The 144179-nt window shown below is 35.8% G+C and overlaps 1 protein-coding gene and 2 long non-coding RNA genes across 4 annotated transcripts; all 3 read right to left on the bottom strand.

The window, feature by feature from the left end:
- Nucleotides 1–23560: 23560 nt before the first annotated feature.
- On the bottom strand, nt 23561–24721 carry LOC129738702 (uncharacterized). Its single transcript, XR_008735606.1, has 3 exons — nt 24122–24721; nt 23909–24059; nt 23561–23847 (listed from the first exon to the last, which is right to left on the bottom strand). It is a non-coding gene; the product is annotated as an uncharacterized LOC129738702 (long non-coding RNA).
- Nucleotides 24722–43580: 18859 nt separating this feature from the next.
- On the bottom strand, nt 43581–130979 carry LOC129738694 (sodium-dependent nutrient amino acid transporter 1). Of its 2 annotated transcripts, none has more exons than XM_055729950.1 (10): nt 130715–130979; nt 115584–115788; nt 115419–115508; nt 115046–115271; nt 110865–111135; nt 110684–110787; nt 84516–84705; nt 75639–75706; nt 75469–75577; nt 43581–44220 (listed from the first exon to the last, which is right to left on the bottom strand). In XM_055729950.1, the coding sequence occupies exons 1-10, from the start codon at nt 130808–130810 to the stop codon at nt 43633–43635; spliced, it is 1947 nt and encodes a 648-aa protein (XP_055585925.1). In that variant the 5' UTR covers nt 130811–130979; the 3' UTR covers nt 43581–43632. The 2 variants fall into 2 exon arrangements, with proteins under 2 accessions (XP_055585925.1, XP_055585924.1); XM_055729949.1 differs by lacking the exon at nt 110684–110787 and adding an exon at nt 100410–100513.
- LOC129738701 (uncharacterized) lies at nt 88555–89641 on the bottom strand. Its single transcript, XR_008735605.1, has 3 exons — nt 89452–89641; nt 89180–89384; nt 88555–89118 (listed from the first exon to the last, which is right to left on the bottom strand). It is a non-coding gene; the product is annotated as an uncharacterized LOC129738701 (long non-coding RNA).
- Nucleotides 130980–144179: the final 13200 nt, after the last annotated feature.

The following is a 144179-nucleotide window of genomic DNA, read 5'->3' as shown; positions in this document are numbered from 1 at the left end:
TATAGATATTGACAAGCATTGTACATAGTGTTTATCAAAGCTCTTTACCGCCGCTGGGGGGCTTGAAAGTCTACAAAAACATACAGTGAACTGAATAGTGAACAATGAATTGACTTTTTCAGCTGAACAACTATTTGGACTGAGTGTTGAAAAACTTATGAACCGATTTTCATAATTTCCAGCTTTTAAGAGCCAACCATTTTAACATTTATGGAATTTTTCATAGAGAAAGAAAAAAATTATTAGATTCAGCTTTCAGCCTCTTAGATAGCCTTCGAGGAATTCAAACGGGGGTTTAGAAAATTGATTAAGAAATTAAATCTAAGGTTTTGAGTACTATACAATTCAATTTCATTGGTAAATTTCTAACTTTTGAGTCATTTTTGGTCATCAATGTGACTTGACAACATTGATCACTTTTCACAATAATTAATGGGATGATTGTGTCCAACAATAGAAGCATTTAAACATAACTCAAAATAAATCTATTTCATAGCATAATAATGGTAACTTCGGTTCAGAGATAGTTTGTTCTCGATAACTTCAAAAAACTATTAGTGGAACTTTTAACGTTTAAGAACAAGTACTCATGAAGCAGTGTGAGTCTTTTTTGAAAATTTCTAAGTTACCAAAACTTGAATATACCATTGTACAGGGAGATCATGTAACTTAAAAAGTGGAATGATTTCCAAAAGAAGTTTTTATTAAATGGGGGATGTGAAAGTAAAAAAAACAGTTTTATCAGCTGAAGATAGCAAGTAAATGCTATTCAAGCTTCCTTGGTAATGGTGGGTGAAAAAATTTGTTGTTATGATAGGATGAACAAGCATTCAAGGGAAATAGTTTTGATTTTATTTCAACACAAACAAGTTTTTTTTATGAAAACGAGAAAAACAATAAATACTCTCAATCAAAACATAAAAAAAACTAACAAAACTTACATAGCTCACATGGCCAAAAATTGGCGAAATTTCTTATATCTAATGATGAATACAAAGCTTCCAAAATTTTGAAAAATCCAACGACTCATTTTGATTTATATTTTATGCGAACCCGAGCACCGCCGGGTAAAATCAGCTAGTCTAATATATAAAGATGAGTTGGACTATATATGTTTGTATGCACCTTATACAAATCCACACCGCTTAACCGATCAGCCTGAAATTTGGTACAGTTATGTGTTTGGACCATGGGAAGGTTTTAGTGATAGTTTCGAGCCCCTCCCACCTGAGAAAAGGGACCCTCCCATAGAACTTTCATTTTTTTCCCACAAACCAAAAGTCATGGCACCCATTTTTCAGAACCAATTTTTTCCCTTTGGCGGGGTTGTTTTCACCATCACCATGGGCCGGGCATTAGAAACGACCATCAAGAGTTCACGTGGACTGGAAAGCAAATCAAAGCTTGCTGAGCACCAAAGATTTGAAAGGTAAAATTTTGGCGGGTGTTTTTTCCTTCTACTGTTCAAAACACGTGGTACCGGTACGAGATATTTGGACGCAATAATGAGCCTACATTTTGTATTGAAAAATACAACTATCCTGTAAAGAATATATTGACTAAAATTGTAGTGATTTTCAATGTGCTGCCTACCGCCCCGCTGGGGGGCTTTGAGAGTTTACAAGGATGTACAGTGAACTGAACAGTCAACAGTGAATTGGCTTCTTCAGCTGAATAACTATTTGGACTGAATGCTGAAAAACTAATGAACCTATTTTCATAAACTCCAGCTTTTAACCAACCATTTTCAAATTTTTAGGATTCCTTATAGAAAAAGAAAAATCATTAGATTCCGAGTAACATATGTGTTGAAGGCTGAAATTTCAACGCTTTGATAGCCGCCGGGGAATCTAAATGGGGGATTAGAAAATTGATTAGATAATACAATCTGAGGTTTTAAGTTTTATTCAATCCTATTTCATTGCCAAATTTATTTATACTAATTGATTTATTTTTGGTCATCAATATGTTCAATTCTACCATCCAATTTTGAAAAAACCGTTGGGTACTGCGAGTTCAAACAAATGATTTCAAAGAATTTTAACATTGATCACTCTTCAAAATAATTAATGGAACTCAAATAAGACCATTTCCATAACATTTAAATGGTTAATTCGGTTCAGAGATGATTTCTTTTCGATAACTCCAAGAAACTTTTAGTGCAACTTTCAACATTAAAAAAACATACAATTGAAAACATGCCAAATGAGTCTTAAACATGGTTCAACAAGGTTCGGAAGTGTTTATAGAAATTTTTAATAAAATAAAACTTAAATATACCATTGTACAGGGAGATCATCCATCTTGAAAAGTGGGATAGTCTCCAAAAGAGATTAAAGTTTTTTGTGATAGAGAAGAAGGAAATTATTTTGAAATTCAATTCATAATCCTTGAAACTATAAGCTTCTTCTAAAAAAAATGAAATCGATAAACACAGTGAATAATTTCAATGAAAACTTTTAAAAGACTTACAAAACTAACGTGGCCAAACATTGGCCCAATTTCTTAAAATGATGAATATAAAGCTTCCAATATTTCGAAAAATCAAACGATTCATTTTGATTAATATCTTTTGTGAACCCGAGCAAGGCCGGGTAAAATCAGCTAGTTATAAATATTCAAATTATTTACTGTTTAATTAATAGAAATAAAATATAGAAAACATTCACTTATCTGTGGTGTTGCTTATACTTGGATAGAAGTAAGCAAGCCATGAAAATTCGATCCATTTCAATTTGTCTCCTCTCCCGCTCCCGCTTTTTCCCTCATCATGCTATTGAAGTTATGCGTATATCGTGCAATTTTCTTAATGGTAATAATGCTTGGCCGAAAACGAATATTACAGCACTGTTTTTTTAATTTTTGAACGCCATAATTTCATAGGATTCACTATTCGCACGAAATTTTCTTCAACCACCTATTCGCGCACACCAGCAGAAACGAACCGAAACCAATTTTGAGCTCATTATGCACTAGCAATGGACTCACTGACGTATCTTTTCCAATCCATCGATCGATTTAAACACCGCCATTTAATTCCTGTCACGGACTCTTTTTCTTGATTCTCAATATATTCCTAAATCTTTTGTAATTTGGCTTTTCATGCGTACTGGACACTACACTTTGTATTTTTACTTGCAAAACGACTCAAGCTAAACTTGCACCAACAACCACCGCCGGTACCACGGAGAGATCAAAACGAACCGTACATGTTGAGAGCACGATAGGAACTCTGAGAAAAAGTCATGAAATACCTAGATACAAACTTGTTTTGATTTATAAAAGCCTTTTTAAATTATTTCGTAGTATTCGTGTTCTTATACGGTCTTCACAAGTAGCTTTGGTTTTATAAATGTTACTTAACACTAAACGTACCGGAGGCGGTCAAATGACGGTTTTTGAACTTTAAACGATGATTACGCCTTATATAATTGTTTTTTCGCAAATTTAACGACAGGACTATTTTTGTTTTTGAAATGCAAGTATTTTTGCGTTTTTAAATTTTTTTTAAGTGTTACGGTTTTCGAATAACGTATGTGGTATACCTATTCATACCGCGAGCGGTCAAATGACGGCAAACACCGTTTTTGCTAAAACTCCCTTGTTTCTCAACCGATTTCTACCAAATTTAAAGTTTTGAATAGCTTATAATTCGACTCAAATATGTTTTTCAGACAATTTTCATCTACAATCAATAACTTTAAAGTTATTTACAGTACAAGAAAAAATTTATGAAAAAACATGCTTCAGGAAAAAGGTTGTAAATCAGTTATTAAATGCTCGAAAAAAATTTCACTTAGTGCCTGAGAAAGCTGAAGTTAGAAGCTATATGTTGCACATATGGAAATTTTTTTTTGAAAATTTTCTAAGATCATGGCCACAAAAAATGTAAAAAAGTTGTGTAAAACCCGTACTTTTCAATCAATCGACCGCCAAAGCTGTTCCTGTTACAGTAGAAAATTTTGAAAAAGTGAATTGAAAAGAAGACGTAATTTGTCACATTTTGGCATCTTTAGATTTTTTTAAATACGAAGTACATAATTTATGACGACTTTTCAAAGGTAGCTGTTTTTCGAACTTTTTATCATTTTGGATTTTCTAAGACAATTCCTACACCAAAGCTCAGCTTTGCACTGGATTTTGAGTACGTTAACGTAAGGTTTAGGAAATAAAACTATATGCAAAAGAAAGCTTATTTCATACCGGTTCTAGTGGTGTAACTGCATTGGCGGTGCAATGCTTAGCAAAAATATGATAAATAAAACAGTGAAGTAGTTTCTGAATTTTGAGAAGTCAGCACAAATTCTTGCTTGGCAGACGGGCGCAATGGGTGGTAATATCTCAAAGCTATTTTGCACACGAAGACGGGTGAAAGGAAACGAATAAACAAACGAGCAATCGCTCAAATTTTCTGGTTTTACTTTCAGAAATATATTTATTATATTTTTGTCAAGCATTGCACCGCCAATGCAGTTACATCACTAGAACCGGTATGAAATTTGCTTTCTTTTGCATATAGTTTTATTGCCTAAACTATACGTTAACGTACTCAAAATCCAGTGCAAAGCTGAATTTAAGTGTAGGGATTGTCTCAGAAAATACAGATTCATAAAAAAAATTATGTATTTAGTATTTTAAAAATCTAAAGATGCCAAAATGTGACAAATTACGTCTTCTTTTCAATTCACTTTTTCAAAATTTTCTACTGTAACAGGAACAGCTTTGGCGGTTGATTGATTGAAAAGTACGGGTTTTACACAACTTTTTTACATTTTTTGTGGCCATGATCTTAGAAAATTTTTAAAAATTTTTTCCATATGTGCAACATATAGCTTCTAACTTCAGCTTTCTCAGGCACTAAGTGAAATTTTTTTCGAGCACTTAATAACTGATTTACAACCTTTGTTCTGAAGCATGTTTTTTCATAAAATTTTTCTTGTACTGTAAATAACTTTAAAGTTATTGATTGTAGTTGAAAATTGTCTGAGAAACATATTTGAGTCGAATTATAAGCTATTCAAAACTTTAAATTTGGTAGAAATCGGTTGAGAAACCAGTGAGTTTTAGCGAAAACGGTGTTTGCCGTCATTTGACCGCTCGCGGTATGAATAGGTATATACAAAGTGTCGGTATGTTTAGTGTTAATGACTGATGGTGGCCTTTTTAAACCGGTTATATGAAACAAATCCCGCTATAGGCCGAATGAAGCTTATAATAGGCAATTGGCCCACTGAAGGGATTATAAAAGAAAATTATGCAAATACAATCAAAATGAAAACAATAATATTTATTTCGGTGCCAAAAGAAGAAATAAATGTTTTTTGCATATGGAAGGAACAACAACGGATGAAATTGACCTCGTCAAGCGTCAGAAAAAAGAATTGGCTTGCTGCACAGTTTTAATTATATGCTGGAAGTGAATATCTTAGTGGAATTTCCTGATTGTTAGTTTAGTAATGAGCATTTCAATATTTGTCTTGGTCCGTAATAATTGAAGTTTATCGATAATAAAACAGTGAATCCATGAATATGTTTAATTGTCTCTCAAGAATATTAGAACAGTGTGATAAAGTGATTGATAAGGGAATAAAAAAAAATCTTTGCATAATTTGACAAATTGTGTTCAATTATTTTTATCATCTGCCGCCAACATCCTTTGAATTATAAAGGTTTCATAAGGTGCTTGTGCTGTTCTTATCAATATATTTTCAAGGGGGCCTCTAGAGTTTTCGTTTTTATAAGATTTTTTTATATGACTTTATATAACTCATCAAGCCTGAAGCGGTTTTGTAGAAAAACTAATAGATTGCTACATGGCTTTGTTGGTTTAAAGATTTCCGTTCAAGCTACCTTTTACAACTCAATACACTTTTATAAGACATAAAAGTTTTATATAAGTGAATAAGTTTTATTGGCAATTTATAGATAACAAAATCGTTTTTAAGTGTCCAATAACAACTATTAAAAAAAATTATAATATCGCCATTTTCATAGCCAATAATGATGAATTTACTAACGACTGTTTATTATTATGATAAGTATTCCTCATTTTATTCATGCTTTATGAGAGTTCTATCATCCTTATAAAAGAAAGAGTATAAAAAAAATTCATGAACGAGCACAAATAGTTCAAGTTAAAAAAACTCATAATTTTGATATCTATTTTATTGCATTTTAATTGCTTTAATGAGCAATTTACAGCAGGCCCATTATTTTTTAGAATTTTCTCATAAATATTTGTGGTAAACTTAAAAGCGCATGTTGATTAATGGTTGGAATCGAAAATTCTGATTGATAAAATCATGTTGAATTCCCTTACAGAATGATGACAAAAAAATTCAGCTTTGTGCTTTCGATTTTATATTTTATTTGAGTGAGATTAATTTGTTTTAAAAATTATTATTGAGAACCAAATGCCGGAGCAAAAAATTTTGTAGACGAAAATAATATAATAAATAGGATTTATAAGCGAAATTCATACAGAACTTTTAAAGTTGATTTGGCTTGTCGAGGTTTTATAATTTGCTCTACAGAACCTACTGCAGTAGGGCCTTTTTGTGCTACTAACCGTTGTATTGGAGTTTTATAGATTCTTACATATCTGAACACGGTTTTATAGTTTTAATTTATAGTTGGCATGCAGTTTATTATAAAACCTAAATTGTTACTTGGGATATACCCGCAGCAGCTCACAAAATTTTATTTCATGGGGCTCAAATCGTGATACACTTTTTAATACCCTTTGGGCAATTATCCGAAGACGCTCAAGAGTCTAGGAATAAGGATAGAGAACATCACACTCGAAAATTTTCAAGGCAAGCAACAAACATCGACCTTATGCATCGGATGCTCGAAACTTCGGACCCTCTTATAACGAGCCTAAGAAAATCTAAACCAAGACCACATTTTTCTTTTGTTGCCGATGCAAAAAAAAGCTTGATTTAGAACAATCAGAAGAAGAAGATCATGAATATTAATTTTAATGTTTCATTCTAATTTACTCTCTTACACAACTATTTAACCAAAAATAAAACTTTATAAATAAAGAAAAAACTTTAAAGATAGTCATGAAAATTAAAGGTTACAAAATCATGCATCTATGCCACTTTCGTGTTAAAAGGGCAACATTTTTTAAAGATGTGTGTTGATAAAATACGCAAAATGCCCATTATTTCGAAACTACCTTCTTTCAGATAAATGATTTACTAACTATAATGGAACTATACGCTTCTAGACAGGGCCAACTCTTCAATCTTAACAAATTAAGAACTATCGTCTTCACTTGTCAACGGTAGGAATAGAAAAAAAAAGAAGATTTCATCCTTCCTTTTGCTAAAAAGCAAGAGTTTGCAGGCTGGCTTAACAAAAACTTCAAAACTACACTCAGAAAAATACTATTAAGTTTGCCATAAGATTCTCTTATAAACTGGCGCCATAAGATAAATCATTGAAATTTATAAGATTGTCTTATGACGCGAATGAATTCTTCAAATGAACGCCTACTTCGTTGAGAGGTTTTTGCTTTTCATAAGAGGGTCTTATGGAAACAGAAAATGTCATGTTTGATGAGAATAACTCAAGATAATTGATATTAAAAACATTTTATTTATTTTCTAGCTAATTTGTTACATCATTATCACTAACAGCAGCACACAAACACCCGATTCCAACACATTTATTCTGCCGCATCGGATCTTTTGAGTTTTTACTTTTTCCCGGTCAATATGCTGAAAAGTAAACAAAAAATAATGTGTTTGAGTTTACAAATAATGTCAACGTTTACAAAAAATAAACTTACCATTTAGAATGGATAATCACTTATCTTTTAGGAACTCTACATAGTTACTCGTCGAGAGCTATTAGTAGTAGTTTTTAATATATTTTTTGGGCTCTTCGACTTTGGTTTGTTAATTTTATTTTCAGTCTGTTTCAATTTAATTATTTGGCTTACTTCGTGGTTCCATAATCTTGTTTGTTTGCAGATTGCATTGAATTGTTCTGAAGGGATTACAGTACAGTTTTCTTGCAAAAAGCGTTCTATCGTTTGAAATATTTTCATTCAGTTGCTCCTTCTTAGTTAACGTTTCGTCTGTTATTTTATTGTTAATTGATTTCTTTAAGTTAGTGTGAAGCTGTTTCAGGGATTCATATTCTTCCATTACCGTTATTAAGAATAATTGTTAAAGTTATCCTACTTGTTTTCTGCTGCTGTTGTCTGCATGATGGAGGAGCTCTCCTCGATACTCATCTCGATAGCTGCTGCAAAGCAGTGGGGGTACACTCCTCGACACTCAGAAATGATGCTCTCCTTTGGCTGGTCTGACAAGGCGGTGAAACTGGTTGTTGTTATTTCTTCTTCAATGAGATTAGTGCGTTCCACATTTTCACGTTTATTTTATTTGATTTATTTATATTTTTTTTTTCACTATTTGCAAATTTCAGAGCAATGCAGACGCTCATAAAGTTTATTTAAAGTTTATAAAGTTTGGTTACGTATCACGTAATGCACTAACATTGTATGTTGTGTGCGGGAAGTTAATTTTTCGTTTCACTAATTCACCAACTGTGATCGTCCAACGTCTCATATAACAAAACAGACTGTGCTCCGGATAGTTTACTGATCACCTCGGATAAATTTGCCATTGACCGGGCGGTGCTTTTCACTGCGCGTTTACGTTCGCGCTTTGTAATAATTTTGTATACCATTACAACCAGCTGCGCCGACACCATAACGATAATTATTACTAATGTGGTACTCTTCATGCACTTCTAGTGCATTCAAAATGTTCACCTGCGGATCGTTCGATGTTTGTGCGTTTTTGGTGTTTGTGGCACCCATTTTAATTTAATTTAAATGTTTTTGATTTTTACTGTTCACTTCATTAAACATTAAGAAACTTCAAGGTATCACTGTTACGGTCGCCATGAAACATTACCATTAAGAAATGTTCGGACTTTCACAGGAGTGACCACATTCACAGATTAAGGTTGGAATCAATCTGTAAATTTCCCATAAGTTTGTAATGGCTGATTCCGTGTATGTAAATACCACGACAAAATTTTTTAACGTCTGGATACACATCCCGGCAATGTTATACAAACCGTGTGGAGCACATCTCTCAGATTTCCCCTTTTTTGACAGATTTAAGCTTTTTTCCTCAGATTTAAGCTTTCATCTCCTACACGGAGAAAAAAAATATAGATTTATCAGTTATTTTACGAGTCTACATGAACATAAATATGGTTGTTTGATTCTGACCCAAAAAAAAAACGATCAAAACAACAATCAGATGATACTTTGCCACGAAAGGATAAATGGTTGATTTAGCGATCGCATCGATGCTAAGAATCCAACAGGAATTTTCATTCAATCAATCGTATGGCTATTTCTACTGTACATGCTGCTCCCCGTGAACGTGGGAAATTGTTGATTCAAAATATTTATATAATTAATTTGAAAAGATAAAATGCATTGTTTTTCTTTTTAATGTGAAACAATTTTATTTTATTTTTCATTTTAATTATACGATCAATGGCATGAATTTTAATTTCATTGTTTTTTTTTGCTTCTGCTGGGGGAGCCGCCGCCATGGCCCTGATACAAAATACTGTTATTGTTTTTTTTCGGTGGAAGTTGAACTGCCGGCGCCTTGGAATAAAATAAAAGCTGTTATGAAAATATGATACTGATAAATAAAGAATACCGTCAACTGGGGCAATATGCAACACTTTTCAACTTCAATGGATTCTAAAATCTTAATGCTTACAGATAATCATACCTCTTGTACATCAAAAGTTTTAAGGTTGATGGGACACCAAACTGACGTAGTCAGAAAAATTATTCGTTTTACCAGTTATTTTTAAATTTACAAAAACATGCGATTTTCACCCTACTAAGAAAAAGGTAAGTTGCAACAAACTCTGTTATTAATGAAAAATCAAATGAAAACGTTTTAAAATTTAAAGTTTTTGATACATTTGAGATGGCCTAACGCATAAAGCACCAATTGCAGTAATTTTTTTTTGTTCGAATTACATTTTACATATTTTCTGTCAAAAATGTTTTTAAGAAAAAAAGTGTAAATTTGCTGCATACATTTAGGGGTAAAAAATACTACAAAATTTTCTATCATCTTAAATCAAGTAAACAAAACTTAAGATGGGTAAAATTTTAATGTTAACAAATGCATGATGCAAAACAATCATATCCCAGCATATGGAAGTGCGATTAATGAGATTTAGTTCTGGTTTGCATTTTGTTGCATTTTGCCCCAGTCAGCTAACTGAATTATAAAAATATTTATTCAAAAAAATGTGGTGATTGTCCGAAAAATATTCATACACCAACAGTGTTGTTATTGGATAATGAAAGCAATATAAAGTTTGTAGGTGATATCATTTAGCCAATCCGTCATACGAGGTAAAGGTTTTTACGGCATCGAAAAATGTAAAAATTTGTACATCTATTGCTCGATTTCTTAAATTTTTTATGAAAATCAAGAACTTTAAAAAACTCTTTCAAGATGTTAAAAACTATGTCATCATCAATTTGTTATCATTCAATGATAACTTTATCACAGTAGATTAAAATAAAAATTGAATGAGTGTAGTGGCCTTGTGGGTGAAAGTTTCTCATGCTCATAGTTCGTTTTTAATTGGTACAGCATATATTCGACCGGAAAAAAGTCAAGATGGATCAATTATCGATCAGCATGTTGATAGCTTATCTGAAGTTAGATTGCAACATCCTTCGTGCAGCGTTATTCTTCTTGGTGACTTCAACCAACCGCAATTGGCGTGGATTCGTGGTGACAGTAACAGTACGGTGATAGACTCTACTTCAGTATTAACATCGGCTAGTGCATCACTTTTGGATGGAATGCAACTGAATGGAATGGATCAAAGAAACTCTCTACGCAATTCTCAAAACCGAACGCTGGATTTGGTTTTTACGGACGATTCTGTCTCAATAAGCTCGGTCACTGAGGCCATCGATGCCGTTGTTCCGATTGACACATACCATCCTCCGTTCAATTTTGATATCTCTTTTCCAAACCCTATCGTTTTTGATGAGGCGTTCGATACTTCAGCTCGCAACTTCAATCGCGCAGATTTTGACACGATGAATCGAGTCCTTTCTGAAATCGATTGGACGGATTTCCTCAATTGTACGGACGTTGATATTGCCGTGAGAGTTTTTAGCTCAATTTTGGATGATGTTTTTAACAACTCAGTACCCTTGGTTCGACCTCCTCTTCGACCTCCCTGGAGTAATGGACGCCTAAAGCGGTTAAAACAGTTCCGTTCTAAATTACTTAGAAAGTTCACTAGCTCCAGGTGCCCTTTCACTAAAATTAAATTGAACGCTGCTACAAGAAAATATCGCAGTTTCCACCGTTTTTACTATCGACGCTATGTTGCTCGTACGCAAAGGTAGCTTCGCCGCAATCCGAAAAAGTTCTGGAAATTTGTCAACTCAAAACGGAAGGAATCCGGTCTGCCTGCGGTACTCCAACTAAATGATAGAATTGCCACGTCTTCTGCCAAAAAATGTAACCTCTTCGCGATGCACTTCTCCAGTGTTTTCTCTGATCTATCGCCAACTGCTGATCAAATTTTCGCAGCCGTCACACGGTTACCCATAGATGTGTTGAATCTGGATGTTTTTTTTTTCTATAAGCGAGGAAATGGTTCTTGAAGCCATTGGTAAACTGAAGTATACTACATCAGCCGGACAGGATGGAATTCCGGCGTGCGTTCTTAAGAAGTGTCGTACTCTTTTAGTGAAACCACTTACTCACATCTTTAACCGGTCCCTAGAACAGCAAAAATTCCTCGACCTCTGGAAAAGATCTATCCAGTCTATAAAAAAGGTGATAAGCAAAATATTCTCAACTACCGTGGTGTCACATCACTAGCTGCCTGCTCGAAGGTATTAGAGAGGATCGTAAACGATGTTATTTTCTCAGCTTGTCGGAACTGGATCTCTGAAAATCAGCACGGATTTTTCCCTAAACGTTCGGTAACCACGAATTTGACTGTTTTTACATCATATTGCATATCACAAATGGATGGCAGAAAGCAAATTGATGCAATTTATACTGATATTTCGGCTGCATTCGATTCAGTGAATCACGATATTCTCCTGAAAAAATTGCAACGTTTGGGATGTTCTGAACGACTTGGATGCTTGGATAAAAAGTTATCTTACGAATCGCCGTTCAGCTGTCAGAATTGGTTCTGCAGAATCTCCTGATTTTATTCCAAAGTCTGGGGTTCCACAAGGTAGCAACTTGGGCCCTCTGTTGTTTACAATGTTCTGTAATGATATCAATTTGCTTCTGATTGGCTGTGGAGTTCTCCTGTATGCGGACAACCTAAAAATATTTTCTGTCATAAACAGTTTAGCTGATTGTTACGAGTTACAAGGCTTCCTGGGCATGGTTGTGAACTGGTGTGCTGATAATTTACTGGTTTTAAGCGTTGCTAAGTGTTGTGTTATCACATTCGGTCGGAGGAAACATCAATTCATATATGAATACAGCATACTGGGTGAGTCACTGCAACGTGTGGATCAGATAAAGGATCTTGGAGTTTTATTGGACCGTCATATGACTTTTAAGCCCCACTACTCTGTGGTACTCGAGAAGGCCAACAGGATGCTGGGATTCATTATACGCCTGAGTACAGAATTCACCGATCCCGTCTGCCTACGAGCTTTATATTGCTGCCTGGTTCGATCAATATTGGAATCTGCGAATCTGGTATGGTGGCCGTTTGAGGCTTTGTGGGTTGCGCGTTTCGAAGCAATTCAACGGCGATTTGTGCGGTATGCTCTCCGTGAACTACCTTGGGAAAACCCGTTAAATCTACCGCCTTATCCACAACGATGTGCTCTGCTTGGACTCCATACGCTGGCGGATCGTCATTCCATTGGTCGATCACTGTTCGTGGCAAAGATCTTGAGAAATGAAATTGACTGCTGTTGGCTGCTTTCCCGTTGTAACATTTATGCTCCAGAACGAACCCTTCGTAATCGAGACTGGCTCTCATTGGAACCACGAAGTACGTGCTATGGCAGTAACGACCCCCTTCGTGCCGCAAAAATATGCTTCCTCCGTAATTATACCCTATTCGATTTTAATGTGTCTATTGCAACTTTCAAGCAACGGATTGAGCATATCATGAGTGAACGACTAAGAAACTAGAAAACGATTTATGTAAACCTAGATTTAAGTTTTATTCATTCAGACACCCACCTTTGTCAGATGATACCAAGATAATAAACAATAAACAATAAACAATACAAATGTTGCATCTAACCCTGCTTTTGCATGATGCCCCGTTCAGTCTTCTGAAAATCAATCAGAACAAACACTCAAGATACTTTTCTAGTTGGAAACATTCGAATTGTACATTGGGATATCGCCACTCACAAGAGCGCCTGTTGACTGATACACACACTCGATCAAAGCTCCACTCAGCAATGCGAACCGACTGACAGCGATCCGAGTCACTCGATTTGAAAACATCGCATATCGAAGATGAGTGAGATACCAACTGATACAAGCTGAATGTCGATCACTCTTGAATGTCGTTTGAATTGATATAGTTAATCAAAAGAATACAAAATGAACGTTACACAGGCGGAAAAAATTAGGCGGGTTGTGCGTGAGGTTACAAATGCCGAGGGAAGAAAAAAATATCAGTGTCTAGGAAATGGTACAGAAATTTTGTGCAGTTATGCGCCGGAAAAGTTTGTCCCAGGAAATTTTAAAAGGCACCTTCAATCGCACCACAAAAGTGTTGCAATGGAGTTGGGCTTCCAGGAGAAACCTGCTGGAGAGGAGCCACCGGCCAAACGGCAAAAAACAGCAGCACGAGTTTCCGTCAGTATGGCTCGAACGGACATCGTACGGGGGACTCTGCTATTGTTGGCGGACAACAATTTGCCGTTCCGTTTTGTCGAGTGGGAGGCTACCACTCTGCTTATAAAACCATTATGGGATGCAGCTGGACTGAATTTTAGTTACGATTCGGTGAAAGGTTTTATTCGAAAAGCTGCTGATATTTTACGCAATAAAGTAAAGGCAGAATTAAAAAATGAAATACTACACTTTAAAATAGATTCGGCATCTCGCCGGGACCGGTCCGTTTTTGCTATCAATTGTCAATTTATGACAGAAGATGGCAAGGTAAAGATTCGCCATCTCGGTAAGAATTTAATTTTTACCTTAAATAAAAGAATTTCATTTTATTACTTTGTGTTTTCTGTTCAGATGGTTCATAAGATTGTCAACAATATTCTGCTTATTTGAATTTTAAAGACTTATTATAAAAAATATATATATACTTAACTCAGGAGAAACTCAAAGAGAACGAATCGTCAAATATTAGATGTCTATGTGTTAATAAAAGAATTTATGCTAACCAAATTAATTTAATTTCATTTAAATAAACAAGGGAAAATTTTTGAACTCTCAAATAGAATTTTTTTTAGTAATGAATTAAAAACGGCATTTTGATTTACATGTTGGTCTACTTATTACATTTTGATTCATCATGAGATCTATAAATAATTTAAAAAAAAACGGAAACAATACTATTAGGCTTCTCTTCATTGAAATCTTCTGTTTTGCCTAAATCTTTAAATGTATATGACAAAGATAAATTCTTTTATTTTGTATTTCACTGGTGTGCAAGTTCAACTTTCGAGAGGAAATCACCCGACACGTGAGCATCAAGCACGGAACTTATTTCACTGAAGGATGGCTCCAGAATGAGGCAACATTGCTCGGCTCGCGTGTGCGTGCAGAAGAGAGCTAGGATCGGGTTGAACTCCGACAACGACGACGATACTCATCAGTGTTTTAGGTAGTGTGAGTGTGGCTCATAGATTGGCCCCGCACATTCTCCTTCTTCTCCGATGAAAAAAAAAAAATGAATGTGAGATGTTTCTGTGCATCCCATTTTCCTTCAATTTGGCCATAATGTTCCACTTTAGTGCTTTCTACTTCTTCGATTTAAAACAGTTTTTTTTTTAATACAAGACGTACTTTTACTCCTTCATTGACGAAAGCTTAGTCTCTTCTATTCATGACCTCGACGATTCCAGCACTTCATTAAAAACAGTTCTATCTCTGTGTAAGTTGCATTGTATTACCTTTCTTCAAGTTGCTCTTGAATAAGCGCTTTTTTCTCAAATCAAGAATCAAAATATTTAAATAGAAATATAGACCATATCAACAGCCTAGGTCTTATATTTTATGCATCAGTTAAAGCCACATATTAACACCATCTATTGACTATATGTTTCGATAAACCCTTAAGATGTATTTTCCCTGTAAAGTTTCTACTTACAAGTATGCTTTTGTTTTCTATTCATCGAGCATATCACAGCTTTTCAACAACCTATTTCCGTAGCCTCATCAACAACGCTACATAGAATTTAGGTTGCAAACAACTTTCCCCCAAAGTCAGTATTTCCGAACTGAGGGTGGTATAAAATGATATAAAAGAATTACAAGAATTTATACCAATTAATCCAAGCTTTCGACTTTCACAACACAATTTTAAGAATTTAAGCAAGGAGAATATTGTGATCGCTTTTAATGTATGGCCATATTTTCCGAAACTTAGCTTATAAATTTGTCATTAGTCATTTTTCACTGCGTAGGTGGCTAGTGTTCACACTTACAAATAATTCTGGAATGTCAAAAAAAAAAAAGTCATCTACAACATTCATCTTGATTTATTAAGAACTGTTATTTTGCGTTAAGCGCGGAAAGTTGAGAAGCAATTCTTTCAATCCTGAACAAAAAATCCTTAAGACCTTTTTGATTCAGAATAATGATATCAGATTTCGTTGATGTGTCCGGATGTTTGATTTTATCATAATCAAATGTTGTTCCTCTGATTAGACTTTTTTAAAACAGGGAATACGTAACTCATCAGATTAACGTGACGTGCCTAAAAATTTAGGTAATTCCTGGAAAACCTGGAACATCCTTTTTTTCTTAGATATTGGCCGAAATTGATAACCCGCATAATCAATTACAATATATAGAGAATATTCTATATTGTCTCTAAACGTTATCGTTTATTGTAAAGTGAACAGTATATGTACAATAACACAGACCATATTAACAATCTGTATTATGATTATCTGTTAAAGTACCATATGGGGAAAGGGCTGTTAAGCATGTTTACCATTCAAAAAGAGCGATTTTTTCGAACAAATATTTCATGCTACATTATTGGATACGGTTAAAATATCATCCACTTTTGGCGAGCAAAACAATCTACCTGAATGTTCTAGCTACGTTGGAATACAAAATCATAGATTTCATCAACTTCAATGGATATAGTTTGCTTATAGTAGTTTGTAGTAAAAATAACGCTCAATCATACGTTCCGCATATTGTAAAATATTTTTAAAAAGAGCTTCCCTGTACCATAACCAATATAGTTCCAATTCTTTCCCACAAAAAATAAAATAAAATTAAAAAATTTAAATGTTGACATTTTTATTTTTTATTTCTGATATTATACATGGATTATACAATCTTACCTATTTGTGCAGATCTGCATTGTTCAGCCTTTCAGTAGATTTTTTTTCCGCTCTCCGCTCAGCAGAGATCTTTGTTTCTGTAATTTCATTAGTTTTATTTAATCTCACTAGTTTTTATCGATAATATAATATAGTTTTACTTACTTTTCGCGTTCTGTGTGTTTTTCTCAGCGTGATTCTTTTTTTTCGGAGCCATTTTGAACACAGTTTTCAGTTCCGAACCTGGCGTGGGGTTGCCGACACAAATTTTAACGAAGTGAAGTGAAAATTAGCAGATGCTGAACCCAAGAGCGAAAAAATGCATAAGCTCACAACTACATCTTAAAATAACAATATTAGTTATTATCCGCAAGAGGTGAAATGATAACGACTTGTCTAACTCATACAATGTTGTCAATGTTGTTTTTTTTTTAATTTAATGTCTAATGCTAAGAAAATATAAGGAAACTTTGTCGTACACTGTTAGAGTCCTGGATAAGGTCCAGAGACAATATTCAAAGGTTGCAAATTTTTATTCTCTTATTATACTATACTTACTAAATCATATATCATATTGTCACTGTCACTGATACGATCCTGTCATAATTTATTGAGGTAATAAAATTTTGAACATGTATAATGAAATGATACTTGGAAGATATTTCATACTGGTACTGCTACCAATATATTAAGTTAATAGTTAGTACTATATCCCCAACTGTTTTTAATTATGCGGGAACTTACCATGGATAAACTGTCTTTTCGCGAACCCAAAGACTCAGAAATCGGAATAAGCACCCATACATACATATGTTTCATATGAAAGAACTACCACGAGTTAAATTTAGAAATTTTGAATTATTTATTCATAATTCAGCACGTTAGTCTCTTAAACTGCTCAACTTTGATTACCGTCGTTTTTCCCTTAACCGTCAACGTTATAGTTCACTGCATGGTCTTTCACTACCAGCTCCGATGAAAAACAAAAATAATCGATCTATATCATTAAAACATAGGATCTCTATCGGAACATTATTTCGCAAATAATTAACGACCTCACAGACTCGAAGACAGGCAACAAAAGTCCAAAGCAGCTGATAAGCACAAATTTAAGCGTAATTCGACTGTGACTTTTCTATGGCCCTTTTTTCGTTCATGACGTCATCATTGCATGAGAAGCATCAACATCAACCAGCTGATCGTCAGATGTTTATTCCCCAGTGTGTGTGGTGTGTGGGATGCGTGTCCTGTTTCTGTTCGATTGCGTAATGGTGTGGTGGTGGTGGTGCATCGGAACGGAGCGAGAGAGATAACTCCGACTCCGAAAATCTTTCGTGTTGCCGGAGAACGGTTTTACAAGAGTGTGTGTAAGCGAAAGGCGAAAGCGGAGGCTTTATGTTTGTTTTGACAAGCGTTGCCACGTTAAAATCTTTTCTTTAAAACGAAAAAGCCTTTTTCATCTATATCATTTGGATAAAGATCTGTTCCAAATCTGTATCAACGACATTGAAGTTCTCTATGAGAATATCAAATAAAATCTGTTTATTCTGAATTTTGTACTAATACCTGTGTTTTGAAACTATATATGTATTTCTTATCAAGAAACATCAAAATTTGCATTTTTTTTGTTTGGCATTTTGTATCGAGTTACACGTACTAAGGGTTAGAATTCTTATTCTATTTCCCATCGTTTATTTATTATATCATAATGACCATGATCTGTAAAAATCTGTACGAAACCTCAAAAGTCTTTCATCTATACGTACAGAAACGTACCAAAAGTAGTCCAACAAACTATACATGTGGCAACCATGTGCAAGAGACCAAACCAGCGAGCAAAACGAACGACTGTATAAGTGTTCGTGTGAGATAATTGCATTTGAATCCGAACCGAACGCGCCGTGTGTTAGGGTGCTGTTATACTCAGGCGACAAGCGGCGCGTTGATTTGCGACGCTCTCACACGGCACACCGGCTCTCATTTAATCTCCATGGAAAAAGCGCAGACCTGCCATACTGAGCGCGACAAAGCTGATGCCAGCGACAAGTAGGAAATCCAGTGGGAATATTGTTTTTTCTCGGTTTGAAGCAGTGATTCCAGGTTTTTTGCACAATAGTTCGAAGATCCGTCCGAACTTGTGATAATAAACTAAAAAATATCTTAATCGGCGAGAAAATTTTCTAGTTCGGGCGAAACAAACAAGGAATTTTGTCGGTTCAAATTTCGGCATTCTTGAAATCCGGGTCATGATCTGATGAGTTTTTTTTTAAAGGCTCTTGAAAGAAAGGAGACGATTCCAAGCATTATCAGATGTAGAGAAGTGATGATTTGTTGTGAATTTAAAAGCAACATGGCGCGCCAGTACGACATACCAATGCGTTGCATTGCTTTCTTATTGGAACGTAAAACGCAAAGCGATACTTGTCGTCTCAGCATGACATCAGCGTAAGTTCAGGCGGACGCCAGGGCCCCGTTAACCTTTAATCGCTGTGGTTGTTTCTCTCATAGCCATGGTTACACAATTCAGGACGTTCTCAAAACACGATCTTAAAGTTTCATGTCAGATAAAAAAAAAATCGGGGCAAATCGGCTTCTTTTGAAAATCAGGAAAAACTAAGTCTTTCCAGGTTAGCTGGAAAATCCTGAAAATTCAAAAACATCGACATCTCTGTTCACAGCTGTAAATGAGCTTATAACGTACTTCTTACAATAGCATCATCATTGATTTAATTTGATTTAATTGATTTGTTAGCTTTTTTGCGTCTCTAAAAGTTAAGAATTAATGGTATGCCGTATGTAAAGTGTTAAAGCTTTTTTAAATAAGCATGACCACAATTTCCTTGCATTGCATTGCTGATTGAATTCTATTTTGTTTGCATTTAGAATGCTTCTAAATTCAACTGGCTATAGCGGTGTTAAACTCTTTGTTCATTGAGAAATCCACACGGATCTTAAAATCTGTCCATAAAATGTTTATCGTACGCTCTAGCTCATCATAGATTCAATTCAAGTTTTATTTTTGTGTTTTCAGAATATTGTTGGTTCTTTTTTGCTTCATTGGGGTTGCATTTTCCTGATGTTGAGTTAAAATAGAAATCCCTAATATTCAATTATAAACTCTCCGTTTGAGATAGCGATGTAGACAGATTGGTAGTAACAATTATCAGTGTCAAAAATGTCTTAATGTATTTTATGTTCTTTTTCTTATTTTCTTAACGGAGTTTCCTTCTCTCCCTCTATTTTTTCCCTTTTCCTACGACGAATTTTTTAATCAATTTTGCAGCTTTTTTTATATTTAACTCTTATTACGATCATTTATTTTCAGTCGATAACATCCTGACATTGTTTTGTGAATAAATGTGTAAATCTGATGCCGTCTTCATGATACCAGTTCAAGTGTTTATGTATCCAGTTATTTTCCTAATTAATACTTAGTTGCTCTTCTTATCCTGCCAGCTTGTTCATGGATAACTAGAGTGAACTTCCATCACATCTAGCCATTAACTTCTAAGCCGCTTTGCAGCAAAATCTGTTGTAAATTCCTTCACATCATATTTTGTATAACACACAAGATTCTTAACGCGCTTGTTTTGAAATTTATTCTCTATCGGGCTCTCGTCACATTTTGTTATTAAAAACTTATTGCGGACTTAAAACTTTTGATCTGTTGTTTAAGCATCATGTTCATCAGGAAATGGATAGAAATTTAACACAAGCAGACTCTCCGCACACTCTCCCTGGAACTTCTTACTGAAACGTGGTGCTAACAATATTTTTTTTCTGGGGATTCCCAAGGCATATTCAATCTTGAAGCAGACATTCAATTCATATTATATTTCAACAATCGATTCTCAACACTATTCCTTGGAATTTTAGAAGCAACTTTTAATGCGCATCACACATCTTTAATCTTTTTTTTTTACTTAAGCGGACTTTTAGTGCGTTTATTGAAATTTCAGAGGCAGCCTTTCTACGCGCCTCCTTTTCTGATATCAAGGCGGACTATCAACGTGCTTTTTCCTTTTTGAATATGAGGAGCGGACTCTCAACGCGCTCAATTTTTTTAAAATAATGGCGGACTCTCAGCGCGCCTTTTCAAAATTCAAAAGCCTAACTAATCCCATAGCACTTTTTTGGAATTTCAGAAACGGACTCTCAACGCGCTTCTTTTTTTCCATCTGAACGGCGGACTCTCAGCGCGCCTTTTCTAATTCCAAAAGCGGACTCCCAGCGCGCTTTTTTATAATTTCAGAAGCGGACTCTCAACGCGCTTCTTCTTTTTTCCATTTTAATGGCGGACTCTCAACGCGCCTTGTCAAATTTCTTTAGCGGACTCTCAGCGCGCTTTTTTTGGTATTTCGAAGCGGACTCTCAGCGCGCTTCCTCTTTAGTTCTTGCATCCACTATTTCGGCATGACTCTGTTTTGGATCTTTTATTTTTTTGAATATACTTACATGACTTTACACTCACACTCTTTTAATTTAAAATTCTCGCGTGTGGGGTGATTTCCAAATTGTTGTTTTCATTAAAAAATTTTCACCGGTCACAAAACTGCAACCAGCAAACCTGTCTAGGTCGCCATTGTGCAAGTTCAACTTTCGAGAGGAAATCACCCGACACGCGAGCATCAAGCACGGAACTTATTTCACTGAAGGATGGCTCCAGAATGAGGCAACATTGCTCGGCTCGCGTGTGCGTGCAGAAGAGAGCTAGGATCGGGTTGAACTCCGACAACGACGACGATACTCATCAGTGTTTTAGGTAGTGTGAGTGTGGCTCATAGATTGGCCCCGCACAACTGGAAAGTGTAAAGCATAAATATAGGTTCTGAATATGGTAATATAATATATAGAGGAGTGTGGGGCCACTTTTTTTCTTTGCCTCATTAGTTCTTAATTATAAAAGATAAAAAGAAAAAAGTTAACGGAAAGTTTTTCTTTATTTTACAGGTATTATGTGGCCTTTTTTTTAGTTTTTCAATAAATTAATTTTCTCAAGTTGATGATGATGGGAATTGAATCGAGGTTTTTATCTCAACACACATCTGAGATATTAAGAGTGGCCCACTTTTCCCTATGGCTTACGTTACCCCACTCTCCCCTATAATATAAGATAAATATGGTATCTGAAAACTGGGATGTTTACAAAAATAATCCATTATCTATTATTTTTTATGTTAATGTTGTTTCTGCTTATTTAATTTCCTATAAAAATTTTATTATCTTTGAAATTCCTGTATTTGATTTACACAATAGTACTGTAATGTAAACCCTGTATCAGGGCCGTAGGAAGAACCGTCTTATGGCCCCTCCATGGAGGGTTTTGAAGACTGATTTTTTCATTTATAATTTTGCTAAAAAAAAACATGAATGAAAAAAAATTGAAAAATTATTTTTAATTACTATTTTGTCATGCGTTTCAAGATCTTTTAAATTAATAGTTTTTCGTATTGAATCGTAACATTAACATTGAAAAAAAAAACCTAACAATTTTAAAACGGTATACTTAATTTGTGAATAAAAGAAGGAAACTTACTTATTATTGAAAATGAATATATGAGTTTCGAAAATCATGAACCAAATTTTAAACAACAATTTGAGAAAAAAATTCCAATGTTAATTTGTATATGGAACCAAATCTTCCGGTAAGAGTTTAATCTCATTTACAATTTAATATTTAGAACTGAATTTAAATAAATAAATGAGCAAATTTTGAAATAGCTGTAGCAGAATTCTGAACTTGAGATTACTTTTTAAGGTTTTAGTTTTGATTCAAGATTGTTACTCTTGAATAACTATACTCAGTTATCAAAATTTAATTAAGAATTTAAAATTTTGAGTGTAGAGCAGAATACCTTACTTGCTTTTCCCGTTTGCTGATGGAGAGGGGGAGGGGGGTTTATCTCCCAAAACCCTTCCACTTCCTATGGCCACGGGAAGAATAATTTACAGATGATGTTTTTCAAAAGTTTTAAAACAATCAGATTTTTAGACCTGATGATGGTTGAATCTAATAAGTAAACCGAAACGTTTATTTCAATGGAGTTTTTATATAAATAACTAAGCAATATCAATAAATGAAATAGTCAAAAATGTATCTTTCATATCGTAAAATTTCAGGAATATTGTTTGACACCCTGATTAACAGTTTTTGTTTCTAGCTTGTTACGAAATGTCAGACCGGCAAACCAATGAAAACTTGGCCAACGTTATTGAAGATGTGATGAAAATGTATGGGATAAATCATAAACAGCTATGTTCCGTAGCCAGCGACAACGGTGCCAACATGTTGGCCACCGTTAAATGGATAAACCATGGAACAAAATACACCTCTTTCGCTGGATACTCTTATTGTAGACGACAATGAGAGCGAAAATGAGATCGATGCTTCATATATTGAGGATGAAAATGAAACAGAAAATAATATCAGTTTAACAGAAGCAGACGACTATACCGGAAATGTGTCTGTCATGGACTCTGACGATACCAGTTTTGTATTATTTCATCATGAAGAAGCAATTAACTTTCCGGGTAAGCATGCGAGTCATCAAAAAGGAAGACTTATATCAGCACTTAGTAAAATCCACGTGATTTTACATGATTTAGCATGGGTAGAAGGGAATCGGGCAATAACATTTAATGGTACAGGTTATTTTATGTAATGGTACAGGTTATTTCATGTAATTCTAATTGATTCTACTTGAAATATAAATTCACTTCTCCGATGGAATGGAGATTTACATGTCGCTTGTTTGTTTATAGTGAATTTACATTTTCAGTCTTTTTTTTTCAGCCATCCAGAGCCGCTTTAGGAAAAACTACACCAGTGAGAAGGGATATGATGAAAAAGGAGTACTTTTCTACTGAAGAAAAACCAATCTGGGAGTCATTCTAATCAAATTTATTCAACAATGGCTCGAAATCAGAAACTAGTAATAACTGCTGAATTAATTGACATTTGTTGTGTTGTGTTATGCTTCTATGCACATGGCCGGTTCTTCCTCAAGATAGATTAACTTCCGGGGTACTACCAAACAGGTGCTAATGTGTGAAATCTTCCTCATATTTAACACCGGCATTTATGTGAACTATCTCCCGAGTTTTTGCAAATCTTAATCACTAAGGTTGTTTCCGTACTTTTTCGATTTATCTTTCTCTGTCGTCTCTGTGAGCGAATCGTTGCTGCTGGCCCTGGGAAGCAAATAGTTCGTTTTCATGCAGGAACCGTAGAATTCAGTTTGGCCTAAACGTTCACTGATTCCGGTGAGAGAGATAGCCAGATGATCTATTCGAAAGAACTAGAGAAAGAGAACTCAAATTTATAAATATTTAAAACAAACAATAGTTTTACAGCTTTACCCATTGTTGCTGCCTGTCTGTCGTTCTTAGTCGTAGATGAAAAAGGTTTATTCAAACTTTCTGGTTTCAATAATTCCCTTCTTCGCTTTTGCTGATGGAAACGGCTCATTGGCCTCAGTAAACTGGTTCTTCCCGATTATCCCAACTTCATCTGAAAAAAGAGAAAATATATTTAATTATTCTGATAAAAACTAGTAAAAACTTTTCACTTACAGTTGCTTATTGATCGATGTCAATTCAGCCTTGTTCGCCACACTCTTCGAGAAAGGTAGTCCCCCGAGCATTGCCCCTGCCGACCAGCAACTTCAGCGGATATAAATGCACGCCGGAATTGGCCGTCAACAACCGTTCAATGCCTTGTTACGTTTTGCCCGAGTTAGTCGGCCCCGAATTGCTCTTTAAATCTTCCACACATTCCAAACGGGGAAAAGTCTCCTTAACATGTCGTGAGTACAGAAAAATATCCACATCATGGTACCCTGATGAATGTTACTGAATTTCGCTGGCCCCTGTTCCATCGTCTCGAGGCACTGGTGCTTTTGCAAATTGGAATCGATCCCGTACTTCGAAGAAAAATTTGGTCTCCTTCCGGTTGCTGCATTTCGGAATCGTTTCTAGGCTCTCCGTTTTGTCCAAATTGCCTCCGTTTGGCACAGCTCCAACATCATCCACACTGGGCCTCGAAAAACCGGTTCTCACAGTCACAAGTATCACGGTAGTCGTTTGCAATTTTTTCAGAATTTGCGACGTTGTTTACTTTTATTGCACTGAAAATTAAAAATATCTAAATTTGTGATCTCGTGTCACCCAAACCTAAATAAGTTTATTTCAAAAAGGCGCAACAACAAAAAAACTTATATTTATATGTGCTGCGTCTGCGGGTTTCAAACAAAGGTTTCAATTTTGAAAAATTATGTAATATTACTAATAAAAAGTGTAAAAATAAACTTGTTAAATGTTAAAATCTTCAAAGAGATCGCGAATATGTCATATTTTGGTAGCAGCAACAAAAACTTCCTCTTATTCATCAAATTCCATATCATCATCTTCAAATTTGGTAAACTTTTATAACTTACTGACAAACTTTGTTCAAATCTTAGCAAACGGTTATGACAAAACATTGATGCAAAATTTATTTAAAATCACTTGTAATTTTTTTAAACTTGGCATACAACGTAAATAGCCCTATTTGCCGCTAGTAATATTCGTTTTATAATTCAGGGCGTTTCACAAACACTTTTTAATTTCGGGAACATTAACATTAACATTGGGAATATAACGCTCCCGATTTTAAACTCAAAATTAAGTTCTACTGTGGATCAAACCATAGTTCCATTCTATGACGTTTAGGTTGAGCTTCTTTGTATTCCTTGCGACGATTCAAAACGGAGTTCTAACTGCGAACTTGAAATTATTCCGTTTTTTTTCTACCCGCTGAAAAAAACTCTGTGTTGGGTTGACTTCAATTGATACATTTATTTGAGTCCTTGCTCGAAACTCCGAAAAACGAACCAGTCTTTGCTTTCTTTTATGATCGGAAAAATCGAAAAAAGCTAAATGTTGAGTTCACTTGTCTAACATAATTTTGCGTATGCCAATTCAATTTTGAGAATGTACAGCTCAATTTAGAGTTTGAAATCGAGAGCGTGTAGACGGAGAAAAAAGTAGGCCAGATGCAGCGTATATGTTAACAAAGGTGTGCCTTCGCCAACTACTTCATTCAACAACTAATATAATTTATGTACAAGAGAGAGAGCCGTTAAAAACTCGTTTAAGCATAAATACATACATTTCTTACGACTTTATTCTCAGATTATTTCTATCACCATTTGCTGACGCCCAAATCTTTTAAATTTGTCGGAAATATTCATAACTTTCAATCGAAATCTTTACCAACACATGCAAATTTAGCTAAATGGCTTTACCTGTAATATTCCCATTCATTCAACTTGCTTGTTATGGTATTTTTTCATTGATAAGACAAAATAACTAGAATTTACTTCGAAAGATTAGCGGTTTTTTTCATCGTAAAATTTTCTAAAACCTTCAACGAGAATAAGGATTTATTCGGTACCTTGGTCATGGTACAGGAAGGTTTTTAAGCTTTAGCAAAGCTGAGAAACGACAAGTGAGATGATCGTTCGAATTTCAATTATATAATTACCACTGTTTTATTTAATGAATTTCGAAAACTGTTAAGAGGATAAAAGATTAAGTTAAAATTTAAGGGACTGTTTTTTTTCTAGCAAAATCTCCGATGAATGAATCGCCATCACTATTAAGCTGCTTGCTTTACTGATTCTTGCAATTTCCAATTTATGCGGTTTTAATGTTTTGTAGATTCATAATAATCTGTAGGAAACATTTTTCAAAAGCATCAATAATCACTTTGACATGGGAATTCCACTGCACGCTTTTACATACCAGGTGTCTGGACACAGTTTATAAATTCGAACGTGAAATAAAAATAGATTGCACAGCATTTTCATTCCAAAATCATCAAGACAAAACAATCGCGATGTTATTCAAGAGCATTCATCATCATTAAATTTGTTCATAAATTTTTGGAATGTATAGTTGAAATAATAAAATTAGTTTTAATACTTTTTAAGTAAGCCTTATGTTTTATTTTATAAAGAGTGGAAACTTTGCAAGCCCATCAAAATGAAAAAAAAAAATAGGTTAACATTGTATGCAATCGAAAGAACGTTAAATATCTTGAGGTCAAAGTCTAAAATTGATATAACTCGACTCTGCTGACGCATTTTTGATTCGATTTTCAGGTCATGGTCGTCTCCCCGTCGAAAGCATCAGGTGTGCTGCACACACCGCACAATTATGTGTGTGGGATGTGTTGAAGCACTATCGGAGCCGCCTGCAAAATATTAATAACACCTGTAAGAAAATGCGCCATAAAAAATTTCGCAAGCTTTTCGATCTACACAAGGTTCCATTGCCCCCGAAAGTGAATGAAACAAGGTGGAACGTCTGGTTCACACTTCTGAAATATTTAAAAAATATTAAAGAAAGATCGTTTTTCGAAATTTTGGAAAGTCAGGAAAAATCTTTTGGTAACAATTTTTTAATTCAATTGGATTCTATTTTTCAATACAGAACTAGAATCCAAGTCAAAAACGATTTTATAAATACATTTTATTTATTTTGTTCAAATTTTTCAGACCTTTCCCGCCACTGGATATTTGTGTTTAACTTCACAGAGTGTTACTGGGTTTATTGAGTGAAATAAACTTCAACGTCAATATCAGATAAAATCAGAATTAATAATTAATCGTGAGATACAAATCAGCAAGCTAGAACTGTTTCTCACAAGTCACACATAGAACATCAGAATCCATCTACTGCACCCATCGACGCTCTCAATGTCAAAAGACAAGCCACATGTCATTTCCGCATAAGCTCATTCCCACTCGTAGTCGCCAAGAAGTCGCATTGTCCAAGAGAAACAAGTGCCGTGGTGTTAAAATCGATGAAGATAAGAGGTGTCTAAAAAACCTGGATAAAGTCCTTGCTTGACCAACTGCATGCTGCATGTAATCCAGAGGTAAAACCCAACTGCATATTGAAATTCTGGTGTTAATTCCTACCTACAATTACAGAACACCACATCGACACCACGAGGGTATTTTGTATTACTGCTACGAATATAAGTTTCTAGCTACAGGTAATTTGATACATAACGAAGCATTTATCACGCCTAAATGATGTCTTACTTGGATGCAGGAACACAGTAACAAATCCTGAAGACGGACGACTTTCTTGCGACAAATCTTACATCCGGTCACGGAACCACAAACCTCATAGGTATAACCTCAATTTCTCAAACTTTGTGTGAACCTAATGTCAGGTTTCATATTCATTCAGAAGGCTTTGGTCTCCGGTAAACGCTCAACTTCATGCATGTCACATCGAGAAAGCCACAACAATTCCAAGCTGCATACCGGCCTTAACTTGCATCTGAAGCATAAACCAGAAAGGCTCTCAATAGAGGTAATTTTGAAATCTCAGACATTCAGAAAGCGTGAACTAACATTCGTGCATTAGGGCCTTTAATTCAGATGCTGAGTCACATCACACATGCGCATCGGATGGATCGATTTTGCAACTCAGCATAAAACCAATACAGTGGACGACAATCGAGCAGTTCGCGGACGGAGATTTGCATGCGTCGGATGTTCGAGCGTCGGTCGAATCACAAGGAGTGTTATCGCGGAATATCAGCGTCGGAAGGTGTGTGCTTGTGTGTGGATGAATCCACTGAAGTGAATGGGAAAGAATTGGGTAGTCGCTTCATGTGTCCGCGATCCAGAAAGGTGCCGATTCTGTTCGCCAGCATAAAATTGTTTCCAAGCGTTTGTTCGGGAAGAAAGTTTCCCGGATTCGGAGTGTAACCACCACAGAGGAAAATATCGGATGTGTGCATGACATCAGCCCGTAGGAGGTCTGGTGTGTTTACAGTTCCCACACGAGTGTGCGGGCAGAGCAGATTGGTGGTCACCACTACAACGAGGAGATATTGCATGCATGACAATCCCACCCACCGAGTGCTAAGTAGTGTGCATGAGTTCGGAGAATGGGAGGACGGGTTTGTTTACAAACGGGTTCTGATTATGCGTGAGCTGCGGATAACTGACAGCATACTAGTGTGGCTTGAAGCTGTAGTGGGAGAAGAAAGCCAATTACTATATTGATCCGTGGCCCGATGAGGATTCACCTGCATGCCAAACACGGAATGTTCCTACACGTACGAGAAACTGAATGTACAATGTAAGTCAACCTAGATTTAAGAATAACTGTAATATAAGATCATGCATCTAAAATCAAAATGCAATGCAATTAGTCGCGTCTTTCTTTTGAATCGTCTTACTGTTATTGAGCGTTTATCATGACTGATTAAAGAACTAATATTGATGAAATAATTTTGACTCTTGGAGATATTTAGAAAACGAATTTATGCACACAATTCCTTGATGATTTTGCGTAATCGTTATGGCAATTTCACTTGAAATTCACCGTGAAAGGCATCAAGGCTGAATTGAGTTTACTTGTTGATTCACGCCAACTTCGAATAGAAACCAGGCAACATTGGCGCCCAACTAAATAATCCGCGATTGTCAATTCGCCGGGACATCTTGTACTAATTATTTGTCAAAGTGAGTGATTCATATTGAGTGTCTGATTTTCTGAGATTCTTCGAAATGGACATCAACCATTTGGAAGACGAGGAGCTTATCTTCGAATTAAATTTACGTGGTGTTAAACAATCGTCAAGTTTGGATCGCAAATCGAAACTTAAAACATTAAAAGATATTTTGGATAAAGAAGCAAAGGAGAAAAATATTCCCACTTCGTCAACGAATGTTGCAACAGACGTCGACAATATCTACCAGTGTCAAGCAAGAATTTCCCCTATCATACATCTTGTTGAAGCTGCAATTCGACAGAAATCAATTCCAGTATTAAAGCGATATCAATCTAGATTGCTGCATTACCGTTTTCGCTTATCGTTGATTCAAGACAGTCTAATCACAGCCAACGCCAACAAAACCATCTCCAAATTGGAATCAGCTTTAACCAAGATCGAAGAGTGCCTGGAACAATCAGCAACGGCAGCAGAAGGAACCACGGGCGATCAGGATATTTTACCAACGGAAAAAGAGACTCTGGATAGATTGAAAAACTCTAATTTGCAGTCTAGCATAAAAGAAGTCCTTCAGCAACACGTTCTCATAGGTCAGCAACACAACGATGAAAGAGGGCAGCAGCAACGACAGGAGCAGCAACAGCTTCAGAAAATTCAACAAGAAGAGCAGTTACGAAAAGAACAGGATCTCAACGACCAACAGCATCAGCTCCAGCAGCAGCGAGAACAACTCCAATGGGAACAACAACAATTTGAACAACGGAAACTAGAGCAGCAGCAGAGTTATGGAAAACGGTACCAAGAACATCAAAAATGGAACCAGCAACAGTTTGAACCACAACACAGAAACCCATCACACCAGCAACCAATGGTAGCTCCACAGGATTACCCGAGGCACAGCCAGTACCAGGATCTCGTCAGACAACAGCAGTTACAATTTCAGCAATTTTCACAATTACAAGAACAGTGTGAGCAGTTGCAAAGGAGCTTGGACGAGGAGAGAGCAAAACGGCATCAACTGGAACAACAGACGTCTCAACAACCACACCATCAACAGATTTATCCTCATGATCAACTACACAGGGCTCCTAGGATACCAGATCTTGAACCGCAAAGAAATGGACCAACTTGGCCATCCTGGAATGCCGGATCACAGCAGAATAGAGGGGAAGAGAATCACAACTCGTACAGATTTTCGCAGCCATTACATCGTTGGAAGATTGAGGAGTACGGCGGAGAAAGTGACATACGAAAGTTAGGTGTGTTTTTAAACCAAGTAAAAATGTACGCAACAACGGAAGGAATGGACGACTTGACTCTACTACGTGTGGTTAAACAGCTGCTTAAAGGGCGTGCGTTTGAGTGGTACATAAGATCTTACAGAAGCTTGGCAACGTGGGAGGCCTTCAAGACCGGAATTAAAAACGAGTTCCTGCCATCGCATTACTCGGAAATCTTCAAACAAGACCTCTACCTACGCTTCCAAGGTACAAATGAGTCATTTACTTCCTTCTACCGAGATTTAATAGCCATTTTCGATATAATCGAACCTCCGATGCCTGAATCTGAGAAACTCTTTATCCTGAAATCTCACCTCAACACGGAGTTCGTTCCGATTGCAGCCGCTTCCCAAGCAACAACAGTACAACAACTAGTCAAAGTGTGTAAGGACTTTGAGGTTTCACGGTCGAAAAATCGTCCTACGAACAACGTACCACGTACATCCTGGAACAAGCCTTTTCATCCTGCAAACAGCCGACCTTCTGGATTCAACCCACAACATCAACAGCCGTTATATCGAAACAACATGGTCCGTCAACAAGTCAACATGGTTGAAAGCAACTTTCCGGAACTTCTACCAGAGATGACAGCTGAAGAGTATCAAGAAAGAGAGCTAGCACAATTCGAATCGGTCATGAACACGGCAGAGGATGTAGCCACGGTCGTAGAAGACATCAATGCCTTGCATATGCAGTCAGGGCAACCGAACAGGATTCCTAGAACAGCACAAGATTCGGCGAATAACAGTGGTCATAGTACCCAAAACTATAGCACTCCGATCAGCTGTTGGCAGTGTGAAGGGGCAGGCCATACTTATCTGATGTGCCCTAATCCAAAAACTTATCTATTCTGCTTTACCTGCGGCAAAAAGGGATGTACCACCAGAAGTTGTCAAAGCTGCCAAGCCCGATGGAAACAATTGACACCAAGAAATCAGCAATTTCATCCGGGAAACGAAAAAAGGGAGATCTCTTAGAGAAGGGGGGGAGCTCTTCCGACTCATTCTTCATCCCCAGCATACACCGTCTTCCATATTTCCAAAAAGTAGCATCGCTCATCATCGATCCCGTTGATAAGGATAATCGTCCATATGCCGAAATTAAAGTTCTTAGTGTCACACTTAAAGGGTTACTCGATAGCGGTGCGACATGTACATTGATTGGGGGAGAGTTAACTAAAATCGCAGACGAACTTGGTTTAAGGAAGTATCCTGTAAAAGGAGAAATAAGAACGGTAGATAACTCACCCCACCAAGTCTCTTATTTTACTCATTTACCCATAGCCTACAACAATCAAACGCATACCCTTCCAGTGTTATTCGTAGAGTCGATGCCGAAATCATTAATTCTCGGGATGGATTTCTGGGAAGCATTTGGAGTTAGAGCCACGGTTTGCGGTTTATCGATTTCTTCCAAAGTTAATCAAGAAATTATCAGCTCACTTACTGAAACGCAAAAACAAGATTTGAATCAGACAATCACTCAGTTTCCCACAACGGCCAATAAAGGAAAACTAGGACGAACCCATTTGTATCATCACAGAATTGAAACTGGAAACGCTCAACCTTTCAAACAGAAGTATTATCCGATGGCAAAATTCGTCTTGGATGACCTCAACAAAGAGGTCGATCGAATGTTAAAATTGGATGTGATAGAAGAAGCCATGTGTTGTCCTTGGAATAATGCCACGGTTGCTGTTAAGAAAAAAGATGGTTCCATGCGACTGTGTCTGGATGCCAGAAAACTGAACTCGCTTATAATTCAAGAAGCGTATCCTATTCCTCACATTGCATCGATTATGAACAATTTGAGTGGTTCAAAATTCCTGTCGTCTATCGACCTCGAATCGGCCTTCTGGCAAATTCCGCTGGAATTAGAATCAAAACCTAAGACAGCGTTCACAATCCCTCAAAGAGGACATTTCCAGTTTAAAGTGGTCCCGTTTGGCCTTTCAACGGCTAGTCAAGCACTTTCTAGAGTCATGGCCTACATTTTCATTGACCTGGAACCTCGAGTATTCGTATACCTTGATGATCTAATAATAGCAACAGAAACCTTTGAAAAACACCTCGAACTTCTCAATGAGATTTCGAGAAGACTACATAAAGCGGGACTCACTATCAACTCAGAGAAATCTGTATTCTGCAGGAAAAGCCTATATTATTTGGGTTACGTGTTAGACGAAAGTGGGTGGCACGTAGATGACTCCAAGGTTGAGGCAATTAGCAAGTTTCCAACCCCGTCATCTAAGAAGGAGGTGCAAAGATTCATCGGCATGTGCGGCTGGTACAGGCGCTTCATACGTGACTTCTCGAAAACAGCTACCCCACTGACGGAATTGACCAGAGCAAAGATGAAATTCAAGTGGTCTGAAGACTGCGAGAAAGCGTTCCAGACATTAAAAAATCAGTTGATTTCAGCACCAGTTTTAACTACTCCAAACTATTCTAAACCATTTGCGGTAGCATGTGATGCTAGCGACGTTGCAATAGGTGCAACACTGACTCAGGAAACGGAAAACGGGGAAAAGGTGATCTGCTACTTTTCACAAAAACTAACACCTTCAGAACGAAAATACTCTGTAACCCAACGAGAATGTCTCGCGGTTATCAGATCGATAGAGAAGTTCCGCGGATACTTGGAAGGGAGTCACTTTACCGTTTATTGCGACCACTCGAGCTTGTCGTACTTGAAAACCATGAAAAATCCAACACCGTTACTAGCAAGATGGATTCTAAGACTAAACGCATATTCTTTTGACATTAAGTACCGGAAAGGGACGTCAAACGTTGTTCCAGACTGCCTCAGCAGGATCGAGTTGGAGAACACTGTGTCAACGGTCACACTTTGCAATTCAGATCAATGGTATAACGAGCTGTTAGAGAAGGTTAAAGCGGATGCAGATAGTTTCCCAGATTTTAGAATCATCGGGGAAGTTCTTTACAAAAACTGCGCAGTTGTCGAAGAAACAGGCGGAAGATCTCATCGATGGAAACAAGTAATTCCTGGACCGGCACGAACAGATTTGATTCGTAGATTCCACGATATCCCCACAGCAGCCCATTTGGGATTCGAACGGACTCATCAACGTATCCAGCGAGAATACTACTGGCCGAACATGTCCATCGACATCAAAAAGTTCGTCCGAGCATGCCAAGTATGCAAGGCTTGTAAAGCACCCAACAGCACTTTAACTCCTACACTTGGCAATCCGAAACCAGCAAAACTACCGTGGGAACTAATATCAGTCGACTGGGTTGGTCCAATGACGAGGTCGAAAAAAGGATTCACAGTCCTCTTCGTGATAATAGATTGGATCACTAAGTTTGTAATCGTCGAACCTTTTCGCACAGCTAACGCCCAGAAAATGGTGGCTTTTCTGGAGGAGTACGTCTTCCTTCGGTTCTCTACACCCAGAATAATTGTTTCTGACTCCGGATCGCAATTTTTATCCCAGGCCTTCCAAGCTCTGTTGAAACGATACAAGATCATCCACATGCGGACAGCTTTCTACACTCCAATGTGCAACGCGGCCGAGAGGACAAATAGAACACTCATCACCTGCATCAGGTCGCTTCTCGACTCGGACCAGCGAGAATGGGATGCACACATCCAACAGGTAGTCTGTGCAATAAATACCACGAAGCACGACACGCTAGGATGCAGCCCATATTTTTGTAACTTCGGGAGAGAGCACATCCTATTCACGGAGACGTATCCCTTGACAAACCTCAACGTAACTGAAGATACTGCTAAAAACCAAGAATCTCGGCTACAGGTAATAAAAAATATCCAAGACTTCGTCTTGAAGCGCATAAGCAAGGCACATGAAGCCAGTAAGCAACACTACAACTTGCGTGCACGTAGTAGGGAGTTCGCGGTAGGAGACATAGTGTGGAGACGGTCGTTCGAGCTATCATCAGCAGCAGATCACCGTACCAAAAAACTCGGCCCAAAGTTTATCCTCAGCATTGTTCGAGAACGGCAAGGCTGTAATAATTACATATTAGAAGACATCAAAACATCGAAAACAGGAACGTATCACGCAAAGGACATCAAATCTGATTAAATCTTATTCAGCTATGTACGCAGCCAACTGTCGACCACAGCTTTCAAGCACACAAAAAATGTATTCCGATTCGACTTAAGGACCAAAACCTATCACCGAAACCTCGTCCATCGTTGAGAATAGCAACATCCAATATCACCATTATTAGGCGACCTTCTTCGTTTTTGAAAACTCCAGAAAATCATCTTTCATCAATAGTAAGCCAAAGCACATATCAATCACACTCAAACAACTCGCTAAGTCCAAACGATTAACCTTACGCCTCACGCATAAACAGTCAGCCATCTAAAAATAGCAGTCTCAGTCAATCAAAACAACAGTCATCCTCATACGCGCAGCATTGAACAAAATTACTAGAAAAATATTCAAATTGCATGATTACAGTTATTTTTAAAATGTACATTAATTCTAACAAACAAACCTCAATTGATAAAGAAATCAATCAGAGCTAAAATGTAAGTTAGTTCTACCCAATCTACGTAGACTGGAAAAAGATACCATACTTGCATATTTGTCACTGAGCAACAGTGAGGGCAAGACACTATTTTGATGTATGCTAAGTATTTGCTTGAAAAACAACAAGCACCTGAATTCGAGGTCCAGGATTGGAGAATTTGTCGAATCAGTTAATGATCATAAGGTCGGAGTATAATAACAGCAGCAACAGCGTTTACGAAATTTTCGTGGATGCTTTTCCATCCACGAAAATTTCTTTTGGAAGTTAAGTGGAGTTGTGTTACTGGGTTTATTGAGTGAAATAAACTTCAACGTCAATATCAGATAAAATCAGAATTAATAATTAATCGTGAGATACAAATCAGCAAGCTAGAACTGTTTCTCACAAGTCACACATAGAACATCAGAATCCATCTACTGCACCCATCGACGCTCTCAATGTCAAAAGACAAGCCACATGTCATTTCCGCATAAGCTCATTCCCACTCGTAGTCGCCAAGAAGTCGCATTGTCCAAGAGAAACAAGTGCCGTGGTGTTAAAATCGATGAAGATAAGAGGTGTCTAAAAAACCTGGATAAAGTCCTTGCTTGACCAACTGCATGCTGCATGTAATCCAGAGGTAAAACCCAACTGCATATTGAAATTCTGGTGTTAATTCCTACCTACAATTACAGAACACCACATCGACACCACGAGGGTATTTTGTATTACTGCTACGAATATAAGTTTCTAGCTACAGGTAATTTGATACATAACGAAGCATTTATCACGCCTAAATGATGTCTTACTTGGATGCAGGAACACAGTAACAAATCCTGAAGACGGACGACTTTCTTGCGACAAATCTTACATCCGGTCACGGAACCACAAACCTCATAGGTATAACCTCAATTTCTCAAACTTTGTGTGAACCTAATGTCAGGTTTCATATTCATTCAGAAGGCTTTGGTCTCCGGTAAACGCTCAACTTCATATGAAAAGTGGTGTTATAGAGTTCCATTCTCTGGCCAAAATAAACTAAAACGAAGAAGAAGAGAAGAAGAAGCTCAACTTCATGCATGTCACATCGAGAAAGCCACAACAATTCCAAGCTGCATACCGGCCTTAACTTGCATCTGAAGCATAAACCAGAAAGGCTCTCAATAGAGGTAATTTTGAAATCTCAGACATTCAGAAAGCGTGAACTAACATTCGTGCATTAGGGCCTTTAATTCAGATGCTGAGTCACATCACACATGCGCATCGGATGGATCGATTTTGCAACTCAGCATAAAACCAATACAGTGGACGACAATCGAGCAGTTCGCGGACGGAGATTTGCATGCGTCGGATGTTCGAGCGTCGGTCGAATCACAAGGAGTGTTATCGCGGAATATCAGCGTCGGAAGGTGTGTGCTTGTGTGTGGATGAATCCACTGAAGTGAATGGGAAAGAATTGGGTAGTCGCTTCATGTGTCCGCGATCCAGAAAGGTGCCGATTCTGTTCGCCAGCATAAAATTGTTTCCAAGCGTTTGTTCGGGAAGAAAGTTTCCCGGATTCGGAGTGTAACCACCACAGAAGAAAATATCGGATGTGTGCATGACATCAGCCCGTAGGAGGTCTGGTGTGTTTACAGTTCCCACACGAGTGTGCGGGCAGAGCAGATTGGTGGTCACCACTACAACGAGGAGATATTGCATGCATGACAATCCCACCCACCGAGTGCTAAGTAGTGTGCATGAGTTCGGAGAATGGGAGGACGGGTTTGTTTACAAACGGGTTCTGATTATGCGTGAGCTGCGGATAACTGACAGCATACTAGTGTGGCTTGAAGCTGTAGTGGGAGAAGAAAGCCAATTACTATATTGATCCGTGGCCCGATGAGGATTCACCTGCATGCCAAACACGGAATGTTCCTACACGTACGAGAAACTGAATGTACAATGTAAGTCAACCTAGATTTAAGAATAACTGTAATATAAGATCATGCATCTAAAATCAAAATGCAATGCAATTAGTCGCGTCTTTCTTTTGAATCGTCTTACTGTTATTGAGCGTTTATCATGACTGATTAAAGAACTAATATTGATGAAATAATTTTGACTCTTGGAGATATTTAGAAAACGAATTTATGCACACAATTCCTTGATGATTTTGCGTAATCGTTATGGCAATTTCACTTGAAATTCACCGTGAAAGGCATCAAGGCTGAATTGAGTTTACTTGTTGATTCACGCCAACTTCGAATAGAAACCAGGCAACAAGAGGCGTTTGAACCAGTTTACAAACTGACCATAAAACTGCAGAAGGAACAAGTACCACTTTCAGATTTGTATTCGTATTGGCTGATATGCCAGTCGGAACTAAACAAAATCAAAAGCACAAATCATTTAGCTGACCATTTGTTCCACGCACTAGGGAATCGGTTTAAAAAGTTGAGCAGCAACATAATTTTTAAAGCGTGCTGTTTTATAGATCCACGCTTCAACTTTGCTGGTTCAGGAAGGCTAAGTTTTGAAGACAAGGCGCTAGTGAAGGTTAAAAATTCAATTTTTTAAACTCAATAATTTTAATTTCATTTAAATCTTTACAGAACTATTTCATGTCGCTTAACCGTGTGATAGACGAATTAGCTCGCACAGAAAATGCATCCGAAACGATAAACACACCGCATGAGGCAATGCAGGAGGCTTGTGACGTGGATGATTTTATCTCCGACTTATTCCACGAGGGTGGCAACAATTCGCGCTCAACAATGTTGACCGACAGCATGTTGACCGAATTGACGAAACTTGAAAATCGTGCGAAGGTTAATATCGGCGCTTCGCAAACGCAACCGTTTGATGTATTCAACTACTGGAACGAGCAACGGTACACGTATCCAAAAATGCATAAAATGGCGAGAGTAGTGCTATCAGCACCTTCAACGCAAGTTTCGGTTGAGCGGTTGTTCAGCCGCTTGAAGGACCTTCTCACCGACAAACGAATGCGCATGGATAGCGAAATAATGATGAACCTGATGATGCTTAAAGCTAATAAGGATTTGTTGCACGATGTCGTGAAAGACCTTGAACTAGTTTTGTTTTAAATAGAATATATATAATTTTACATTAAGTTTGAATCATTTATGACTAATGACTATTATAAATAAAAAAAGCTGTCTGTCAATATAAATTTATATTTTTTAATCCGAACAAAAAGGAAAGTATTGAGTCTAAAACATAGATGCGGTATTTTTTAAACATTAGCCTCACAAATATGCAAAAAAGGTAACGAAAATATCAATTTCAAAAATATATGTATATGTTTTTAAATAGGGGAGATTGGGGTAACGTAGGCCATGGGGAAACGTGGGCCACTCTAAATATCTCAGCTGTGGTTTAGATAAAAATCCCAATCCAACTGTCATCGTCGTCGCTTTGCGTAATCATTTTTTTCTTATGTTGTTGACTCATGTACGCATCACATGCTTCTTTTATGTAAAAATATACTTAAATAATTAAACAAGCACCCGCAAAATTGCATCCGTTGCGCAATGAGAAATAAACAATTCAAGAAAAAACCTATCAAGACTTGAAAACTTTGAATTAAAATACACCTATCTTATGTAAATTTTTCTGGGAAATCGAATGGTGGCTGTTTGAGCCACCGCACGATTCGGCACATGGAGTTATGGCTATTTTTACCCACAATTCCCCTACATTTTTTTATTATTTAAAAAAAAGCATGTTCGGACTTCAAAATTTTGAACCAAATGAGACGAAACTTATGTGATTTTTTTCAAGAAATTGAATGGAGGCTGTTTGAGCGATCGCACGATCCAGAAAATGAAGCTATGGCTATTTTTCTCTCAATTCCCCAACATTTTTCAAGTAGTTAAGAAAACGCATGTTCGGACTTGAAAATTTTGAACTAAATAAGACCTATCTTGTGTGGAATCCAACAAAGGCTGTTTGAACAACCGCACGCTTCAGAAAATTGAGTAATGGCTGTTTTTACCCTAAATTCCCCTACAATTTTCAATTATTTCAGAAAAAAACCATGTTCGAACTTGAAAACTTTGAACCATATGGAACGCATCTAAAGTGATTTTTTCCGATAAATCTAACGAAGCCTATTTGAGCCACCGCACGGATTGGAAACTGGAGTTATGGCTGTTTTACCCTCAATTTCCCAACATTTTTCAAATATTTCAGAAAAAACCATGTTCAGACTTGAATTTTTTGAACAAAATGGGACAAATCTTGTATGGTTTTTTTTTTTGAGGAATGCAACGAAGCCTGTTTGAGTCATCGCACGCGTTAAAAACGGGAGTTCTGGCTGTTTCACCCTCAATTCCTTGACATTTTTCAAATAGTCAGAAAAAGCACGTTCGGACTCTCACAAGATACGCACCATTTGGTTGAAAATTTTCAAGTCAGAACTTGCTTTTTTTTCACAAATAATTGAAAAATGTGGGGGAATTGAGAGTAAAAACGGCTATAAATCCATTTTCCGAAACGTGCGGTGGCTCAAATAGCCTCCATTGGATTTAAAAAAAATGCATAAGATAAGTCTCATTTGGTTCAAAATTTTGAAGTCCGAACATGCTTTTTCTGGAATATTTGTAAAATGTTGGGAAATTTAGGGTAGAACAGCCATAACTCCAATCTTCAATCCGCGGTGGCTCAAATATGCTTCGTTGGATTTCTAGAAAAGAATCACATAATCACATTTTCAAGTCCAAGTGAATTCCTTAGAAAAATACTAAACATGTCCGAACATGCTTTTTCCAACTATTTGAAAAATGAAAGGGAATTGAGGGAAAAAAAAACCATACAAGATTTGTCCCATTTTGTTCAAAAAATTCAAGTCTGAACATGCTTTTTCCAACTATTTGAAAAATGAAAGGGAATTGAGGGCAAAACAGCCATAACTCCTGTTTCCAATGCGTGCGGTGCCTCAAATAGGCTTCGTTGAATTCCTTGGAAAAAAACCACACAAGATTCGTTCCATTTTATTCTAAGTTTTAAAGTCTGAAATTATTTTTTCCGAAAAATGAGGGTAAAATAGCCATAACTCCAGTTTCCAATCCAGGCGGTGGCTCAAACAGGCTTCATTGGATTTCCCGTAAAAAATTGCATTAGATAAGTCTTATTTGGTTAAAAGAAAATTCAAGTCCGAACATGATACACAAGATAGGTTCATTTTTATTCAAAGTTTTGAAGACTAAATAAGTTTTTTTCTGGGTTTACAAAATATAGGGGAATTAGTGGTTAAAAAGGCCCTATAACATCTGAAACTATGTCTAATCGCTTCTATAGAAATTTTCACTAAAGGAAAGAGGGAACCTATTGAATTTCTTCACGGTTTATACCCATTGTGCGTTGAAATCCTAAAGTACATAATAAAAATATGCTCATACCCATGATCTTAGTTATGTCATGTACTATCACGTTGAAAAAAAATTGTTGATGAAATATCAACCAATTTGCGAATCATTGCTTGTGGGGAATCGTAAGCCACATTTTTTGGGGTAACTTGGGCCACCTTTATTTTGGTGTTTTTATACACATTCAGAACTCAAAATATTTTATAACTATATGTTAAGCTTTCTTATGCCAAATGAAGAGTTTTGAAAAATGTTTTGTCCATTTTTTCTAATGCGATAGAGACGAACAAAAATCCTTTATATGGAATTTTGCCGAAAAGCTCGCGTGCCAGGTTCTAGGAACTATTCGATCATACACAACTCTCATTTTATGTCCTCATCTGGAATTACTTTAAAATAAGTAAATGAATTATGAAATTTAAATTTTCTATCAACTCATAAACTTTGCACACTATCTAATCAATTTGGATTTGGTGGCCCACGTTTCCCCACAGTTTTTCAAAATCAAAAAAAAAGTGGCCCATGATACCCCAGTCTCACCTACTCTATCTCTTAATTACTGTCATAAGTTTTTTGATCAATTGAATTCCAAATGAAAAAGCGTTCAAATTTCAAACTTTTTTAAATGAAGCACTTGGTTATCACCTTAAGAGGCCAGAGCCGGGGAAATAACAGGCCCAGAGTGGGGGGTTTGTTGAAAAGAAAATGATATAATTGTCATTAAAATTTATAAGTAACAATCCTGACATAGAACATATGCCACAACCTCGAAAACTAATTCCTGTTTCAAGGTTCTGCCACATTTTTTCAAAACTTTCTAACTTTTTATTGAAATTCAGTTCTGAACATGAAATTTTAAGTTACATTACACTCATTGCAAAGGTTCTGGTTCCAAATCATTGAAATCAATATCATGCTTCTGTATTTCATGTTTGAATTCTGTGTTTCAGATTTCATATTATGAACTATGTTTCTAGATTAGAAAGTTGAATTTGAGTTTATTCTACGAGTTTTGCTTACCGAAAAACGTGAATTTTATTTTTTTTAAACATCCACAGGATTTCAATAATGGAACTGATTACTAGGATTCTAGATCTCTAGTTATTTACATTGTTAGTTAGTAAGAATAGAATATTTTTAAGACTTTGAAAGCTTTCTTTATAGAACTTATTCTATGCTCAACAATGTTCCAGGCATAACTCAGAATTCTATAAGTTTTCATTTGTGGATAATGTTTCATCTAAAAGAGAATGTTAGTTACAATGTCATTTTACAATTATTTCGTACTAAGCCAGATTGCCAACATATGACGAAAAGTTTTCACTTTGCTTAACTGTAGATGAAGCTTAAGCTGAAAATTTGAATGTGATGATTTTAGTTTTTAGTTTCCTTTGAAATAAATATTGAAATAGTTGGTTGTCAGAAAACGCTTTCTAAGCAGCTGAATGGCCACTATATAATTCTAAGTTTTCATTTTTTTTAAAGTATTCTTCAACCAAATCTAGTTTTTTTAAACTTATTAAGACCTTTGTTTTCTTTTGCCACATTTAAAAAAAAATCAGAAAAAAACTTAAGTTATTTTTACTGCAGAAAAATTTCAAACTTTAAGTCTAGATTGTGCATTAAACTAAATGTTAAGCCCTTATATTCCAGACGCGTTTCTAAGACCATGCCTGGGTGTCCATTTTTTCATGAAAACGAAATCAGATTGAAAAAAGCTTAACATTGTTTTCATTGACAGAAAGTACCAAAATTATGAAGATATTCATTTTAAAGTAAAGCATATTTTGCTTAAATTATTGATAAATTACTAATATTTATAAAGACTCAAATAGGTAAGGTGAAATTTGACTTACATAAGCGATTGATATGTCCCACATGTCCTGTTTGTCAGACGCCCGAAGCTCCTCTTCTGGTAGGGAAATGCCGCCTTGAGCGTACGCTGGTACTTCCATATTGGGTACAGGCCAGTATGTCTTCCTAGATCTAGCAATTTTTTGCGGCGACTGGAGCGGCTGCACATCTTTAAGCGGCCTTGCTACCGGCTGCCTTCGTGTATTTTCGAAGAAATGTTTAGTTTGCTTGACGAACATAAAAACCTGTTGGGAACAAATTAAATATTAAAAATTTTATAATAAAACGAGGAGTTGCTACCTTCTGATGCTTCGAAATTCAGCTTCAGGTGCTTTGCAATCCGGGAAATAGCCAACGAAACACGCTTTATTTGTTACGCAAAGGAGAAATTGAAAACACATTTCACACAAGCTGGATCAATCACTCACTCAATTTCTGAACCTATCACTTCTGATCCAAGCCGTCTATGATCCGCCGAGCGTGACACTCATTGGTGAGATACCGATTGGTTTATATAGTGCTGCTCTGTTTTGACAGCAAGCATCGTGCGATGTTTTTCTTTCTCATCGATGATTTCAGTGACAGAAGATCTGATTGGATCAACAACACCGAACAAAACATTTCGTATGTTTCGCATTCAGTTGAGAATTCCAATCAGAAACACTCAGTGATAATGAGTGATATTCAGAACACTGGCCCCGTTTGACGGTACTATGTAACTTACGTGATATGATCTTATTCATCGCTGTTTATTATTTCACCTTCCGGATAGGCCCTCGAGGGTCAAAATGCACCCACACATCTCTTTCTGAAAACATTGAAAAAAAAATGAAAACAAATTCAACTGAAAAAAATAAATCATATTTACCTTTCCGCTTCGTGTTGATTTCTTCCACGAGAAATAACTACTGACTTTTTTTTACTCTAAGTCGGATAATTTACTTTACAAACTCAAGCTCAGTCAAGCATCAGTGATATTAAAAAAATAACTATCAGATATTATAATGTAGATTAGGAAAATATAGCCAAATCTACTAGCTGTTGAATTATTTTAGCGATATGCGGTCCTCTACAGCCAAATCATCTTTACATAAACGCTAGTTTGTTTGTAGTTATCGATGTTGATTAAACAATATTATGGGTTCAACCAAAAATATGTGATATAGATGAGCCAACCATACGAATTTTGATAACAACCTATAGAGTTTTTTATCCGTGTATGCTCTCAAGGCAAAAAACGCTTAAATCTGAGGAAAAAAAGCTTAAAAACGAGATTAACGAGCACATATTTAAAAGATGTTGGTCACACGATACATAGACAAATCGTGTAACGTTGCCGGGTTCTGTCTGGACACTAGGTTCCCCACATACTTCAAAACCATATAAATGAATATCGAAGGAGTTCTAAAGATAAGTCGCTTGTTAACCTATTTTTTGACTATAAAGAAAAATCTGAGGTACTCATTCATATTATCATTAACTAAATAACATAAACAATAGTTGAATAATGATTGAAGTTTATTTTTAATTGATTAAAAATAAAGGTAGGTACTTATGTTCGGATATAATGATCATCTGTTGGAATGAAATCATTATAACGACCAAATAATACGTTTAATCTTCTTAGAACAGAAGAATGTCCTTTGGCATTTGCTTCCTCTTCTTGTCTTGTTTTCGATTCTTCCTTATATTTCATCCAAGCTTTTCTACTCGTTTCAGAAGCAGGGCCCCATTCAGAGTTCGGTTTTGCGGCGTTTTTTATTTTGGTCCACAGAGAAAGATTACTGGAATCTTGGCTCAGCAGCCATATGGACCACGTTAGTATCTGTAGAACCCCGAAAACCATTAAGGCTACTCCACATATCAGCGCATCTGAAGGGTACGACTTTCCGCTGTATGTTGGCCACTCGTACTCGATCAGGGAATATATGAAAACAGCAAGCATAAAGACTGGCGTTATCAAACCCCAACATAGACGCCAGTAAATTCCAACACGTCGTTGTGTCATGAATTCGACATCACGACAGAAGTTTTCCAACCCGTAAAGCCAAAATATGACCATTATTTCTACGATTGCCAGTATGAATATTAAAAATGTACCGCCGTAATGATCGACTAAATCCAGTATCCATTGGCCACCCTGTAAAAAATAGAAAATTCATTTAATGAGTTTTATTTTCAGTGGTAGTGAACATGCGGTTGTATTTCAGCGAATCGAGCAGAGTTATTTAATTTAAATTCATTCTTATTTAATTATTTTCTTCGTCTTTTTCTCTTTTTATGGCAAGCTGACGTTCAGCTAAACTGCCAAGTCTTGTCAGTTTCAGGAGTGGTTTTGTGCTTCATACCTATTAGACTGGCCCATTAAAAAAAAAAAATCTTTATATTCCACGCGGCACCCCCTAGGTTGGTTCATTTAGGTGAAAAAATGAATTTCTGAAAGTTTCAGGTCCATTGGAAGAAGCACGAGCTGGCGCAAAGGACTTGAAATTTGTATGGAGATTTTCGGCAAAATGTATGAAAAATCGACATACTTTCACTCTTTGTGTTCTAAAATATGTTTCCAGTATGCTAGAAAGCTCAGAATTTCAGGAATTGTAGTTCAAACAATGACAAACAAGTTTTTAGAAAATTGTGACGCGATACGAGTTGATTGTGATGAGTTATCCGCAATTGAATGTGTGATTTTTTCGCATTTCATCGATATATCGTGAACGGTGTATAGGTGGATTATTAGTACTAACTTGATCGCATTGTCACACAATGAGAATTACAGATAGAAAGTTTGTGTCTTTGGCAAAGTTGTAGCTTATTTTATAACAAATATCTTTGCAAAAAGTTTAAATAGGTTTGAAAAACTATAAACTGCTGCATTGTGCGATGACGCGATCAAGTTAGTGTGATTATTAGACCACGATATATGTATGTATCAATGAAATGCGAAAGAAAACCACACATTCGATTGCGGATAATTCATCACAGTCATTTCGTATCGCGTCACAATCTTCTACAAACTTGTTTGTCATTGTTTGAACTAAAATTCCTGAAATTCTTAGCTTTCTAGCATACTGGAAACATATTTTAGAACACAAAGAGTGAAAGTATGTCGATTTTTCATACATTTTGCCGAAAATCTCCATACAAATTTCAAGTCCTTTGCGCCAGCTCGTGCTTCTTCCAAATGACCTGAAACTTTCAGAAATTCATTTTTTCACCTAAATGCACCAATCTAGGGGGTGCCACGTTGAAAAAAATGTTGTAAAAATCATCCCATACAAAGTTGGGCCAGTCTAATACCTATGCATCTTTACTAGACTAATTTACTTTTCGACTTTTTTCGCAGATCAAAGCCGACCTCATATGAGTTGTTCCTCATGCATTTGCAAGTATCTCTGAAAAATTTGAGATCTATTGAACTCATCTCTGTTCTGCACAATGAGTTTTTGTGAAAAAAGTCTATTCTTCTTGATTTTTTTATAAGAGTTCTAGCAATGCCACTGTAAATATAAAACGATAAATTTATGATGCATGGTGGTTGATATTAAGGCTTTGATCATTTAGAATCCGGGCAGTTACAAACGTGTGTATTTTAAAAACTATTCATTTGATCGAAAAACTTTCTATGGAGGAAATGAAGGTATTAATATGGTATTTACGTAAAAATATAAAAAAAATATTTATCAATGATTTAACTTTTTCATAAAATCTCTTTTTTTTTTATCTTTGCACACTTTCTTCAGTCATGTATTGATTTATTTTTTTACCACAGAAGCAAAACCTTTGCAAAATCAGGATATTTTACACAAACTCACCTGGAAAAAGCAGTTGGAATCTGGTTGGAACCTTTTCATGAGTAGGCATCTCGAAAAATTTGACCTCTTAAATCCGGTTTTAAAATAATTTTTTTGTTCATCAAAACACATCTGTCATATTGCGTAAAAAACGGATGCACAGATTGCGATCTTTGGAACTGATCATTATTAGTTATTTACTTGGTGTCTACTAGTCAGGCAACACTTTATGCCTGCCGGCAATGGATTATTTGCATTATTTAAGGAGTCTGCATTCAGTTATCCCCAATAACCATAGACTTTTTACCATATTTAAGATCAAGGGTTGTACTCCGATGGTTGGTTTGAACTTCGTGTGGATCCTAGAGTGGCTCCTTATACTTCATAACCATTTGGTCCGAAAAAATAATCAGAAAAAATCTAAAGTTCATGAGCTTTCAAGTCAACAATGAAGAATTTTCGAGGCGCAAAATGCGTAAAAGGAGCAAATTTGTGCAAAATTATTTTTACCATGTCTTTTTGCATCGCAAATATCTCAAACACACGTTAACTTAAAAATCTATCAAAAATAGGCAAGATACCGTCAAACGGGGCATCATGCAACAGCGGGGTTCGATGCAACAATTATATAACACTACATTGAATCAATTTTTAATTTAATGTATTGTAATAAAGTTATCTTTTAATGATAACAAAATGATGATGACATAATTTCTCGCATCTTAAGCTAGTTGTCTTAAGTTTTTTTTTTTATTTTTATGTAAATCATTCGAGTTTGAGCTACTGGATAATACGGACGTACTTTTAAACCGTTGTAAGTGTTCTCAGTTCGCGAAACAGTTGAGAGTGAAATTTGTTTTCGTTCGGCTTTTGTATCCGGGTGGAATACCGTCGAGCCGATAACCCGAACAATTCGGTTTACCAAGTGCCGTGCCGGGTAATAAAGGATTGAGAATAAATCTGCCTCAACCAACGAAGCCACACTCTTCAAGACGACCGCCATTGTTTGCCCGTTGGACAGCAGCAGCATTCGACCGAAGAATCATCGTCTATTGTTGTTGGCCGAACAACGTGGTTTTATCGAAAGCGCAGACGGAGCCCCAATAAAAAACTGGAAGGAAGCTAGACCGGCTCAAATTAAGTTTTTGTTTTATTTATTAGTTCATTATTTTTTTCTATTCATATTAATATTTCCCTTTCTCTGTCCATCTATCTTTTATCTTTTTGAATTTTATATAGCTTCAAACATATTTTATTACGGCAACCTTTAGGTCGCCGTAATAGAATATGAGTGAAGGCGGGGGGTCCAGCCCAGCAGTTTTGATGGATGTTCCGGAGAACTCTACCAAGGCTGCTGGGTTGAACACCCGACTCAGGGTCTACCCAGAAGACCCAACTTTTGCTGGACCATGGGTGGTTTACCTTCGGCCTAAAACCGATGGTAAACCACTTAATGTAATTCAGATAACGAAGGATCTGGCAAGATGGTCCTCCGTAACTGAGGTTTCTCGAGTGCGACCTAACAAGTTGCGTGTTGTTGTGGCTAACCATAAAGCCGCTAATGAAATTGTTAATAGCGATTTTTTCAGGTTGGAGTATCGCGTTTTTGTCCCCTCTCGAAGCGTAGAGATTGAGGGTGTCGTAACTGAGATGAGTCTGACGCCTGAATATATCAAGTCTAAAGGGGTCGGCAAATTCAAGAGCCTTGATTCGACTTCGGTCAAAATCTTGGATTGCCGCCAACTCTCATTTGCCACCACTGAAAACGGAGACAAAAAAATATATTCACCGTCAGCCTCATTCCGAGTAACATTCGAGGGTACCGCTCTCCCTCACTACGTTTTGGTAGATGGCATTTTAAGGCTTCCCGTGCGACTCTTTGTGCCTCGCCCAATGAGCTGCAAAAGGTGCATCAAAATGGGACACACCGAGTCCCATTGCTGCAACAAGGCACGCTGCGCTCGTTGCGGGGAGAATCATGAGGAAGGAGCGTGCTCAGCAATAGAACAGAAATGTGTCTATTGCGGGGGCTCACCTCATGATATCTCCCTGTGCGAGGCATTTAAGAGTCGCTGGGATAAGGAGAGGCGCTCTTTGAAAGAACGATCTAATCGTTCTTACGCCGCCATTTTGAAGAGCGCTTCTCCCCCGGCCCAACCTCAATCTAAAAACATTTTCGCTGCACTGCCAGTTGACGTTGTGGACCTAGATTCGGCTGATGAAGGGCTTCCATTCATTTTGTCAGGTAGCTCTAGGAAGCGCACCAAGGTGTCTTCTGCAAAAATCCGGAGAAAAATACCACCCCCAGTTCCTCCTGCATTCAGTTTTTGCAATAAATCATCTACAAAAGATCAACAAGGAGTCATTCCTCCTGGATTCCGTGGGAAAATGTCATCTCCAAGTGACCCAACAGTTCCGGAAACATCCAAAACATCAGCACCAAATGCAGTTTTATCAGCATCAACTAGTCAATCGGGTATTTTTAAATTGTCTGACATTATTAACGGAATATTTTCATCGTTCAATGTGTCCGACTCTGTCAGAAGCATTGTAACTTCTTTGTTACCCATTGTAAAGACATTTTTTCAGCAGTTGATGCAAACTTGGCCCCTTCTTTCAGTGTTTATTTCTCTCGATGGCTAATTTAGTAAGAGAGGTCAGAAATATCACTGTTTTACAGTGGAATTGTCGTAGTCTTGTTCCTAAAATGGATGCGTTCAATTATTTACTTCACAAAACTAATTGCGATATTTTTGCGTTGTCCGAGACATGGCTCTCTTCTCAATCTAACATCTCATTCCACGATTTTAATATTATCCGTCTGGATCGTGAAGATTCTTATGGAGGGGTGCTTTTGGGGATCAATAAGCGCCACTCCTTTTATAGAATAGACCTTCCTTTATCAGGCGGAATTGAAGCTGTTGCTTGTCATACAACTATAAGAGGTAAGGACTTATGTGTTGTCAGTTTGTACTGGCCTCAGAGAGTTGCAGTGGATCGAAGTCACCTAGAGGACCTGTGCTCAGTGCTCCCTGAGCCAAGGTTGATCCTGGGAGATTTCAATTCACATGGAACTGTCTGGGGAGAACAAATTGACGATAGTCGTTCTACTCTTATCTATGACATTTGCGACAGTTTCAATTTAACAGTATTGAACACGGGTGAAAAAACACGAGTACCTAAACCTCCTGCAAGACAAAGTGCAATTGACCTCTCACTCTGCTCAAATTCACTATCATTAGATTGCCAGTGGAAGGTGGTCCATGATCCCAATGGTAGTGATCACTTGCCTATAGAAATTACAATCACCAATGGGATCAACTCTTCAAACACAATAAATATGACATTTGACCTTACAAGACACATCGACTGGAAGAAATATGCGGATGCGATTACTACAGCCCTAGATGCTGTAAATGGCTTATCACCCATGGAGGAATATGAATTCCTTGCTCGCTTGATTCATGAAAGTGCGGTTCAATCTCAAACGAAACCCATCCCAGACCTATCGATTCGTCGAACACCTCCCAATGCATGGTGGGACAGCCAGTGTTCCAAACTGCATACTGAAAAGTCGAAAGCATTTAAAGCCTTCCGAAAGCATGGTACACTTGACAATTTCCAATTATATTTTTCCCTAGAAAATCAATTCCAAAAGTTGATCAAAGGAAAAAAACAGGCATATTGGCGTAATTTTGTTGGAGGATTGTCACGAGAAACGTCTTTAAGTACATTGTGGAAAGTTGCACGACGAATGCGTAACCGTACTTCAACTAAAGAAAGCGAAGAATACAGCCATAGTTGGATCTTCAACTTTGCACGAAAAATTTGTCCAGATTCCACACCTGTGCAAAAAATCATTCGAAATGTGCCTCCAGGAAGGAGTGAACTGGACTCTAACTTTTCCATGGTAGAATTCTCACTTGCTCTTCTCTCCTGTAACAATTCGGCTCCGGGAATTGATCAAATTAAGTTTAACTTGTTGAAAAATCTCCCGGACATTGCAAAATTTCGCTTGTTAAATTTATTTAATCAATTCTTGGAACATAACATTGTTCCTGAAGATTGGAGACAAGTGAGAGTTATTGCAATCCAGAAGCCTGGTAAACCTGCGTCCGATTTTAATTCGTATCGCCCAATAGCGATGTTGTCTTGTATACGGAAATTGATGGAGAAAATGATTTTGTTCCGATTGGATAAATGGGTGGAAACAAATGGCCTCCTTTCAGATACTCAATTTGGGTTTCGTAGGGGCAAAGGGACGAACGATTGTCTTGCTTTGCTGTCTTCAGAGATACAAATGGCGTATGCAAAACGTGAGCAAATGGCTTCGGTATTTCTAGACATAAAGGGAGCTTTTGATGCAGTCTCAATAGAGGTTTTGTCAGAAAAATTGCACTCCCGGGGTCTGCCTCCTTTATTGAACAACATCTTATACAGTTTGCTTTGTGAGAAACACCTTAACTTTGCGCAAGGAGATATTGCAATAAGAAGGACTTCATACATGGGCCTACCTCAGGGTTCATGTTTGAGTACTCTTTTGTATAACTTCTACGTAAGTGACATCGACAGTTGTATCTCTGAAGGCTGCACGCTGAGACAACTTGCAGACGACAGCGTAGTATCTGTAACAGGATCTACAGAGTCCAATCTGCACAGGCCTTTACAAGATACCTTAGACAGATTGTCTTCCTGGGCATTGGGGCTTGGGATTGAATTTTCTCCTCAGAAAACGGAGATGGTTGTTTTCTCTAAGAAACACAGACCTGTTCAACCTAAGCTTCAACTCCTAGGTAGAACGATCACTCAATCGAGGTGTTTTAAGTATCTTGGGGTTTGGTTTGATTCCAAGTGCACCTGGCGAGCTCACATTGAGTATCTGAAAGGAAAATGTCAGCAAAGAATTAATTTTCTCCGAACAATTACCGGCACCTGGTGGGGAGCCCATCCGGAAGATCTCATAAAACTTTATAGAACAACTATTCTCTCAGTTATGGAGTACGGCAGTTTTTGTTTTCAATCTGCTGCCAAAACACACCTCATTAAACTCGAGCGTATTCAATATCGTTGTCTCCGAATAGCACTGGGTTGTATGCCCTCAACACACACCATGAGTCTCGAAGTTTTGGCAGGCGTACTCCCACTGAGAGATCGATTTTACTCATTATCGCTCCGGCTCCTCATCAGGTGCGAGGTCATGAACCCATTGGTGATTGCAAATTTTGAAAAGCTACTGGAGCATAATCTTCAAACAAGGTATATGACTATATATCATGAATTCATGTCTATGCAGATTAATCCTTCATCGTTCTCTCCCGTTCGTGTTTTTCACTCTGACTACGACACTTCCTCTGTCCAGTTTGATTTGTCCATGCAGCAGGACATCCGTGGAATACCGGAACAACATCGTCCCCTTTTTGTTCCTAGGGTTTTTAATACAAAGTATGGACACGTCAATGCTGATAAAATGTACTTTACAGATGGATCACTTATAGACGAGTGTGCCGGGTTTGGAGTGTTCAACCAAATTTATAGTGCCTCTTACAGTCTTCAATCTCCGTGCTCAGTGTATACTGCGGAATTAGCAGCTATTCATTGGGCACTGGATAGTATAGCAGCACGATCCGTTGAACACTACATCATTGTAACGGATAGCCTAAGCTCTGTTCAGGCTATTCGCTCAATAAGGCCCGGAAAGCACTCGCCGTACTTCCTTGAGAAAATACGGGTAACATTGAGTGCTTTATCTAGACGCTGCTACTCTATCACCTTTGTTTGGGGGCCATCACATTGCTCAATAGTGGGCAATGAGAAGGCAGACTCACTTGCAAAGGTGGGCGCGGTTGAAGGTGAAATTTATCAGCGTCAAATCGCCTTCAGCGAATTTTACTTTTTAGTCCGAAGAAACGCTCTTGTCAACTGGCAGCGCAAATGGAACGAAGATGATTTGGGTCGGTGGCTTCACTCGATTATCCCAAGGGTAAGCCTTAAACCCTGGTTCAATAGATTGGACCTGAGTCGGGATTTTATTCGAACATTTTCCCGTCTCATGTCCAATCATTGTTCCTTGAACGCGTTACTCTTTCGTGTGAATCTCGCTACTAGCAATTTGTGTAATTGCGGCCAAGGTTACCATGACGTCGAGCATATTGTTTGGTCGTGTGAGGACCATCTTATCGCCAGAGCGAATTTAATAGACTCCCTTCGGGCCCGAGGTAGACCACCTAATGTTCCAGTGAGGGATGTGTTGGCTGCGATAGACCTTGACTATATGTTCGAAATATACCTTTATCTTAAATCTATCGATCTACGCGTTTAAGTATTTCTTTCCTCTTTTTGGTTCTTTTTTTCTTTTACTATTACTCTAACTATATTAATTCTGATAATGAACTGTAAATACAAAAACCAAGCTCCTTTAATTCAATATCTGACTGTTGAAATGTTGAAAACATGTGAAAAAAAACAATGTAAACTAGACATAAGCAATTGATGTATCGTTAAAAATCCGGAACCTTGGCTCCGTTAAACTAAAAGGTTCGAGCCGTCTCAAATAAACGAATTTAAAAAAAAAAAAAAAAAATTTTATGTAAAATTTGAAAAATCGTGCAATAAATGTACAAATTTAAACATTTTTTGATGTTGAAAAAAACTTTACCCAGTATGACGGATCGGCTTGATAAAATTACCTGCAAACTTTTTACAGGTTTCCTCATGTTATACCAACATTGTTTGTGTAAAAATATTTTTCGAACAATCACCCAATTTTTTTAAATGAATATTTTTAAAAATCAGTTAGGTGTCTGGGGTTAAATGCAACAAAATGCAAATCAAAGAAATACCTTGTAAATCTCGTTTCCATGTGCTGGAATATGAATGTTTTGCATCACGCGTTTGTAAACATTTAAATTTCATTCATCCAAACATTTATTATTATGATTTCAGCTTGTTGAATATTTCGTAGTATTATTTAACCCCTAAATGTATGCAGCATCCTTATTTTCAGAAAAAATGTGGAAACTTATTTTTACAGACCCTAAAACTACTGCAATTGGTGTTGTCATGCGTAATGGTCTTTAAGGCATCACAGATATATTAAAAACTCTGAATTTTCGTACGTGTTAATAAGATTTTTCATTAAAAACAAAGTTTGTTGCAAGTTACCCCATTTTCTAAGGAGTGTGAAAATCGCATGTTTTTAGACAATTAAAAATAACTGAGGAAACCAATATTTTTTTAACTAGGCCAATTTGATGCCTCAGCATCCTTAAAACTTTTGATGCATAAAGGATGCGATTAACTGTGAACATAAGTTTTTTAGAAGCCATTGAAGTTGAAAATTGTTGCATGTTGCCCCAGTTGACGGTAGTCTTTTTAAAAACCAACACAACCTATTCAAATTTTAGCTTCATGGAACCTGAAAAACGTGCCATCAAGAAGAACTGCTTGCAACTTGATCAAAGCGCGCGTTTTTTTAAATCCTGGCCAGGCTAGAAAATTTTCATTCATTCATATGGATGGCGAAATCTATTTTGGATCACTATACCCAAGAAAATAAGATCAGTCATTGATCATGTCATGACAGAAATATTCCGATAATGTGAATGTAAATACCATTAATAAATTTCGCGTATGAGGAGAGTGGACAACTGATGAAATTCGGGAATTAAATGGAATATTTAAAAAAGGCGTCTAAAACGCTTATCTCTATTTTCATTTTTATACTATTGTTAGCTAGCGTTCGTCATAGTACAGTATATTGAAAATTAGCTTAGCAAACAAAGTAGCCAAACATTGCACTGGTGATCTTTCTCATGACCCATTTTAATCATCATGTCATGACCGGAATATTGGAGATCTCAACGATCAATGACATAATGGAAAAATCTTTCTTTACTAAAATAATCATTCATAGCATAGGGGAGATGGGGGCATAATGGCCACCTTAAGGAAAACGGTTATTTAACCATAGAAAATAGCTATAATATGGAGGTTACATTATTGTTTCGTGTTCAGACACTTGAAAAGCCTATTCCCTAACGGGCTGAAACGTGAAAAACTAGATGAAAACGTTAAAAAATGCATTTTAAAAAAATTTGCCAAAAGCTGAAAACCAGCCACTGTGGAGGCATAATGAGAACCCCCCCTGAGGCAGTATGAGCACCATTAATCAGAGCAAGATGTGCGTTTTTTGCCGGGGAATCTAGCAGCGAATTTAATTCGATGAAGTCAGGTGAGTCGTAGATGCATCAAACAAAGCAATAACAAAATAATCTAGGTCTGTTTGTAGAATACAAACAATTCACGCACGCTCATACATTAAGTGGTTTGTTCGGAGGATGATGCTACTAGCCGTATAATGTAACAATAAAAAAATCGATCATGAATTGTGAATGGAAAAAAAATCACCTCGAACAGAAATCTAACTCTAGTCTTTTGATTACCTCTCCGACACCTTACCAATAGGCTAAATTGTCGGATGAAAACTAGTCAAGGTGTGGCGCTTTAAATCAATTTTAATTCGCTGCTAGATTCTACGGCAGAAAATGCTCATTATGCCTCGATAATATGGTGCTCTATATGCCCCTAGTCAACAAATTTAAGTAAAAACGTGTTTTAAAATTGATAAAAGTGAAAAATCAAAAATTTTATGATGGTAAAAATTGAGAAACAATGTGTACATCATGTTGCAGTGCGTACATTATTGATCAAGGTTATTTTAAGATCATAAGAGCTTATTTCGTGGTGCTCAAAAATTATAATATTTTCGTAACTTTAGAACCAAGCTAGTTTTTTTTTAAATATCTCTGTAAAGATGATAAGGAGATTCCTTTTTTTTGTGAAAAATTAATACTATAGGAAGTACGAAACAAATCCTCATGAAAATTTATTTAAGAAAATACGCACTTTCGTAGAAAAGCGTAGTTCTCATTATGCCTCGGGTGCTCGTTATGCCCTCATCTCCCCTACTTTCATTTCGAAAAAATCTGAAACTTAAGATATGTGAGGAAAAAATGGGTCACTAGTCACAATTTTTGGCTAATGGCTATGACATAATACCATCTCTGCCCTGGTCCAGTCCTGGGGTGATTGATTGAATAAAATATCTTTGCTTGTGCACAAGTTGTTGGGGAAAAAACTTGAATGAAAATTATTTTATCAATTTAAATTTCATCTGTAAATAACTTGATTGCTATAAATCCAATTTGTATATTTATTACATCAAATGAAAGGTAATAAAAATGGCTAGCTTCACAAGGAAAGATTTTGCAAGTTTTTTTTTTAATTTACTGCAGATTTGTGTACAAGTTCAGTTAGTTTATGATTTTTTAAATTTTTTTCGGTTTGTTTTGAAAGATTATCTTAAACAGATCCATTTTATTTTATTTACATAGTATTCCGTCTCACGACATAACATGACGAACATAATTCCTAAAATTCACTCGGTCCATGGCAAGCGTTCCAATTTTTCGGGCACCCCACGTTCGCCAGATCACGCTCCACTTGGTCTAACCACCTCGCTCGTTGCGCCCCCGCTCGGATTCGTAGCGAACACCTGTTTTGCAGGACAGTCGTCCGGCATTCTCGCAACATGTCCCGCCCAGTGTATCCGGCCAGCCGGTCTGTTTATCGTACGGGAGAAAACAGATCCATAAAAATGCTGATAATATCAACCACCATCAGAATGGGGGTAGGCTTATATACCACCATGCATCATAAGAAGATTTTCAGGAAAAATGGACTTATTTTACAAATCTCATTGTGCAGAACAGAGATTAGTTTAAAAGATCCCAAATTTGGCAGAAATACTTAGAAATGCATGTGGAACAAGCAACAACCCATATGAGTCCGGTTTTTATATGCGAAAAAAAGCCGAAAAATGAACTAATCTTTACGAGTTAAAAATTTAGAGTGGTTTTATTTGTTTACCTTAGCAAAGGTTTCTTTTTGATTTTATACGTGCTTGAACTGGTAAAAGTGTATAAAAATAAAAGGAGCTGTTTCCTTAAAAAAATTGTGTTATCTATCTTTACGAATTTAGCTTTTTCTTTTAATGTATTAATATCAGCTGTTTCTAAGATAGTGTCGTCTACCTGAGCAACCTTTTGAAGCAACGGGCCACTTTCAATTTGAAATTTTTTGGCGGGCCGCAATGAAATAAAATTTAGGTAATAGGAATAAAAGTATGCAGAGCTTTTCGTAATTTATTATAACGACGAATTTATGACAAAAAAAAATCAATTTTCCCATACAAACATAAAAGTTTAAGCTCATGTCAACATTACTTGAGAATTCTGCAAAAAAATATGGATGATTTTATGACCAAAACGAAGCTTTTAATACCCCAGGGTTTGAGAAATTCAAAAATAACCCTAAATCGACTCAGTCTACTGGAGCGTCAATTTGACACTCCTGACTAAAACCAATATATCTCTCTTGTTTCCCAACCGGTTTTTTTTTACAAAATTTATAGTTTTTTAAACCGTGCAATGTAACTAAAACATGTTTCTTAGACAATATTCAGACACCACAGTTTTTCGGCTCATGACACGAATGCCACGAAGATGGTAAAGTGTCACCAATAAAACTTAAAAATAACAGTTTTTCGTAAATCAAAGTCCAAGAAAAAAATCTGAAAAAAGCTCCCAAAAAAGACTGCAGATCAGCTACGGAATGCTGAAAATTTCACTTAGTGTCCAAAAAAGCTGAAGTTAGAAGCTATACGTTCCACATAAGGATTTTTTTAAATTTTTTTTAAGACCATAACCACAAAAAATGTAAAAAGTTGAGAGAAAAACGTACTTTTTAAACCGTCCTTGCCATTACATCGTCAATGTAATGAACCGACCAGCCATTGGAACACCCCTCGTCAGTCGACAAACAGACAATTAGTGGTATGAATAAGATTTAGCAATTGCTTCGGTAGCTTTTACTTTGCTCGAAATCAAGCAAAGCAAAAGCCCAAAGCATTTGCTTAGTTTGGTATGAATAAACGTTTGCTTAGCAGATGTGTACTAAAGTCTTAGAACATAGCTTTTGCTTCGAAAAAAAGAGCTATCCAACCAGCAGAATCTGAAATTTTCTAAAGTAAAATGAAAGAAGAGTATCAAAAAATTGAAAAGTACGGCTAAAATAGCCATGAAATCGACGGTGCGGGTGGTGGGTGTAAGAACGATTGGAAAAATTTAAGTCAATACATGCTCGCATGTTGATGTTTAAAGAAAATTGAATATTGTCAAACAAAAATTGGCTTAGCTTTTTAACATTTATCATAAGCTCTCCCACACGTTTTCGGATCGGGATAATCCGATATATAAAAAAATAGGCAATAGGCGCGCATCTTAACTTAGATGTTTTTTTAATCTTTGAATTATAAAAAAATCATATAAATTTGGGAGATCTGAATTATGTTTAAAATTATTACAACTTTCTTCCAACTTCAAGCCGATTGGGACTTCTTCCACTGTAGCCGGATTTTTTTAATTTGAAATATTTACTAATTGATTTGTTTTGTTTCATCTTAGACGAATCATTTCATACAACAACAGGAATATGAAAAAAGTTGGGTTATCACTTCGACTGTTCTTTATCTTTGTTGAAAATGCCTTTTTAAATTGTTTTGAAGTGTAATATTGCTAATTTTATAAATTCATGACGTTGTTGAAGAATTTGTTTATTGGAAAAGTCTGCTACCAAGCATGCTTAGAAAATAAAGTAATTGCTAGGAGATTTCTCGAGCGATTGCTTCAGATTTGGGCTTTATTCATACCGAACTAGCTTGTTCTAAAAGTAAAAGCTCCTGACTGAGAAAACAGCTGTCAGAAAAAACTTTATTCATATCAACCGAAGCAATTGCTTTCTGCGACTGCTCGAATGCTTGATTTAGTTTAGCAAAAGCAATTGCTAGGGGTTTTTCATACCACCTAATATTGCCATCTCACCTCGTTGCACGCATGCTTTCTCGTTTCATCGTCGTCAAGCCAGTTCAAACCTGTTCAAACCAGAGGACTGAACCAGCTGTCAACTCGCATACAAAGATACAAACCGAACGCCGAGCACGACCGGACTAGCTTCCAGCTCAAGGCAGTTTTCCACACAGCGTCTAGAACGGTATCAAGATGGAAACCGGATTTACGGCACGGTTTACCTGATGCTCCGGACCAAGTCGCACACTTTTCAATCAATGAACCATCAAAATTTTTTAAGTCACACCAGATAAATTAAAAAAAATATAAAAAATTAAAGTATTTGGCATACATTTGCATTTTTAGATTGTCAAAATACGAAACACAAAGTTTTTGACGAATTTTCAAAGTAAACTGTTTATCAATTTTTTTTTGTCATTTAACAATTTCTCTGATTTTCTAAGAAAATTCAACTTTGCACTGGATTTTGAGTGTCTTAATACGAGATTTCCGTAATAAATTTATATTCACCGTAAAAAATTATCGTAATCTTTTACTAGTTTTAAATTTTTGATTTCCAGCGAAAGCTGAAAGCGAGTTTACTCTGGGTTGAACTTTAACAATGGTTTTTCCGTTCTACATTATTTTTTTTCGTTGAGTCAGTTTTAGATTAACCCCATGAAAAGTTCTCCAACAATGTTTTGTTGAAATGGGTTGCCAATTTAAGCAGTTTTAAACAATTGCCTTTGTCTTTTTTCTCCAAAATAATTTTTAAAGTGTTCTTCGCCGTATACCGAATTTGCAGACAAAGCATATCACTATTAGCAGAGTTAAAAAAAAAACACTTCTCAAATTACGTCAACTCACTCTCAATCTAAGTGTAAAATTCGATTTTAAAAATTAAATCATGCGTTTTCAGAGTCTGTAAATGAATTTGGCAACTTAGATTTTTTCTTGATTTCTTTTATAATTTTCTTTGTTAGCTTTTGAATTCCTTCAGCAAATCGAATCGTATTAAACTATTCGAATTGAAATTTTTCGCGATTAAAAATCCTGGTTGAATGATAAGAAATTAAATTGTGAATTTTATTTTGAATTCTGTTGTTTTTTCTCATTAATGTTCAAAATCTAACTTTAGGAATAGGGTAACGGACCTATTTTGGACCGATTTGGGAAGTGGCTATGCTATTTTCTGAATTAATAAAGTTAATGTTACAATTTTTGACTGCTTTATCCGTTCATTACGCAGATCAAGGCTTTTTCTATCAAAACATATCGTTGTTTGTTGTAATAGGTTTAACAAGATTAAAGCCTAAAAAGTCGTTTCTTCGATCATTACATTGGTCGGTATTTTGGACCACCAGGTTTCTATTTTGGACCACTCTTTGGACCTATTTTGGCCCACCTCTAAACTAAACAAGTTTTTTTTTTTGCAAAATTTTGCTATATTTACGACAGCGATTGATACGCAATTATGCCAATAATTCAGTTAATATTATACTTTGTTATTCTTGTAGTCAAATTTGGTTTGTTAACGTCAATGGATCTCTTTACGCACCTCCTGCGTAGTTTTCCGCTAGAGAGATACAAATCTGTCATTTGTCGTATTTATTTAAAACCCTTTGTATTTTCATCAGATGGCGATACTGAAGCGAATCAGGTTAAGGTGACATGAAATCATTTAGATTTTATATAAACTCAACTGTGAATTCAAATTGAATGCTAGTAAATTGATCAAATGACTGGTCATAACATTTTCATTCCTCAACTGTTGAATAAAAAACCTTTGAATTACTTCAATGGAATAAAAAAGATTATTTTTAATTATATAATAAACAACCCAGATGCTTCAACTGACATTCAGCTATATTGAAATTATGCTGGATTAATCTATTCAAATGTTTTTTCTTAAACAAGTGACCAATTTTCCAGATTTGCCGGTTTTATTCGGGCGTGCTCAAAAACTCAAGAAAAATATCGAGGCGAGTCCGTATCAGCCCGGATTCCCGGATTTTATTAAAACGGTCCGAGTTTTTTCCGGGTGAATTCACATAATTTGCTGAATTTACTAAAAAATTTTACTAAAAATTTTCATCAAAATTAATACGATTTTTTTTTGTAGAATTGAACACAATTTGATGTGCTTCGAAGAAAAAATAAAGGTTCAAGTTTCTCCTATCTTTTCCATATTTTGTTCGAATAATGGATAAATTTTGATCTAATTTGTCCGGATAATACCCGGTTTTTGTATTTGGAAATTTCAAATTGAATGCACGAGTTTTCACTCGCTAAAAAAAAATTCTGGAAAGTATAATATAAAATTCCATTTGTTTTCGCACCACTCGCACTCGATTCATTAATGGCGTTTTTTTTATTCCGGATTTGGCTCTGGAACCGTCCGAAAAATAAAGGACGAGCGCAATGTTTACATGCAGCTGTCATTTTGGTCTCCCTTCTGGATTTCTTCACTCGGTTCTTCACATCCGGATTGCCTTTTTTCGTGTCCGGATTGCACTGGGCAGCAGATAGTACGATTTTGCTTGGCTGATAGGTTCAAAATCGCGGCAATAATCATTTTTCCGTTCATTATTTCAACTGTTTTGCTTTCAGTCAAAAACAGCTGTTTAATGTTTTGACAACAACGTTGAGAGTATTGGTGAACTTCTCGCAAAAATGACTTTCTTCTCAGTGCGACTCCGTCCGTTTTTCGAGCGAACCTAGGTTGCCTCTAGAGCAGGCATGTCAAACTCGTTCAAGTGTGCGGGCCGCATGAAAAATTTCTATGACGTAGAGGGCCGCAGCCAAAATTAGTTAGAAAACATAACATATTAGTTTCGCGGAGATGAAATACAATAAAATGGAATATAGTTATAAGTAAACTTGAAATGAAATTTTGCGATAAAATTTTATGTAAGCTTTTAATGTTTAACATTCTTATATTATGCATTATATCTATTGTCCTGATATCAGGTTTAAGTTTATTTGTCACTGACATTATTGATGATAAATTTTTATCAGATAATCTCGAACGATTTGTAGCTTTCATCATGGAAAAAAACTGCTCACATAGATAGCTACTTGCAAGCATACCATCGACTGGGGCAACATGCAACAATGATCAACTTCAATGGCTTCTAAAATCTTAACGCCTAGAGAAAATATTTCCTCTTGTACATCAAAAGTTTTAAGGTTGATGGGACACCAAATTGACGTAGTCTGAAAAATTATTGGTTTTACCAGTTATTTTTAAATTTTCAAAAACATGCGATTTTCACCCTACTAAGAAAAAGGGGTAAGTTGCAACAAACTCTGTTATTAATGAAAAATCAAATGAAAACGTTTGAAAATTTATAGTTTTTGATACATTTGTGATGTCATAACGCATAAAGCACCAATTGCAGTATTTTTTTTGTTTATTTTTCGAATTAAATTTAACATGTTTCAATCAAAATTATATTATATTATATTTTAATAAAAAAGTGTAAATTTGCTGCATACATTTAGGAGTAAAAAAATACTACAAGTATTCTTATAGCATAAATCTTGAAAATAAATCTTAGGTTGGATGAAATTTGAATGTTAACAAACACATAATGCAAAATAATCATATCCCAGAATATTGAAACGAGATTTATGAGGTTTAGTTCTGATTTTCATTTTGTTGCGTTTTGCCCTAGACTGGTAAGTGAATTATAAAAATATTTATTTAAAAAAAAATCGTGACTGTTCGAAAAATATTTTTACTCCAACAGTGTTGGTATAGGATAATGAAAGCAATATAAAGTTTGTAGGTGATATCATTAAGCCAATCCGTCATACTGGGTAAAGTTTTTTTACGGCCTCGAAAAATGCAAAAATTTGTACAGTTATTGCTCGATTTTTTAAATTTTTTATGAGAATCATAAACTTTCAAAAACTCTTTCAGGATGTTAAAAACTATGTCATCATCAATTTGTTATCATTCAATGATAACTTTAATGCAGTATATTGAAATAAAAATTTAATGAATGTTGTGGTATACAAATGTTGCATCTAACCCTGCTTTTGCATGTTGCCCAGTTTGACAGTAGCAAGAATTCTGGCAACAAATTTCCGTAACTCATCGTAGCGTTCAGGCAAACAGCTGTAAAATTTTGGTACAGCCACTTCAATATATTTCGTTTTTAATAAAGAATCGCACTGCAGCTCTATCAACTCTAGTTGCAAATTATCAGCAGCATTTTTAGGAGCAAACAAAAATTGAGATACAAAAAACGAAAATTCTTGCTCTTATGAATAAAAGTCACGAAAACGTCTTTTGAATGTATCTAGTAACGATTCTAGGTGAATTACGTATTTACCAAATGATGCAGCCTCATTTGATCTTTTCAGTTCTTGACACGTAAAGAAGTGCAAACGGTTTTCTTTGGAAATTTGGTTGATACATAACCGTAACTTCGCTTGAAAGTTTTTTACATCATCACAAGCAGTCATGATATTTTTTTCTTTTCCTTGAAGCTTCAAGTTCAAATCTTGTAGGTGGCCAGTGAGATCAACGTCAAATGCCAAATCCTGAACCCAGTCGTCTGCTTGAAACTGTTCAACAGGTTCACCTTTCATTTCCAAAAAATAATATTTTTTCGTCTCGAAGCAAAAAAAAATCTTTTTAATATTTTGTGGCAGGAAAGCCAGCGTACTTCTGTGTAGTAGGGAATTTTGTGAAAATTTAAGACGGGACTACGAGGGCCGCATTGACCAAGGCCAAACCCCCAGTTTGACATGCCTGCTCTAGAGCGATAAATGAGCACGATGACAGCAGTTAGAGCGAACCTAGGTTGCCTCTGGTTTGCCTCCAGGTGAAAAAAATACGGTATAAGACAAGCATGCACATTTAATCGCTACATCAGATAATTATTTTTACATTGTTGAAAAAAAAAAAGTTTAAATTTGATTTAAAACCTCACAAAATCTGCCAGCCTAACTTTTCATGTTTACTTCATGCTCATTCTTGGCGCTCATTCTTGTTTGTTATGAAAATAAAACAAATCCTGTGGTAACTATTCGCGATTTCAAAGCTAATTTTTGACAGGTCGTGTGTGTGCAAGAAAATGTAAACAAACGGGTGGAAATACTAGCTTCTGATAAATCATTATTTTCTTTGATTTGGTTAGGCTTTTCAGAAAATGACGGATACAAATTTGAAGTAGAAGTTTCAGAGATTATTGTGAGCTATTGGAGAAAATGTGTATGTGCCGTGAAGCATCGCAAATCGACAACAAAAAAGGTCAATTTTTTACTACTCCAAAAACTATTCTGAGTATTTCACATAGTTTTGAATGAAAACTCGAGCCAAATGCACATTTTCAATTGCAGTTTGTTAAAAGAGTAGTCAATTAACGTTTCTTTAAAATTTGGGAAAGACTCAACAATTGGTAAGCTAGAATTTTTTATTTGAAAAAACATAAATTTTTGCTATTTTCTATTAGGTTTCCTTCTACAGCTGCATACAATCAGGCGTAAGAATTTTTAAGCTGAAAGGCGGATTTGGATATTTGATGGTGGTTGCAATGAAAAAAAAAATTATATACTTGGATTACTACACAATTCAAGTTTACTTAAATACTTTTCAATTGCCATAGTTCGAGTGAAAAAATGTTATTACCGAATAACCGGGATCCAGTGATAATGTGGCCACCAGTTTTCAGACAAAATCAGGAATTTCGTGTTTTAAAAAAGGAGGAAATTTGAGGAAAAATAGAGAAAATTGCTTGTTGGAAGAAACACGTGCAGGATGCAGAAGTGACTTTCGTTAATTTAAATCTCATCGTAAGTTACCAACTCGTAAACCAGTGAAGATGCTTTGTTTTATTGTGTAAATTGTGTGGAATGGGGGAATTTGAGGATGATGAGAGTACAACTATTTGCCAGCCACTGTGAAATTAATGAATTTTGATTGGCATAGGTGCGCAATATTTAAAAAAAAACTACCACTAGGCAATCTAAGGTGGTGTAGAAGTGAGAGGGGAAGGGAAATAGTTTTTGGTGAGTAGGGAGTGAAACGTAACAGGTTCGTTTTTACTGGAGACGGAACAAGTGGAAATACAAATAGAAAAAGGAAGAAAATATTGTCTAGAAAAGTTTAAAAGTTGCGTAAGTGAGAGGGCATGAAAAATAAAAGAGCTCCTTTGTTGTCCCGGCTCTGCTGGCTGATTGCTGAAGTCGGTCTGGCCGAAAACCCTGGCTGTTGGTTTCGATCGGATTGCTTTGATTGAATTTCCTGAGATTTCGTGAGCTAAGTATATTATTTCTGTATCTTATTTCAATTCAATTCATGTTTTAAGTTCGACCCTTACCATGGAGTGGCCAGGGCAATGGCTTTTCTTTTTCTCATTCTGTAACATAGATACAGATTGGTGTCCTAGCTACACACATTGGGACACATTTTTCTTCTGTGGCACGTTATTTAACCCTTCGTTTCATAAAGTAACAAATTTGCAACAGTTAATTAAAGCTGTTGTAAATTATGCAGAAACTCAAATAGTCAACTTTTTTCTTCATGACAATCATATTTCTAACTTCAAGATACGGTTCAATTAAAAAAAATACTTTCCGAATATATTTGTACAAACTAGACCAACTTCAATCTGAAAAATATGAAATGTTAAAAAAGGCTTATTTTTCAGAATTTTGACGTAGTCCAATTCGCACCCAGGAAAAAAAATTTGACTGGAAAAAATATTTTCGCACTTTCAGTAATACAATTAACACAATTGAATACAATTTGAAGATTTTTTTAAATTTTTGTCTGATATAATTACCTTTTATTAATTGTTGTAAATTTGCAACACCATGCAACGGTAGCACCTTTAGTTACGTATATGGGCCACAAAGTGTGTTTTCGAAAGTTTCATCGTTTAAACAGTGTATATGTTTTCCGATGAAAGTATCATTATTTTAATGTTATATTATCATGTTATCGAGACATTTTTAAAAATAAAGAATATGCATTAGCCTCTAACTGAACAAAATGGCTACCAACTGAAGAAATATGGTAAAAAACAGTGAAAAATCCTTTTGACTAGATCATCAACCATTCGTATCATAAAGTAAAAAAAAATGGCATTAATTACGAAACCCCGTTAGAAATCCTGCATAAAAGTTGAAAAATTGTATTTCTGAAGGGTCACATATGTATGTATGTTGTATGTTGGTTATCCACCATGGGTGCACGGATTCACCGCAGTTTCTGCCTAAGTATGTTTTCAAAGGTATTCTCAGATTATTAAGTTCGATAATATATTTCCAAAGGGTCACATTTAGTACAAATTTGTGACTTTTGAGTAGTTGAAGTATTTGTATTAATTGTTTGAATCTATAATTTTTCAAATACAACGAGCGCTGTGTTTCTATGATTTTAAATATCATATTGTGATCCCCGGGAAAGAGTTTCTGGGTTCAAAATAAATATTTTCGCATTTTTAGTAAATTAATTATTAACATACTTTTTTCCATACTAGTACATTGAATTTTTAAATGCAAATGCATTATATGTTCTCAACATTATACAATGTAGTACCCTAGTTAGTAACATGAGTTCCATAATGTGCTTCAATTACTTTTTATCATTTAAACAGTATTAATGTTTATAGTATTAATGTTTTCAGAACGAATGTGATAACGGAAACGGTGCATGATGGGGACATAGCAGTTTCATTTAAGTCCTACTTATAATTCCGTTAACTCTTGTGAATGTGTACCATCGGAAAATCGTTTTCGATATTGAACCCTAAACGTTCCCCTTCCCTCTTCCAAATTAGAATCAAAGCTTACAGTTGAGTCACCGCAACTATTACGGCTCCTTCCTCTACTAACATGGATTAAATAGTGATCCACTCGGCAAAATGAAACTAATACGTTAATTGCCTTAATAAATAAAAATATGATTAAAAAAAAAAATCAGCAAAAGTTATATGAGTGCATTTTGAAGGTTTTAACCCATAGGTTTTCTTTATTAAGGAATATTGAAAATATTGTTTTTTTGTTTTTTTTTTTTGTTATTGGTGTTTCAATAAACATTGCAAATTGTCCCTTCAACAATTTGTATTCTTTGATTTTCAAGTTAACTGATTCTTTGCAAATAAGTATACCATGTACAACAATCACTTTTTCTGTTATAAATGGTTTTATAATTCGTTGTTGTCAGCCGAGAATGAACTTTTTTTTTAGATTGTTGTATATTGCGCTTAAGAACCATGAACACGAATATCATAAAACCACATAAAATCTTTCACAAAAAATTAAGTTACTGAAAAAGAACTGAAGATTTGTGGATCTAATTAATCTCAATAATGCATGTAAGCACATACTTAGGTAGGAACTGCGGTGTATCCGTGCACCCATGTTGGATAACCAGCATACACTACCCCCAGCTAAATGGTGTCCAGACACTAGGTTTACGAAGTTTTTGAGCTAAAACTATGGTTAGTGCAAGATAAACTAAGAGCAAACATTTATATCTAGCTGTCTTGTGTGAGAAAAAAAAGGTATAACCATTTCATGTTGTTGCAAATTTGCAACAATTCATATTTTGGCTAAATACTCGAAATGTGTGAAAATTATATTTTTTTCATTATTTTTCCCTTCATGTACTCATCATTGCGCACTATTGAGAATTTTTTCAAGAAAAAATAAAAAATCATGAAATGAAGGGTTAAAGGCTTCGTGTTGTTGCATCTTTGTCCCGCGCTATGGTGCTGCATATGAATGCTCGTTTTTTCACTATTTCCAAGTAAACACAACTTTTATGCCTCAAATTGTGAGTGAGGAAGGGGCAATTTTTAGTTCAAAGAGTTGTACTATTTGTACTTTGCGGATAGTGAAGTTCAATGCAGGATCACTTAGTGGAATTTCTGCACGTCGTAAGGAAATTGACACGTTTTAACGCGTTGTAAGGAAAATTTAAACAAGATCAAAATATGAATAATCAACCTCAACATCTTAACCTTGCACTCATATAAATGAAGTGCTCATATTAAATTTTATCCTCTGAATGTAATTTTTAGAATAGAAATTTTCTAAACAGAATTCCCATAAATATTATATTGGTAGTTTGAACCGCATTTGACATTGTATAATGTGCAATTGTTTTTATCATTAAATTATTTTGTAAGAGGTTTTTCTGGGAGAAGGGGGTATGGGAACACTAATCAAGATTTTTTGTTCTTCTAATGTTTGTTTTCAAGAGCGAGCAAAGGCGCTATATCCAAGGTCAATGACCAGAAATGGTAGTGCATCGAAATCCTAAACTCCAATTTTTTACTATTAGTTGCTATTCTTGGTAATATTCAAATCGTAGTGTAAAAATAATAATAGTTAAACGAGAAAATAAGGAAATTGAAAGAAAATATTACCTTTACAATGGGGTTTTGGATTTCTGTGCAGAAAAACATCATTTCCATCCATAGAAGGACGAATCCACAGGGCCATCATCAAGGAGCACATAAAATTTAGCATATGTGCTTCCAACGTTAAAATCTTAGTTATAGCCATGGAAACGTATGGTACTGTTGTCCACGTTTCTTCCTCCCTGTGTTCCAGTTGTCTCTGCGTTCAATACTACACAGTGGGCCCGGCCATGTTAAGATGAGTGGTAAATGTACTTTTACTACTCACCGGGATGCTGACAAGATCTGGCTGTGTATGTATCATAAGCATAAGCATAAGCATAAGCATACTTTTCAATTGCCATAGTTCAATGGTTATAACATGTTTTGTATTTTTATCGGACCTCATGGTCTCATTTCTTTTTTTTTGGGAAATTTTATTGAAAATTATATTTATACAACCACTAGCCGTAGAAAATGTTTAAATAAAAACTAAACATTTTATACTGTCTTAGGTTGAAACTATTTAAATTTTTATATAACGTATTTATTAAATGGAACAACTAACTGAACGGAAAGATTGATTCACATGGGGGCCGTTCAGATACCACGTGGACAGAAAAATGAGATTTTCGACCCCCTCCTCCCTCTCCGTGGCCAAGCGTGGAGTCCACGCCGTGGACATGTGGCAAACCCCTACATCCCTCCCCGGATGTCCACGTGGACAGATTTGAAATTGTTTTTTTTTTTTTCTAAATCTAATTTGTAATAATTATAATTATTATTAATTTCTAAATTATCATATTTATAGTTTGCTTTCAAGTGGCTACTAGTTGCCTAAACTTAAACTGGAAAGCTTTGCAATTTTAAGATTTTTAATGAAACATCTTAATATTTATTCACGTTTAGAAAATATTTTGAAAGTAAGTATGTCAACGTGGACATTACCCAAACCCTTACCCCCCTCTCCGTGGACATTTCCATACCCCCTTCTCCCCCTAAGTTGTCCAGGTGGTATCTGAACGGCCCAATGTTAGTTTTCTATTACTTCTACGACTGACTATTTTAAAATGGAACTATCAGATAGAATTTACTCTCCTACCAGGCTAATTTATTCAAATTCATTTGAAAACAAACTCCAATTTTTCAAAGGAGAGTTTTTTTTTTCATAATCATTTGGATTTATGAAAACTTAACTCGAAGCAATGTAAAGTCGTCTTTAATTTATAGTTCACCCAGAATGTTGCTCACGCAAAATCGTACTACCCCAGATGGCAGCAGCGCAGCTTCGAAACAGCGGATGGCAACTATGGTAACGCACTATGAGAGATAGTCATACAAGCAAGCGGACAAACTTATGTTAATTGGAGTTTTGGTTTTATCACCGCTACTTCGAAATTATCGACGACGTCGTGAGTTTTAATAAAAATCAAATAAAATTTAACCCTTCGTTTCATGATTTTTTATTTTTCCATAAAAATCACTTTAAACAGTTAAAAATGATGTGTACATCAAGAAAAAAAATTAAAATAAAATACGATTTTTCCGTTTTTCCATACATTAATTGTTGCAAATTTGTTACTTTATGAAACGAAGGGTTAATAGTTTTTTATACGTTTCGAGCCACTCGAGGAGTAGCTTTTGTTTGATTACTTTAAAAACTCACCGGAAAATTTCGATAATTTCAAAATTCAAACATGTATTGAAATGTTTTCATCAATTTAACTGCCATTTCCTTTGGTCCTCAGGCCCCTATCCTTGCAGTGGCTGCCCTTCCATTTCTTAAACACTTCTAGGCTACTCTATTGTAAAAAAATACGTTTGAAAAGTTAGGACACTATAGGTAGCCCATTAGGATACCTAGTTTCAAAGTCAAAGACGGGTGACCTGGAAATCTGGAAAGCTGATCTGCTCGTTTTAAAGTATTTTTCATAGAGGGTAGGTTCAAAAAACTGACACTGGTGGAATTCTTAAAAAGCTCCAAATCTTGAGATCGGAACTGATAAAAAAGGATCATGTTAATAATTTGAAAATTTTGGAAAAGGCTCGTCTTATGTTTCATTGTCGAGTAAAATTTGAACCTTTTCGTAAATCCCATACCAATTTTTTACAAAATATTACGCAATGTCGTCGTTGTCAAGCTTTTTGTCATGGCACTAAAAATTGTAGAATGAATGCCAGATGCATGTTTTGCGGCTCATTCGATCATGAAAAATCTAAATGCCTTTTCGGTGGTGATAAGCCAAAAACAGAATTTTTTAAGTGTGCGAATTGCGCAGGTAATCATTCCTCGAATTCTCTAGATTGTCCCGTTAGGGCAAAAATTGTTGCTTCTAGGAAAAACCCCAAAGTTTCCAGAAAAGTTTCTTCTCCTCCTTCCTCTTTTTCGTCTACACACGTCAGACCGGCAAACAACCTGCCTGTTCGCAGTCAGCCTCGGCCTACATTGGAATCACGGCTGGGTAATACCCGAAGTGATTTTAATGTTACCTGGGCTGATTCTGCGCCTCAGACTCGTTGTTTATCGTTCTCAGAGGTGGTTGAAAATGGGTTGCCCTCTTCAGGTTTAGCTAATAAAAATGGGAAAAAACCAAGTCTCAACGTTCATGCGAAGGCTTGGGAAAATCCCCGAAATTCAAATACTTTTTCTTCTCCTTCCTCTTCTGATTCTAACAATTTTGTTGATTTGGGTGAGATTACTGAGGAAAAATTAAAATTTTTGCATCAAAATTTAATGGAAATGATGCAACTTATGTTGAAAGCAAATTCAATGTTTGAAGCTTTCCAAACTTCTTTTAATTATGCTAACAAAATTATTATGACTTTACGATTCCCTCATGGATCCAAATAGATGTTTAAATATTATGAATTGGAACGCTAGATCTTTGCTGGCTAACCAAGACGAGTTCTTTTTATTTTTGAAAACTCAAAACATACATATTGCTGCCATCACTGAAACTTTTTTAAAGCCAGACAATAACTTGAAACTTAACTTAACTTTCTTTAAAATTTTACGAAATGATCGACTTGATCGACAAGGTGGGGGTGTAGCTATTGTCATCAATAGTCGTCTCAAATTTAGACTTCTTCCTTCTTTCAATACAAAAGTCTTAGAAACAATTGGAATTGAATTAGAAACTTCTATGGGGAAAATTATAATTGTTGCCGCATATTTGCCTTTTCAATGTAGCGGTGAACAGAAAAATTTTTTGAAGGGAGATTTACAAAAACTCACCAGAAATAAATCTAAATTTTTTATTATTGGTGACTTTAATGCAAAACACCGATCTTGGAATAATATTTCATCAAATTCAAATGGGAATATTTTATTTAATGACTGCTCTGCAGGTTATTACACTGTTGAATATCCTAATGGGCATACTTGTTTTTCTTCAATTAGAAATCCCTCCACAATTGATTTGGTTCTAACGGATTTAGGCGAGCATTGTAGTCAATTAGTTACTCATGCGGACCTCGATTCAGACCACCTTCCAGTAACATTTTCTTTATCCCAAAGTCCCATTGAAAACCCTTTAAAATCAACTTTTAATTTTCAAAAGGCTAACTGGGAGCGATATATGAATTTTATTGAACGTAATTTAGATGTAAACGTTCCATTGAATTCAATAGAAGATATTGATTTGGCTGTAGAAAATTTGACAACTTCAATAGTCAATGCTAGAGCCGCTTCAATACCTAAAGTTAAACATAAATTTAATCAACCTTTAATTGATGATGATCTTCAGTTTTTGATACGACTGAAAAACATTCGTCGACGCCAATTTCAACGAACTAGGGATCCTTATTTGAAATTAATTTATTGCGACCTTCAAAAAGAGATCAAACGTCGTTTAAATTTCATTCGTAATGAAAATTTTGCTAAAGCAGTAGAGGACATAAAACCCTACTCAAAGCCATTTTGGAAATTAACTAAAATTCTAAAAAGGCCCCAGAAGCCAATTCCTACTTTGAAAGATGGGGATAAACTTCTTTTAACTAATTCAGAAAAAGCTCAAAAATTAGCCCAACAATTTGAGTCTGCTCATGATTTTAATTTAAACGTTGTAAGTCCAATTGATGCTCAAATTTCCCTAGAATTTGATGATATTCTTTCTAAGCAAATTGTGTTTGAAAGTTCTTGTGAGACAAATATTGATGAACTTAAATTGATTTTCAAAAAATTTAAAAATATGAAAGCCCCGGGGGAAGATGGGATTTTCTATATTCTTATTAAAAAGTTGCCTGAAAGCACTTTAAATTTTTTAGTTAAAATCTTCAATAAATGTTTTCACTTGGCTTATTTTCCCAATAAATGGAAAAATGCCAAAGTAACTCCAATTTTGAAACCTGGAAAAAGTGCTTCAGAGCCTTCAAGTTATCGACCAATTAGTTTGCTTCCTTCTTTAAGTAAACTATTTGAGAGAGTTATTTTGAATAGAATGATGATTCACATTAATCAGAATTCTATTTTCCCTGATGAACAATTTGGTTTTCGTCATGGACATTCTACTACACATCAACTTTTGAGTGTAACTAATATGATTAACGCTAGCAAATCTGAGGGTTATTCAACTGGTGTTGCTCTTCTTGATATTGAAAAAGCTTTTGACAGTGTTTGGCACAAAGGTTTAGTAGCTAAATTAGCTCGATTTGATTTTCCTGTATATCTCATCAAAATTATTCAAAATTATTTGACTAGCCGAACTTTGCAAGTAAGCTATCAAAATTCATGCTCTGAAAGGATACCCATTAGAGCTGGTGTCCCTCAGGGTAGTATACTTGGGCCTATTTTATACAATATTTTTACTTCTGATCTTCCTGATGTCCCAGAAGGAAAAGGTAGAAGATTATTTGCTGACGATACTTTGCTTTCAGCCAAAGGTCGAAATTTACGGGTGGTACGCAGTAGATTGCAACAAAATTTAAATTCCTTTTTGAATTACTTGAAAATGTGGAAAATTTCTCCTAACGCTTCCAAAACTCAACTTATTTTATTTCCCCATAAGCCAAGAGCAAATTTTTTAAAACCTAATGAAAATCATTCCATAACTTTTAATGGGGTTTCTTTAGAATGGTCTGATCACGTGAAGTACTTGGGACTCACACTTGATCGGAATCTTACTTTTAAAAATCACATTGAAGATATTCAATCTAAGTGTAATAAATATACTAAATCTCTTTATTCTCTCATCAACAGGAAATCCAGGTTGTGTCTGCGAAATAAGATGTTAATCTACAAACAGGTATTCCGACCAGCGATAATGTATGCAGTTCCGATTTGGTCTAGCTGCTGCGCGACGAGGAATAAAGCCATCCAGAGGATTCAGAACAAGGTTCTGAAAATGATTTTGCGGCTTCCACCTTGGCACAGTACCGAAGATCTTCATCGGATTGCAGGCATTGAATCGATCGAAGAGATGGCCAACAAAATCATCTCCAACTTCAGAGGCAAATCGATGCAGTCTTCCATCGCAGAGATTCGCTCTCTCTACAATTAGTTTAATTTTAGGATAGCTTTAGTTTTTAGTTTAAAATTTTTTTTTTTTTGCACTACAGGATGTTCTCCTTTATAAAAATGCTTGACTGTGCTCAGCAAATTTAGGTCGAATAAATAAATTTTAGTGATTATTAAACTATAGGGCTCTGAAAGTTCATTATTGAACTGAACACCTAATTTAATGTATTAATGTAATATAAATGTAATGATGAATTGGTACTAATAAAGATATATTAAAAAAAAAAAAAAAAATAAGACAATGTTTTCTGACACATCGATAGAGGAGAATCTAAACTATGCTTTTATGCTTAAAAATTATACTAAACTCGCAAAGGTATGCTTTTTATGGGTATGTTCTATCACGGCCCATGCGCTCGTTATAACGCGCCAATCGTAGTAGGCTGAAAATAGCATAAATTTTTCAAAAAGGCCAATTTTCATTAAAAATGAACAAAAAGTCTGAAACCATATTTTGAGCGTTAATCCAGTCCAAAACATCTACTTTTCCATTTTTGTTAAATTTTGATTAGTCCATTTTGGTTTTCTTTTCAGTCAAAGTGCCTGTAAGTATTGGTGTGTTTTCGGTCTTCGGCTGCTTTCGGGTGTGTTCGGCTGCTAGGCGCGTATTGAATACACAGCGGCGCGTATTTGCAACACAGTTTTGTTCTGTGGCTCTGAATATGGTTTTAAAAAATCAAGTTTTGGAAGCAACTATAGCAATTTGAGTAATAAAAAATCATAGGCATTTGTAGAAAACACTTTTCTTCAACGATTACACCCATTTTTAAAACAATTTGTATGTGGAATACATAGAAAATCAGCGATTCGCTTAGGTGGCGCATAATAGAGCATGTACCCCTACAACCTGACGGTGGACCACAAAAATAGATGAAATTTCAATTTGTAAAAAGATCGCGCAAAGTAGTGAACTTTGAAAAATTGCAGTAAATTCAATTTTTGTTCCATCGAAAATCTAAAGACAGCAAAATGTTAGAATTTCGATAAATTTTGTAGTCACATTTTTTCAAAGAATCTACCATCGCTCAAACAGTATTTACAAGCAATCGAATGAAAAGTAGGTTTTTCAGAACACTTTTTTGAACTTTTTGTGACCCTTTCATTAAAAAAAAATTTCTTGGCTTCATGATGTAGGCATTAACTTCAGCTTTCATATGCATAAGGCAAATATTTTGTAATATATGAACTACAGCAGTTTTCCTGAGGCATGTGTGGTAAACGCGACGCCTAACCACTCACAAAACGCGACCATCTTCTCTAAGATTGGAATACAGAATGACCATTCCGAGAAATACATAATTGATTAGTTTTCACGCATACATCACAATACCAATCATACCAATCATCAAACAATCATTGAAGAGTCCTCTTGCACGGAGAGAAATTTCCTTTAAATTTACTAGTTTTCGTGTTGGCGAGCTTTTGAAACTTTGGAAGTTATAGCAGATTGTACAAAACTAAATCTTAAAATTGACGAATCTAACTTTTTAAATACTCTTCAATTATTCATATTTACGCTTCCATGCCTTACTCACTACAGCATGTTTTTTCGATTTTTTTCTATGCTGAATAACGAGAAAATTAGTAGCTTTAGATCTCTATGTATAATGTTCTAAGCACATTTTACTGACATTACGAGGTTTCTATTGTTATAAGTTTTATATGAAGTTAATTATAATTCAAACGACTTAGATAGATTTTACTTTTGGAGTGTCAAATTGACACTCTAAGTCGGAAAAGGGAGTTTTTTGTCCAGGCTTCTAGGATTCGTCCATAAAAAAGTAAAGATACAATATTAAAGAACTTATGAAGTCATTTGGGGTCCCCGAAAAAAAATTTTGTATTTTGAAACTTCAGAAAAAAGTTAAAAGTTTTCAAGCTTGCAATAGTGCCAAAATGACACTCTAATGCGGATGAGGGTTCAGATCACTTTGATTTTGGTGGTAACATCAACTTAGCCCATTATAGATTTGGCACCAGTTAAGCGGCTCCAGGTTTATATATATTTTTTTTTTGTTTCGATTATAGTCGTTTTACCATCATTATGGCATTCGCGACTCTATCAACGTTGCAGTTGGCGGATCGTTATTGAAAAACTATCCGGTACAACTGCGTTCGATGTTTACTCTTGGGCTTGAACTCGCGGACAGGTTTATATATACAATTTACAAAAGTGTTCTACCTTTACTTATGTATGTAGGTACAGTTGCGTTAAAAAATAGAATGAATTCGCACAGAAAAGCGCACAAATTTTTAAATTTGGCGGACTGCCATTTCTCTCACAGTTGATATGTTTTCATGGAAATTTCACACAAGCTAAACTCTTGGCTCATTGAGTAAAAGTGGGGAAAATTAATCATAAATCTCACAAAATTAGCTGTAACTTTGAAAAAAAAATCAAATACGAAGGGAAAAGGCTCGATTTTAATAAAATTGGCCTGATGAATGTACTTTTTTACACAATCTCACAAAGTTTTGTGTATAAAACATAAAATTTGAAAGAATTACAGCTAATTTTGTGAGGCAATCTCAATTGTTCATAGTTTCACTAGAATAGCTGTATCTCTCTTTCTAGTGCGCACCGAATGTTCAAAACTCAATTAACAAAGAGTTTTTAGGTTTTACTAGCTTGTGTAAAAGTTTAAAGGAAAAATATTAACTGTGAGAGAAATGGCAGCCTGACAATTTTGAATGTTTGTGCGCTGCTCTGCGCGAATTTATTCTTTTTTGAACGCAACTGTATATGCTTATATTTCCGATAATTTGTTTTATCATTGCTCATTCATCAGACAAAAATTATTATGAAACAATACTTACAGGAGTAATATACACCAATCCAGCGCAATATCCCACGATGGCCAACGCAAGTGCCACTTGCCAGAATTTGAACTTGGTCGTTGAATCCATTACGGCCGTCGAAATAGCACTGCGTAAAAAGCATAGGTTAATTGAAAATCGAAACGTTACAAACAAATCGCTTTACTGACCCGAAAAGAGCTACTGCAGAGCCAATCCCTAGGACGCACATCATGAAGAAGAATAAAACCGAAAAAAGCTGCAAATGGAGGAAGATACAAATCAGAATTAAATATCAAACATTATTCAAATGTTGACAGAAGTTGAATCAAAAAGAATCTTTAGATTGGCTTGGACCAAAAGAAAATTCAACATATTAAGTCAAACATTATTTGCGGATATTTTATCCATTTAGACTCCTGTGCAAATAATTTCCACGTTTTTAAATTTTCGTTCTGACGCACACATAGACAATCGATGGCTGTTTTTCAAACCTGACGTTACTTGCTTCCGATTCTCGAATCACATTTCTAAACGGCACAACCGTTGTTGTTTTGAACTAAAATAATTATGAAATTCAAACCAAAGAGATTTACACATTGCGGACCAAATACGAGATATCTCGTTTTTTTCGCTTGCCGCGAATATACTAGTTTTAGAAACATAACTCAAATGTTATGATTTTATTAATAAAACTCCATTTTACAAAATTGAACATAGCACTTTTGGTAATTCTATGACTCCAGAAATCGGTCCAGCAGGTCTTGAGACATAGAATCAGGCTTCCGAAAAGTACTGGCGAACGACAGTATTCTTGCGAATGTCGCACATGCACCTCGATGAAAGCTTCCCGAATATTTCTTCCCCGACAGTTTTAAAAGGAGCGGTCGTGCGATGTACAGCGATGGCTTATTTTACCTCATGCGAGAGTTTGTTCGTGGGTATGAAATTTTTTTAAGCTTCGTGACAGTTTTGGGAAAATCTTCGTGACAGTTTTCAATGCGTTGAATTTCGCATGACAGTACTACTTACTCCGTCCGACTGTAGCCGAGATTCGCTCGGGCTGAGTTGATTTTGAACGAACGTATTTTCCTTTTGCTTGAAGCTACTGCGGGTGGTACAAAATAATCATGCCTTATTCGGGAATTTTTTTGACTGATGATACATTAGCTGAAGATTTGGAAATCATCGATTATTCTTTTTGACACACCAGGGGCAGTTATTTCTAATTCAATTCCATCCAAACATGTGAAGCATATCGGAATGGGGTTCATTGTCTACGTATGCGCCAGTAAGCAGATTTTACTGCGCGCAAATTACTTGGAAGGCGGTCTAAATAGGTGCATCAGCGCAGTTCATAAAAGATAGTAACGGTGCATACGAAAGTTGATTTTTGGTAGAAAAAATTGAAACCAAGAAACTAAACTTGCGTTCGCCACTTATAAACATATTTTTAGAAGCACACAGCTTTAAATAATAATTTATTGTCATGATAATGCCAAAATAAATAGGTTACCGAACGCACAGAAAATGGCAATTTAAATAAAGTAGGTACCGTAATCCGGGGTAATATTTATCACTTTTTTCAATATTTTTCGATTATTTTTTCTATTAAGGGGAATGTGGCATGTTTCATATTTTTAAAACCAGTACCGGACTCCTATGAACGTAAAACATGGTTGCAGAAATTTATTGGACTACTTTAAATTTGATTTAAAAATCTATTTTGTTTCTGTTTTGATGCTTTGGTGTAACATTGGTCAGGTTTTTACGTGTTTTCTTGATCATAAAGGATACAAAACACCTTTGTAAATATTATAAATGCTAGTTTATAAACTTAACCTTGCTTTTTAACGTTTTCTTATTCGTTGAATAGTTTGAATAACAAAATACAAATGAAATTTTACCTTTACACATTCCTGTAGGTCCTCCCACTATCTCCATTTTATTTTTTTCTTCAGAGTTAATCATTTGATTGGGTTCCTATCCATTTGTAAAATACGGGCTTACTCTTGGAAAATGTCCTTATTTTTTAAATATAGAAAATTCATCACCTAATGACTATAAAAATAGCACTTTAAATATACATATACAAAAAAAAAGTTGTTCTTTTACTTTCAACAACCCGTTTGCTTCTAAATGCTTTTTGGTATCATGAGGAGAGCGCCCAAGTAACACACAAAAGTAGAATAGGTCTTATAATTTTTGCAAGGAGTTTTATAAGTGATCTATAATACCGTTTACTATTTTAAAATGTATTCATTGAAAACCTATTCACAACTTATCGCCAGGATAGCTAAAAGCGCCTTTTAAAGTCAATCTTTGAAACAGCAATAAATTTATCTGATTGTTTTTTTATTTGACTCCTTGTGCAAGCTATAAAACATTTTTATACCTTTTTAAGGTATATGAACCATTTGAAAAAGTCATGAAACAACTAGGTACAGACCTGTTTTGATCTATAAAAGACTTTTTCAATAATTTTCTAGCACTCGTGTTCTTAAATGGTCTTTACAAGAAGCTTCGGTTTTATAAATGTTTCTTAATGACTGATTGTGGCCTCTTTAAACCGCTTATATGAAACAAATCCCTCTATAGGCCAAAATAAACTTGTAAGGGGTATTTCGCCAAATAAAGGGTTTATGAAACAAAGTTATGCAGTTATCGATCAAAATGTCAACCAGTGTTCCGAATATCACTCATTTTCAATGAATGTTCCTGATTGCACTTCGCAACTGAACGTACAGCGATCGGGTTTTGTTATTGATTGCTATTGGACCTATCCGATCATTGTTCGTTCTATTCATCGCTAAAATACAGATCACCTCGCATGATGCTTTCTGTCAAAACAGTACAGCACCATCATCAAATTGGAATCTCACCAAAGAGCGATGCATACGGCGAATCATGTTCGTCTAGGATCAGGAGTGAATGGTTCAGGCAGTGAGTGAGTGATACATTCAACCGATCATTAGCAAATATTATTTGATTTTAAACATAGCCAATTAATAAATTTATTTGATTTTACAGCGTGTTTTTACATCAGTAAGAATAAAATCCAATTGTAGTTGTGTTTGTGAGGGAAAGATGGTCACTTCCGCTGTGTATTCAATTTCAAATAAGCTAGGCGGATACTGAGTGAGTGACATTCAGAATGGATCAGTTTGTATCTCACTCATCTCCGATATGCGATGTTTGCAAAACCGATGATTCTGAATGGTGCGACTCGGTTGGCATTGCTGAGTGGAACGCTGTTCGAGATTGCATACCAGTCGGGCGAAGCAGTTGCGAGAGGCGCCTTCCTATTATACTATCAGAATGTTTCAAATAAGAAACGTATCCTGAGTGTTTGTTTTGATTGATTTTCGGAACACTGATGTCAACAATAAGATGTTTGTCGACAGCGAAAGGAGAAATAATTGTTTTCGCGTTTGCCAGGAACAACAACAACGTCACTGGTCAGAAAAATGGAATAGAATGCTGCTCAGGATTAATTATCCACTGGAAGTGTACAGCTCACCGAAATTGGTCTTGATCCGCAATAATTGAAGTTTAAGTAAAAATAGATCTCTGGCCATCAACATAAAACGAAGAAGTAAAAATAGATGAAAAAAGTTGTCTCTCAAGAGCATCAAAACATTGTGATTTTATAAGTGAATTAAGTTATCTTTTAATAATTTGAAAAGTTGTGTTCAATTATTTTACAAAGGATGAAATTCATCACTTCGCATATTTGATTACCTGCTGAGAGAGCGTAGTGTTGTTGTGGAATCTCAGGTGCAATTATTTTTTTTGCAATGAGCCTCAATAAATTTAATTTCTTTTAAGATATTAACTGAAAATTGATCTGTTAAGTGTATTTTAAGAAAAAAAACTTATTTAGCATTGTGAAATAATTTCCTATTCAATAAAAGTTCTAAACAAGTGCTCCTAAATTTTTTAATTGATTAATCCATTCCTTCACTGCCAACATTATTTGAATCGGAAAGGTTTTATAAGGTACATATGTACATTTGTAATAGTCTTATAAGAAAATTTTCGAGAAAGCCTCAACACTTTTTGTGTTTAAAAGATTTATCAAAATGCCTTAAAAACGCAACAAGCCTAAAGCAGTTTTTTAGGAAAGTCTCACAGAATACTATAAAACTTTACCGATTTATACACCCATAGAAGAGGTAACAGAAATCCAATGCCTTTTTAGCAAATCTCTGTGCCGATAATGCTATGAAAAGTGCACTGTGCCGAAGACGGTATGTTTGAAAAACCGTAACTGGCATAAGGACTCGGCTTCCAACCAAAATTATGCATGACCATTACATTCAAGCGAAACAAGAAAAACATTTTATGGGATTTCGTTCCTATTGGATAATCCATCCCAGAAACAAGAAAATAAAAATAATAACCACAGCGCCGTGGGGAGATTCGAACTCAAATCACCATTCGAATCGTCATACCAGTCCGACATCTTAACCAGTGTACTATTCGAGCTTCATGCAGGACGAGGGATATTTGTCATAGGATTTCTGTCACCGATCAATCACAAAAAAACGCAGAACGGCGGCTTCCCGGCGTTTGGGCTCCTTTCAATGCATTCCTTTGTCTTTTGATGGAAACGGGAAAGGGAACGGGAGTGGAGGAAACGGGAAACCCATTGTTTATTGTTTATTGATTAAAACATCAACGGATCACATATTGATCCTAATGATTACTAACTAACAAATTAAAATTAATATCAACATAAGACTACACAATACTTCATACACTTAAAATTTTCCTTCGGAATACGTTCCTTGAGACGTCGAAGTCGAAATGTTCGGAAAACCGATTAAAAGTTTTTAGAATGCCGATGAAAGCGCTGTTAGCCCCATAATTGTTCAGGCGAATCGGAACGTAGAGCTGCAGGTTCTGGTTTCGTAATCCTCGGGGTCGTACGCTGAGAGGTATGGCCTCCAACAGTTCGGGGCAGTCGATTCTAGATGTTAGAAGGTCCGCTACAACTAGAGCACGTGTAGCATTTCGGCGTGCTTGAAGCGTATCTAAGCCTATGAGACGGCAGCGGCTTTCATAGCTTGGTAAACGAAACGGATCCTGCCAGTTTAAGTGTCGTAGAGCGTACCGCAAGAAACGCCTTCTGGTAGAAAGGGCACCAAACAGCTGAAGCGTACTCGAGAATAGAACGAACTATGCAACAATAAAGACTTTTCAGGCAGTAAACGTCTTTGAAATCTTTGGCCATACGAAACAAGAATCCAAGGCTTCGAGAAGCTTTGTCGACAACATAGTTCGTATGAATCTTGAACTCCAGCCTTCGGTCGAGAATAACGCCCAGATCGTTGATATGGTCCACCCGGATGATGGTTTGGTCTCCGAGGATGTACTCTGCATGAAGAGGATGCCGCTTACGGGTAAACGATATTACCGAGCATTTACTGCGGTTCAAGGGCAAGCAGTTGATTTCGCACCAGTGAGCAAAAGCAGTGAATTGCTGTTGGAGGAAGTTGATGTCGTCTTGGCCGTTTATAGTGTGAAAAAGTTTCAGGTCATCGGCATAAGCGAGCTTTGTGCCACCGAGGAGCGAGAGTACATCATTAAAATAGATCACGAAAATGATCGGTCCCAAATGACTTCCTTGAGGCACTCCTGAAGAAGCAACGAACTGCCTAGAAAAGGATTCACCAGTGCGAACGGATAACTTTCGTCCCATTAAGTAACTCCGGAACCAATCCAGTAGGGAACCACAGAAGCCTAAACGTTCGAGCTTTGCGATTGCAATTTCGTGGTTCACCTTATCGAATGCAGCAGAGAGATCTGTGTAAATGGCGTCTGTTTGACTTTTCTTGGCAAAGCTGTCCTGCACGAACGATGTAAAGCTCAGTAGGTTTGTAGTCGTGGATCTTTTAGGCATGAACCCGTGCTGATCGTTGGAGAAGTGATGCTTGCAAAATGAGAAGATGGGATCCAAAACAACTAGTTCAAACAATTTGGCGATCGCGCATAGAGCGGAGATTCCACGATAGTTGCTCACGTCTCTCTTATCTCCCTTTTTGTGGACAGGAAACATGTGAGCTTCTTTCCACAATGAAGGAAAGATTCCGCTGTCCAGCGATGATTGAAAGATATGCCTGATAGGTGTCAGCAAAGATGGCATAAAACGCTTCAGAAAGGTAGCTGGTATACCGTCCGGGCCCGTAGAAGATGAATTTTTTAGCTTAGCTGTCGCTTTTAGGATGGCTGCATCGTCGACCAGAATACCATTCAAAGATGACCCTAGGGGTGATATATTCAGTACCAGTAGCCCATTGAATGAGAACTGTGTTTGCTTACTGCCTGCTATTACCAGATCCCTGCAACGTTACACGATTTGTCTATGTATCGTGTGACCAACATCTTTTAAATATGTGCTCGTGAATCTCGTTTTTAAGCTTTTTTTCCTCAGATTTAAGCTTTTTTTGCCTTGAGAGCATAGGAGACGAAAGTTTAAATCTGATGAAAAAAGCTTAAATCTGTCAAAACGAGGGGAAAAAAAGGGGAAATCTGAGAGATGTGCTCCACACGGTTTGAATAACATTGCCGGGAAGTGGCTATTACATACACACGCTACATATACACAGCTGCTAAAGCCGGGCACACTTCCCGGCAATGTTATTCAAACTGTGTGGAGCACATCTCTCAGATTTCCCCTTTTTTTCCCCTCGTTTTGACAGATTTAAGCTTTTTTCATCAGATTTAAACTTTCGTCTCCTATGCTCTCAAGGCAAAAAAAGCTTAAATCTGAGGAAAAAAAGCTTAAAAACGTGATTCACGAGCACACACAGTAAACGAAAATTACCGAGTTCGGTAATTTTTTTACCGAAATCCTAACATGTGAAAATCGTTAAACTGTTCGGTAATTTTTTCGGTAAAAAATAAACGAACATCGGTAAATCGATTCTTCATTTACCGATGTTCGTTTATTTTTTACCGAAAAAATTACCGAACAGTTTAACGATTTACACATGTTAGGATTTCGGTAAAAAAATTACCAAACTCGGTAATTTTCGTTTACTGTGCATATTTAAAAGATGTTGGTCACACGATACATAGACAAATCGTGTAACGTTGCAGGGATCTGGCCGGGCAGCTTGGCCGGTGATTGTTTGCCGGTGAATTGAAGGAATGTTTTTGTTGTTGCTTTTACTGCATACACACACACAGCTTAGCCGTGGTTTGCCGGTGCCGGTGGATTGAATTAGAAGGATATTTTTGTTGTTGCTTTTGCTACATTCACACGCACAGTGCTCGGTTCGCTGGATGCCTGGTGTTGGTCGGTATTTATTTCCATCCTTCTTCGTCTTGTGATGCGATAGGGAGGGACGTGCAAACGTTTTAATTTTGTTTCTTTCAGACATACGCAATTCGGTTAACTTGGGAGATTAATGCCAGTGGGAGCAAATCGAATCAGCACCGGTCGCGTTATCTTCTTGTACCAATGATGCTATGTAATTGACTACACGCCATTGGCACAGAGGCTGAATTTTGGGTGTAGAATCGGCATCCAAGCTTCTTTTTCGAATTTCACATACTTTATTGAAACTTAAAAGTTATGTAAAAATGTATTAGTCCGATAAGTTATTTAAGAAAACAAAATCGTTTTTTAATTGCACTATAAAGATTTTTATTAATTTTGTATAGGGCTTGTGATATAGCTCAGTTGGCAAGTCTGTTGTCTCCTGAGCCGATGTCCGTGAGTTCGAGCCCAAAGTAAACATCAAACACAGTTGTACCGGATAGTTTTTCAATAACGATCCGCCAACTGCAACGTTGATAAAGTCGCGAATGCCATAAAGATAGTAAAACGACTATAATCGAAACAAAAAAAATTAATTTTGAATGTTAGCGCCATTTTTACGACAAATAATGATGAATGTATAAACGATGTCTTTCTATTCTAGAAAGTAAAACTTATCTTGTTCATGTTTTTAATAAGCTTTTACATCATTATGGCTGATACAATGTAGAAAAATTGTTTACCAACCGCAGAAAAGTTTCAAAAGTTGGAAACGATATTCTTTTTATTTATCGGATTATTATCCTCTAAAAGAACGAATTTTAGCTGGCCCTTAATTTTCTCAAATTTTCTCATACATATTTGCCGTAAATTTGAAAACGCAAGTGAATAAACAAATGGTAACGAAATTCAGAATGAGAAAATAACATTGATTTACTGATTAAAATGATGATAAACAAGATAAGCTTTGTGTATCATTTTATTTTTATATTTGTTTCGGACGAGATTCATTTGTTTTAAAATTGATCACCAGGATCCTTATTAAGGAGCAAAACTATTTGTAGATGAAAATAATATAATTATAAGGTTTTATAAGCGGAATTTATAAAGAATTATAAATTTGATTTGGCATGTCAAGGTTTTATAATTTGCTTTACAGAACCTACTGCAGAAGGGCCTTTTTGTGCTACTAAGCGTTGTAATACAGTTTTATTGATCCTTACATAACCGGACGCGGTTTTACAGCTTAAATTTGTAGTTGGTATGGAGTCCCTTAGAAAACCTAAATTGTTACTTGGGAGCTGTTTGTTTGCGAGCCTTAGAAAACAAAGATATTTTTGGACTTTGAAATTACATTTTAAATAACAGAAAATAATTTCAAATTCATACCAAATTTTGCCTATTTGATACTCAATAAATAGGCTTTCAAATGTAGGAAACAGTTTTCAATAATTCAAACTATAGACTACGTTCTTGATTATAATGTGCAAAAATTTATTGTTGGTCAAAGTTTCCCCGGTGATCAAAGTTACTCCGTTTTACGGTAGTTACTTGGGAATTTATATTTGGAATGGAATATTTTAGATCGCATTCTGAAATAATTTTTTCTCTTACAGTCCCTTTTCAACTTTTTTCACATCGTTGTATGAGATGCGATGGTAAAAGTGAGTGCGAGATTTTCATGTATCAAATCAAATTCTGGCAAAAATCTTGAAATTCAAGCAATTGACAATATTTACTCAAATCGCTATTCAAATTTCGAAGTTCACCATTGATGCTTTTTGAAACGTTTACAACTCACCTGTGGTACGACGTCAAACTTAGCAATTGCATCGGGATATGAAATGAACGCCAACCCAGTGCCACTCTTGACCACCTTCGATATATCATCGATACCCAAATTGTGAGCTAGATTACCGAGAATGCTGAATATGGTCATTCCACCCAGAAGACTTGTGAAGGTATCGATGGTTGTCACGATCATTGCATCTCTGAAATATATTGGAACACATTATAATGATTGAAGTATAAGCTAGCCGACTGAGCATTTTAACAATCTATGATAAAACTATCTAACAACTTAATTAACATTAATAAAACTGTACGAAACTTATTAAAAAAGCAATGCTGCAAGCCTTTTAAAATGCAATGTATTAAGAGGTAGTTTTATTACCTGTATCGCTGCGTTTCTCGAGGCATTGGAACCTGTAACTATCGTATAAAACATTGTTTGAACACTATTTCCCATTATTTTCCAATGTACGTTGAAAATTAGTTTGATAAAAGGACCATAAAAGAAGAAAATTCTGTTTATTTGAATTAAAACTACTGCATTGCCCATATTGTCAATTATCGTCTGTGTGTTACAAATTGGCAAACTCTCGAAATGTACACACAAAGAATGCAATTTTCTCCTCGGGATAATGGCTTTCCGAACCACAGGAAGTTGCTGAACTTACACGAGATTTATATGGGAACACTCCTGAATCTCGAGAAGCTCCACTTCTCCTGAAATCTAGGACGAAATTTCCACAGATGCAACAATCTTCCTGTATCACGGGGAACTTCAGCTGTCAACCGTTTTCTGTTGCGCAAGATTCCTTCCTCCGGTTTGGCATTTGGTTAATCAACTTGCTGACAATTGCCCCGGAACGCAAAATCTTGAATATTAGGTTCATACGGCCAAGGGTAGGTTTCAGTGCCAGCCGGCGTTTTAGTGAATATTAAAACAATAGGGGAGAATGAGGATACTTGATCCCTGGAGATACTTGATTCCTTAGCTATATCTCGAAACTGGAATGTCTTACAAAGATCAAATGTTCTAGAAAAGTGTGCCAAAATGAGCCAAATAACAATGCTTGTAGTTTAAAATTTTTTAGCAAAATAATTGTTTGAGTAATTGAACTTTGTTTGAAAAATTTCACAAAATGTAACTTGAAGATCTTTTTTCAACACTTTAAAATGTTCCTTACATGGGAAAATTATGAAAAAAATATTTGTTCCAATGTATCAATCGTTCGAGCGTAAAATGAACCTCATAATGCCATATTTTCAAAGCAATGGAAAACTCTCAACTTTTTTCAGAAAAAGTTTTCAAAAATGTTAATCATGGGTACAATTGATCCCCTTGAGTTGAGTACAATTGAATGGAAGGGGGATTTCCAAACGGCATATTCTTCTTATGAATTGGTCGTTATGATTGCTGATTACGAAATTACAAATATTTATCCAAAAACTAATTTTTATCAAACAATGTCTGAAGAAAACAGCAAAAATAATTAATTTTCTCTTAATTATAAAAAAATAGCGCCTTTAAGTATGCAATGTTATTAGCGTTGAGACAAAGTTATAGAATTTTCTTCTTATGTCTGCTATAAATTGTGAAATGAGAACAAACATGACCAAAATAGTCAATTAACATTCTATCTTAGGGTTTTGTTTGATTTTTATACAAGGATTAGGGCTTCCTGAATAAAAGATGAAGTCTCCTTTAATAGGGAATCAAGTCTCCCCTAACTTCAGAAAAATCGCAATTTTTTTACTCCCACGAAAATGCTTCTAGTTCATCAACTGGTTCAAGTATCGTTCTAATTTATGGAGCATAGAAACTTGAAGTTACAAGCTGTCAGAAAATGTAAAAGACGGCGAGTTGCTAAATTTTTCCAAAAAATATGGTGAAAATAAGAAAAGGGGATCAAGTATCCCCACTCTCCCCTACTTTTTTTTTTTATTTACAGAGAAAGTGTCCCGCTGGTGCGTGTGTTATGTTGTGGTTGCCAATGTGTGTCGCATTGTGAAAATAATTCAAAATGTAAAGAAATGTTAAAATACTTGAAAATAAATTTCATTTTTTTGTTAAACAATTGTGTGTGTTTATTCAAACAGTGCATTGGCTTTCATCTTAATTATATAAAAAGAAATTGGAAGCAGGGGTAATGATGGCTAAATTTTTAATAAAAATCCCAGGGGAAAGCCGTTTCGAACGCACAGGCAAACTTCAAAAGTCCTGCAAATTACAGGAAAACACGGCTTCGAACCTTCATGTCAATTTGACAGTCGTTTTCCTGAGCACTTTTTCTGTCCCGAGATTTGTCCTGTAATTTCAGCTGTTGAAAATCGTCACGACACAGGAGAAAAGGTTAAGTGTGTACTAGACTAGTTCACTTTTCGGTTTTTTTCGCAGATCAAAGCCGGACTCATATGGGTTGTTCCTCATGCATTTTCAAGTATTTCTGCCAAATTTGAGATCATTTGAACTAAACTCTGTTCTGCGCAATGAGTTTTTGTGAAAAAAGACCATTTTTCTTGAAAATATTCTCATGAGAGTTCTAGCAAGCCACTGTTAATATTAAACGATAATTTTATGATGCATGGTGGTTGATATTATAACCATTTTTATGAATCTGTTCTAGATAATCGTTCAAAACAAACCGAAAAAATTTAAAAAAATCATAAACTACCAACTTGTACAGAAATTTTACTTACAAGTTGAGAGTTAAAAATCTGTAGTAAATCAGAAAAAAATATGTTCCACAAAAACTTTTTTTTATTAAGAAAGCCCTGTTTATTACCATTCATTTGATGCTAAAAATGTAATTATCGCAAGAATAGGAGCAAAGTTATTCAAATATTCATGCATCAATTTTTAAACCATAGTTGTGTTCCTATTCAAGTTTTAGCTTCATGCAACATGAAAAACGTGGCATCAAGAGGACTTGCTTACAACTTGATCAAAGCGCGCGCTTTTTTTTTAACTCCTGGCCCCGTCATGGGGTACTAGATTGAATAAAATATCCTTTCTTGTGCACAAGTTGGTGTGGAGCAAACTTGAATGAAAAATATTTTATCCAATCAAATTTGTTGCAAACATCTTTAAATAACTTGACCGCTATACAACCAATTTGTATATTTATTACATCAATAGAAAGGTAATAAAAAGGGCTAGCTTTACAAAAAAAGATTTTGTGAAACAATTTTTTTTTCTGATTTACTACAGATTTTTAACTCTCAACTTGTAAGTAAAATTTCTGTACAAGTTGGTAGTTTATGATTTTTTAAATTTTTTCGGTTTGTTTTGAACGATTATCTATAACAGATTCATAAAAATGGTTATAATATCAACCACCATGCAACATAAAATTACCGTATTATAATAACAGTGGCTTGCTAAAACTCTCATGAGAATATTTTCAAGAAAAATGGTCTTTTTTCACAAAAACTCATTGCGCAGAACAGAGGTTAGTTCAAATGATCTCAAAATTGGCAGAAATAGTTGAAAATGCATGAGGAACAACCCATATAAGTCCGGCTTTGATCTGCGAAAAAAGCTGAAAAGTGAACTAGTCTAGTGTGTACCCATAATATTATTCATCATGAACACGGTAAGAAGAATCCGCTTCTGAAGTATCCGATTTTCCGTAGCGGCCTGAGAACATTAAAAACCTGCTGAAAACGTTTAAGCAAACACATTTTGGGTAGATAAAAACGTTTCTTATTATGCCAGAATACTGTAAAACAGGCGCGCAGTTGACAAAACGCTGGTTCAAGCATCGAAAAAATCGAGAGCCAAGAAGGTCAGAGGGCTACTAGTCTACGGTTACCGTATCCTGCATCGCCAAAAAGAGTACACGCTCGGCCATATTGAACCATTAATGCTTGAAAAATAACCATAATCGAAGTTTTGTGGATCAAGTCGTTTTATGAGTTTTCAGTGAAAACTCATAAAATGAGATTCTACCGAGAATTTGGATTATGGTTATTTTTCAACCGTTTGTTGAAACAGAAAAACGGTTATAAAATAACCGTTTTCCTACAAAATCAAGCAGGTTTCGTTTCATTGCAGTAAAATGAAAGATTTCCGAATTTAATACAAAAACTGAAGGCTAAAGTAGATATGCCGTTAGACGTGAATAGTTTCTTTATTGTATTTAGTTAAAAGCTATAACATAAATCATTTCTCCTTAACGAAAACTTAGATAGGAAACTTGTTGATATTTTAAACAAGCCAAGTTGCGTGCCTGCATGAAATTATTACTACTATTCTCGAGTTCCAGAGTCCGGAAGGCTGGACAACATGCTGGGGCTAACGGAGCATTGAGAATGAAACAAGTGGAAACTCGACTCGGAACCGACATCGCATGATCCCTATAGCCATTTGGTGGAATTCAATGGGGCAAATTGAAAAATGTCCACTATGTTTTGTCTAGAGCTCGGTTTTTAAAGACGGTTCCTTGGAGCCCGAGACATGTTGGAGCCCCGCTTGCAGAACTATTTTTTTCCACAATTCTATCTATAATATGCAGTCACTTTTTAAAAACTTTCCTTAATAAATTTTGGCCTGAATAACAATCTTTTCGATCAAATAAATAGCATTTGCGTAGTTCTGATAGTTTTGTTTATTTTTTCTGGAATAATAAAAAAAATTACTAAATTACGTGTTAAAATCAGTGTTTTGAAAATGTCTACCTGCTCCGTGGTCCGGAAGGTTATTGGAACCAACAACTCACTCATTGTTGATTGCGGATATGCTTGGAAAAGATGAAACATCTTATCGTCGATCGGCTCACCGTTCTCTTGTTACTTGGTGCGATCTCAGGACGTCGCTTCCACCATGAAGTCCGACTGTTTCCTCCAATCGCCGGAATTGTCCAAGGGATTGTTATCATCGGTACTGAAAATACGGATGATAAATATCACGAATGGATGGGGCACAACAATGTAAAAAAAATGTAAATTACCTGCTCGTGGTGATCGCTTTTCAGGTTTTATAGCAGCGTAAAATTATTCAACTAGAGAATCGAAAAAAACAATGGCGGAACGCTCATAACAACCGAATAATTTTTGTTTGTACTGGAATTTTCAACCATTATTTTGGTTTTCAACAAGAACTTTAAAAATGGTTAAAATTCAATAGTTCATTCTGGTTAAAAAACAACAATTATCAAAGTTTTCAAAGGAAACCCAAAAAACGGTTGAAAAAAACTCGAAAATGGTTATAAAAAAATGAGCGTGTACATTGAGAAAAAAAATTGTAAAAACAAGCGCCATTCATTCAAAAAACATGAAGTTTTAGGTTATTCAAATACCGCCAATTTGTTGCAATATATTATGTATATAGCACCAATCCGAATAGCGACAGTTTTACTAGCGACACTTTTTACTAGCGAGATTTCTGTCATTTGCAGGTTTGTTATTCTTTTTTTAGTCCAGTAGGCGATTTCAATGTAGCACACAAGCATTGTTTACGTTATTTACTGTTCATTTTCCTTAGGCCATCTATCGCCAAGATAGGTAGAGAAAAAGGTATAACATTGCGCTTAACCTCAATCGACAGAGCCATAGTTATGGAATTTCGAACAATATGTATGAGATTAGACACAAAATTACAATTTTTGAAAAATTGAGGGGTCTTATTGTTCAAATAAGTATAGGGGAGTATGAGGATACTTTATCCCTGGGGATACTTGATTGTTGAGCTATATCTCGAAACTGGAATGACTATGCTATAAGCTCAACAACTATGCTATAAGCTCTACAATTTATAACAAAATATTGTTTAGAGTTATTGAACTTTGTTTTAAAAATTTTACAAAATGCGACTTGAAGATCTTTTTTCATCACTTCAAAATGTTTCTGACATGGAAAAATTAAAACAAAAATGTCTATTCCAATACATAAATCGTTAGAGTGTGATAAGAACTTCATAATACCATATTTTCAGAACAATGATAAACTCTCAACATTTTTCAGAATTTTTTTTTCTAAATTCTTCTTGTGGGTTCAATTGATCCCTAGAGTTCAAAAAGGTATTTTTTTCTTCTAAATAGATCGTTATCATTGCTGATTACAAGATTACGATTATTTATCCAATAATTTGTATTTATGCAATAATTGTCTGTTAGAAAATAGCGCCTTAAAGTATGCAATGATACTAGGGTTCAGACAAAATTTTGGAATTTTCTTCTTCTGACATTTATGAATTGTGGAATGTGAAAAAAAAACATGACCAAAATAGTCAATTAACATTCTTTTTTGAGATTTTGTTTGATGTTTCCAGAGACTAGGGCCCCCGGAATGAAGGTCAAGTCTCCTTTAATAAAGGATCAAGTCTCCCTTAATTGAAACAATATCGCATTTTTTTTAACTTCCACGATAATGCTTCTAGTTTATTTATGGGCTCATGTATCGTTCCAACTTTTGGAGCATATAAACTTGAAAAAATACGCTGTCAGAAAATGTGAAAGACCGCTAGTTGCTAAACTTTTCCGAAAAGATATGATAAAAATAAGAAAAGGGGATCAAGTATCCCCATTCTCCCCTACAGTCGCATTTTTGAAATAACCTGTGTGGCAATTAGGCAATTAGACTAAGAGACAGTTTTTCTTTGGAAATTTAGCAGTATTTCTGCAAATTGCAAAATATTCGAATTTCGGAAAGCATTCTTTCAAATGTAGTTGTAAAAATATGCTAAAAAAATAACTTGTTGCAACTTGTATTATTCGCAGTGCATTGGACTGCGCACTCATGACTGCGAAATTTGTGCGAACTCGTACATTTGTGCGACCTGTCAAATCAATGTAAAATCTGCAGGGAAGCAAATTGAGCAGATCTGATAATGATAACTGGTTTATTACTTGTGTATCATAAGGTTGCAGAATTTTTTCAGCACGTATCCGTGCCGGATAATCCGGGCTATTTAATCTAAAAACCAGGCAAAATCCGGGCATATGATGTCAAAACTGTCGACCAAAATCCCGGCAATATCCGGGCAAATTTGGCCAAAACCTAGGAATTACTCATCAAAAATTAAAAACAAAAAAAAATTGAAAAAAAAAACAATTCATTCATTTAAATTTACCAGCAGATTGAATATCGTATTTTAGCCTTTCGAAACATCTTTCATGATAATTATTATGAAACTTGCTCGAGAAATTTCATTTTGGGCGCATGAATAAAAGGTTTTTTCAATAGAATTTGTTAATGAGTTGGATTTGAGAATGAGAATAAACTCGGGCAAAATCCGGGCAACCGGGCCGGACCGGACTTTTCTCAAATTTTATATTGAATTTCGGGCAAAAAAAAGACATACACCGTCTTAGCCGATTTAGGATTTAAAGACTGAATAAATGACGTGGACAACTTAAGATTAACATTTAACACCCAGTACCGAGATGGGAATCGAACCCATGCCATCAGGGGGCTAGCGATTACCGTCTTACCACGCTAACCACTCGACCACCGAGACGTAAACCCGGATATAACCGGGCAATCTGGCAACCTTAGTGTAACACTTAGCGATAAATATGAGAAAGTGATGACTTCTTATCCCTTTAAGATAACTCGTTCGAAATTCACTCTAGTGGGCATCAGATCTCTTGATGTGCGCCCCGTGCAATTGTTGGTATTTTTTGTTGGTGTGTCTACCGGTTGTGTCGGCTCGGCACTTTGTGCATCAAGCAATTGTTGGTGTCCTTCTTGGGTGCCAGCAAATTGTTGGTGTTTATTGTTGACACGAATATGTGAAAAGAAATTTCAATTTTATTCTTTCCTTTCGACGATTCCGAGCCCTGATTCTGACCCTCCGCCCGCGCCCTTAACTCCATGCAAAATAATGAGAAATTTTCTCTCGTCCGGGAGCGAGAACTTATCCTTAACATAACAAGAGACGATAAATTTGAATCGGAATGCACAACATATCGAGAGCAAAATTGAAGTTGATAAACGCTAGGTATAGTGCATGATGGTCTCACATGCCAAATCGCACGTTCAGCCATATTGAAAAAAGTTTTGACAGCTGGCTTAAGTGTTTACGAAAAAGGGGGTCCAGGGACGCCAGGTGTTTGAGATAAAAAATCAGAGAAATTCGAAAAGAAAGTCTATGTATGTCTGTGCACAAGCTTATCGTAGACCAAAGATCAAAAGATTGAAAACCAAATTGTGTTTTAGTTTATTTTATTTTATTTAAATTACTCTTCTGGAAACAAAGAAATGATTTGAGTATTCAATGAATTCATTTTATTCGAAACACTGTATCTTAAATTACAATACACTCCGCACTTTTCGGACGCTCCGAAATAGCTGTGATAAATCGTGATAATGGGAGGGATCTTTTAAGGGTGGACCAAACAACAAAAATCCTAAACCGGATGTTCCTTGTCCGATCCTTGGCATCAAGGTCGGACTCAGGGTGTTCACCAACGAAGCGGCAATCGAGGCTACATCATGCGCTACGTCACTGCCACCGCTGACGCCGCCCCTTCCACTACCCTTCAGCTCATCGGTTCCCTCGTTCAAAAGTGCCAAAAACTTTATCTGGTTTTCCCAAATGATACCCATCAGATCCGGATTACTCGATTCGATCTTCTGGAGCAGCGATGGCAATAGACGGGGGTCCTCCTGAAGCAACTTCTTCATCTCGATGAAGATCGGAAGATTTTTTTCGATTCTATGAATTATATTTGCAAAATTCAAGACGAAATCTTTGTCTTAGTCTTAGCATGATTGGCAAAACTTCGTGTTTTACAAAAAATCAGAGCACCTGGCATCCCAGCCAGCCAAACAGCCAGCTGTCAAATTTCGGCTGCGTTTCGTCCCCTCCTCAGCATCCAACCCTCGTGAGGGGGGTGATCACCCCCCGCAAGCGGAAAAAATAAATCATCAGTAAAATGTTCATAATTTTTTAACGCCGTTTAGATGAAATATAACTTTTCCATGTGTCAAAATATCTTAACATTGACTTTACCATTTTTACGCGTGCATAAGAATTCAAAAGCGACTTAAAATATTCTTGAGTTATGCGCGTCGGGCGTCGGGCGTGCGGAAAGGATAAAGCTTGCACCTCACTCTGCTGACAGCAGATTTTTGTGCAAATTGGAGTGAAACTTCTGAATTTCACTCTCATTGCTATGAAAATTTTTTGAATTTTTTGGTGCTTGATTCAAAGAAAGTGTTTCTTAGATGGAAAATAAAAAGGGTATCAAACAAATTTATGGTTATCATTCAAAATTTCGTTTTTCAATTCAGATTCAATTATCGGATTCAGAATAAATAATTGAAGAAGTGAGCTCAGATCGAATCCTCAAGATATCAGAATTTGAATTTATGATTGGAGGCTACGAAACAAATTTAGATTTAGAAATCACGTTTTTACATTTAAGAAATAATGTTGAAATTCGGAAATAGATTTATTATTCGAATATTGAATTTAAGATTCAAAATTCATATGCATATGCAATTTTTTGAATTAATGTCACAACTTAGTTGAAAATTTCAAATTTAAAGTAGATTTCGAGTTAATTTCACAATTTTCGTATAATGCAAAATCAAATTATCCACATAATTTTACTTATGGAGCTGTTTTTTATCAATAAAATATTAACTGATAAAAAGACTAAAAAGTAAAGTAAAAAATCTGCAGGGAATTCCATATTTTCTTAATGTATTGTATACTATTTATCACAGTCTTCTCAAAAGCCAAATTTTAAATTAAAATTTTCGATTTGGATCAAGCAAGCAACAAATTTTTAATCTTTTATCTTTGAAAGTTTGATGCATTTTTATCGATGTGAATTCTTTTGTCAGAAATAAACTTATTCGATGCTCAAAATCTACCAGATTCAAGAAATATTTCAAATATTTCAACCATATCTAAAAATAAGTTTTACATTGTAACTAAAGCTTTCATTGTACACATGAAGCTAACCGTTTTATTATAGGGCATATTTTCATAAATATGTTTGTTTTTTACGGCAAATCAGTCCAAGCTTTTAACGACAAACGAATTTTATTCTTTGCCTGGGTATCGAATAAAGCTCGTTTGTCATTAAAAGCTTGGACGGATTTGCCGTTAAAAAACAAACATGCATTGTTTTCAAATCTGTCGCCAAACACCCCCGCTCCCGCTTCCACATGGTGGTTCTTCCTACGGCCCTGTCTAAAAGTAATATTCTGAACCATAAAAGCATCGAAATGTTTTCCAGTTCTTCTAGCAAATCTGACCTCCAGAATGATCAGACGTTCGCATCTGTTGCAGACCCATTAGTCTATAAAATAGATATAAGTGCAGTTTAAAAGACTCATCCTTAACCTATCTCATTTATTGACGATATCACAAAGCTTAACATTTTAACTAGACACTTGGTACCTCCCCCACAATTTTCGTTTCCATACTCCAAGCATTTGAAAAGTCGAAGTGCTGAAAATAAGCGATACGCAAGTGCAAAGCATTTGGAAACATTCAAAAGTTGGCTAGTTTTTTTGAAAACTGAATAAGGTTATTTTTGTGAAGTCTATCCGCTCTTTGTAGTCAACCTCACTGGTGGAGTTAATAATGCCAGAAATGCTCATTTGAGTAAAATTAAATCATACCAACAGATTTATTTTTTACTGAAAATAAATAAAGTACGATTTTCAAAATTAAACTACTTATGGATTTCTAATCTGAAAAAAATATACAAACGGTTATTCCATATCCCCGCTGACAAAATAAACGTAAATTCATCTTCATACCAGTAAAAAAACATTTGTCTGCGTTATGCCTATGGCTAAGCCAGCCACAAACAGATGTACAGAATTCTACGAACAAACTTTTGTTTTTAAATTTTCTTTAACATTATTTACATGCTGCTGACTTCTCTTTATCTTTATCATCAACATTTTTCCTGTCACAGTGTTTATTTTTACCAATCACTCAAAAAATTTTGGTCACATTTTTTGAAAATTTACTATATCACCCCCCCCTAGGAGCAATCTCTAGATCCGCGCCTGATCTGCAACCACATGCAGATGACCACGAGCACGCTTCGAAAATTAAAATAATCTCAGTTGTTTGTGAAACAATTTTACAAGAATTATAAATAAATGTAGCCTTGAGTCAGTCTAAAATGTATCCAAATTAAGTTAAACATGGTTGAAGTGTGACATGTATTAAAACCGAAAAACTGCTGAAAGTGATGTTCCTTAGCCCCTGTTGTTATGCAATTTATGAAAAAACGGTCAAAAATTTATCCTCAACGATGAAGTTTTTTGCTTAGCAAAAGTTGTTTATAACTGGGGGAGGAAGACTGAATAAAAATAAAAAAAAAATCTTTCAAGCGTCAGATTTCTCTCATCAATCTACCGACCAGTGCGAAGGTTTAACATTTTATTTTCTTATTTAGTGATCTTGAATAAAACTTGTTTGATGCTGAAAAGCACTTGTTTTGCATAAAACAATGATTTAATTAGGCTTTAATTTGCTCTGGCAAATTCTTGCATGATCAGGCGTATTGAGTCGCTCAAATTTCGTTAAAGTTTTGAAGCTGATAAATAAAAAAAGGTTGATTAATAGTTATTCTAAAAATAGCTAAATCTAAATTTAGCATCTAACAACTGAGTTACATGACTCGCTACACGAAACTGATCATTTAAAGTTAAAATTTGAACGATTACAAATCTTTTCAACAATTGCTGGCTTTTTGCCGAACAGTAAAAAAACGATACAGAAAACGATACAGCGAATTTCAGCCTTCTTCCTTCAGGTTTATAATCATCATTTTTAGCTTAACTTATGCGCATTTTACAGCGAAAATGGGCTTCTGGAGTGTAATTTTCACTTGAAAATATCATGAAAACAAGAAATGGGGATCAAGTAATTTGATTCTCCCCTAATGTTTCGCCTGGACTTCTCCACGAACTATCACTTCAACTGTGTTATCACGTGAATATTAACCGCAACCACAACCAAAAATAAAAGAATTTTCCAATCAAACGCAACAAAAACAATCTAAATCGGTCATGATTTGATGAAAAGCCATGCCTTTCAATTCGAGTGTTCCGGTCGAGGTGGTCGAACATTTTGACGTCTCATTAACGGTGGTGAATATCATACCTAAAACTGTCAGCCCATTTTTGAAGCCTAATAACGTTTTTATGTAGATAAACATTAATCGAAATTCAGTTTTCGGATGAAATATTTTCCATAATTTAAGCCCGTTTTCAAAAGAAATCTGTCGAAGAGGACCAGAGTTTTTGATAAAAAAATGGTTTTTCATGTTCCTCCCTAACAAAATGTCTTAAAATCCCATACAAACTTCAGGCTCGTTGAGAGACCTCTTCCCGTGGTCCGATCTTCGGCATGGAATCTTGTACAAGGCTTAGGATCAATATTAGCCAGCTGCGCATAACATTCCACAGGTTTCAAATTTCCCTTACAAGTTTGGGGCACTTTAATGCACATGCACTTTTAGTCGTTTTAAACAATGAGCTCGATAAGCATCTTGAATCTTCAAACAGTAATCAATAAACACAAATTATGGTATAGTACAGGAATATTTGAAAAGCAAATTTATAATTTTCATGTTTGGTATACCTATAACCACCAAGGCATAGGCAGTATTTGATTGTATTGTAATATTCCGGTACCACCTCAGATAATACAAAATATGTACAGTTGATTATAGGGTTACCATATCCCGCAACAACGAAAAGAGTACATTAAGGTTATTTATCCAAAAAGTCAGGAGAATCTTTAAACAGTAGAACCCCGCTTACCCGAACTCCAATTTCCTGAGCTCCTGCGTTAGCGTCCATCCATCAGGTTGACACAAGATCCATATATTTATCGAGCTTTACGCGTGGATGGTATGCAAAAGGATGTACAGTACCTGCTTTACCGAGGTAGTCGGAGGAGGGCCACTTTGGATAAGTGAAACCTCGGATTAAACGAAATACATTGACCCTATCCTTGTGCATAGCTCGGTTCTTACATAGATTTCATTTTTCTATTTAATCGACGTTTCTCGCAAGTTTTCGATTTAATTTAACTAGGAGAAATCCAGAAAGCAGAGTTGTTGAAGGGAACACCACCGCTAAAGCTGCTCAAAGACCCGGGCAGCCTAAACAGGCCTTGTAAAGAACCAGGACCGACCGACCGAACCATGGACCAAACCAAAACGAGTAAAGCAAGCATGTGCCAATGTCAAAAAACCGGTGCATTACCCCACCTTTGCAGAAAACCACAAAAATGAGCACCCTAAAATGTGTCCAAGCGAAAAGAATCTTTCTGCGGAGTATCGAGGAGTGCCTTAACTATGGAGTGCCGAACTGGGGAAGCACCACTATTGTTTCCAACTGGAAAACAGCGGATGGAGCAACTCAGGCAAAAATATTCATTGAACCAAGCGCACGACTCTCCAAAAACATGTTGAACTTATGTTAGCACGAGTTAAGTACGTACACTAGGTCTATTGACCGAACATTGTCCAACAAAACACCATCTCAAAAGAATAAACATTATCCAAAGCAATGACTGTAGGTTCTGCAGGTTCGAATAAGCAATTGCAGACCACCTACTAGGTATGCCACTGCTGCGCTCACCTCAATCGAAGAAAGCGTACATTTAGGGCAAAATTAATAAGCGCACAAGATATATTTATGGTTGCCATAAGTCCTAAGAAGGTTATATCATATACAAGGCCGGATTAAAGGGGGGGCAAAAGGGGCAATTGCCCCGGCTCAGGGGGGGCCCACCGAGGAAAAAAAAATTAACATTACTTTAATCATACTCCCTCAATTTCTACAAATCTATGAAAAGAAATCAAAACAAGAAAATCGGAATGAAAACCTGAAATATAACAACTAAAGCGGCCCCCGTGAAATAATATCTAGAATAGTTTTTCTCTTACATAATTTAAGGGGGCCCCCTAGAGGAAGCAGCGAAGAAGTTCTTCCGCATTTTTCGGGCTGAGAACATCAAAATCTTGGTATTGAATTTCAAAATTTTCAACCCAAAATCTGGACAAAAATAATGTAAACCAAATTCGAAAAAAATCAAAAGAATATGAGGAAAACACCTCAAGTTTTTTTTTTTATCAACACATTTCAGTCTGGTAAAATAAAGAAAAACATCTCTTCATTTTCATTACACGCAAACGTCTTGCACAATAATAATGTTTATTATTACGTTAACTTTCCAAGTAACGGATACTGCTCTAAAATAGCAGCTAATTTCGCCAAAACTGGCTCACAGTGCTAAGAGAGAACAGAGAAGCTTTTTGACAAACATTTCAAAATTTTACCAGGGATCAAAATTTTGGACCAATTGACAGTACTGAGTTTCTTTATAGAATTTCCATCCCAATTTTTATCTTAGGTTTAAATAAAATTCGTATTAAAACATTTTCAACTGATTTAACCAAAATTTTATTATATACTGAAGTAAATATTCTGAAGTCAGCATATCATTTTCCAAATGATCATTCTCAAATTATACGATCTCATAGTTGAGTTGCTAATATCATTGAGTGATTCTTGTAACATGAATATTTTTATGTTTTTTTTTCATCTTTTGTTTTTCCAGATTCAGTTCATTGAGATTTTCAAGTCTTGTGTTGTTACTTCAGTTACTGAAGTTCATTTCATCTCCATGGTTTTTCTGAATTTTGAGAACTCATGATCTTTGTTTTAGGTTCTTAACTCATTTGGATTCCTGATCTGGCTTTTTTCAATGATAACTGATTCTGGATTTTAAACATTTAATCTCTATTCTGAATTGTTTTTTTTTCAAACGATCATTTTTTCATTTATACCCCCTTGGCTTCGGGAGCATCGAATTTAACTGTTGTCACATTCAGAATAACAATTTGATAACTTTTTTTTTATCCGATGAGAATCATATCCATAACCATCCCACGAAAACGTTTTGTTTGTTTTTCAAAGGTATAAAATTGAAATACACATTTGGTTGAATTTCTGCTTTGGCTCTGGATTCTCAATTTTTTTAAATTTAATTTATATTTCGTTCCTCAAAACTTGATTTGAAATTATGATTCAGATTCAGATTCAGAATACACTGAATTGTGGTTCTGAAAATAACAGTATTCAAAGTTTTGAATTCTTAAACTCTTATATCTGTATTTCTATGGAATTTAATTATTTTGTTTATTTTTTTGAATTTTGTATTTTATGTTTCAAATCTTCATGATACATACATTCCAATTGTCATAAGGTGAAAATTTCTCGATGAAGCACAAACCAGACGATCAATGATGAAATGAAAAACATTTTAAATATCTATCCGGTCACTATTCTAAATCAGAGAATTTTAGTTGGTGATAAGGGTATTCAAAAAATTGAGAATTTAATTTTGCATTTGGAAGCTCAAATCAGAGCTTTACTTTGTGAAAAATTTCTAAACTCTTCCGCAATGTTTGCACTTGATTGATTAATAATTTTTATTTGAAGACACCAGAAACCATCTTCTATACAGAAAACATGGCAATTTGAAGAGAGTATATTGAACTCATCTCCAGTTCTTCAAGACGTTTAAAATGTTCAGGATAGCATTTGAAAAAAAATTGAATCATAGGGGGCCCCCGAGAAAAATTGCCCCGGGCCCCCCGATGGCTTAATCCGGCTCTGATCATATATCTTGGATATCATATCCGATTGGGACAAAATGCTCAATCAGCAAATCAACTGTCACTTCAATTAGCGTATAGTAAAGCGAGGTAATTAGGTACCACAATCTGGTTGCAGTGGGCTTTCCCCCTTCAAAGGACAAAAATGCCAGACTTGTCATGTTTCTTATAAAAATTAGAATCACTCAATAAGACATTCACACCATAAGTAGGTGGCATCACTCTTCGAAACAAGTATAAAAACATTTATTATTATGTCCAGAATTTGGATTGGATGTATGTTTTCCGATGTCGCTTACCTATAAATATTGTGATGAAAATTATTGTAGGACGAGAACATGATGATGCTTCCCATGCCAACAGAGAGCGAAAAGAACAATTGCGTTGTAGCTGAATACCAGACCTAGGTGTAGAAGTAATATTTAGATAACTGATTAGTACGACACTTATATATTTTGTTAGTTGATATGGCGGTGAAAAAAGGCCAAATTTTTTAACAAGATTCAAAAGAGAAGCGTTCAGAAATATGCTTTTATTTCACCGACATAGCGAACCAAAACAAGTGTGAAGATGAGTGTTCAAAGCTTAACCTTTTGGAGAAAATCGAAAGATTCAAATTTAGGATTCAGATTCCAGATTTCAGATTCAGACTTCAGATTCGAATTTCAGATTCAGATTCAGATTTCAGATTCAGATTTCGGTATCGATTTTCGACTGTTAAATATGTTTTTTCCGGGGTAAATTTTTGGGCTATCAGTCAACTTAAATAGCAAAGACGACTATTTATTTAAGATCCAACGTTTCGATCCTTATAGGATCATCATCAGGGACTGTTATTTTATTATATGTTAACACAGTTTTACAAATTAGTTCACTTATTATGAAATTGCTTACCGAAAAAATGTCGTCTTTTTGTTTTGGATTGATTCGGCTGATCAGATAAAGCTGTCTTGTATATCTGTTACAATATTTTTCAAATTAATTTGGATGTTGTTGGAATAAATGTTGTGTTCACTTACTTTTTTTTTTTATATTTATTATAGACATTTTACCACGGTTGTGGCTTTCGTGTCTCTACATGTTCACTTACTGTGTACAAAGTTTTGCGGTTGAAAAACCGTTTTTTCCTACAATTTTTGGATTTATATTCACCAGCATCTGAAAGTTGTCACACAGTTTTCACTTTCACTTTCCAACTGTTTTTTTATCTGATCACAACGAGTGTGTATTAGGTGGTGTCTATTACATGTTGTTGGGTGTGTGTTTCTGTATTTGTGTTTTTATGTTGTGATTTAATTTTTCTTATGTTACATATTGTTCTAAAAATATTTCCGTATGTGGAATGTATGTTTTCGGTGTCTTTTTTTGAATTGATCGCGTTTTTTGTAGTTTTTATGTGGCAACTTTCCAGGATCAGCAATTTGCCTTCGTTGTCACATCTGTCGATGATTTCTGCTTTGTCGATATCGAACAGATGATCCATAGCTGTTTCATGCTCTAAAAGTGCTGTTTGTTGGCGAAGTTGCTGAATGGCGTAGTCCTGTTTCGTATAGCCTATGTCCCACAGACGTTTAAGTTCATTTGTCTGTGTTCTATGTTGTGAGATCCGCTGTTTTAATTTTCTTGTTGTGCATCCAATATAACAGGCCGTGCAATTTTCTCCTTCTGCAGTTCCTTCGGTTTTCCATTCACCTTTGCAGTTAATTTTGTAAATAACATTCGTTTGTTCATCTTGCGGGGTTTTATCTTTCACAATTGGGAAAAGAGAACCAATTGTTTTAGTTTGTTTGCTCGCTATTCGCACATTAGCATATTCTGAATGTAATGTTTTAGTTAGGGTGGGTGTGAGTCCAATAATATTTGTGAGCGAGCGGGTTATTTTGCTTTCGTCCGCTTCCATAGCTGTTTGAGGTTTTAATTTTTCATTCAATCTATTGATTATACCATTGACAAGCTTATTGGATAATCATTCAGGCGCAAATAGTTTCTAATAACCTCGTGTGTTTTCTTTTTGCTAGAGAAAGAAGAAAACAGCGAAACCCGTTTAGCAAAACTAATCGCCACGTTCAGTTTCTGGTGCAATGGGTGAAAAGAATGAAAATTTAAAAATCTTCCCGATGCAATTGGTTTCATGTACCAGTCTGTGCAAATCGTTCCCTCTTCACTTCGGTATAACATCATATCCAAGAATGGTAAACAATGGTCTATTTCGATTTCTACAGTGAATTGAATGTTTCGGTGTTGTGAGTTAAAAACATTCAAAACTGTATCAACAGCATGTTCGGGCAAAACCAAAAACAAATCATCCACATATTTCCTCAAATGTGGGATGGGGATAGCACTATCAGCAGTTGCAGAGTCGAGTAGATCATCGACAACGATCTCTGCTATAGACGGTGCAATGGGGCTTCCCATGGCAAGGCCAGTTTTCTGTTTGTAGTAGATATTATCAAAACAGAAAAAACTGCTATTCACGCAAAATTCGATCGTCTCTAAGAACAGCTTAGAGAGCTTTATCTGATCAGCCGAATCAATCCAAAACAAAAAGACGACATTTTTTCGGTAAGCAATTTCATAATAAGTGAACTAATTTGTAAAACTGTGTTAACATATAATAAAATTACAGTCCCTGATGATGATCCTATAAGGATCGAAACGTTGGATCTTAAATAAATAGTCGTCTTTGCTATTTAAGTTGACTGATAGCCGAAAAATTTACCCCGGAAAAAAAAAAAAAAAGATTCAGATTTCAGATTTAGATTCAGATTTCCAGTGTTCGGCATCGCTAACTGAAAAGTTAGCGGCGCTAATTAAATCGCTAACTCGGTCAAAGTTAGCGATCGCTAATTAAACCGCTAAATGTTGCGTAAAAGTTATCGATCTGTAATAAAGCGCTAATCGCTAATCGATAGAAGAAAGTTTTGAACAAGATAAGCAAAACACAAATTTTGCAGCCATCTTTAATTAAATTGACTCTATTTATATCAGTTGCGTCAGTCCACTTTTAGTTTCAGTTACCGTATTTGGTGGAAAATAAAAGGAAAAACTTTGGAATTAAATTTTTCAAAACATTCACCACTTAATAATATTTTTACATCAGTTAATGCAAAGATTCTCTTTAGGTAGATGTTTTGTTCTGTCCGAAATGGTTTTTCATCTTTTTTGACATTAATGCTCAAAAGATTGATTTATTTATTGGCTTATTTCGTTCTGGAAATTTCAATTTTTCACAACGTTTTCATCTCTTTTATATTCAAAGAAGACTTATGCTTCAGACATAAATTCAAGTGAAGACAATTCAAAAAGACGCTTATTCTTCCAGTAAAATCGAGTTCGAAAAGCTTCTGAAATCAATCTTTAAGAAAATTTAAATACCTGATGGGATTCAAAATTTTAAATCTGAATGATGCCGAATTTATGATCTATAAGTTAATGGCCAAATTAATACTTCAAAGAGGTAGCGTTTTTCAGTTAGCGAAACTAAAAATTAGCGGAACTTTCTTATCCGCTAGCTAATGAAAAAAATAGCGAGAAAATAAATTCGCTAACCGAAAGTTAGCGGATTAATTAGCGATTAGCGGATTAGCGTTTTTGTGCCGGACACTGCAGATTTCAGATTCAGATTTCAGATTCAGATTTCAGATTCAGATTTCAGATTCAGATTTCAGATTCAGATTTCAGATTCAGATTTCAGATTCAGATTTCAGATTCAGATTTCAGATTCAGACTTCAGATTCAGATTTCAGATTCAGATTTCAGATTCAGATTGCGATTTCAGATTCGTTGGTTGTTGAATGGCAAACTCAGTCTTTGTACGTGTCGTTTTATTTAATACGTTTCCTTACGTTTCGGCTCTGATTGGAGCCTTCATCAGAGGTTTCTAAAAATGTGTGTTTTGTTATAATTTGTGTACATTGGTGCTTATAAAATAATTGGATTTTTTGTAGGTTATGCTTACGTATTGTTGACGATGTGATTTTTGGCAGGACTACTAGGTGTGTTTAGTTTTTTTTGTGGATGGGAATCTGCTGTAAATCGTAACTGGGTTATTATTTTTTCTAATAATCAAAGGTTTGAAGAACCTCTTAGCTGAATGAAACTATTATTTCAAAGTAGTCGAAGATTCCTTTGAATTCAGCTACAGTATTTGAAAGACCCAAATACTAGTATTTCACTAGCTACTTGCTAGCATCCTCAGTGGGTTATCGACTGAAGAAAGTGTATCATATCCCTCCCTTAAATTGTCCAAGCTAGGTAGCTCTGAATTATTTGTAGGTAAAAAGAACCTTCGAATGCTCGGCAAATGTGCCGTTGTCAGTTTCTTGGGCCTACCTACCCTTTTCTGGGTGTTGTCAGGTAGATTATTATTGTTATCCGCCCTATTTTGGGCGTTGTCAGGTAAATTATATTTCTTCCTACCTAAGAACTTGAACAGCCAACTATGACCTGGTCCGTTGTCTCCGTTCAACAGTTTAGCTGAATTTTGATTGAAAATTTCAATACTTTCCGCTACATCTAACTTCAGCGAATTACTGTTCAGGTTCTTTTTACCTACAAATAATTCAGAGCTACCTAGCTTGGACAATTTAAGGGAGGGATATGATACACTTTCTTCAGTCGATAACCCACTGAGGATGCTAGCAAGTAGCTAGTGAAATACTAGTATTTGGGTCTTTCAAATACTGTAGCTGAATTCAAAGGAATCTTCGACTACTTTGAAATAATATTATTTTTTGTTTTCCAATAAGTGGATGTTCTACGGTAGTTTTGAATTATTGGGGGCTTACTTTGCGTCGGGTTTTGGAAAACATCGGATTTTTGTTATTCGGTTTGAACGATTCGACCACACGACTTATCACTTTGGCACTATGAGTTGGTTTTAGAGGGGAGATTGTGTGTTTGTGTGTGTGTTATTTTGTTGCTTTTATGGGAGGTTGTTTTAAGAGCAAGAGAGATTTGATGTTTGTTTTGATCGGGTTCGCTGGGCTATTGGCTCGTTGATGTTGGATGTGTTGGATGAGTCTCGTTCGATCGGTGTGGCTGTAGTTGTTTCATCTGTTGGGTGGTTATTTTCGTTTGGGTTGGAGGTATCGTCGGCTATTGTTGATGTTTCGTTTTTGTGCTGGTTGTTTGGCTGGTGTTGACTGCATTGTGGTGGGTGGTTTATACTTCTTGTTTTGGCGGTTTGTTTTTTGGCTATGCTTAGAAGACCGGCATAGGCTGTGCTGAGACTTGCTATGTCAGATCGGTGGTTGACGGCATTACCTTCGGTGCTATTGTGGCACATTTCCAGTATGGGGAGAGCATAGGGTTTGTATGTGTGGTCTATTATTTTTACCTGGGTGAAGTCGAACGTGTGGTTGAACTTGGCGCAGTGTTCGACGAGTGCTGTTTCACTGCAGATATCAGTGACCTGTTTATCGGCTGGAGTGAAACTATTGTTTCGGAGTTGTTCGAGTTTGTTGACTAGGAATTTGTGGCCATTCATTCGCTTTCTGAGATGTTGTGTACTCATTCCAATGTACTTTTTTGAGCAATCGGTACATGGAATGGAGTATATGGTGTTATACTGGAGCATTTTATCGACTGGGTCCTGGGTCCAGTGGAAGCAAGGACTTATAATTCCCATCCCAAAACTACAGCAAGATCTACACCAGCTTAATAGTCCCATTACACTCCTGGACTGTTCGGGAAAAATACTAGAACGTATGGTGAAGCGACGACTAGTCTCAATGCTAGAATCAGCCAACCGTTTTAATCATCAACAATTTGGATTCCGCCCGGCCTTGCTACGGACGATCACCTGACAACTTTGGAAAACATATTAGATAGTGCTCTTGAAAACAACCGACACGTGGAATGCCTTTCCCTCGATCTTTCTAAAGTGTTTGATCGAGTCAGCCGCCGTATAATTCTTTCCTCGATAAAAGATTGGGGGATTCTGGGCAGAATGGGGAATTATATCCAAAGTTTTTTAACGAACAGAACAGCGAGGGTGTTCATAAATGGCAAATATTCCTCCATCCACACAATACATGAAGGCGTACCTCAGGGCTTGGTTATCGCTCCAACGCTCTTCCTCATTGGACTACAGTCCGTATTTGAGGTCATTCCAGAAGATACAGAAATATTGGCTCACGCTGACGACATCATCCTGATCTCCTCTTCGCCCTATTCTCGCCTAGCCCGCAAAAAACTTCAACTAGCAGTCGACAGGATTTCCAACTGGGCCCCCACAATAGGATTCGCTTTTGCACCTGAGAAGTCCAAATTGATGCATCTGGGTCCAAACAGAAAAAGATTACGCAAGATTCCCCCTATTATAATGCAGAACAAAACCATTTCTTTGGTTCGTTCTGCCCGCATTCTTGGGGTTTGGATAGATGACCAACTTAGATTCAAAAAACACATCAACTACGTGCGAAATGCCTCTAAGAGCAAACTTAATATCCATAAAAAGCTCTGCAGCTACAAAGTTGCAGGATCTCGCTCTTCGTTACATCTTTTCGTTCACGGCTGGTTGTTACCAACCATGCTACATGGAGTCGGAGTATTCAGTCGCGAATTGGACAAAATAATGGAAAAATTGGAACCCGTGTACAACCAGGCAATCCGCTGTATCAGCTTCAGCAGCAGCTTCAAAAGTAGTCCCATCCCCTCGCTAATGGCGGAAAGTGGCCAGTTACCGCTTGAATATATATTCACAAATTCGATTTCTGTCAAGGCCATTCGGTGGTTGTCACTGAATCGAAATGAAGATGTTCCTATCGTTCGTCGCGTCGAATTGTTACTGAACAGAATCCACGATTCCCTGCCCGCTATCAATCCAAGACACGATCCAAGATTGCTTAAATGGAACGCACGCACCCCTAAAGTAGACCTTTCACTTCTCTCCAAAATAAAAGCTGGTTCCAATCCAACCATTGTGATACCCCAATTCTACGAGCTTATCGAAAGGAAATACAAAAATGTCCCCACATTCTACACAGATGGATCGAAAACTAACAATGGAAGAGTAGGGTGTGGTGTGACAGGGGACAATAACATTAAGTTGTCACTGTCCCTGCCTTCCATTTGCTCGGTGTTTAGCTCTGAAGCATTTGCAATTCAGTCTGCAGCATTAAACTGTTGCCCACCCACCCGATCCGTAATCTTTTCTGACTCTGCCAGTGTCCTAAAAGCAGTAGCAGCTGGCAATATTAAACACCCCTGGATTGTCAAGCTCTCTGAAATCGCAATCCAAAAAAACATAACATTATGTTGGATTCCTGGGCACTCAAAAATACCAGGGAATGAACGAGCAGATCAACTTGCGTCTACTTGATCCTCCAAACCAAGGAATCCCTTCACTCGACGTCGTACAATGGGTTAAACGGTACATCGCCCTATCATGGTCCCAGACGTGGAACAACATAACTCAAAACAAGCTCCGAGAGATAAAAAATACTACAGAAACTTGGGTCGACCGCTTATCGTTTAAAGAAAGACGAACGTTAACACGGCTTCGCATAGGACACACCAGGATGACCCACGGATACCTAATGGCTAGGGAAGAACCACCGTTATGTGTTGCTTGCCAGGTCCCCCTCAGCATAAAGCACATAATCCTATACTGTCCTTGCTACCAACAAGCTAGAAACGATTCGGGTCTTGGGAGCAGTCTTCGACAGGTTCTGTCCAACTGCCCGAAGGAAGAGAAGAAAATTCTACTGTTTCTACAAAAAAGCAAGCTGATGGAAGAAATATGAATCCGATCAATCCGAGCAAAAATGAGTAAAAAGGAACCATTATCACAAAACTGTGTACACAAAAGTTTAAATTGACACAAGCCACGGAGGAATAGGGATGAATAACACGATAGTGTTAAAATCCCAGACAAATAAACAAACAACAAACAAACAAACGAGTGCAACATTCAACTTCATGTTGATCGGATGGAATGATTGGTAATTGAGGAGTCTGCCCGAGGAAATTGATTTGCTGTACCATTTGGTCGTTAATGTTTGATCGTTGTTGCGTTGTTGAATCGCTCCTACATATTATCTATCAAAATACTTCGCAGAAATACTAAAACAATCGTTCAACAGCACACACAACCTACGCGATTCATTCGACTTCGTCAACAAAATAAAAAACACGATGATTCCCGAAAACCACATCCTCATATCGCTCGACGTAGTCACTCTCTACACCAACATACCAAAAGAACTGGTACTACAGAACATCATAAATCACTGGGACAACATTAAAACCAATACTACCATCAACTTGGACTTGTTCCTAGAAACCATAGAATTCCTACTAAACAGCAGCTACTTCCAATACAGCGGACAACATTACATCCAAACAGCAGGCACAGCTATGGGCAGTCCTATTTCAGCGATATTTGCATGGACACCTTACTAGACACTGCCACACGAAACATAGATTACAACATACCAGTAATCTATAAATATGTTGATGACCTTTTCCTCATTATTCCGGAGGAAAAATCGAACAGCATACTGGACTCATTCAACGCCTACAACGAAAATCTACAATTCACCATGGAAATTGAGCAAGACAGGAAACTGCCATATCTAGACACGACGATCATCCGCAACAACGATCAAACATTAACGACCAAATGGTACAGCAAATCAATTTCCTCGGGCAGAATCCTCAATTACCAATCATTCCATCCGATCAACATGAAGTTGAATGTTGCACTCAATTTCATCAAACGCATCCAAATACTTTCTACCGACAATGACCTAGCACAGCAGAACCAAACCATACGCACACACCTACAGCAAAACGATTTTCCAACTGGACTTATAAACCGATTAATAAGCAGCACCACAAGAAAAAAAGCATAACCAAACAACACCAATCCGGAAGAAAGTCAAACACCCAGCACACCAATTGAAACCAAATACCGATCACTGACATATGTACCACATCTCAGCCAGAACATAGCCAAACTCTTCAAAACTCAATATCCAGAAATACACATCGCCCACAAAATTGTCAACAGCAACAAATCGGTCATCAGCAACGTTAAGGACCCAGTCGATAAAATGCTCCAGTATAACACCATATACTCCATTCCATGTACCGATTGCTCAAAAAAGTACATTGGAATGAGTACACAACATCTCAGAAAGCGAATGAATGGCCACAAATTCCTAGTCAACAAACTCGAACAACTCCGAAACAATGGTTTCACTCCAGCCGATAAACAGGTCACTGATATCTGCAGTGAAACAGCACTCGTCGAACACTGCGCCAAGTTCAACCACACGTTCGACTTCACCCAGGTAAAAATAATAGACCACACATACAAACCCTATGCTCTCCCCATACTGGAAATGTGCCACATTAGCACCGAAGGTAATGCCGTCAACCACCGATCTGACATAGCAAGTCTCAGCACAGCCTATGCCGGTCTTCTAAACATAGCCAAAAAACAAACCGCCAAAACAAGAAGTATAAACCACCCACCACAATGCAGTCAACACCAGCCAAACAACCAGCACAAAAACGAAACATCAACAATAGCCGACGATACCTCCGACCCAAACGAAAATAACCACCCAACAGATGAAACAACTACAGCCACACCAACGATCGAACGAGACTCATCCAACACATCCAACATCAACGAGCCAATAGCCCAGCGAACCCGATCAAAACAAACATCAAATCTCTCTCGCTCTTAAAACAACCTCCCATAAAAGCAACAAAATAACACACACACAAACACACAATCTCCCCTCTAAAACCAACTCATAGTGCCAAAGTGATAAGTCGTGTGGTCGAATCGTACAAACCGAATAACAAAAATCCGATGTTTTCCAAAACCCGACGCAAAGTAAGCCCCCAATAATTCAAAACTACCGTAGAACATCCACTTATTGGAAAACAAAAAATAATAACCCAGTTACGATTTACAGCAGATTTCCATCCACAAAAAAAACTAAACACACCTAGTAGTCCTGCCAAAAATCACATCGTCAACAATACGTAAGCATAACCTACAAAAATCCAATTATTTTATAAGCAGCAATGTACACAAATTATAACAAAACACACATTTTTAGAAACCTCTGATGAAGGCTCCAATCAGAGCCGAAACGTAAGGAAACGTATTAAATAAAACGACACGTACAAAGACTGAGTTTGCCATTCAACAACCAACGAAAATCAAATTACAGTCGATAACTCCAAAAAAAAAAAAAAAGATTTCAGATTCAGATCTCAGATTCTGATTTCAGATTCAGATTTCAGATTCAGATTTCAGATTCAGATTTCAGATTCAGATTTCAGATTCAGATTTCAGATTCAGATTTCAGATTCAGATTTCAGATTCAGATTTCAGATTCAGATTTCAGATTCAGATTTCAGATTCAGATTTCAGATTCAAATTGGTTGCTCCATTATTTCATTTTCCTTAATGTTAAAATTTGACACACCTAGATTAGTTTTGTTCGAATTGCGTAGGTTAGGAACCATATACATAAGTCTTTTTCTAGGTATAGAAGCATGCAAAAGCTGACGATTCTTTCCTGTTTCTTTTAAAAATATTACCTACCTATGGCAGTTGTGTAAAAAATTGTTATATGAAGCGAGCATAATTACTGGACCCATGCCGGCAGCTAAAGAGAAAAAACACTGAACAACTGCTTCACGCCACACCTGATGCGGCAGATTTTGAAGACACGTTAGATTTTGAATGCTTCCGTTTGAATGATTCGTGGATATTTGATACTTACTGTCGGATTGAGCAACTCACTCCACTGTGGCTTCAAGAAGAATATGACCCCATCCCAGGCACCATCAAGCGTGAGGGCCCGGATTAAAATCGTAATCAATACCACGTAGGGAAACAGTGCCAGGAAGTATGCAACCTTGCCGGAGCTCTTAACGCCACGCACCATGACCAGGAAAATTATAACCCAGGCTAGGAGCAACCAGAGCGCGAGTTTCCAATCCGGTGTTCCAAGACCGTCATCGATTTGATCTTTCTCCTTGAGTACGACATCCCTGTGAATCATAATGATTATAAATAGAAAAAATGGAATTTATTTTCTACGTATATGCAATAGTTTTGTTTACATTTAAGTGCTTTGGTTTGCTTTTACTATTTTACCCTCTAAAACCCTATTTTTTCACTGAAAAATTCACAGCAGATAAAGATAAGATAACATTTTTTGATAAGTTTTTAATAAATTGCATAACCACAGGGGCTAAGGAACATGACCTACTTTTTGGATGTAGTTTTACACACTTCATCCATCTTTTCCTTTATTTTGTAACATATGGAGACTAAAGGCTGCCACACAATACCGCGTCGGTCGTCGCATCGCGTCTGCTGTCAACGCCGTCGTTGTGTACTAAAACTCTGACGTGACGCACCCGACGATTTTTGCATCACAATTCACAATATATACCGTTAAGCCTAGTCCACACTAGGCAACTTGGACTGCGATTTCGGTTGCTGAGACTTGTTTATGTTTACATCTTGGTTGCTGAAGGTCTCTCATACTTGTCGGGAGACTTGAGACGAGACGAGATTCATGTAAACATAAACAAGTCTCAGCAACCGAAATTGCAGTCCAAGTTGCCGAGTGTGGACTAGGCTTTAGGTGACATAGCAACCCAGAGTTTGTTTTGATTCGCTTCTTTCGTTCACGGCGTCGAGTTTTTGCGAGTGAAATAAAAAAATTGTTGAAATTGTAAAATTTCATAAGATAGAGCAGGAATGCGGTTGATCGCCTCCCAGCGCAATGGATCCTGATTACAACCCGTACAATTGGCTGGCGGTACTAGCAACGCCTGCGAAATAGACACCTTCCAGAGCAGGAGTGGATGAAAATAGTGAATCTATCGATGGTTTACTTCTAACTAATTTTTCTGTCGGTATTGGATTGACAGCTCCCGCCAGTACCAACCAATATGACAGTGTAATTAGTGTGTAATTGTTAATTATGTAAGTGTGTAATTGTTAATTATGTAATTAACAAAGGAAACAGTAAAAATAGCTCCATTCACATAATTTCAATAATTTCATTCACATGCGCATATTTTGTAAATCGAACGCAGCCTCGAGAATGGCATGGGAAACGGTCGAAATGATAAAGGAACTATTACTTAGCTTAGTTACGAAAATACGTAAATAAAATGTTTAACAAATCGAAATAAAATGAAATAAAATCAAATTCATTTAACTAAAAAAACGATAACGGTAAACTCAAACTAGAATTAGTAATGATACGATTTTCTCAAAGGTGTTATAAAGTTTAGCGTGGGAAAATTATTTTTCCTGGTTTAAGATATTAAAAAAATTGAAAGGAACAAATGGATTTAGTTTCAAATTTCGATAAAAACTTTTAAAACGGAATACTAAAAATGCAGCTGACGCGAGACAATTTTGTTTTTTTTTTTCAAAAACAGGGCGTCGACGTTGGAGAACGCTGCTGTTTAGAACAAGTTTTTCGTTTTAGTACAAGGCCTTCACTGACGCGACGCATCATTGTGGTGGCTCAAACGGAAAATGATATCCTTAAAATGAAATGTCAACGCGACGCGACGGTTGACGGGCTATTATACGCCCGCCTTAACAGGACCATTCATAATTGCATAGAAATTGGAAGCACGCGCACTGTCACTTCGACTTGAACTTCCAGAACTTTTTACACTGATGATTTTTTTTTATCAAATTTTTCACTATCACACTATCACAACGCTACGAACAAGTGAGACAAGGATGTATCTTATCACCGCTCCTTTTCCTCATCGTAATGGATGAGATTCTGACTGGATCGATCGACTTTACACCGAACCGAGGATTGCCGTGGAATCCTTCAACAATGGAGCAACTGAACGACCTTGACCTGGCTGACGACATTGTTTTGCTCGCCCAAACACAACCGGATATGCAGAGCAAACTCGACGACCTCACCGAAAGTTCCAAGAAAGCAGGTCTCAAAGTCAATGTCGGAAAAACCAAGCCGATGGAGATCAACACAGCAAATCCCTCCAGATTCATGGTAGCTGGGCAACAAGTTGAGAAAGTGGAGTGCTTCCAGTATCTTGGTAGCCAGATAACGCCTGATGGTGGTACCAGGAAAGACATCGAAACCCGGATCAGAAAGGCCCGATTTGCATTTGCGAGTCTCCGAAACATCTGGCGGTCACGCCAGATCTCTTTACGAACAAAAATCCGAATCTTCAACTCAAACGTCAAATCCGTATTGCTGTACGGGTGCGAAACTTGGTGCACATATGCGGTAACGACGCGAAAACTGCAAGTATTTGTATACCGCTACCTGCGGAATATCATCCGCGCTTGGTGGCCTGGCAACTGGATCCAAATGAGGAACTACATCGCCGGTGTCATCAAAGGGCGCTAGAAATCGAGATTCAGTAACGAAGTGGACATGGATTGGGCACACGCTGCGGAAAGATGAAAACGAGATTTGCAGAGAGGCGCTAGATTGGAATCCAGAAGGTCATCGAAGGAGAGGCAGACCCAGAAACTCGTGGTGGCGAAGCCTAGCCGCTGAAATCCGAACTGTCGACGACAATCTTGACCGGAACCAGGCGAAGACGCTGGCTCCGGATCGTCAACAGTGGAGGTCTCTTACCACGGCCCTATGCACCGGAGGATCGGCGCGGGATCATTAATTAATTAAGTAAGTTCACTATTGTACTACGAAATTTGAGCTTTCTGGAGTTTGTGTGGCCTGAGATACAGTAATTCTACGAAAATCGGACTTTTGGACTTTACCACTCAAACTGCAAACTGCGTCCGAAATTTTATGGAAATCGCATTTTTAGGTTCATACCTGAAATATTGTACCTCGCGTAACTTTTGATCCCATCGATAGAACTTTTTAAAAACTTCAGACATGCTAACTTAATATCAACAATCGCTCTGCAAAATTTCAATGAAAAATGTAGCGTAGTTTCTGAGATATTGCAGTTTGAATGGTTAAAGTCCGAAAAGTTCGATTTTCGTAGAATTACTGTATCTCAGGCCCCACAAACTCCAGAAAGCTCAAATTTTGTGATATAATAATGTGATAGTTGACCTATCTAACGCAGAAAGTCGAAGTGAGAATTTGCGTGCTTGCAATTTCTATACAATTATGAACGGTACTGTAGCTATATTTTCATATATTTTTTTAACACTGTTCCATAAAAAAAGGATATTTCAACTTACACGATAAGCAAATATATTTCTGAACCAGGTTTAAAGTCAGTGACAAAAGTTAGCAACCAAAAACAAATTCCACCATAATTTTGCTCATGTACCTTATAAAATTGATGTTTCAAGAAATAAACTGTACTGACTAATACTATTTGAATCCCTTAAGACAACCATAAAGTAATTTTTTGGAACAATTATTAAACAAATGCGTTAGACCCATTTTCATCATCAGAATTTAAAGGGACAAAAGTATGCAACCGTATTAGGAAAAAGAGATAAATTCATCAAAATTCAAAAGTTAGTTTTTTCAGAGAACGTTTTTGTGATATTTGGCATTAAAATTGATTTCTAAACGCAATAATGCACAGTCGAAAAATCTGTCTACGCCGTCCGTGCGCCCTTTCGAAAAATTGTCACTTTTTAAAAACCTATCCAGGAACACTGCCATCTACCGCGCCGTTGAAAAGTTGCCAATCAAGTAATAGATGGCACTGTTTTTCATCAATATTTAACAGCTTCTCTTAAAGAGAAAGATTAAAATTTTTCACAAGTTTCTGAAGATTTTTTGTTCGAGCTTGTAGATCTTTTTGTTTAAAGTTCAATTTTATAGTATACAGTACATTCTGTTCGAATGTGTCTGAACAATTCAACGCCGTTAAGGGCAATACACTAATTTTGGATAATCGATTCATTCACTAAAGTACGCTAATTAAATTTATGTCATTAGGCATTTTAACTTACAGGAAATATATCTGCGAGCTGCTCACGTTCTGTAGCGTGTCACTTTTGATTCCAGAGCGAACGGTTATTTCCGAACTAATACAATTGGTACCCCAAGATTCCTGGCATTTGGCCCATGGAAGTTCCGAGGCGAAGGAAGCGAAAATGTAAGCCAATGTCAGTGCTATCAACGATACATAGTAGCTTACAACACTCGTTGTTCCCACCAATTGTCCAATTCCAATGCCTGTTTGGATTTCAGTAAATGGTAACAGCTAGATTGAGAAATTGATCAAGGGTACGTAACTTCCCAAGCAACTGAAAACCGGACTGGTTAGGCCGGGTTAAGGCACTTTAGGGTGCTTGAGTTAAGCTGGTTAAGCACAAAAATTACCTCTGAAAAGCGGACAGATGTGCCAAATTTTGACCGAGCTTCTGCTTGTGAACTGACCCATTATCATTTCGAGATAGTACAGTGGCCTTCCTGAAAATTGTAGGGGAAATTTCATAAATCTGTTAAACCTGAACATACACTAATATTTCAGAATAGTAAACTCACCGATAACGAACAACACCACCAGGTATGGAATCAAGAAAGCGCCACCTCCATTCGCATAGGCAGTAAAGGGGAAGCGCCACACATTTCCCAGCCCAACGGACATTGCAATGCACGAGAACAGAAATTCGTACTTGTTGGACCATTCTGGTCTCGAATCTGCGGCGCCAGTAGCTCCACCTTCTATGTCCTTCGTTTGTATGTTGGGCTACAAAATATGATAGTTTTTTTTAATACACAAGTGATCGCTAATATTTTGTTAGAGCAATTCTAAGGATGAGATTTATGATAATGATAATAAACTTTTTTTTCGTGTTGTCAAGAAATTCTCGGTCACAGCTTTCAAATGCATTTTCTGGACTTTTTGTTGGTCGGATGTTTCTAAAAATCTTATAGAAGAGCTGTTACATTGATTATTCGTCAAAAAAATCATTACAGTCATAAGAAACCGTGTTACTCAAATTCTTTTCTTTTCTTACTACATACCTATGTGTTGGTTATTTTTTATTTAAGTCCCAATAAACATTCTCTTTTTAAAATGCTAATAACTTCTCGCAGTTCCGTTGTATGGAACTGATTCAACAATATTTGGAATCGTTAAAAATAAAACTATCCACAGATGCATGAATATGTAAGGGTTCCATGAAAGATTTGACCGCTATCCCTGAACTTTTGGTAAAAAGCATCTTTTTTTTTGTCTTTGCATCGCTGTATTTAATTTTTCTAATTTGGGTATCTGTTGTTCACGGACGTGAAATAAAGGTTTGAATTATCTTGACGAGACAAAAAAAATCGAAAATGGGGTCAAGAAAATCTACCATCTAGAAATAAGTTATGATTTGAAGCAGTTTCAATTTTAAAATCTATGTAGTCCACACGCAGATGGTTTTGAAAGAAAGCTTATTACTGATTTTACAAGTAAAACAATACCTTTTAGATTGAACTTTAAACTTTTAGATTTAAAAACTCTCAAAAACGTCCTTCAAAGATGCCAGAAATAATTATGTGGTATTTATCTTTGATTCGTGTTCATTTGTTGATTTGATTTAAACCTTTGAAAAGCCTTAAAAAGCGCTTTGAAACTGGAGGTCTTAGTACAATATTTTGAATTTATTTTCATTTGTACATCTTCTTTACATACATAGTTAAGTGCATTTTGTTGCCAATTGTGAACGCGCTAAAAGTTCAAATATGGATCCCAAAATTTCTCCAAATCTAAGTTCCACTTTTTCAAAAACGAAATATTTTTGGCAAATTTTAAGGTTTCGGAATAGTTAATATTTTATAAGGTAACAAAAAAAAATATTTTTTTTTGTTTCAATTTTTTGAATTTTCTTCGGTAAAGGCATACACATATCTACTGAGAGATAATGGGGTGACTTGATCCAGGCCCGTGTGAAGGTCCCGTCCATTCGGCTTTCGAAATTTAAATTTTGCCAAAAATAATAACAACACCAAAAATACACAAGAAATAAGGAAATTGTCGTCAAAACCATTTTCTTACTAATAATTAGCACATAAACTTATAAAAATAATAAATATTACTAGTAAAATTTAATCAAAATTTTCAAAACGAATCAGAATGAAAGTTTCAAATCAATGCTATTTCCGGTAGAAGTTTTGTCACTTTCAGCACATTTAGAAAATTTTGCCATGCAAAAACATTTTCAAGATCTGTGGCCTTCAAGTTTTTTAACAACACGTGTTGTAGTTTCGCATGCTGTGATGCAAAAATAGCAATATTTCTATCACATACGGCTGAAATAGAAACAGTGCTGTAAAAAAATACAACGCCCAAAGATCTTGAAAACATTTTTGCATGGTAAAATTTTCAAAATGTCGAAAAAAAAAGTTTTTATCACTTTTCCCCAACACCAGTGAACTTGCTCTTATTGAAAAATCATTCAAAATGATTTTCTTATTTTGAATTAGAAATATGCTTGAAAATAAATTCTAAGCAAGCTAGATTTCAAATTTGAAATCAATATTTCCGAAACAACAGAAAAAAAATATGCAAATCAAAATTTTGAATAAAGCTTCGGACATAAGAATTAATGCACAGATATATTCTATATTATATATAAGGAGAAGTAGGCGATGGCCGATTGACAGCGGACCTGTTTTTTTCCACGGAATTCAAAATTTGATAATTTTAGTTTTTTTTTAATGTAACAAAGTCTAAAGAAAACGATCAAAGTTATATCAATCGGCGACCGGATGTTCCCCGAAGGAGTAGCTATCGAAAATAGTGCATAAATATAGAGTTACTAGAGCCAAGTGTAAACTATGCCTGTACGAGGGACAAATTTAATGGAAGATGAAATTACTTCAATTGTCCTGTGAATGGAAGTTGAGTGGATATGCTGTTTTGATTTAGTGAAGAAATTTGAGGTAAGATTTCGAAGTGCAACGTCCGGCCGAATTAGCATGGTATATCGAGTGGTGTTTGTTGGCTGATGAAGGTCTCGGTAAACGACGATTCACAGATGAGTATAAACTAAGGTTGCCAGAATTTTTTCCACTCCCATCCGGGCCTAGCAATTCCGGGCATTTTTTCAAAAAAACCTGGCAAAATCCGGGCATGGATTTCAATTTTTCAAATCCAAAAACCGGGCAATAACCGGGCAAAATTTAGGTTTTATTATATATAAAAGCAAAGAAAAAATGCAAAAAAAATGAAATTAATATTTAATTAATGTAATTGCAGACTTCCAAAAACTTTTTGGAACACTTAAATATTTAAAGGTTTATAAAAGTAAATCAGCGAAATTATTTGAAACAACCGTTGAAAATGTCCATACCGTTAATCGATTTTGCTGAAACTTACTCAAAAATTTTGATTTTTTTTGGTTTCTTTGTGAAAATTGTGAAAAAATCCGGGCAATATCCGGACTTTTTTCACGATATCCGGGCAACCGGGCCGGACCGGACTTTCTCGAAATTTTGCATCAAATATCCGGGCAAACCCGGATAAAACCGGGCAATCTGGCAAGCTTAGTATAAACCAAATGCGACAGAAATGGTAAGATTGTATCACTACTTTTTTCTCGAAATAACTAAATGATTTATCAACTATGAAATGTAAAATAGCTTAACTCTATTAAAGGGGATTCGTGGGGGGTTGGATAGGTCATCAAACGAACGAAAGACTGATATACAATGGATTGTGGGTTCAAGCCAGCCGGAGTATCTCGGCGAATTTGGAATCATGAGACGGATACTATGGTTCCTTTTCATAATTCTAAATTTGTTTCGAACAGTTGGAAGGGAGTTTGGTGAGTCAAACCTATTCCAAACCAGTGGTAACGGACCCCTTGGTTGTGCTGCAAATATTGTTGGTGAGTTAAGCATGGACAATATTTGAACGTGCGGTCGAGACTTCCCGTACCGACTCGGGTCGAAAGACCTATCAGCCACTGGTGGGTTCTCATACATACATACATACATAGATATATTCTATATTATATATAATACCAGATTTAAAAAAAATCTGAACACAGATCACGTTAAAAATTAACCATAATTAAAAATTGTTCAAAAAATTATAATGATTGTTATTTATTACTAATCTTATTTTATATTTCTTTTCTATATTTTCTATGGCAGGACTGTTTAAAAAAACCCACTGTAGTATCTTGAATTTGAGAAAAAATTATCATAATTAGAAATGTGAATTCTCAATTATAAACAAATTTAGTTAACATTGAGCATTAAAATTAAAATTCAAAGTTTCTACTTAGAATCAAATCAACTAGAGATAAGATAAATTAAAAATCAAAAACGATTAAAAACATGGTTTAATATAAGGAAAATAAGAGAAATTTAAATAAATTTTCAATTGAAAGTTTTAAAGTTTAAAATTTTAGGATCTGAATATTTTGTCAATATCTATTGGAATATTGGGTCCTGGAAAGGACACAAGGGGGAAACTTTGTTTTTCTTATTGAAAATTTAGTTTCAAAAGTAGAAGATTATGTTTTTAGATAAATTCAGATTTGAAAAAAAAACCAAGTTAAGAAAAATATTTCATAAAATTTGAAATTAAAATTCAATAAATTAATTTGAAAATTAAAACAAAATATGAAGATTGAAAATATCAGGTTTTTAATATTTTAGAAGGATTTGTTTAAATGAACTCGTTGAATCATTAATAAAATGAATTTGATTGATAACTTCAAGAAAAAATTTTTTTGTATCTATGATTGAATAATTGTTTTGGTAGATTTGAGCGTTCTGAACTCGAACCTTTGTCAAATTTTGCCTATCACCTTCCGTTTTAGTGATATGTTTTATAAACATTAAAATGTACCAGTTTTAAGTGAAATCAATCATTGATAACTGATGAAGTATCAAATCTACGGTAACAGAAAAAAATCTAACTCTGAATTTGTTTATAGCACCCATTTAATTCAATTAAGGAATAATATTCCAAGGATAATGATGCATGATCTAATAAAGTTAAATTCTACAGTTTATACAAATTTGGAAAAATATCATTACAAGTATTTCTGACAAGGAGGGATGAGGGGGGCTGTTAAACCCCTACAACCCCCCGTTCGCCTGGCCTTGACTTGATCCCAGTTTCTAATTATCATCATATCTTTTTTTCATCACTCACCCTAATATTAAAATGGGAAGGACCATTATATATAATAAATCTATATAGAGGTATATATAAAAAGCAATTTCTGTGGGTTTGTTTGTTTGTTTGTCCTCTATAGGTTCAGCCATCTCAAGAGCTTGAGAGCTGAAATTTGGCATGGATACTCATTAGGACCAGGAATGATGAAAAATGTTTTCAGATTTTTGGATGATCCCTTCTAAAGGGGGTTGTCCATGCATGACAAATATTGTTTTCGCGATATTGACGTTATTTTTCGTCGGATTGTGACAAAAATTTACACATAGGGGTTTTGAGAGACGAGGAATTTATTCCAGGTATTGAAAGTCGGCAAAAGGGGTCGTCCATATGAACTGTTGAGTGTTTTTGCTATATTGACGTTATTATGCATTGGATTGATATGAAAATTTGCACATGAGTGTTTTGAAGGACGAGCAATCGATTCCAGGTATTGAATTCAGGGTCAGGGATCGGCCAAAGGGGTCGTCCATATACATTTTTTAATGTTTTTTTCTATATTGGCGTTATTATGCATTGGATTGAGATGAAAATTTGCAGACAGAGATTTTAAGGACCGGACAATTGATTCCAGTTATCAAATTTTGTAGAAGGGGTCGGCAAAAGGGGTCGTCCATATCAACTGTTCAATGTTTTTGCGATATTGGCGTTATAGTAGATTTGTTTTTGATGATTATTTGCATAAGAGTATTTTGAGGAACGATCAATCGATTCTAGGTTTCAAATTCAGGGTCAAAGGTCGGACAAAGGGGACGTCCATATTAACACTGTTTTTGGGATATAAATGCTTAAATACATTGGATTAAGATGGAAACTTGGTACGTGGGAGTTTCAAGGAACGAGTAATTGATTTCAGGAGTCAAATTTTAATTCATAGGTCTACGGGGGCCGTTCATATAAACTGTTCAATGTTTTTGCGGTATTTACGTTATTATGCATTGGATAGAGATGAAAATTTTCACATAGAAGTTTTGAGGGACGCTAAATTGTTTCAGATTATATATATGGTAGTCCATATTATCTGTTCACTGTTTTTGTTATATTGGGAGTTATTCTGCGAGTCGAGTGACTTGACTCACAAAATTTCACTTCTTTATCCTGACTCCAGAAAATGTTTCAGAGAAGAAGCGTTAGTATGAATGAGCTCCCAAAATCGATCACAGGACATTAGAGCTGAAACTTCTAGCCTAGAGTAGTTTCTGGAGTCGGCACAACGATGTGAAATTTTTCACATCATGTCACGTGACTCTTAGATTAAGCCCCATTGTCTTTATTATACATCGGATTATAATGCAAATTTTGCACATGGGAGTTTTACAGCACATGTTATTAATTTCACGTGTCAAATTTTGACAAGGAATCAGTAAAAGGGTTCGTCTTAATATTTTTGATTTATTTTTTGCTATAATTACGTTAATTAAGCATAACGAGGCAAAAATTTAAACACGAGAGTTTTGCAGGACGAGAAATCGATTCCTGATAACAAACTTTCTATTAGAGAAAGGGGTCGTTAATATTACCTTTAAAATATTTTAGACATAGTTTCGTTGATATGCTTCCGAAAAAGACAAAAATTCGTACACGGGTGTTCTTTTCGACGGTCAATCAATTTCTTATTTTAAATTTCCGTTTGGTTGACAAGCAAATAGGTCGTTTGCAAATTCTGTTTATTATTTTAAGCAATTTTTTGGTGAAAATTCATCCCAATTACCAACCAAATACAAAATCATCCACTTTAAAGTTAAATGCGAAACGAAGTTCGTACGGGATCAGCTAGTCTTCTTCTTCTATATATAAAAAGCAATTATCTGTATGTTTGTTTGTTTGTTTGTTTGTTTGTCCTCTATAGACTCAGCCGTCTTAAGAGCTAGAGATCTGAAATTTGGCATGGATGCTCATTAGGACCAGGAATGATGAAAAATGTTTTTAGATTTTTGGACGACCCCTTCTGAAGGGGGTCGTCCATACAAAACAAATATTGTTTTCACGTTATTGACGTTATTTTCCGTCGAATTGTGATGAAAATTTGCACATGAGTGTTTTGAGAGACGAGCAATTGATTACAGTTATCAAATTTAGGGTTTGAGGTCGGCAAAAGGGGTCGTCCATATCCACTGATTTATGTTTTTGCTATATTGGCGTTATTTTACATCGGATTGTGATGAAAATTTGCACATGAGTGTTTTGAGAGACGAACAACCGATTACAGTTATCAAATTTAGGGTCAGGGGTTGGTCAAAGGGGTCGTCCATATCCACTGATTAATGTTTTTGCGATAATGGTGTTATTATACACCGGATTGTGATGAAAATTTACACATGAGTGTTTTGAGAGACGAGCAATTGATTACAGTTATCAAATTTAGGGTTTGAGGTCGGCAAAAGGGGTCGTCCATATCCACTGATTTATGTTTTTGCTATATTGGCGTTATTTTACACCGGATTGTGATGAAAATTTGCACATGAGTGTTTTTAGAGACGAGCAATCGATTACAGTTATCAAATTTTTGGATAGGAGTCGGCAAAAGGGGTCGGCAATAGGTGTCGGCAAAAGGGGTCGTCCATATCCACTGATTTATGTTTTTGCGATATTGGCGTTATTTTACATCGGATTGTGATGAAAATTTGCACATGAGTGTTTTGAGAGACGAGCAATCGATTACAGTTATCAAATTCAGGGTCAGGGGTCGGCCAAAGGGGTCGTCCATATCCACTGATTAATGTTTTTGCGATATTGGTGTTATTATACACCAGATTGTGATGAAAATTTGCACATGAGTGTTTTGAAAGACGAGAAATCGATTTCAAGTTTCGAATTGCGGATCAGAAGTCGGCTGAAGGCCAACTTTAGTGTTTTTTGCGATTTTGACGTTATTCTACATTGGATTGAGATGAAAATTTCCGCATAGGAGTTTTGAGGGACGCTATTTTGCTTTCAGGTTTCAAATCTTGACTCAGGGGTTGGCAAAAGGGGTTATTATCTGTTTACTGTTTTTACGATATTCTCTTGATTGAGCATAGAATTGTAATGAAAATTGGCACATGGGAGTTTAACAGAAAAGATAATTGATTTCAGGTGTCAAGTTTTGAATCGTGGTCAAAAAAGGCCGTCCATATTAGTTGCTCACTGTTTTCGCGATATTGTCGTGATCATGCATCGGATTGAGATGAAAATGTTCAGATGAGGGTTATAAGCTATGAGCAATTGACTCCAGGTTACATGTTCCGTGTCAATGGTCGGCGAAAGGGGCGTCTATATTCACTGATCACTGTTTTCAAGTTCCTGACGTTATTTTACATATAATTTTAAAAGAAAAATGGCACAAGGGAGTTTTGAGGAACGTAAAATTAGTCTCAATTATCGAAATTCGGGCCATGGGACAGAAAAAGAGGGTTTCATTGAAAATTCAGTGTTTTATGCAATAATTTTGTTGGAGGCAGTTAATTGATACCAATTTAAGTGTGAAGGTCAAGCAAAAGAGTCGTGCACACAAACAAATAGTACATGTTTCTGCCATAATGTCTAGATTTTGCAACCGATCGAGAAGAAAACACTCTCACATAAATTTTAATTTGAATTTCAAGTAATAGTAATTAGTAGCGACTTCAAACACTGTTGAATTTTTTCCCCAAAATTGTCGAAAGAATGTTTCGAATTCATTTTCTAAACTCATTTTGACGTACCAATGATTTAAAGCTAAACGAAGTTCGTACGGGATCAGCTAGTATATATATAAAAAGTAATTTACGTTTGTTTGTTCGTTTGTATATTTGTCTTCAATATGCTCAGCCGCCTTAAGAGCTAGAGAGCTGAAATTTGGCATGGATGCTTATTAGGACCATGGATGATGAAAAATGTTTTTAGATTTTCGGATGACCCCTTTTGAAGGGGGTCTTCCATATAACACAAATGTTGTTTTAGCGATATTGACGTTATTATACATCGGATTGAGGTGAAAATTTGCACATGGGTGTTTTGAGGGATGGGCATTTGATTTCAGGTATCGGATTTTGTGTAAGGGGACGGCAAAAGGGGTCGTCCATATGAACTTCTCACTGTTTTTGCAATATTAACGTTATTATAAATCGGATTCTGATAAAAATTGTAATAATTTTGTATCGCATCGAGACGAAAATTCATTTACGGGTTTTTTTGCACGATCAATTGATTCCTGATTTCAAATTTAGTAGCATAAGACAGAAAAAGCGATCGTCCATATAACGTGTTCAACATTTTTGTAATTATTACCTAACAATGCATCTGAAAATGCATGACAATTAACATTCATTCAAACTGTTCATAACTTATTCTAAATTAAATGCGAAACGGAGTTCGTATGGGATCAGCTAGTAAACATATAATAAATAAAATTGTTATTTATTATTCGACGAAAATTACCTTGGGTGTTTTCTGCCAAATTTTGCTTCGTTTTTTCTTCATATTGAATGGGGATCCCCCTTCTTTGATAAGAAGGGCTATTGTGTACTTTAGATTATCCTTAAAATTGCGTTTGGAGCGTGTGCGAGGCCTCCGGCATATGTAACCGTTTTTAGTTTTGTTCAAAACACGTTGGAGATACAAGCGTCTATTGTCCATTCTTTGTACAAAGACGAAAATGAACGATGTTTTTACCTTAAGTTTATGGACGAAGTAGTATTTAATAGCTTCATAAATAAAATGGAAGCCGAGTACCCCTTTGTATATGAAGATGGAACCAGGATTATAGTAAAATTGGACGTTGCGAGTAGTGTTTATCGTTATGTGCGAGTTTTCAATTTGCCTCCTGAGGTCGATGACGATGCACTAGTTTTGGGACAGTATGGGACAATAAAGCAGCACGTTAGAGAGAAATTTGCGACAAATTCCGGTTTCCCTGTGTTTAGCGGTATTCGTGGCGTTTACTTGGAAATTGCCAAGGAACTTCCAGGGAATATTCCCATCTCAAATTTCAAGGTTAGGATATTTTATGAAGGTGTTAGAAGTCGATGCTTCTTATGCAAAATTGAAGGCCATCTTAAAGTTAATTGTCCCAAGCTGGCAAGCATCAACGTGGTAAGTTTGAATAGCGTGCATCAAAAGTCATCGGAACCAAGTACATCGTTCAGCCAAGTACTTAAGAAGGCATTGGTGGGGACCACGTCGAAGATTGAAAATATTGCAAATTTCTCGACAACGTTGCCGAATAAGCTTAACACCCGATCAACACGAGAATTGCTACCAAGTCTCAACGAAGCTGTGCACACAACGGCTGCCACAAAACCGACAACGTCGGCAGAAAAAATGAGCAGCGGAGAAGAGATCGACGACGATGAAGATGGTGATGACGATGACGATGACGATGACGACGACGACGACGTCGGCGATGAGAACGAAGAAGATGAAGACGACGATGATCAAGAGGACAATGATGACTGATGACGACGCGGAAATGAAAGTGGATAAAGTGAATCTTAAACGAACTATTTCCAGCCCTAGTTCGACTTCGGAAAAGGAATCCAGGAAAAAAAATAAAGCCAAAAAGTAAAGTTGCATCGGTCGAGTCGATCCCGGAATTAAGCCAGACCGAGATCATAGGACGCCGAACCCGAGGAAGACAAGCAACTATGACAACGATAAAAAGCAAATGAAATGTGCGAATATTGAAACTGTTTGAATTTTATAATTTCAAGTAATTTTTTAATAACTGATTCAAGTAACGTAAAAAGCAATTCATTTTAAAGTACATTATATTAAACGTGAAAAATGTATTAGCTGTAAGTTTTTAGTTTTAAGGTTTTTTTTGAGACTCGAATGAACACTAAGTGTTTAAAAAGTCAGAAATAAAATTAATAATAATAATCTTTGGAATTCTAGAAAACTCCTTAAATTGCAGTTAACTATTCAAATAATTCGTAGAAGCTTTATAATTCACTTTTACTCAGTAAATTTTTAAAGATAATCTTGTTTTTTTGATAAACACAAGTGGTGCTATTCTTATTTCGCACCCTTTTTCATAGTTTTGGTCTTCAACGCCAATTGCAACGACCAACGTTCCAACAATAATATCATGCTTCAACAAATGACCAATACTTTCGCAAAACATTTTTTTTATAGCACCACTGTTTTCCTACAGAAAAATATTCTACGGATTTGGCATTCCGTCATTCGGATTTAGACTCTTGAACTCTTGACTAATGCTGCAGCCCTGGGGTTTATTAGAAACGATCCATCCACATCATATGATTTTTTATAACTCTACAATATTCTTTTCTAGTCGACGAAACAAAATTGCTGATCGGAATTCTTTATCACACTTTTTTTTGTTGTTTGTGCTGGAATTTCAACTGACAACCATTTTTAAAATCATTTAAAAAATTTTATCTGTCTCATTTAGTGGACTTCATTGGCAATCATTGAATGACACACGACTTTTATCTTCGCATTCAAGCGACTAGTTCATATCTACAATGCTTTACCTGCCTTATCAGTAGAATGGAATCAGACTTTTGAATGTACATTTAGGCACCTGATCCATTTCTATCTTCTTGAAAATAGTTTTTTACCTGCTTTTCTGCAGAATGGTATCATCCTTCTCATTGCGCATTTAAGCGCCTGGTCCATTTCAACTTCTGTACTAATCTACGAAACAAACATTTTTCAATAGTTTTTCACCTGCTTTTCGGCAGAATGGAATCAGCCTTCTCAATGCGCATTGAGGCGCCTGATTCATTTCTACTACAACCTGCATATTTGCAGAACGAAAACAGACTTTCGATTCGCATTTAAGCGACTTGTTCTTTTCTAATTTTCGTCTAAATTCAGAGAAAATGAATCTTAAGAATAACAAACCTGCTGAAACCTTTTCCTCTTAACCAACGCAAAGGTCCTTTATTCTCGTCGCCAATGTAGTATCGGAAAAACAGGATTAGTTTCTACAGTGAGCGAAATAAGAATAGCACCACTATGTGTTTTGCTTGTAAAAATATGAATGATTGAAATTTACGAAAATTATCTTCCACGGTTTATTCTGAATTGCCTAACGGATAAATCAAGCATAAGTTTACTTTTTTTGGACGTAGCAATTGGCGTTGAGGACCAAAAATGTGAAAAAAGGGTGCGAAATAAGAATAGCACCACTTGAGTTTTTCAACAAAAACAAGATTATTTTTAAAAATTTACTGAGTAAAAGTTAATAATAATTCTTCTACGAATTATTTGAATAGATAACTGCATTTTTATGAGTTTTCCAGAATTCCAAAGGTTTTCAAAGGTATTAAAAGGGGGTTTTAAGAGATGCTCCTCTAGCGTTAAGGAATTTGATATTTGAGCTGTAATTCTTTTCCAAACTACTTACTTTCTTCATTAAAATGACGTGAAATGATGAAACAATCATTCGGGATTAACTTTGAATCAGAAAAAATAGGTTGGAAATAAAAAACTTCGATTTTGTTAAGTAAACAAAACTTTTTTCTCGTTTCAAGTCGTAGATGGCAGCACTATCTTGCAGTTAAAACCAAATTAAGTCTCAATATTGATTTTCCAGGCTTATTTAGGCCCATATTCATTATTTTGAGGTATTTTCGCATCACAGTTTTGTGGAGGTTCACGCTGCAGAAAGCTTTTCCGGATTTGCAAAAGAATCACCAGCACAAAAATGTACAACCGCCAAAATTCCTGCTCATCTCAACTTCCGATTCAATTGCAAATAATACCAAGAATACCGCTAGCCGTCTGGTCCATCAAGTTCCATCGCAAAGTATAACTTTATTCTGATAATCGGTCCAAAAAATTCACTTTTAGTGACCTTTATGCAATTCTTATTTTTTTGGATTTAGTGATCTTAGAATTTCCAAAGCGTCCACAAGGTACATGTATTTATTTCTTGACCAAAATCATCCAGCACTCCTTAATTAATCCCGGATATTCGAAAATGGGCATGAATTTGGTTAAATGGCAAAATAGTGCTGCCATCTATGACTTAAAACTAGAGAAATAGTGTTTGACTATTAAAAAAACATTAGTATTATTGTATTCCAACCTGCTTTTTTGAATTTAAACTCAGCCTCAAATTTATGTTTCATCATTTTGCATCATACTTATGAATGTTAATAAAGAAATCAAGCAGTTTGATAAAGTTTTATAGCTCAAATATCAAATTCCTTAACGCTAGAGGAGCATCTCTTAAAACCCCCTTTTAATACCTTTGAAAACCTTTGGAATTCTAGAAAACTCCTTAAAATGCAGTTATCTATTCAAATAATTCGTAGAAGCATTATTATTCACTTTTACTCAGTAAATTTTTAAAAATAATCTTGTTTTTGTTGAAAAACTCAAGTGGTGCTATTCTTATTTCGCACCCTTTTTTCACATTTTTGGTCCCCAACGCCAATTGCTACGTCCAAAAAAAGTAAACTTATGCTTGATTTATCCGTTAGGCAATTCAGAACAAACTGTGGAAGAAAATTTTCGTAAATTTCAATCATTCATATTTTTACAAGCAAAACACATAGTGGTGCTATTCTTATTTCGCTCACTGTATGTTCTTAGAGAAGCTTCATGACGTCTGCACTAGCCAATAGTTGAATCAAGAATGTTTATTTTCATGTTGCCAACATATTGAAAGGTTACTATGATTTAAGATACTACAGGGTTTGCCCGGATATTCAAAACTGAATTTAAGAACAGTCCGGTCCGGCCCGGTAATCCGGCAATGCCCGGATTTTGCCCGGATTTATTCACTTTATTTGGCAAATTAAACGATTTTTATATGTTGGTTATCCACCATGAGTGCACGGTTTCACTGCAATTTCTGACTAAGTATGTGTTCACATGCCATTTTAGATTATAAGACTCTAAAAGATTCCAATTCATGGTTACTTACAGGTATTCCGACATACGTGTGCATACCTGGCCAGCTGGCAACTGATTGAACATTCTTTTTATATAGTTAGTTATAAGAGGCAACACATCTTACCTGTCGAGGTTCGAACCCAAAAGTTTTCTTGCCGATATCGGGAATCGAACCCAGTATGCCTGACACATGGATGCACGGAATGGCTGCGAATTCGCCGTTATTAATTAATAATAATAATAATTCGTTTTCCGTCGCACGACGCGTAACTAGATGCACATAATTCCTGAAATTCACTCAGTCCATGGTAACCGTTTTCCGATTTCTTGGATGTTGATTCAATTACCATCTTATCAGATAAATATACAACTGCAAAAACCTGTTTTTGAATTTTTATATAAATTTAATATTTCAAGTTATAATTGAAATATTTCTTTTCCAGGAATGAAAAAAAGCGGAACTTAAAATTAATATCGAAATTTAAATGGATATGTCTCAAGATGAAAGACATGGTTTCGTCTTTGGTTTAGTTAAGATTTGTCAAAATGCTTTTTGAAAATTTGCAAAAAGTCCAATATTTGATTTGAAATGCGGTGAATCCGTGCACCCATAGTGAAAAACCATGTATGTAACAGGAATTTTCTTTCGAATCTATAAAAGCTTTCATTCTTTACCTTTAGCATGCAAAAAAGTTTATTTTGGATGAGTGGCGGCGAATCCGTCCACTCATGGTAAATTGCTCTGCTCATAGAAATAATATGCTTCAAATCCTACAATATCAGATATAATTTATAGGCAACGTGATGAAAAACTTCAGAGCGACGGATGCTAGAAAATATATACTAAAATAAAATTCAAGTGAAACTGTGCACCCATGGTCAATTTCCATAGCCATCTAACATGATTTTATAATTAAATTGATAATGTGTTTTGCTTTTTTGATTATAATTTGATATATTCATTTTATGACATACACGCATTCGTCAACTATGCAAAAATGAGGTGATTCCGTGCACCCATGGTGAAAAAAATTTCCATTTTATAACAAAAATATTATAGAACAAGAAACAAAAAAATATCGAAAGAAAAAAGTTCAAAATATTAAGTAATAAAAAATTTCCCCTTTACCAGTCATTTTGACTGGTCACGGTTCGAATAGGTATATTCAATTTGCCGATCCTTGTAGTGTTAAATGCATCAAACTTACGGGAAAGACGCAAATAATTCTTTTCCGCCCAATTTCATGTCTGGACCACTGTGCAATACATGCAGTATTGTAGAGTATTTGAATGGAGTTTTTTTTTAAATATGCTTTAGGACAACAAAGGTTTTATATATTTTGTTTTAAACAATATATTTAGGAATTGAATGTTTTGCTTGGGTTTTAGAAGAAACGCCTAAATTTATACATAGCAAAGAGTTGTTTGAACATAAGAATTGAGAAAACATTGAAATTTTTGCAAAATTTAAATGATGACAACACCGACAATACTATTTAAATATTATGGAAATAAATTTGAGCTTGAAATTAAAATTCTTCTGATGATTTGGAACATCAACACATTGAAAACTGCTAATCAAGAAGCGAAGGTTATCAAAACAAAAGGAAAGGATAAATTTTTTATTTTTGTTATGGGCTGTAATGAACTTATTTCATAACTTTACCATTATGGGTGTGTCTTTGCCAGTCGGCTCGACAATTCCGTTCTGAGTCACTTCGGGAGTGAAATCCTTTTTATTTCCATTCTCCTTCTCGGCCATTTCCGCAGCACGCTCTCAGGGATGTTCTTGGAACACTTTTTCGATGTTACAAAAGGTTTCAATGGTCGGTAAAAGCACCACACGCAATGTTAGATAAAGAGAATATTTCCAAAGTAAAACCACATTTAGGATTGAACTAGCAAAACCTTGTTCTGATTCCACTGACGAATAGATGGTGAATGGCGAAGTTTAACCTCATTCATTTCTTGGTAGATTTTATCAAAGAACAAACAGCAAGTGTTTATAACGGCTCTCTGGAATACATTTATAACATGTGCATTATGGCCATAACGTAATTAAAATCATAAATGCCCAATTATTTACGTGTTTAGTTGGATAGGCAAGGCGGGTTTCTTTCTGATACCCTTTAAGTATCTGTGCCAGAAGGTTGCAAGCAAAATAATCTTCAATTCGTAGAAACAAAAGTCAAGTTACAGTTCTGGGCTGACAGATAACATACCGGATGCATCTGACGAATTCCAATTAATTTATCATTACTTGAGTTGTTCGGCTACGACTTCCTTATCGATAAGCTGATTCGGAAATGTAATTAGCTGAATCTGATTTATCGATCGCCATTGAATGCTGTTATTTGCATCATAAACAACTCGTGTACGCCATTAAAGTGATATCTGAAATTGAAATTTCTAACACAAGAGATAAACACTGGATTTAAAATTTGTTTTCAATAATGAATGAACATCACGAATATTTTCTTTAATAAATACTTTAAATAATTGAATTATAATAAAACTACAATTTGACAGTCTCGATCGGCCCAGTTTTTTTTTAAGTATTTTAAAAAGGATTCTTTATAGTAAATCTTGAAGAAAATATAGAGTATAGGGGAGAGTGAGGATACTTGATTCCTTCGCTGTATCTCGAAACCAGAATGTCTTACAAATTTTAAATGGTCTAGAAAAATATGCCAAACAGAACACAACAACAATTCTGTTATCTTAACAAATTTTAAAAATTTTAATTTTCAAGTTATGAAACTATGTTTGAAATTTTTTACAAAATGTAATTTGAAGTTCTATTTTTATCACTTTAAATTGTTTCTTACATAAAAATATGTATTCCAATATGTCAACCGTTAGAGTATTATATGAACTTCAGGATGCCATATTTTCAAAGCAATAGTAAACTCTCAAATTTTTTTTTGAGAAGAAGTTTTACAAAATGTATGTTATTTGTATAAGAATTGATCCTAGGAGTCCAAAGAGATGTATTTTTCATCTGAATGGATCGTGATTATTGGTTATTATCAAATTACTTATTTATGACTAATAACTCCTATTTATCGAGCGATTATCTGTTTAAAAGGGCTAAAATACTATATTTATCTAAAAACTGGAAAATTGCGCTTTAAAGTATGCAATGACGTTAGGGTAGAATACAAACTTTTATAATTCCCTTTGTCTGATACTTACAAAATATAAAACGTGAACTTATATGGCAAGAAATTGTCGATAGACCTTTTATGTTTGGATTTTATTAGATTTTTGCCTAGGGTCAGGGAACCCTGAATAAGGAATCAAGTCTCCTTTAGTAAAGGATCAAGTCTCCTGTAACTAAAAGAATATCACAATTTTTTTAGTCTCACGAAAATGCTTCTATAGCTCATCTACTAGTTCATGTATCGTTCTGAGTTTTGGAGCATACAAAACTTGAAATTACACGCTATCAGAAAGTACAAAAGACGACGAGTTGCAAAATTTTCTTGAAAAGATATGATCAAAATAAGAAAAGGTGATCAAGTATCCCTCTAATTCCCTACAGCGGAGACCAACAATTATATATCACTCATCATTTGGCTGCAAGTTTTCCTGACACCGAGCGCATGTTGTATGGCATTATGAAAGGCCTCCCGATCCGTTACCACAGTTGTACCGGTATCCAGAGTTGGTTCAAGACGTCGTAGTCGCTCGGGTCCTGTGTGTAATACTTAAGGCCCTTACTAGCTGTGCACATTCCAGTTCAAATTTTCTAGTGTACACATAAAAAAAAAATTGTAACTGTGAGCGATGTAATTTTGGAGGATTTTAGCCAACCTGTGTATTTTAATTGATTTCGGTTAAAATATAACATCGAAACGATGTACTCGATCTGAACGCGTCATGTTGTGTAATATTACAACTTGCTATGTGGTATCACGTGGTATCACATCAAGTAGTCAATGTTTGTTCCAATTGACATTCCGAATTTTTTTCGTATCTGAAAATTAGAAATGGATTGTGAGGCTCAGGAGGATTTGTTTCGCTGGTAAGGCGGCATCCATAGATTACGTAACGCAAAAATTGCACTTTTTTGACCCCCTCCCCCCCGTTTGTCACAAATTGTAACGCTTCGACGTACCTCCCTATGAAAATTACGTAACGCTGAAAATTACCCCCCCCCCCTCGTCTTTTCATGGTTTTGAATACTTATTTTCGAAGGAAATAAAAAAATCTCAACATAAATTTTTTAACGTTCTTCAAAACGGAATTAATATCGATCTATCCAAATCACTTCTTAGTACTCATTGATAATAACTCTCTCATAAAATAAATTGATTGTCTTGTTATGAGTTGCTCTTTGCTTGTAAACTGATGATCTACTTTGTTTACATTAATTTGTTCAAGGAGCCTAACTTATTATGCGAAATATATTCCACTAAGTAATATTCGTCGCAAGAATCAAAGTTGCAATTTTTGTATAAATTGAGATAAAATAGTAAAATTTACGTCTAAAGGTTGAAATGAGTTCTAGGGGGTAAATGTACCTAAATGTAGGGGTTTTTTTCAACGGTTATTTCACGGATATTTAATACACCTTTCAAGATTTCTATTTCAGAATCTTTGAAGAGGAAAGATTACAAACCAGTTTCAATCATGTTGAAGCTTACAAATTTTAAAACATTTTTTTGGTTTGCTTTTCATTCTGCAAAAATTGCATGACATCGAAATAGCTGCAATGAAACTGAAATTTTTAAGAAAAAAATCGTTACGTAACGATGAGCATACCTCCCCCCTCCCCTATGTCACAGTTCGTAACGTTCGAGCTAACCCCCTCCCCCCCTAGGAGCGTTACGTAATTTATGGATGCCCCCTAAGTCATATCAATATTTAGAATATGTACATCTAAGCAAAACCATTGATCATAATTTTTATACAATTTTTATTTTTAGGCATTTTGGCGCATGTTAATCAGCGATAGAAAAAAAGTTCCAGAAATTGAAAATAGCCGAATTTGAAGGTGAGTATTTTGTTTTCAACTTTTTACCCTTCTAGTGAATTACTTTATGTGATGTTTACAGAAATTGATTGTCACCGTTTCTAGATGCGATGTTTCATGACCGATGGCCATCCAAGGGACAGATCCAATACATACGGAACCTAGAAAATCAGTGTTTCTGTTTCAAGATGACGGTCTATGAACAAAGATTTAGACAGGATTCTGATAGGATAGGAATCATGTGTGATTAGTTCTGTTTTCCCGACTCCTTTCTTCTAAAAGGCTTAAGCAAAATAGGACACCCCGTACTCGAACAGCCCAAGAAGAGAAGACCCTGGTAAAGAAAAAGTTTACCAAAGAATAGTTTTATGGAGACATTTTTAGGCATCGAACTACAAAAACTAAAATGTTTTATTGTGATGTTTTTGAAAATGATTTTTTTATATGTCGAAATACTTATTCACCAATAAAATCATCTTTTAAGATTTCATTTCTGTTTTATTCATGTTAAATTATCCGATCTCTTTATAGACACAAAACAACCAATCTGAAACTGAATTTTTAGGTTTAAAAATGTATCCTTATGTCGAAAGAATCTAAAACAATCAAACGTATATTTTAGAATTTCAGATAAACTTTGAAAATGATAACGGCAAGAGATTTTATTGAGAGCTGTATTTTATTTTCATGCTCGAGTTTGTTTACTGCATAATTTTAGTTTAATTTTTGTCAGCAAAAATGCGCAGTAGCCAGTACATTCAAAATAATGTAATATCAAATACATTTGGCGACTCAGGTTATGTGCACGTTTTTGATGTAATATAACAACACTTTTTTTGCTGTGTATGTACTACCAAAATGTCAGAGGATTGCGTACCAAAGTTGATGAGCTATTTTGGGCAGTTTTGGATCCAGAGTACAATATAATCGTGCTCACCGAAACATGGTTAAACGATAAAATTAAGTCGGTTCAGCATCACTTCCATCTGTACCGTTGAGCCGTCAATACGTACGCCGGAGCATCGTATCGTTGCTGTGTAGCAGCAGGAACATTTTACATTATTTATTTTATCCTTACCTGTTTTTCAATCAGCACTTTCCAGTGCTAAAATTATTTTCATCTTCTTTTATTCATATTTTTCTTTTTTCATTCCAGCATGGGGAAGTCATCGGCCGGCTCAAGAGTCGGAAGAAAACGGATTGCCGAACCTAATTCAGTCTGAAGTTGAAATTTCCAATTCATTCGATGTCCTTCATAACATCGGCGATGAGGAAATATTCATATTCAATTCTGATAAGAGTACTAAGAAACCTTCTTCTACTTATACTTGTAAAAACGAAAAGCTTCCACCAATTACGGTCACGATTCCGGACTTCAACGCCTTTCGGAAAGAAATCGTCACTTCCGTCAAGGATGTGAAGATTTCTTTTCAGATCGGACGAAGAGGAACTGCTCGTATATTGGCGGAATCTTTCAATGATTTTCAAAAATTTATTTGAATAATAAAAAACACCAATTTTTTACGTACGACACTAGAAGTGATCGTCCATTTAAATTTGTACTTCGTGGTCTCACCGGCGATCAGACACCGGATGAAATCACAACTGAATTAAATTTTTTGTTAGGTTTTTCTCCGATTCAAGTAAGGTACACCGGGGTAAGTGGGGACGGTTTTTCGTATAGTTCAACTTTGAAAAATCATTAAAAAACCAGCAGTGGATCAATTTTGATAAAATCGCGTTCAATGTGATGCAGAACATGTTGTTCACAAATGCTGAAGAGATGAGATTGATAGAAGCAAAGCGAGAAAAGTTATCACGCAAATTGTTATGGACTGCTGGTGTCTTCACTTACCCCGCTTTATGGGGTAAGTGAGGACGGTAGATTTTCCCTTTGATTTCTCAGGAAATTTTTCAACAAATTTGTGGTTTTTTGGTTGAATACGTTACTTTATTGCTCGAACCGTCGGAATTTTTGAAAAATAAAAATCATGGTTCTATTAATAAGGCATCTTTAAATAATTATTTTATGTAATCCGATATAATCGAAAATATATAGGGGAAAGTGGGGTATCGTGGGCCATGGGAAAACGTGGGCCACTTTTAATATCTCAGATGTGTGTTGAGGTAAAAATCTCAACCAACTGTCATCGTCGTCGCTGTGCGTGAGCATATATTCTTATATGTTGTTGACTGAAATACGCATCATATGCTTCTTTTATTTATCAAGCTAAAAAAAGTTAGAAAAATTTACTTACATAATTAAAAAAACACCCGTTAATTTCATCGATGGGGAACCTAAAGTGCATAACAAAAATATGCTCATACGCTTATGATCTTAGTTTTGTCATGATCTTTCACGTTGAAAAGGAATTTTTGATAAAACATCAATAAGCCACACAAACGCAACCAATTTGCAAATCATAGCTTGTGGGGAATCGTGGGCCTCACATCTTGAATCACCTATATTTTTATGTTTTTATTCACATTCAGAAAATAAAATACGTTTTAGCTATCTGCAAAGTTTTCTTATGCCAAATGAAGAGTTATGAAAAATATTTTGTCCATCCTATATAAGAAATTTTGCCAAAACGTTCGCGACCCAGGTTTTGGAATCTATGCGATCATACACAGCTCTCTTTTTTATTTCATCATCTGAAATTGCTTTAAAATAACAAAATGAATTAGGAAATCACAGTTTTAGGTCAACTCATAAACTTTGCATGTTATTTAGTTAATTTGGATTTGGTGGCCCACGATTCCCCACCATTTTTCAAAATCCAAAAATATTGCTTATTTTAAACAGTCAGAATTTGGGGAAAATAACTTATTAAAAATTTTTACAAAAAAACCTCATGACACCTTGAAAATGTAGAAAACCATACCATTTTTTATTTTCATTTTATTTTTTTTAATAAAGAAGTTATCGAACATCGAAAAAAAGTGGCCCATGATTCCCCACTCTCCCATACTTATTAAAAGAAAAAAAAAACAAGTTCTTTTCCCAACTTTTTTTATCTGAATGTTAAATAAAGCTAAATGGTATTGAACGAAGGAGAGAAAATTAAAAAAAATGTGTAAACACCAAGTATATATTACCCCAGGTATACTTACCCCAGGTAGGGTTTGGAGACAAAATTTTAGATTTTTGCAAATAAACCCTTTTTTCTTAATTTATAACCGTCGTTTCTTTTCCTAACTGGTTGTTTCGAATGTAAGGATTGTTTCAACGTAGAGTTTTGCGTCAAGAGCCAGCTAGTTTACGAGAAATTTGCCATTGAAAAACATGCACATCAACTCCACATCGTAGTTAAAAATAGAAAATTTACAAAAAGTCTCCGTAAACATCCGCAATTGTCGGAACCGTATCCCTTTACAGTTATTGGATAGATTACAAGAAAATTTAACATTCTGCATTAAAAGTTTGAAAAAATAGTTCACAGTATTGTTTTAATAGCCACCGTCCCCACTTACCCCGGTGTACCTTAATTCAAATGAGGAAAAGAACCAACACGAATAATACCAGTGTTGGTTTTGCTCCTGAGCTTTCTTTGATCCATTTTAAAAAAGATCAGGTTAATAATTTGCAAATTCTTGAAAGGGCTCGTCTTATGTTTCATTGTCGAGTCAAATTTGAACCTTTTCGAAAATCTAATATGTACCAATTTTTTTCAAAATATTACACAATGTCGTCGTTGTCAAGCTTTTTGTCATGGCAGTAAAAATTGTAGAATGAATGCCAGATGCATGCTTTGCGGCTCATTCGATCATGTAAAATCTAAATGCCTTTTTGGTGGTGATAAACCACAATCAGAATTTTTCAAGTGTGCGAATTGCGCAGGTAATCATTCCTCGAATTCCATAAATTTTTCCGTTAGGGCAAAAATTATTGCTTCTAGGAAAAATCCCAAAGTTGTCAGAAAAGTTTCTTCTTCTCCTTCTTCTTTTTCCTCTTCACACGTCAGGCCGGCAAACAATCTGCTTGTTCGCGCCTTGTTCGTTCAGCTTCAGTCTACATTGGAATCACGACTTGGTAATGCTCGAAGTGATTTTAATGTTTCCTGTGCTGATTCTGCGCCACAGACTCGTTGTTTAACGTTCTCAGAGGTGGTTGAAAGTGGGTTGCCCTCTTCAGGTTTAACTAATAAAATTGGGAAAAAACCAAGTCTCAATGTTCATGCGAAGGCTTGGGAAAATCCCCGAAATTCAAATTCAAATTCCTGTTCTTCTCTTTCATTTTCTGATCCTAACAATTTTGTTGATTTGGGTGAGATTACTAAGGAAAAATTAAAATTTTTGAATCAAAATTTAATGGAAATGATGCAACTTATGTTGAAAGCAAATTCAATGTTTGAAGCTTTCCAAACTTCTTTTAATTATGCTAACAAAATTATTATGACTTTACGATTCCCTCATGGATCCAAATAGGTGTTTAAATATTATGAATTGGAACGCCAGATCTTTGCTAGCTAACCAAGATGAGTTCTTTTTATTTTTGAAAACCCAAAATATACATATTGCTGCCATCACTGAAACTTTTTTAAAGCCGGACAATAACTTGAAAAGCAATGCTTTCTTTTAACGAAATGATCGACTTGATCGACAGAAGGGGGTGTAGCTATTGTCATCAATAGTCGTCTCAAATTTAGACTTCTTCCTTCATTCGATACAAAAGTCTTAGAAACAATTGGAATTGAATTAGAAACGTCTATGGAGAAAATTGTAATTATTGCCGCATATTTGCCTTTTCAATGTAGCGGTGAACAGAAAAATTTTTTGAAGGGAGATTTACAAAAACTCACCAGAAATAAATCTAATTTTTTTTTATTGGTGACTTTAATGCAAAACACCGATCTTGGAATAATATTTCATCAAATTCAAATGGGAATATTTTGTTTAATGACTGCTCAGCAGGTTATTATACTGTTGAATATCCTAATGAGCATACATGTTTTCTTCAATTAGAAATCCCTCCACAATTGATTCGGTTCTTATGGATTTAGGCGAGCATTGTAGTCAATTAGTTACTCATGCGGATCTCGATTCAGACCACCTTCCAGTAACTTTTTCTTTATCCCAAAGTCCCATTGAAAACCCTTTAAAATCAACATTTAACTTTTAAAAAGCTGACTGAGAGCGATACAGGAATTTAACTAAACGTATTTTAAATGTAAACGTTCCACTGAATTCAATAAAAGATATTGATTTGGCTGTAGAAAATTTGACAACTTCAATAGTCAATGCTAAAGCCGTTTCAATACCTAAAGTTAAACGTAAATTTAACCAACCTTTGATCGATGATGATCTTCAGTTTTTGATACGACTGGAAAACATGCGCCGACGCTAATATCAACGAACTAGAGATCCTTATTTAATATTTATTTATTGCGACCTTCAAAAAGCGATCAAACGTTTAAATTTGATTCGTAATGAAAGTTTTGCAAAAGCAGTAGAGGACATAAAACCCTTCTCAAAGCCATTTTGGAAATTAACTAAAATTCTGAAAAAGTCCCAGAAGCCAATTCCTACTTTGAAAGATGGGGATAAACTGCTTTTAAGTAATGCAGAAAAGGCTCAAAAATTAGCCCAACAATTTGAGTCTGCTCATGATTTTAGTTTGAACGTTGTTAGTCCAATTGATGCTCAAATTTCCCTAGAATTTGATGATATTCTTTCTAAACAAAATATGTTTGAAAGTTCCTATGAGACAAATATTGATGAACTTAAATTGATTTTCAAAAAATTTAAAAACATGAAAGCTCCGGGGGAAGATGGGATTTTATATATTCTTATTAAGAAGTTGCCTGAAAGCACTTTAAATTTTTTAGTTAAAATCTTCAATAAATGTTTTCACTTGGCTTATTTTCCCAATAAATGGAAAAATGTCAAAGTAGCTAAAATATTGGAACCTGGAAAAAGTGCTTCAGAGCCTTCAAGTTATCCACCAATTAGTTTACTCCCTTCTTTAAGTAAACTATTTGAGAGAGTTATTTTGAATAGAATGATGATTCACATTAATCAGAATTCTATTTTCCCTGATGAACAATTTGGTTTTCTTCATGGACATTCTACTACACATCAACTTGTGAGTGTAACTAATATGATTAACGCTAGCAAATCTGAAGGTTATTCAACTGGTGTTGCTTTTCTAGATATTGAAAAAGCTTTTGACAGTGTTTGGCACAAAGGTTTAGTAGCTAAATTAGCTCGATTTGATTTTCCTGTATATCTCACCAAAATTATTCAAAATTATTTGACTAGCCGAGCCTTACAAGAAAGCTATCAAAATTCATGCTTTGAAAGGACACCCATTAGAGCTGGTGTCTCCCAGGGCAGTATACTTGGGCCAATTTTATACAATATTTTTATTTCTGATCTTCCTGATGTACCAGAAGGAAAAGGTAGAAGATTATTTGCTGATGATACTTTGCTTTCAGCCAAAGGTCGAAATTTACGGGTGGTACGCAGAATATTGCAACAAAATTTAAATTCCTTTTTGAATTACTTGAAAATGTGGAAAATTTCTCCTCATGCTTCCAAAACTCAACTTATTTTATTTCCCCATAAGCCAAGAGCAAATTTTTTAAAACCTAATGAAAATCATACCATAACTTTTAATGGGGTTTCATTAGAATGGTCTGATCACGTGAAGTACTTGGGACTCACACTTGATCGGAATCTTTCTTTCAAAAATCACATTGAAGATATTCAATCTAAATGTAATAAATACACTAAATCTCTTTATTCTCTCATCAACAAGAAATCCCGACTGAACCATAGAAATAAGATGCTCATATACCTACAAACAAGTGTTCCGACCAGCGATAATGTATGCAGTTCCGATTTGGTCTAGCTGCTGCGCGACGAGGAAAAAAGCCATCCAGAGGATTCAGAACAAGGCTCTGAAAATGATTTTGCGGCTTCCACCTTGGCACAGCACCGAAGATTTTCATCGGATTGCGGGCATTGAATCGATCGAAGAGATGGCCAACAAAATCATCTCCAATTTCAGAGGCAAATCGATGCAGTCTTCCATCGCAGAGATTCGTTCTCTTTATAATAAGTTTAATTTTAGGATAGTGTTTAGATTTAAGTTTAAAATATTTTTGCTATTACAGGATGTTCTCCAACATTAAATACTTGATTGCGCTAAGCAAATTTAATTCTTAAAATAGATTTTTATTATCTAGTTGCCTATACTGCCGCTCATAGCAAGTCCGTCCCATTTGCATTTTCATCATTTTTGAGTTTATCCGTGGAATAACCTTAAAATTATCGGTAGTTATAGGAGAAAAAAGAATTTTGAGTACTTTGTTCTGATGAACATTGAAAAAAAACCTCAAGTAAATTTATCCTATCGCAAAAATGATCGCAAGTCGGTCCCATCGAGAAAATCATCACAAGTCGGTCCCAAAACCAATAATTATAGAGGTAGACGACCATGTAGTGTGCAGAGGAAACGGGAGCACTGTTTTAAACCGCACGCGATTCATCTCGAAGAAAATTTGTAGTGAAATTTTTCAGATTCAAGCGGTTCAGAAATTAAGTTTTTTTTGTGTAATCGATGTATCAAGTGTTCGTGATAACTTCCAGCGCAAAGTATTTGTATATAATATAGTGTGTTTTGCGTAATTTGTGTTTTAAGCTCGCAAAATTTGGTGTTTTGATGACGTCATGACCGCAATCGCTTCGGCTTCAGCTTCGGAAAATCTATTAGAAAAATAAAATCGAATGAAGATGTCGCTGTAAAAATTTAAGTTTAAGGTTGTAATCCTAGCTAAGGAAAGCGTTACTTGTGCCAAGTGTTACGAAGTCATCACAAATTTTCAGCCAGGGCAAAGCCAAACGGGTCGATAAAATGGGTTGGAGCCTTCACTACCAAAGCTAAGTACTTTTTTTAATCATTTAAATCATCCCTTTAATTTAAAGAAAATTCATCATAAAATTTGTTTTAAGGATAACATGCATAAAAATCAAATGACATTAAAGTTACTGTTTTTTCCTCAGAATGATAAAAATAACGTAATTTTATCAAAAATTTATCGTATGCTTATTTCCTGTTTCTAAGTATACACACTTAATCTTTTCTCCTGTGGTCGGGACGATTTCGTCCTGTATTTTCAACAGCTGAAATTACAGGACGATTTCAGGACAGCAAAATCGCTCAGGAAAATAACTGTCAAATTGTCCTGTAGGTTCGAAACGGTTTCCTCCTGTGGTTTTTTGTAAGCTCGGTACCCTTTCCTTCCGCGATTTACAGGGAATTCTGATTTTTCCCCAGGTTCCCCATCCCAATTTAAGATTTTTTTCGTTTATAAATAAAAACAATGTTTTATTCATTCACACATAAATTAATTTATTGTCACACTTTTGTTTTATCACGCAACACAATTGTATACTTACAAAATCGACGCAATTGTCTAGAAAAACGCTTTTTCCGACCCATTTTGAAAAAGGAATTGTTCAATCGGATCGAAGGGCCTCGAAGATGTTGACAAATCGGCTGAACAAGCTGCTGAACGTGTATCTTTAGCGGTGCTGCTTAGACATTCTGCAAAAACCCCGCGGGGCGCCTGGTAAAGAAGTCGATAGATCGATCGCTTAAGCCAAAGAAATTATCTGCGGGACACAATTTCGTTAATCATTAGTATTTATGAGCCACCAGATTACCAAAATGGAACTTACCGATTCTCATCTGGATGATGCACTCAGCACGGCCGACGGAACCGGCAGCGCTTTACGAGACTCCCGTTGGGTTTGTCGTCACTCGCAGTTTGAACAAAAAAAAAATTAAACTATTTAAAATTTGTTTAAACTGCTACGAAAAGCAACTGAAAAAAAATGACGAACTGAACTCTTTCGAGGGCGAACTGAACTTTTTAGTTTAAGCACGTTTTAGCAATGGTAGAAAGAGAAAGAAATCCTTTTGTTTTTTTTTTTATTACAGGAGAGCAAGAGAAAAAAAAATTGACAAGAGATGTGTCTACAGGGATTCAGGAGCATACTGTCCTGAATTCACGGAGTTTGTTTGAGTTCCTATGCACTCGTAGGAATGTCGACCTTAATTTCAGGAGAAATGAAGTATCAGGAAATTCGGGTGGGTTCACGTACGAGTTTCGTGAAAATTGAGCAGTTCCCCTGTGGTTCGGAGAATCGAGGTCCCGAGCGGAATATATGCAATCTAAGTGTGTATATTTCAATCAGGATGCAATAAATAATTTATGAATCATTCCAGCAACCAGTTATATGAAAATCATTAATGAAACTTAGTTTTCAGCTTATATTTAATCTAGTATATTAAAATAATATTTTTCCAGGTTAAAATGTCACTTATTGATTATTGTATTACCACAGATAAACAGACAGGACACTCTGAAGAAAATCCGGTAAATTTTTCGCAAAGCGATCACACTGCCATCTGTTGCCGACATTGCCTACCAATCAATTTCGATAATAGAAATGATCATGGTTACCTTTGCAAATCGGCGTTTTGTTTTGAAAAGTAAACAACCGTTTTATCATTTTCAGAACAGTATATTGTTATTCAATCTGTATGAGGTGAAATGATTATTTTTTAAACTTTTTTTAATATTACAGCAGTGATAAACTACAATCCAGTGACTAATGGCTGCAAACCAGACCGGGCGAGCTTACAACCCTTCTTTTCTGAAGAGTAGAGTACCGGCTGATTCTTGACTGATTTTCTAAGCTACATTTTGATAAGGATGATTCATAATTCGAAAATTGTTATTATACGTTTTTTAGGAAGATTTTTCGAAAACAACTCTTTGGAATTCCAACTTGGTCTCCTGAAATCACTTGATAACCAGTTTCAGTATAGTAACTCACTCTGCCATGTTCCTGCCACAGTGATGCTCATTGATCTGTCGAAATTGAAGAGTGTGAGTGACGTTGTAACGGAGATTAAAACTTCAATATATTACTTTGTACTCAATTCAAGTCCTTTAGATAACCAAGTATTCAAATATTAAAAGATTTTGATAAGAAATTATCTTGAAGGTACCTCGTTCAATTTATTAATTCCTAAAAAAATGGGAACTGCAACATTTTCACCCGACAATTTTTTCCGTCATTTATTCAGTAAGATATACATAAATTTATAACATTCACACAAATTTATTACAGATACGCT

The sequence above is a fragment of the Uranotaenia lowii genome, chromosome 1, assembly GCF_029784155.1.
Source record: "Uranotaenia lowii strain MFRU-FL chromosome 1, ASM2978415v1, whole genome shotgun sequence".
Lineage (NCBI taxonomy): Eukaryota > Metazoa > Arthropoda > Insecta > Diptera > Culicidae > Uranotaenia > Uranotaenia lowii.
This window is presented reverse-complemented; position numbering and strand designations above follow the sequence as displayed.

Excerpts from the sequence above, each read along its gene's own strand:
- LOC129738694 (XM_055729950.1), bottom strand. The coding sequence starts at position 130,810 with ATGGCCGAGAAGGAGAATGGAAATAAAAAGGATTTCACTCCCGAAGTG. Across the intron at positions 115,272-115,418 it reads CATCTGTCCGCTTTTCAGAG|GCATTGGAATTGGACAATTG; the intron begins GTAATTTTTGTG and ends AAATCCAAACAG. Across the intron at positions 84,706-110,683 it reads TTTTTACACAACTGCCATAG|AGATGCAATGATCGTGACAA; the intron begins GTAGGTAATATT and ends AATATATTTCAG.